At 40.0% G+C, this 144,179-nt stretch overlaps 6 protein-coding genes and 2 long non-coding RNA genes across 12 annotated transcripts in view; 4 read left to right on the top strand and 4 right to left on the bottom strand.

Moving 5' to 3' along the window:
* The window catches only part of rab10 (RAB10, member RAS oncogene family), a 17,443-nt gene extending 14,894 nt beyond the window's left edge, over positions 1-2,549 (top strand). The window contains exons 5-6 of the mRNA XM_038726851.1: positions 150-251; positions 1,498-2,549. Coding sequence (XP_038582779.1) covers positions 150-251; positions 1,498-1,584 — 189 coding nt within the window. The 3' untranslated portion in view covers positions 1,585-2,549. The remainder of the gene's footprint in view (positions 1-149; positions 252-1,497) is intronic.
* Positions 2,550-4,833: 2,284 nt separating this feature from the next.
* lats1 (large tumor suppressor kinase 1) lies at positions 4,834-14,262 on the bottom strand. The gene is made up of 8 exons (XM_038726850.1): positions 14,063-14,262; positions 13,032-13,477; positions 12,160-12,277; positions 10,275-11,731; positions 9,047-9,629; positions 8,629-8,811; positions 7,232-7,338; positions 4,834-7,150 (listed from the first exon to the last, which is right to left on the bottom strand). Exons 2-8 carry the CDS (start codon positions 13,377-13,379, stop codon positions 6,641-6,643), a joined length of 3,306 nt encoding a protein of 1,101 aa, XP_038582778.1. The 5' UTR covers positions 13,380-13,477; positions 14,063-14,262; the 3' UTR covers positions 4,834-6,640.
* A 350-nt stretch (positions 14,263-14,612) lies between these two features.
* On the bottom strand, positions 14,613-20,494 carry nup43 (nucleoporin 43). Of its 3 annotated transcripts, none has more exons than XM_038726626.1 (8): positions 20,261-20,493; positions 19,740-19,862; positions 18,967-19,044; positions 18,290-18,452; positions 18,013-18,148; positions 17,753-17,904; positions 17,491-17,607; positions 14,613-15,114 (listed from the first exon to the last, which is right to left on the bottom strand). In XM_038726626.1, exons 1-8 carry the CDS (start codon positions 20,378-20,380, stop codon positions 14,885-14,887), a joined length of 1,119 nt encoding a protein of 372 aa, XP_038582554.1. In that variant the 5' UTR covers positions 20,381-20,493; the 3' UTR covers positions 14,613-14,884. The 3 variants fall into 3 exon arrangements, with proteins under 3 accessions (XP_038582554.1, XP_038582556.1, XP_038582557.1); XM_038726628.1 differs by lacking the exon at positions 20,261-20,493 and adding an exon at positions 20,161-20,226; XM_038726629.1 differs by lacking the exon at positions 19,740-19,862 and having other exon boundaries at positions 20,261-20,494.
* Positions 20,495-26,757: 6,263 nt separating this feature from the next.
* pcmt (protein-L-isoaspartate (D-aspartate) O-methyltransferase) lies at positions 26,758-33,978 on the top strand. Of its 2 annotated transcripts, none has more exons than XM_038726624.1 (8): positions 26,758-26,907; positions 29,990-30,094; positions 30,209-30,240; positions 30,858-30,962; positions 31,147-31,267; positions 32,044-32,129; positions 32,276-32,445; positions 33,016-33,978. In XM_038726624.1, the coding sequence occupies exons 1-8, from the start codon at positions 26,853-26,855 to the stop codon at positions 33,026-33,028; spliced, it is 687 nt and encodes a 228-aa protein (XP_038582552.1). In that variant the 5' UTR covers positions 26,758-26,852; the 3' UTR covers positions 33,029-33,978. The 2 variants fall into 2 exon arrangements, with proteins under 2 accessions (XP_038582552.1, XP_038582553.1); XM_038726625.1 differs by having other exon boundaries at positions 32,276-32,502.
* Positions 33,979-34,779: 801 nt separating this feature from the next.
* On the bottom strand, positions 34,780-42,857 carry lrp11 (low density lipoprotein receptor-related protein 11). The gene is made up of 9 exons (XM_038726623.1): positions 42,058-42,857; positions 40,410-40,567; positions 38,975-39,116; positions 38,736-38,861; positions 38,412-38,615; positions 36,176-36,343; positions 36,024-36,080; positions 35,855-35,932; positions 34,780-35,744 (listed from the first exon to the last, which is right to left on the bottom strand). Exons 1-9 carry the CDS (start codon positions 42,623-42,625, stop codon positions 35,590-35,592), a joined length of 1,656 nt encoding a protein of 551 aa, XP_038582551.1. The 5' UTR covers positions 42,626-42,857; the 3' UTR covers positions 34,780-35,589.
* A 2,160-nt stretch (positions 42,858-45,017) lies between these two features.
* On the bottom strand, positions 45,018-121,722 carry map3k5 (mitogen-activated protein kinase kinase kinase 5). Of its 2 annotated transcripts, none has more exons than XM_038727809.1 (30): positions 120,791-121,722; positions 100,589-100,728; positions 97,540-97,563; positions 93,196-93,389; positions 88,010-88,178; positions 86,139-86,245; positions 80,921-81,091; positions 78,006-78,118; positions 76,030-76,189; positions 74,970-75,123; positions 74,682-74,789; positions 73,584-73,636; positions 71,056-71,151; positions 65,135-65,216; positions 63,177-63,310; positions 61,497-61,624; positions 60,886-61,022; positions 59,142-59,247; positions 57,312-57,469; positions 55,565-55,742; positions 54,232-54,249; positions 53,543-53,720; positions 52,034-52,202; positions 51,760-51,945; positions 50,585-50,690; positions 49,883-50,126; positions 49,642-49,754; positions 48,706-48,821; positions 48,297-48,373; positions 45,018-46,181 (listed from the first exon to the last, which is right to left on the bottom strand). In XM_038727809.1, the coding sequence occupies exons 1-30, from the start codon at positions 121,215-121,217 to the stop codon at positions 46,121-46,123; spliced, it is 4,107 nt and encodes a 1,368-aa protein (XP_038583737.1). In that variant the 5' UTR covers positions 121,218-121,722; the 3' UTR covers positions 45,018-46,120. The 2 variants fall into 2 exon arrangements, with proteins under 2 accessions (XP_038583737.1, XP_038583738.1); XM_038727810.1 differs by lacking the exon at positions 45,018-46,181 and adding an exon at positions 46,831-47,069.
* On the top strand, positions 66,105-66,475 carry LOC119909553. The gene is made up of 2 exons (XR_005445478.1): positions 66,105-66,230; positions 66,327-66,475. It is a non-coding gene; the product is annotated as an uncharacterized LOC119909553 (long non-coding RNA).
* A 166-nt stretch (positions 121,723-121,888) lies between the features above and the next one.
* On the top strand, positions 121,889-136,472 carry LOC119909552. The gene is made up of 4 exons (XR_005445477.1): positions 121,889-123,309; positions 125,089-125,230; positions 126,545-126,645; positions 136,329-136,472. It is a non-coding gene; the product is annotated as an uncharacterized LOC119909552 (long non-coding RNA).
* Positions 136,473-144,179: the final 7,707 nt, after the last annotated feature.

Raw genomic sequence — 144,179 nt, 5'->3', positions numbered from 1 at the left:
ACAAGAATGGAAGTCTATGTGTGTGTGTTGGTAAGGGCAGCGATACCTGATCTCTGCTACGCACAGAAGATCAGCCACTTTATTTTTGGACTGCACTTACACTGAAGCCACACTCATCGTTCTAACTCTCCCTGCTTTCTCCTCCACAGATTGCGAGAGAGCACGGCATTAGGTTTTTTGAGACGAGTGCTAAGGCCAACATCAACATCGAGAAGGCTTTCCTCACGTTAGCAGAAGACATCCTGAGAAAGGTGTGTGTGTGTGCGCTTTCAACAAAATCTGTGTGATGAGGGGAGACTAAATTGTAGTTTATGTTCAGGAATGGTTTATGAAAGGGTTCATACGACCTTTACAGAACCATCATGAATTTGCTGGGATTCTGGTAATTATTGTTTGTATTTTATAGGCGTAATTACAGGAACAAGTGCATAATTTTTTTTTTTTTATTATAATAGTGGTATTATTAGTTTATTTTACTCAACACGTAGCCTTCTCATAGGTTGTTCTCCTTGGACTATATAATCTTACTCTAATGATGACCCCCTTCTGCCCACTTTAAATGGTTAAATAATGTGCTGACAGGTGGTGCAGCCATTGCTGGTAATTATTACTTTAAACATCTAGTACGTGGGTTGTCAAATGAAGGGAAGCAAGAGCTTCCTCTTCGTCAACTTTGTAATCTTTAACATCAGTAAATATAGTAAGTCAGGATAGTCAACAAAGTTAACATCAGCAAAGCTTTTTTTGATAAAGCCAATAAAATATTCTCAATGTGAGAATGTCAAAACATCTGCACACACATGATGTACACATTCGTTTGTTGTAGGGCTGTACGCAAATCAGAATTTCTAGTCACCAGTTTTGACCAAATATTTGACTTTTATTTTCTTGTGGCTCCTACTTTTCCTTATCTATAGATATTTTGATATGAAATAGTGATAAGTATATTATTCATGACCGCCGCCCAGTTACAGTCCAGCTCATCGGGCCAGACTGAACTGCTGTAACTGCATGTGTGTGAAGTCTCATGTTTTACCTATCGGATTCAAGTTTGAATGTGTGTCAGCTTAAGTGTAGGTCACTCTGGACGTAAGTAGAGGAGGTAATACGAGCGACAGAAGGAGCTTCCACTCATGCAGTGTCCTGAACCACTCCCTCATTCTCTCATTCCTCACTTAATAAACATTAAATAGTTTACTCTACACCTGTCAGTGATGATGCAGAATTATGATTCATAGGTGTGTGAAAGTGTTTAGTGATCACTGTAGAGTCACACAATGGTAATTTTGCATTGCATTATGGGATTGTTGGCAGAACCGTGGACCTGTGGAAATCGTTGAGGGCACTATAGAGCTTAAACTCAGAATTCAGACCACCACCGAAATCAGTCCATTAAAGAGGAAGAAAGTAAACGTCAGCACACCTGAGGTGATGCGTGATTTTCCTCGATTCTGTTGAGTGTGTAATAAGATTTTTCTGTGTCTATTTTCTGCACAGACGCCCGTAAAAGAGCCCAACAGTGAAAACGTCGACATCAGCAGTGGAAGTGGAGTCACAGGCTGGAAGAGCAAGTGTTGCAGTTGAACAACAACTCTGTTTCACTCACACTAACGTGCACACACACATACACACATTCTCTCTCTCTCTCTCTCTCTCTCTCTCTCTCTCTCTCTAACTCTAACGCTCTCTAACCTGTCTCATGAGTTTTTCTTGCACACTGACACTCTGTCTGTTTATCAGAATAAAACAATAAACCACTTCACTCGTCTAATCCCCCCCCTTCCCACATCATATTCTTCCACATCATCATTTTTATTTCTGATAAAAAGAGAAATCCAGTCACGTTTCTTGTCATTTGTTTTAAAAGTAAAAAAAAAAAAAAAAAAAGTCAAAAGACAAGCTCATATTTTTAACATTTCCTTTGCTTGAGCTCACCTGGTTGGACCCCCCCCCCAATCCCACCCACAGCACTCACCTTCAGTCAGAGGAAGATCAAACAAAAAAGACAAATGTAGGATTAACATTTTGTACACTTAGTGGGGTTTCTGTTGTCTAACCGTATTTGGTCATTTACAATTTGTTACCAAGTGACAGAGGCGTGGCTAGCTCCTTTTGTATGTGGGGGTTTATTTTGTCCTGTGCCTTATATGGAAGACAGGGGCGGGGCTGTGTGGTGGCGGAGACGCATCCACCCATTGAGTTTAATATTCTCGGTTCAGGCTCCCGACAGGAGGAAGCCGAACTGAAGCGGAAACGTTTGAATTTCTCCTCCAGCCAAGAGAACGGCATTATACAGTATGTCCTGTTTATTGATGTTTTATTTTTATCTGTATGAGTTATTTTACTTAAATTTTTTTGATTTCTATTTCCCTTTTGGGTTGATTTAATTTTTTTTTTTTTTCTGCATGCAGATTTCTTTGGGTTGGAAACGTTTCTGTAACATTGTGTAACGTTTGCCACTGGGTAACTGTGGGCGGGAGGTACACAAGTTCTCTTTGGAAATTCAAACAGTTTTGCAGATCCATTAAAAATAAGCTTGTTTAAGTTAACTTGTTTGTCCTCAGTGATGTGCAGTGTGTAGTTTCATTTCTCCACTCATGTCAGATTTTGAGAACATTGTTCAGTTTGACATGTAATAGATTTCTAATGTGTAATCTTGAGTAAGCGTTCAGTCACACTTGGAAATATTTCCTCAGTTTACTTGCATCACAACCCACTCTATGACACAAAGAATATTTGTCAGATGTGTGATCCTGCAGATTTTCATGTAAAGGTTCACATTTGCAAAGATGTCCAGCGAGTATCATCGCAGACATTTTGACTTATAGGTAGAAAAGTACAGATGTAATGGAGTGTCCGAGAAAGCCATAGCAGTGAACTGGCAAGAACAATATGAGACTGATGCAGCCAGTATTAATGTCATTAATCATTAATTACAACTGTGCTAGTTAACCCTGACAGTCGGACTGAATTGCCTTTTTGTTTTGTTTGCACAAGGCGTCCCTCAAGGCTTTGCGTCCCGCAAAGCTGGCAAAACCAGGGATAAATGATTAAAAGAAAGTGTCGAATTTTCAACATGTCAAAATCTTTTGTTAACCTTAAGTTAGTCCCTGCAGCTTCCGCTTTCATTACAAGCAACACCAGTAAATGTCTCAGGAAATTTTGGTGCTGAAGACTTCAAGTTCAGTATCAGTTTGTCAGTGGAATATGGAGAAATTGCAAATTATTAATATGGTGAAAATGGAATAGTAGAGTTCTGCCATTAGATAACCAGTGGTTGTCCACAGTGCTTTAAGTGCTGAAGTATTAATCTTTTTAATTATTAAACAAAAAGGCTAATTGTCTCCCCTGTTGACCTTGAGAAGAACTGAGCAGATTAGGTCATGAAGAATTTTCAGAAGTATTTGAATGTCATATTTTTACCATCTTTGCTCATATTTAAAGCAAAAGAATAACATGTTGGGTTTTTATATACAGTAGATTTATACAGCGATTTAAAAAAACAGAAAGAAAAATCTAATTTCCCATTAGTGGTATTTTTTGATTGCTGGCACACACATTCATGTTGTGGTGTTACGAAACACTAAAGTACATGAACAACTTTTCTATAAACTCACAAAATGCTCATTATTAGTACATACATATATTTATACTATTAGTATATGTACAGAAGTAGATCTTTAGAAGTGGACACAGGAGGGTGTCGTGGTTCCCTCGTGTCTACTGTGTGTGGTGCCCTCTGGTGGCTGCCGCCTTAAATACACCACCAGCCTGCCTCTTCTTTTTCTACTGACTGAGGAGACTGAACTGCTGTCAAAATCTATTTATATTAAGCCAGTCATTTCTTTTTCACACGTTTTCATGTTGATGCAAGCTTTTGTCTGTATGAAAACTTCATCTGTCACTGCAGATATCTCAACTACCGAGTAAGTTGCAAACTCTCATGGGCTTTTTGGTTTTACCCAAAATCTGACGAACAATTGATTCCCAAAGGTTAATGTTTGTTTTATAAAGCAATACAGAAAGTGTTTTAATAAATACCCCCTTTTCACATGGAACATCTGTAACGTTATATTTAGTGGAAGGTTTGAGGCGACATATTTAAAGGTTAAGTCTAGAAATGTCATCATTATCTCTGCCTCTTAAGACCACTTAACACCAAAGCATCTGAAGACGATGATACATCAACATTTCTGGAGCACTTACCAGTCAGTACTTAGTTGTTGATTAAGATGAAGTGTGATGAATCGTAGTTGTGTGGCACCAAACTATTAGCAAAAGCGAGAACGTTGGTCACATTATTGAAGAATTACAAACATATTTTTGCCAATTCTGATTTGAAAACTACCATTAAATTCAACTGCACAGGTGAAAACACTAATGGGAAAGCTACCTTTAGTGGCTGGTGGAAATATTAGCATTTAATAAATGTATATTCATGTTTTAGATGCAGGAGAGTCAGGCATTTACTAAATGTTACAGAACCTTTTACCTGACGAAAGCAAGGAGGAAACTAGATATCTTGATATTATTTAGGGCTCAGACAGTTCTTCAACAAACTATTTTGATAATGGATTAATCATTTAAGTAATCTTTCAAGTAAAACTGAAAAACTGTCCCCAGTACCAGCTGGCAGTTGAGTTGCTGCTTTTCTTTTGTCTCACGTAATAACAAACTGAATATCTATGGGTTTGGGACGGTTGACATTCAAAGACATCATCTTAACTTCAGCAAATGGTGATTTTCCTGTATTTTCTGATCATAACTAAATTACATCACCGGTCCAGTGGTCTGTTTCTACCTGACGATATATATAATACAACACAGTTTGTATGTATGTGCTTGACATTGTTTATTCATTACCCTCTTCCCTGTATCAAACCTCCCAGAGCAATAATGTACTCAAAAATAAAATTCTCTCACTTACAATGAAAACACAAAACCAGTGCAGAATGCCAGTGGTCACCTTTAAGTCCATAACTACATTCAGAGATCTTTTCCTAAACACAAAGAAAAGTACAGCGGGGTTACAAAACCATCATACGTGATGGAGAGCAGATCTCTCCACTGTCTGTCCAACAATCAAGTTTCTTATGTTGTTGTTTTTTTTTAAATCGGTACAGAGGCACAAAAAACTCGACACACGACAGTTGTAGCGTTTCTCACAGACGAGAAGTAAGAAAACCTCTCACAGCTCCTTGGACACAATGTGGAGCACTACAGGATGTAGTGGTTTGATGCCTAAAAGCAAGGCATTTCTGCTTGATAGTGTAATAACACCACAAAAACTAATTTCATGGTCTTGTGATCTAAACGTGGGTTATTGCAAAAAACTAAAACAAACCCACCTATTTAGTGCTTTGGTTGAGAGACGAGCAGGAACTCTATGGCGACGAAAGACGTTTAGTTTTACAAAAGGAATTGAATCTATTTAGAGTCCTGTGAATTAGTGTTGTGGGTATTTTGGGTGTACTATAGACAGAGAAGCAAACAACATTAACAGAAGGCAGCAACAGTGGACACTGATGAGGGCCTGCCCTAAGATAAAATAAACAAAATCAGCTGACAGGGAAGAGAAAAATATTTACATCAACTGTATACAACTTAATTTATAAATACATTTTAGGTATAAATTAGAAAAATAAAAACAAAATACCTACTGTAGTTCAAACAGCTACTACTACTACTCATTTTAAAATGCCAGTCAAACCCTCTTTATATTTGGTGAAAGATACAACAAAAGATCAAAAAAGGCACAGCAATTAATAATTAGAGCAATTTATCCCTGCACATTTCTATGAGTCGCAATACTAAATCCCCATTGCAACAGACATTAAAATATAAATTATGATATTTTTTTTTAAACCAGTAAATGTAATTCCAACAAGAATTCCCACACTCAAACAGCATCTACACACTAGCATCAGCAGTTACACTTTTCTTAAATAAATTAAGGCTTTAGGGGGAGGGGGGATGAGTTGTCAAAGAGAGAGCACCCTGATTTCTTCTGCTTCCTGTTCCTGATTTTCAGGCAGCACACATCATACAGTGTACCTTTCAAATATTAAAAGATAGTTCAACATTTTGTGAAAATTTGCTTTCTTGCCCAGAGTTGGATATTTTATGTACGGTAAATATAAAGCAGGTCAGCTTAGCTTAGCACAAAGACTGGAAACTGGGAAAATTTTACTATCAGCGCTCTAAAGCTCATTAATTAACACCTTACATCTTGTTTAATCCACACAAAAACACATAGTTTCATAGGAATTATGTTCTGGACTAACCGTTGTCTCATTATCAGTTTTTGCTATGTAAACCAGCTACTGGCTGTAGCTTCATATTTACTGCACAAACATGAGAGTGGTATCGATCTTCTCATTGAACTCTCTGCAAGAAAGCAAATAAACATGTTTTTCCAAAATGCCTAACTAGTCCTTTTAAATTGCAGTGTGAACTCATGGTTTGGAAATCACAGTCTCCTAAGGTGACTGTGTGCTGACTGCTCATAAAAACATGTTTTCCTATATCAAGGATTTTAATGCTGTACCGATGCAGTCCCCCCTCCCACACACACACACACACACACTCTAACATCCTCCATGAACTTGTTATGTACAAGCAGTTCAAAGGGCCTCAGAAGCTAAACGTAGACCAGGTCTCTGCCCTGAGTCGCTGAGCTACTGGCTGCCTCCTGCGCCTGGCCCTCTGAGTCCGCCTCGTCCTCATCATAACCCTCATACTCGATGGGTTTGGGGCAGCTGTACGGGTGGCCGTTGTCGTCGAAGAAGCGGCGGAAGGTGAATTCGTAGAAGGCGTGTTCAGGGTGTTTGCCGTTGCGGAACCAGCAGTTGAGAGTGTCATTGTGGTTGTTCTCGCCGTCGTCGCTGCTCCACAGTTTATCTGGGTCCACAGGGTCGAAGTTGGAGGTGTCTGTGGAGTGAGCGATTGTTGGGATGTAGGGCGCCACTTGCTGCCGCTGGTCACTGGAGAAGTCGATGGTCTTAAAGAAAGGATGAGCTTTGATTTCGTCTGCACCGTTCTTGCCGAGGCGGTCCTCGGGGCCGCGGCACAGTTTAACTATGAGATCGGACGCCTCCGGGCTGAGCTTGGCCAGAGGGGGAATGTGCAGCATGCTTTTCCAGTTTATCACCTGGTTTCAACAGCAGAGACGACATTAAGAAACAATGAAGCCTGTAGATTAAAAGCATTTCACTGCAGGTGCTTCACATACCTTCAGCTGTGTCTCCAGGGGTGTGGTCGCTAAGAAGGGAGGCTGTCCAACAACCATTTCATACAAGATCACACCCACGCTCCACCAATCACAGAGCTGGGTGTATCCTAGAGAAGATTAAAGACATCAGTCACATTGCAACAACATCTCTTAGGAGGAGTTTGAAGACAATTTGTAATCAGTTAAAAAGAGTCAGCTTTTATTTTAAAGTGCAATTACAGACCAAGTCAGCTTTGGTTTATCCCCCTAGAAGAGCTCTAACAATAAGTCAACTAACTGATGGGTCAAAAGATAGAAATATATCTGCAGCTATTTTGATAATTGATTAAGATAAAAATTTATTCTGCTGTTGCTGCAGCAGAAGGACAGAAATAAGTACAGCTAAATAGAGAAAAAATAAAGAACGCAAAGAATACAAATAACAGAAACTACAAGAGCAATTAAACTCGGAATTAGATTCATCTTTAAAGCAAAAAAACACCCATCATTCGTTGGTCCCAGCTTCTCAAACGTGAGGATTTGCTGTTTACTTGGTTTCTGCTGGTTAGACAGATAATGTACGTACTACGCGGGATCGTTCGTTATCAAATGGATCAGGTAGTGGCCATCACATGACCGATCCACATAAAATACAGCATCTTTGTCAATGTCTTTAAATTCATTCAGTCACAGTAGGCTTCCTTGTGGTACCACAGAAATCTCTAACCTTGTGTTACTTCAAACAAAAATGTTTTCAGTGAGTTCCACACAGTGAGGTATACAGAGTACGGGTGAGGGCGATTATACCCTACAATAATATCCAGATATTTCAGGGTATTTCTGGGATCATGAAAATACTACTAAATATTTTTGATTTAGAACTTACAACAGCTGTTGAGCTCTCCTCGCAAGGTTTTGTCTCTCCTCGTACTCAACCGGGTGCTTCAGCTTGAGATGGTAAAATAAATTTGTTGTATTGACCCGTTTGTTGTTAGTCTTCTCGCATATAACCATGGTTTGTTGTACATCTGATTTTTTGTAACCAAACCACTTCCACACTTCTGGAGCCGCTCCCCCTTATGGAACTAACTCCTCCACCGTGGGGCCATTGGCAATGTTACTTTCGCTATCAGTCACGCTTGTTGTTGCAGCGTATCGGTATGACGCCATTATGCCAACAAGGTGTCACATTGCCATTATCATGAAATTGTAAACTATATGATATGGCACACCCCCTAATACAGAGTATGTATTTGGAAAAAAGAGGGCAATGGTATTAGATCAGGAGAAAAAAAGCTGGATCTGTAATCACTTATTCATGACAGTCGAGTTGACACTAAAAAGTTGCCTATGCAAAAATAAAATCCATCATCACAAATGAGTAAGATTTTGAACCCTCTAGCTGTGGTTCACCGTACCTGTTCGGAGCAGCACTTCTGGTGCTATGTAGTTGGGCGTCCCCACCAGTGAGTGAGCCAGACAGCGCTGGTGCTGCCGGGCCTTTCTCCTCTCCAGAGGCTTCAGCCGGTCTGAACAGCGGCAGTTGCCTGGGTCTTCCCAGTCTTTACTGAAGTCCATGCTGTCCTGCCTCACATGGTCACCTGGAAAGAGACCACATAGCTCATTACTTTGCTTGTGATATTGATCAGTATAGTACTTGCGAAGGTCAAGAGCCTTCATCAATTTGTACAAATAATGTAATTTAACTCCTCTTCCCCCCACGGCCATCATTTTAATAAAGGCTTTTTTTTGAGAAGGTTTTGTATGGATTGTAGATTAGAGGGTGAATTTAATATTTTGGATGAACTGTTAAGATATTTAAAAAGTGACACCCACCACTCTGGTAATACTTAGAGTCATGTGTCCAGCGGAAGCCAGTGCAAAGGCCGAAGTCCGTCAGCTTTATGTGTCCGTCTCTGTCTATGAGGATGTTATCAGGCTTGATGTCTCGGTGGATGAAGCCCATCTTGTGGACGCTCTCCACAGCGCAGGTGAGCTCCGCGATGTAAAATTGGGCCAGCTCTTCTTTGAAGATGCCGAGCCGGATAAGAAGGCTCATCATGTCCCCCCCGGGGATGTACTCCATGACAAAGTACAGGTTGTCCTTGTCTTGGAAAGAGTAGTAGAGACGCACCACCCACTCGTTATCTGCCTCAGCCAGGATGTCCCTCTCAGCCTTGACGTGGGCCACCTGGTTTCTCAGCAGCACATCCTTCTTGCGGAGCGTTTTCATGGCGTACAGCGCTCCTGTGTCCTCCTTTCTGGCCAAGCACACCTCGCCGAAGGCTCCGATGCCGAGGGTCTTGATTCGTTTGAACATGGATTTATCCATCTTGGCCCTCTTTAACCGGATGTAATTGGATTCTTTCTGACAGAGCATCATGCGCATCTGCTCCTGAGCTTCTGAAGACAAACCCACCTGAACACAGGAGGTAGTCAAAAGTAATTCAATAACACACATAACCTCAAAATGGCTGAGAAAAGGTGAACAAAAACAGACATGTAGTCCTGGTTAGATAATATTAACTGGCATTCAAGGGAATCAACTGAAGAAACTGACAAAAATGAAACCAGTGCAAAATGCATTTAAAATGATGAAATATATACTATAAATGCAAACATACAATATTTTCCTCATGTATTAATCATCACTTTAGTCCAAAACAAAGATGCACAAGCAGTGACATGATCAGTGAGATGGAGCGTCATGCATTTCCTTCAGCCACTGGGGCCAACATGCTGCATGTAACAGCTTTCTTGAGTGACTGATGTGTGTGGGCTAGTCTGTGTCACAGGACAGCAGAGATAACATTACCTTTTTAGATCAGCTGTTAGCAACAGCGACGAGAGAAAGGGAGAGAAAGAGCAGCTATGAAAAAATAGAACAGCATGAAAAAGACGTCCTCTCAGAGACAGATAATACAATGACGACAAGAGAGTGGGCAAAAAAGTTTGGGAAAGAGTGAAAGGTATTTCTTTGAAAGGCAAAAAGTGAAACAGGTTTATCTGGAACTACAGTCAATCTATTAAGAAAATGATCTTACTAAGTTTGTTGATTTCTCACCCTTTGCATCTCACATTCCAGCTGCTTCCTCCTCCGAATCCTCTGCTGATGGTTCTTTAGGATATTCTCCACATGTTGCTCCATGAAGAACTTGAAGGCCTGAGGGGAGTACAGTGCAATTCTTCCCATCTCCCCTCTCCGTTCTTCGTCTTTCTTGTTACGGCGGACAGGAACAGGCGATGTTGTGATTTGCTTATTCTCCTTTTCTGTTGCTGCAGTGCTTTCGGGGGTTTCTGTCATCTTTTCTCGAGAGCTGTCACCACTGCAGCTCTCCTCTTCAGTGGGCTCCTCTCTGCTTGTGCAGAGCTTATTGGCCCCTGGATCATAGGCAGGGGGGGAAGGGGCAGCCTGCTGCGGGAGAAGATGCTTAGGATAAGGGGGAGGGGGGCCTTGGTAGCTAGGGGCTTCTGCTACAACAGAGATCTGAGGCACAGGGTTTGAGGGTTCTGGGTAAGCGGGTGCAGCTGGAGGTGGTGGAGCCTGCTGCATCCAAGGGGGGTGTGTGGGAGCGACGGCAGTGTGTAACTCAGGTTTCTGGACACGCATGCTTTTGACTGGCTGCAGGATGGGAGCCTGTGTGATGGCAGTGACCGTGGTGGCAGAGGGCTGGGAGCTGGCTGTGTGGGCCGATCTGCCGCTCAGCTGGTGGTTATTGAAGGAATTAGAGCGGACCGGCACGTTGTGCTGCCATGACGGGGACAGATCCTGGTTGCTGCTGTTGCCCGAAGAAGACTGGGGCTGGTTGGAGGCCATAGGAGCCTGGGACCAGGACTGAGGAGGACCTATATTGTACATGTCAAGGTTGTGACTGTTTCGGTTGGGAAGCATCATGGATTGAGGGATGTTTCCACCGTTGACGTAAGAAGGGGACGATGCAGGTCCTCCTGCCTGCATCTGCTGGTCAGTAGGACTGTGCCGGCTGCTCTGGTTGACCGGGTACGGGGGAGGAGGCTGTCTGCTGCCTCCAGCCATGTAGTCTGGCTGAGGTGAGCCATTCTGAGACCAGCTGGAGGGGAAGGTGAACTTATTCCCCCCAGAGCTTTGCATTATGATGGGCTGGTGGCCCACAGGCACTGGGCTGATCCCACGCTGATTCTGTGGGGCTGCAGCTTGGTATCCATCAGGCCTGGCCCCCTGGGGTACCGGAGAGATGCGGGGCACAAGGTAATCCATGTTGCCAGAGTAGCGCTTGGTTGATGGGTTGCTGTCCCAGGACGGTGCAGGAGTCAAGGCACCGCGGTTTGGTGGAGGTGTAACACTGCGCACCTGAGGTGGCAGTGGAGGATTAACTCTCTGGCCGTTAGGGTGACCCTGTGGGAAAGCAGGAGGAGGTCCGGGGCTGTCTGAGCGGTACATCATTCCATCCACCATGAGAGGACCGTGTCGAGGAGCCAAAGACTCCTTAGAACCTTTCCAGCTCGGCCTCCTCAGCACAGCCTGCTGAATATGAGAAGACCCTACAGACACGCACAGAAAAAACTAAAATACAATCAAGATAAAGTGCCATGGCTTGTTGTAAGAAACACTACATCAATATTTCCTTACATTGTTTTTATTATATTTTTTAATAAAAAGGCCCAGAACTGTTGTCCAAACTCAAAAAATACCTCTTGTTACTAATATGTATCTAACAATACCAACATGTTTGCCAACCTATTATAATGCATTTTCCTTGAATGAACTATTTCTGTTATTACAAATAAAACCAAATTTCCTGTCTTCTGTTATGTGATGCAGTGACTCATTCTCTTTTTGTTAGCATGTATTGTCATTTCTTTAAGCAAATGTCCCAAATCCTGTACACAATATCACAACTGAATGAACATGCCTGGATGGAAAATAAAAGAGGAAACCCAGCATTTATTCCCAGTGGACAGTTACGTACCTGGGGCTTTCAGACCTGTAGTGTTTGGGTTGGTCACAGCAATCTGTTCCCTCATTGAGTCCTGGTAGCTCACCTTACCCATGTAGTCTATAACTGCCCCCACACTGCGACTGTTGCCCTGTTTAAAAGGCACCAAAAAAAAAAAAAAAGAAATAGAAGAACATCATTAACATTTACAGTTTGGAATATCAAAGTGAGACAGGATGCAAATGACCAATAAATACATTTAATACAGGATTAATTATTTTGCTAAACAGTTCGCACATCTTTCATGTAAATAAATTAAACATCCAACTAAACATTATTTTCATTATCAAATAATCTGCACATTATTTTCTTGATTACTCAATTAAACGTTTGGTCTATAAAATGTCTGATGGCCCAAAACCCAGACATATTCAGTTTACATTGATAAAAAAAGTCTGAAAAAATCTGAAAATCCTCACATTGGAGACAGTTTAGCTTCTATCCAAATAGTTGCAGAATAATAATTTGTCGATCAACTAATCTGTAAATTGATTAATTATTGTTGTTGTTTCTTTCACCAACAGTCATCTTACAGTTACTTGTTACAACTGAAAATGTGACACTTGTGAATGTGCATTGCATAATGTGACACTTCATACCTGAACTGCACACACTGGCTCAAAACAAGCGACAACTGGCAACTGAGAAACTAGTTTTGTATTGCCACCTGTACAAACTCGTCATTCCACTTTGCATACTTTTAATTTTTCAAATGACTTTCTCATAAACAATGGCACAGAGTGATTATTCTCAATTACAGAGTTATCTTTAGAATGAAACATCTCCACAATCCTTCATAACAACATGTCTCTGTGACAAATAAATCCAAAAAACTGTCATCTCACCTCTTCGAACCCAGCACAAGGGGGTTCAAGCGACATGTGTTTGTTTGTCTCAGGGCCTGAAATACTGGGCTCATTAGCAAATGGCAACAGGGATTTGCGGATCTCCTGTAAGGCTTTATGGTAGGGGTGTTTGGGGTTGCTGGAGCGCCCTTGTTGCCTTGGGTCCTCAGAAGGCATTTTTCCAGGTCCACCAACGTCAACTTTAGGTGGGTCAGAGGGTTTGGACAAGTTGCGCAGACTGTTCCGAATTTCCTGCAGCATATGCTGGCTGTTGCCGCTGTAGTTGCTGGCGGGGAATGTTTTGGGTCTCATCTGTCTGTATCCTTCGGGTTTCTCCCCTCTCTTCATGTAAGAGCATGTATGATGACGATGAAGGGTATGAAGAGGCTGTCACTCAGTCCAGGGTTGCAGGTGTCTCTGATGTCTGACCTCACATCTGCATGCCGCTGACAGAAATACACAAAACCATTGTGAGATAAGCAGGAATCCTGAGTACATGTCATGTCACCAAACAGGCTAGACAAATGATATGTGGAAAGTAATAATTAACCGATAAACATTAGTAATATGACGACAAGTCAGGCTGTCAACTTTGATTTCAGTGCTTTACCGTTTCACTTAAAGTTAGACTCGTTGTCTAAAGCTTTATGGTAAGAGAAACTTGCCTTTCCCATCACAAAACAAAAACCCATAACGTTACACTTGCTAGCGTCGTTAGCAACTCGGGCTAACAGAGCGCTATTTTAACACTAATTCCCCTGCGTTAATTATTGGTAAATTTAATGCTAAAGTTGTTAATCACCTTCGCGTAAATATATCCAACATTTAGCGACCCCATATACTGCAACCCGAGTTACCACAATTTCACTTTGCATAAAATCTAACGGCGCAGGAGCAGTTCCTCCGCGGCCTGTGTGTTAAAGGCATCCATTTGCTGCTAAGCTAATTCAACAACAGGTTGGGAATTAGCTGCTAGCTCGGGACACAACTGCCAACAGTTAGTTAGCCGTTAGCCGCGTCTGACAACTTACCAGTGTCCGTAGCTGCCGCGGTCCTCGACACTTTTCCTATTTTGACAAAAAAAAACGATATTTCCTTGACCTTTCTCGGCGACAAGGACGTGTTTTTAACTTAAAATGTCCTCGTTGTGCCGAGCTGGCTTGATCCTAGTCGTGATGGATTCCTGGGATGTCTGAATGACAAGTACAACAGCAACAAGGTAGACATGGAAGTCACGCCACACACTTCCGGTTCTTCTGGGTTTCACAATAAAAGAAGGAAAGTAAACTCCTGTGGCTAGTTTTTTGAACTATCTTGTTTATACAGTATCACATTACAAAAAATGTCATCATTCTTCACTTCACCTCTGGTCTGAACTGTTAAAGATTTAATTTTTCAAGTTTGGCAGTGGTAATTTATTTGACTGGTTAATTGGAAACAAGATATTTACAGTCATTGTAGCTACAGAATTTATTAAAATGAATGAATAAAAGGGTGGAGATGGTGTTACATCACTTGAGACAATAAAAATAATCTGCCTTGGATTTTTTAATTTTAATGAAACAGTCAGTGGACTTATGAGACATTTGTGTAAAGGTTTTATTTATTTCAAAAAAGTTTTTATTGACATCCGTACAAAAGTTGAGTTCAAACACTCTGCTTGGAATGATCTTAAAAAAAACCTTCAACCATGCAACTGCAAATACACAAGAAAAGACAAAATGTCACAAGCATACTCTTCAATAAAGTATTTTGGGCACCCTTTATCATTAAAGAGGACAATAAAACCTCTGTTGAAATTGACAGCAAATAAACAGATCATCGACATCTTGTCCTGTGCATTAACACCCATTTTAAACTGGGACCTGTCGGTTGACAAAAATAGCCTCTCCGTCAGTCCCACAGACAAGACATTGTCCAAGTACATCCAAACTGTTTACAGACAACGTCTGGCTTGGCAGCATGTGAGTCGTCTCCAGACGGCCTTTACTGGAGTCACCACTGAGCCAGGTGCTAATGAGGGACTGGTTCCCTCCAGCCGGGGCCATTGCACTGCGAGAGATCATGCTATTGTTCCTGCCACCTGGAAAACAATGATAAAACCCATCTCTTTTATACTTTAGAAGATTATTATGACTACTGAATTATTACAATGTCGGTGTCTTGTTTCTTTAGCATGTTGATGCCAGCTTTCTACCGCTTGGTTATCTGTATCACGCTAGCTGACTCAGTGTTTTCCTGATCACTCTGACAACCAAAAGATAACAGTCAGCATTGTATGACTAATACATGAAATATGTAAATATTCTGTGATTAAGATAAAAGCTACAGTTTCTATAATATGATTGTGTCGTCATGTATAATTGTCAACTCTTGTTGCAGCTATTTGCTGTTTCAATCTGGTGACTGGTTTAGTTTTTTGGGTTTTTTTTGCCTTTATTACATCAGGAGAGACAGGAAAAATGGGAGAGATTTAATTTAATTTAATTTAATGAACTGTATGAATTGTACTATCCTTTTGTATTATCCTTTAAACTCTTTTGTAATTGTTCTCTTGACATTCATGCCAATAAAGGAAACAGAGAGAGGGAATGACCTGCAGCAAAGGGTCGCGGGCCAGACTCAAACCTGGGCCTCTACGGCAAAGACTCCGCCCCTGCACATGGGGCGCATGCTCTAGTGGTGAGTTAACCAGCGCCCCTACCACAGAATTTCTAAAATTATGTCAATCTTTTACACAGAAAAAAAACAAACCGATTTTTCCTTTGAAGTAAAAATTTAGGTAATAATAAAAATACACATAGTGTTGTAACACGTGAGTTAAAACACTATAGGCCCGATTTACCAACATCCCGAATAAAGAGTACTAAATTGCGTGTGCATTCTAAAATATTGCACATGCAATGTTAGTACCTGTTATGTGTGATTTACTAAGAACTATTGCGTAGATGACAACAGGTGCAAACACAGTGGAGGTGACAGTATTTAAATGAGGGTTTTGCATGTTTTAATGGTTTCCGCTATGGAAAGTGGGGAGGGAAAGCTGCCACTGTGTAAAAACCTTGGTTTGTTTCAATCAGTGCGTCAGTAAGTGGAAATCGTATGTACCTGCCCGTCCTGCCTGAGATTGCACGAAGTACATGGGACAGCACACCTAAAAAACTGCTTTGGGAAACCCCAGCAGAAACAGCTACAGTATGCTGCAATGATCCAGACGTGAGGAAATGCCAGAAGATCGTGCTTCATCCAGCTAGAGGGAACAATCACAGACCGTCCGCACTGTGCACGGTCGCTACGCGATCTCCTGTCCCTGACCCTGTACACCCCATTCCCTCTTCGATACCTACAATGGATTGTGTCGCTATATTACGACCGATGAGCTATGAACAGTTGGTGGTCGTTCCCTCTGGCTGGATGAATTTCACGTGTGATCCATGCACTACTGCAGCTGGGGGCTCTCTGCAGCGCCACGCAACTTTCTAAATTCTTCCATCTCACGAAGACAAGAAGTCAGGTCGAAACGAAATTTGCTGTATTGGCATGAATGTTAATACAACAGTATTGCCAAAGCTAAGCTAAAAAACAATTCAATTTATATAGTTCATTGAATAAATAAAATAATTGGATTTCTATATATTGGATATAGAATAATATTATCCAATATTGTTAATTTCTCTATGTTGTCTTTCATTAGGGCTGTGTCTCTGGCAACGATAACAGCAGCCATCTCTGCGAAACACTTGGCAATTTGCACCTTCCTTTCAATTGTATTAAATACAGATGCTGTTGCACTCACATGAAATTGCTTTTAGGCTTGGTAGATCACATTGCGTGTAGTATATAAAAAGGTATTTGCATGTTACCCTCCCACTACTTTGCACAATAAAACTGAAATGCCCCAAATTGCATATTCATTAAGGCAAAAGTACTAAATGAACAACAGGTGCTATTTTGCACTTTTGAAAGAAGTCTGCGGGCACACCATTAGTAGATCAGCTTACCTGTTAATTTGCAGGTGACATCAAGTTTGCACACGTTTTTACTCACGCAAACCTTTAGTAAATCTAGCCCTATGTGCTAAAAACTTTGTAACCATCCAAATATGTTTATTGTATTTTCATTCATTTCCAATTAAAAACAGTATAATTTCAGACACTCACGCTTTTCCCAGTCTTCACTTTAAAATCCCATGAAGGGATGAGCCCACTTAATCATAGTAACACACCTGCATCCTTTCCACTTAACCCAATAATACTATACTACTGGTGAACAATGTAGGCAGCATATAATGGTACAATCTATCCTGATATCTTCTGGGTTATGGCACAGATTGTTTTCACATTACATCCTTTTTGTATTAAAATGCTGTTTCTTGGCAAATCATAACATTAATTTCTTTTGAGTGTTTGTTATCTCCCTGCTGGCTAAACCAAACTGCGGACAGAATCATTTGACTTGCCTTGTAGGAAGGAGGGCATGTCTGAATGTGAAGAAGTCTCCCAGTGCAGCAGCGAACCATCCTCTGAGCATGTGAACAGATGATCTGGGTTGGTTGGATGGAAGTGGACTTCCCACACTGTGCAGAAAACCAAAGAAAAATATTTATAAAAACAAAAAAAAAGTCATTAAAAAAGAGAGATATAAATCTTCCCATATACAACCTCTTCACAATTAAGTTTAAAACTGGTAAATTAATTAATCTGCCCACAATAAAGTCGTACTTTCAGCAGAGTGTGCCTCCATGAGTGAGAAGGGTGTGCTGCCTTGTCTCACATCCCAGACACAGAGCATGCCGTCCTGCCCTCCTGTGGCCACAATGTGCTGTTGGTTAGGATGTCTGTCCACGCAGTGCAGAGGAACTCTATCCCCTGACCTGAAAGGAAAACAACTTATAATCAAAATAACCCAAATATTAAATGTAGAACAGAAAAATAAATGTTAGGAAAATGTTAATGTGTGGTTAGACCTGAAGAGATCTTACAGGGAGAGAATCTGGGATGGTGAGTTGCACTGTTGTCTGAAATCCCACATCTTGAGTTGGCCAATAGAGTTTACCGTCAAAATCTCGGTTGTCCTCAGGTAAGTCACAGCATGAATCGTGCTGCTGTCTGCATTCTCTAGCAATGGTCAAACAGTCCAATAAAAACCCTGTTAGTATCATTCCACATGACCTGAAGTTGCTATTATATGCTAAGAATTGTAGTTCTGTGTGTATTTTAATGTGACATGATGGTCTGGCTACAGCATCTTAATCTCACCGATGACTCGTATCACTCCCTCCTGGTCAGCTCTAAAGACGATGATCCTACCATCTTCTCCCACTGTGACGATCTCAGGACTGCTGCACACAACACCAGTACAGGGAGCGTTGTCACACGGGTAACGATGTGCTCTCGCCCACCGCTGAGAAACTGATATTGTCTGCACTCAAGAGAGAGAAGATCTGAATATTTATCAAACCACAAGTATGTTGTATATTCAGTTAGTCAATAAGAAGTGTGCCTATTACTTATTTCCTGAAACTTCTCCTGTTAATAAATAAAGGTTTATAAAGTCATTAATAACATACAAATTGCCTCTGAAATACAAGACAATGGTCAAGCTAGGTAAGTCTACCTCCTAGTAATTCCTAGCTGAGATCCGAGTTAAGAGTCAGGTCAAATGTTTCACTCATCAGAGTTAAAGTTCACTGATTTATCCATCCATTATTATGTTACAACATATTATTGTCGTCTTTCACAAGATATGTACAACAGTGTTTGTATTTACAACATATTTTCCTTTAGTTTGCTTAGATTAATTTCATAAAAATCTTTAACCAGCCAAATTATATCAGAAACACCACAGAGTGTGCTATGTGAAGAACACAGGCAAAACAAAAGAGATTACATACAAAAGTGATATATCTGAAAAACATAACTCAACCTGTGTGTACCTGACTGTTTTGGTGGTTGCGGAAGATGGTGACTGCTCCAGTTGACGATGCTGTGACAATTCTGTCTTGGTCCAAAAACTGTAAAAAAAAAAAAAAAAAAAAAAAAAAAAAGACAAAGATAAATTAACCCATTATAAATACACAGACCTGTATTATTATTATTATTATTATTATTATTATTATTATTATTATTATTATAAGTTATTCCTCCCAGGGAAAGACACTTGGTATATCCAGTCTTGAATCAACCAAGAGGTTACATTAATGTAAAGTGTAATGCAAATTCCATGTGTATGAAACGGTCCCGTTGTCTTGGTACACCAGCATAAAGTATTGTGCATTCAAGTTGTTCTCTGCAAGAAATACAATGACAGCAACACACTCCTTTAAGCGTTTTGTACTTTAAAATAAAGAAGTCTCCATTCTTGTCACTGACATATTATTCAGTGGATTCAGAATAAGTTAGCAATCACTGGCCTTATGTTACCTTACTTAATAAAGATTCCAATATGTTTCATGGAGTGAGGTATATAACATTTTTATCCTGAGGATGAAAGCACTCCTATAGGATCAGTACTAGCAGATACCCTGAGATGAGGTACCAGAATTGGTACCAGGAGGTTAAAGGTTTAATTGGTGCATTTCTAAATAAATGTTGGCAAGTGTGCCCATTTCAGCTAAACACACTGCACTGGCACAGCTGCAGACACTTTAATATTCTAGTACAAATTACAGGCGGAAACAATTATCTTAGATTCCCATGAGTGTCTTACTTGAAGATCCAAAACATCTCCAGCATGCTTGTGTTCACATAAAAGCTGTGGGTCTCCTTCAAATCCATCTTCCATGCCAGAACTTCCATAATTCCCAATGGACCAAAGGGAAATTTTGTTGTCCTGTAAGTTTAATAGACACACACTGGGATTATTTAAGTCCAATTTTAAACATTACGTTATAATGTTCTAACCACTTGTCATATAATTACCAAACGTCTTTAATTAACGTTACAAATTATAATGAATCTGACATAACTAGGCCAATCTTTATGCCTTAAGAGTAAATAACGTTAATAGTGTAGTTTAATGTGACATTTATAAATCTAGTTGAATGCCGAAAGGACAACCTGTGATTCACAACACGTCTCAAGTCGTATTTTGACAGTTACAAAATGTGTAAGTCCGCCACCAAACTCACATTTTCCTTCATAAACTTATTAGATTTCTCTATGAAGTTTGGCGATCTCATTTATCATAAACGTTAACATTAACTGACTAACGTTAAATTACTTGCCAACCTCGTTATCCCACGAGCCAGCCGCAAAGATATCTGGTTGCTGCAAAGACGAATGCGATACTGGTCGCCACCTGGTTTTACTGATTTTCTGGGACACGTACTTAGCATTTATACTCTCCATTGAAACAAAAAATAGCCTCACCCAATTTAAGTTAAAAAGCCCTTGCTAAGTATTAGCTTAGCATTCATGGGCAACACCGAAATGTACGCGCCTGTTACTTTGTACGTAACTACGGTGGCCCTCTTCTTCTCTTAGTTATTGGCGGATTGCAAACAACTTTTAAGTGCATACCGCCACCTACTGCACTGGAGTGTGTAACATCATATCACTCAACTACAAACCCCTATAAGGTGCTCTCATCTTCTGTTGCCCACAGGTTGCCCAGTAAGGTCTTCTTCTTGTCTGTGTTTTTGGGCGGATCACAACCAACTTTAAAAGGTGCATACCGCCACCTACCGTATCGGAGGGTGTAGATGCATTATAATATTGTATTATAAAATATATTTGCCCCTTTATGATTTCCCTGAAGTCCTGTCCTGAGCTAAGTATCGATTCTTTTTAAAACTCTTACACACTATATTCGTGAAAACCTCCCTTTTTGAATTATATTTCCTACATTGCATAGTAATGACACTATCTCTATTCCATAATCTCCATTAAAAATAATGAGTTAAACCCTGTATGCCCAAACCTTAATCTTGTTGTAATAATGCCCTCCTCTCTGCGGTTATGATATCTTCCAATAAACTGTTTAATATTAACTGACTTCTGTATTATGATAATCAGAAGATCAGAAGGAGTTTTATTGCCAAGTAGTGTTTTACACATATGAGGAATATGCTGTTGTGATAAGATTCTACACGTAGACAAACATACAGTCAACATAAATAAATGTAGAAATATAAATATGGAATGGAAGAAAAACGTTGCAGATATATACATGTGCATTATTCTGGGTCTGTGCCGTGCAGAAGTAACGCAACAGAAGATATTATTATGTACATATAAATATATAAACTGACAACATAAAAATATACAACAACAAAGATCAACAATCAACAACAAATATGTGCGACGTGCCAGGTCTGTGCCTGACCAGAGATGAAACGGTATTTACATGTGCAGAGACATATGTATCATTTGGACCTGGGCCTTGTTAATGAGGCTAGTTGCAGACAGGAAGAAGCTGTTTTTATGGTGAGAGGTTTTGGTCCTGATGGATCGCAGCCTCCTGCCAGAGGGGAGAGTCTGAAACAGTTTGTGTCCGGGGTGGGAGGAGTCAGCTGCAACGTACCAGATGGTGATGGAGGAAGTGAGGATGGACTTAATGATGGCGGTGTAGAAGTGCACCATCATTGTTTTTGGCAGGCTGAACTTCTTCAGCTGCCGCAGGAGGTGCATCCTCTGCTGGGCCTTCTTGGTGATGGAGGTGATGTTCAGCTCCCACTTGAGTTCCTGGGAGATGATGGTGCCCAGGAAGCGGAAGGAGTCCACAGCGGTGACTGGGGAGTCACACAGGATGATGGGGGAGGGTGGGGCTGGGGTCTTTCTGAAGTCCATGACCATCTTCACTGTCTTCAGAGCTTTGAGCTCCAGACTGTTGGGGCTGCACCAGGTCACCAGATGGTCGATCTCCCACCTGAGATTGGCCCGATGAGGGTGGTGTCATCTGCAAACTTCAGGAGCTTGACAGACTGGTGACTGGAGGAGCAGCTGTTGGTGTACAGGGAGAAGAGAAGGGGGGAAAGAACTTAGCCTTGAGGGGAACCGGTGCTGATGGTCCTGGAATCAGAGACATGTTTTCCCAGCTTCACGTGCTGCTTCCTGTCCGTCAGGAAGTCTGTGATCCACCTGCAGGTAAAATCAGACACGTTTAGCTGGAAGCACTTGTCCTGCAGCAGGGCCGGGATGATGGTGTTAAAAGCAGAGCTGAATTCCACAAACAGGATCCTGGCATAGGTTCCTGGGGAGTCCAGGTGCTGGAGGATGTAGTGAAGGGCCATGTTTACTGCATCATCTACAGACCTGTTGGCTCTGTAGGTGAACTGCAGGGGGTCCAGGAGTTGGTCTGTAATGGATTTTAGGTGGAACAACACAAGGCGTTCAAAGGACTTCATAACCACAGAGGTCAGGGTGACGGGTCTGTAGTCGTTTAGTCCAGTGGTCCTTGGTTTCTTGGGGACAGGGATGATGGTGGAGGCTTTGAAGCAGGCTGGCACATGGCATGTCTCCAGTGAGGTGTTAAAAATGTCTGTGAAAATCGGAGACGGCTGATCAGCACAGTGCTTCAGGGTGAATGGGGAGACAGAGCCCAGCTGCTTTGCGGGGTTTCTGCCTCCTGAAAAGACAGTTGACTTCCCTCTCTGTGATGGAGAGAGGAGGGGAGGGGATGGAGTTGGTAATGTCTACCTTTATTATCTGTCTCCCATTCCTTCTGCCAAGTGTTATTGATGGCTGTTCTAAAGATTTGGCCTCTCTTCTACCATAAGCCACTTTAATTACTTTACTGTCATCTATTTTAAGAGGCTTCTTTCCCAACTCATCGGCTTGTTTGTTTCCTTTTACACCCATATGAGCAGGGACCCAACAAAACTGCACTTCTATAACCATCCTTTGTAATCTAATCTCAATATCATAATATGAATTAGTATTTATCTTGTCAGACCGATTGCCTTGATGACAAACCTCTGAGAGCTGCTGCCCAGTAAGGTCAAACTATCATGCTATTTAAGTCCATTACCTCAGTCTGAAGGATTTATCAATCAACTAAAATAACATGGTTAAGGATGCGAGAACACACTATTTTTCTAAACTCATTACTACACTTAAACACAATCCCAGGTTTCTGTTTAAGACTGTGGATCAGCTGGTAAACCCAACCCCTCCTTCCACCAGCAACAAGAGAGTTTTAACCAGTTTTATCCCATCGACTTGTCTGAGCTTTTAAAAACAGTATCACAAATGAGAGTGTCCTCCAGCCCACTTGATGTAATAAATACAAAGTATTTGCTGAAAGTAATGGATTCTGTTGGGCCCCATTTGATCTCTGTTTTCAACAGCTCCCTATCTACTGGTTGTGTCCCTGATTATTTGAAAATGGCTTGCGTGAACCCACTTTTAAAGAAACCTGGTTTAGATCCCTCCCTCCATCCAATTTCAAAACTGCCTTTTATTGCAAAGATTCTAGAAAGAATTGTGTCCAAACAGCTGCTCACTGTACTGGAAAATAACAAATTATTTGAAAAGTTTCAGTCTGGTTTTAGGAAGTACCACAGCACTGAGACTGCCCTGCTTAAAGTCACCAATGACCTTTTAATGTCTGCTGATGAAGGCATGTGCTCAGTCCTGGTACTCCTGGACCTTAGCGCTGCTTTTGACACCATTGATCACAACATCATGTTAGACAGACTGAGGCACTGGGTGGGGATCTCTGGTACTGCCCTAGAATGGTTTTCATCCTACCTGTCAAATAGGAAGTTTTGCGTGTCTGTAAACAACTATGTCTCTTCGTTCTGTCCAGTTAAATATGGTGTGCCTCAGGGGTCGGTCTTAGGACCCATTTTGTTTTCCTTGTATAAACATGGTATTTCTTTTCATATTTATGCTGATGACACACAAATGTACTTGCCCGTCAGATCCACAGACCCTGAAATGCTGAGTTCACTTACCGACTGTAAGTAATTTAAATTTCGAGCAGCACACCACAAAGCTTGTTCAATCATGTTTTTATCAACTTAGAAATATAGCAAAAATTCGATCTATGTTAACTTTTAAGGACATCAAGACCATTTTACACGCCTTCATCTCGTCAAGCCTGGATTATTGCAACAGCCTTTTCACTTGTTTAACCCAAAAATCTACTGATCAACTCCAGACTGTCCAGAACTCAGCTGCCAGGCTTTTAACCAGAACAAAGAAATATGACCACATTACCCCCATTTTAGCTTCATTACACTGGCTGGTATGTTTTAGAATTGACTTTAAAATTTTATTGATCACTTTTAAAGCTCTTCGTGGCCTCTCGCCTTGTTATATTTCTGACCTTTTAGTCCCATACACACCAGCACGTACCTTGAGATCCTCGGGCAGAGGTCTGCTGTCTGTTCCAGAGTCTCAACTGAAAACCAAAGGGGACAGAGCGTTTGCTGTCAGGGCCCCGAGGCTCTGGAACAGCCTGCCCGAGGAAATCAGGATCGGGAAAGGCTCTCCTATAAAAGTATGTTCAGCCGACCTTCTTAAAACATACTTTTATAGGAGAGCCTTTCCCGATCTTATTTGACTTTATTTTGTCCCTTTTATTTTATTTTACTTATTTTATATTTATCTTAAACGTGTATTTCAGTCTTTTCAGTGTTTTCTTGCTTTTATCTTGTATTGTTTCTGTATTATTGTTTTTTGGGTATTATTGTCTTTACACTTTGTAACATGTTTTTGCTCTACAATAATAAAGATTATTATTATTATTATGATTAAGTTTATTTGAAAACACAAAATCCATGATGATCCATGATCGACTCTGGTGGCCTTAACTTTTTAGATTTGACTACCCTTAACTATACCTTTAAAATCAGTTGGATCAGAAAATGTACAGAGTGTAACTCAAGATTCCATTTGGAACTTTATTCCAAATTACACAAGGTTTTTGAATTAATTACTCTCACCACAAAAGACTTTGCAGTTGTAATGTATGCTATTCCCAAAGGTGTGATGATGTTATTTAAGGGTAACACTGAACCGCTTCTTTCTCCTTGTCTGTTGTTAAAATATGTCTTTTATCCAGCCCTTCAAGCCGGAACAGAAGGATCATGTCCCTCTTTCAGAAAGACATTGTCATTGTAATCCATTACTGGGGAAGATTTGTTTCAGATGTCAAGTGGAAAAATTCTGGACCAGTCCTGCAAGATTCTTGATCACAAACAAACCTTGAGATGTCCGTTTCAAACTTCTCCATCGGTGCTATCCTGCAAAACATTACTTGCTAAGACTAAGAAATGACAATAACTTTCTGTGGGCATGGTCATGAGACAACCATACACTTATTTTGAAACTGGCCTGTACTGTTACTTTTTGGAAAGACTTTACCCCAACATTGCTGTACAAAGATGTGCTTGTTTGGCTTTTATAATGTTAAAAACAGTTTTATATCATAAATCTTTTTATTATATTAGCAAAATTTCACATTCACAAAATTAGATTTTGTAACCACAAACCTTTATTTAAAGTTAATCAAATAAAAACAAAACATATAAACTATTCAGCCTTAAAGACCGTTAATATATGTAAACTGAACTGCTGACTACATATTGCATGGATATGCATTACGTGGACTGGCATCACTTTATATTTCGGATCTCCTAACGTTTTATCACTCTTCCAGACCTCTACAACCAATCCCTTTAGCCATCCCACAGTCTCGTGTGAAAACGAAGGGTGATGGTGCCTTTTCAGAGTTGGCACCAAGACTGTGGAATAAATTTCCCTTGATTATCAGATTGTCTCCCTCCAGCCAGACTTTTAAGTCTCGTCTTAAAAAGCATTTTTATTCTTTGGAATTCTTTGGAGTCTGATTAGGTACACTTCTGTTTAATCTGTCTTGTTTTCTATCTTTTTGTTGTATGTCATAAACATACTGTCAACATTGGGATTTGGGAAATAATAATGGACCCCCCCCCAACATTAAATAAAAGTTTTGTGTTAATCCCATAGTATAGGCTATATAGTAGCCATTTAATGTTAGTATATTACTTATAACTATATATATTCATTATAATTTCATGTGTAGTTTAACAGGTCACTATTTTAATTCTGGTTACAGCTGTTTCATTTTTGTGGGTTTATGTTTATTATTTATTTAAAAAGGACAGTGCACATTAATGAATTTAAGGACAATGTCCAAAATGTAAATGTACAGACTCATTTTCATCTGGAGTCCCTCGCAGGTTGACGTTATAATTCATTAAATCCTTGTACTAAAGCCACAGCCTACATTTGTTTCTAATTTATTAATGTTAACTAACCTCAGGGATAAACGGGAGGGTTGACAGGTATGGTCATAAATTTATTGGCCTATTTTTTTGTGTAACTTTCTTCAGCACTTTGGTCAACTCTGGTTGTTTAAAAAAAAAAATAAAAAAAACTTGATTTGACTATATAGCCTATATGATTTTATTTTTTACAACTTACCCCTAGTATACATATTTGTACTTTGTCATGGTACTGCTATTGCAATAAAGGATAAAAAAAAAAACTATCAGCCGACTTTTTCTCACGTTTGCTACTAAGTCGCGCACTCCACTTAGCGGCCACCGTCTGCGTTACTGCGGCAAAAATCATTATTCCCTGAGTAAGCAATATGTCTTTTTACTTGTGGAATTAACCTTGGCTGAAGCTTATATCTAGAAAGATTAATTATTTAGCAAAATGATTTTGTAAAACGTGTGTTATAAAGGCAGTAAAATCGCGGTGGATGTCTGGTGACGTACCCGCCGCTCCGCCGTCCGCTCTGGAGGTTGTCAGCTTCCTCGGCAGAACAGTTGGCGCAGGCGCGGCACTGACAGCTGCTGTCTATTTACTCCGCAAAGTCTGTTTAATAATGGCCTGGAAATCTGGAGGAGCCAGCCACGCAGAGCTTGTCAACAACCTCCGCAGTAAGTCCAAATGTTTTGTACCTGGGGACAGCAGCAGCGCCGTCGCCTTCACGGATAGCTCGCGCGAAAACGGTTTAGTTTGGAGGTTTAACACAGCAGCGGTAGCTACGTTAGCTGGTTGCTAACAAGCTATGTGGTGTGTTGTTGACCGAGCGCTACCTCTCTCCACCCCTTTCCCTAACCACGTTCACGCCGTGGAAGAGATGCATGCCCCCTTCGTTGCGAAATATAAATTAACAATAAATACACAAATTATCTCTTACTTGTGGGTATCCGCAGAATATGTGTGCGGCTTCACTTTTGTGTTAGGTTAATTTAGCCTGTTAGCTCTATGTGCGTCATTTGGGACGTTGTAGCTAGCGCTGCTAGTTAAGTGCCCTGCCCACATTCATTGATGGCTATCTCTGTACCGATCACTTTACTTGCACATGAATGACACTGACAGCTGGAGATGTGCGAGGTTAGTTTTCAACCGTGCCTTTGTTAGTGGGTTGAAAATGACTGTATGCTGTGTCACAGCGGCGGCTAGCTAGTTGTTTAAACGATAGTGGCTGCAAAAATAAAGCAGTGACTCAGTGCACCACCCTGCTAACTAGACGGCTGATGCAAAGTCTACTATGATCGGTGGCATCTATGCCACATGATTTATTCTGCAATCAGATGGTCCAACATTAAGTGTGAAATTTACAACTTATAAGCTCTGATCTGACAGTAATGTGTCTTACTTGCACATAGAAAAATGTATATTGAAATGATGATATGTGGCGTTAAATTGTGGAACAAATAAATGATGAATTAAAGCAATGTGCAAACATATTCCGTTTTAGATAAGGTGTACAAAGAAATTATATTGAAGATGTAACGTACAGCATTGAAGTACGGTGCTCATAATCACCTGGGTTTTGTTTGAATTATGAAGTATGTGTACAAATATTGTTTGTGTGAATAGCTATATTTGAATATGAATTTTCTTTGATTATATATGTATTATTTTGTAGTTATGTTATTGTTAATTACGGCATTTAGGGTATAAAGGGGTACGAGTACATCAGTGTTACTTCTTCCTACTCCTTTTTTTAATAGGGGTGTTTAAGTACTGGGAATAAGTTTGTTTTGTTGTTGTTCTTTTTTTTTTAACCACTATTTTAATGCTTTTTTTCCCTCTTCACTTTTTACGTTAGAAATCAATTAATCTATGTGCAGACTAGAGTGTGCAAGTCCCGTTTCAATATAAAGTATCTACCGGGGCCATTAATATTCTGTGCAGTCCAGCGTAGCGATGCAACAGATATTTCAGCTGCAAGCATTTTGCCAAATGCTGTATGGTTTGGGGGCAGTTGCCTGTCATTCTCTATTTGCTTTTAAATGAATGCAGAACATGATTTGCATATAGTTCTGTGTTTATTTTTCTTGGCAGGAGATTAGTATCTCAGTTTATTATTGACCATATGTTGCAAATGTGCATGGTGAAGTGAAAAATGGATCTAGAACACAAGGAAGTTGAAACCACTCCTCAGTATGCAGCATAATAAGAAGCTGGAAAGCCACATGAACAAGAAAATTGAGTCTTTCACCAAAAGGCTTTTTAGCTTCCCTTATAACCATAACCATAACCATAAACAAATGCTTTTCTTTCTTTTCCAGCAATAGTATAAGAACATGTTTTAAGTTGAATTAATTTACTACCATATAGGTGATGTATCAAATGTTCTTATCCATTCTTAGTCATTACTTTGAGATTCTGCTCCTCCTGAGTGAACACTTTACTGGACACTGACCCATTTAGACCCACGAATGGCTTAAATTTAACCGCATAAGCTGGATTTAAGCAGGTCACACTCAGGATGCATGCTAATTCACGACTTCTTTTTATTGTTAGTGTCCTCCTGAGGATTAGTAAGTACAGGCAATAATAGTTCACCCATTTGCATTTGTTTTAAAACTCGACTGCCTCATGAATTCTTAAAGTTCAGCACCCAGTTTTAAAAATTAAATGTGCCTCCAAAATGTATGCAAAGTGAGGTTATGGTCAAGAAACGGCGTAAAGTTGGCGTGCATATCCAGGGGCTGGCAAAGACCATTTTGAATTCTGAAAATAATTATGATTAGGATGAAAACAGCTTGAAATCTGCCCCTATGGGTTATTTTATTTTCAGAAATCACTAAAAGGTGTCCATCTGGCAGCTTGTATGGTTTATGTGTAATGTATCCTAAAGTGGTGCATAGCTCTGATGGTGAGTGGAGTCAGTAATGAGAGAAGTGCCGGCTGTCGTTGGCTCTTCCTGCCTTTGGCACCAGCTGCTACAGGAACCTGTTATGAGGGATTATTCTGAAGACACTAAGACACTAAAACTTTGTGTCACACTGTGGCCCTTCCTGTCTGTATGGTGCTGACTTCATTTTGTTCAGCATTTTTCGCTGATATTCTCAGTTAATACTGGGCAAATTGGGATTTTTGCATCATCATTTTCACCTGCATGTATTTTCCTATTCATCCTATTTCAGTCCTATTATGTCTCAGTATTTAACACTATTCTCCCTGCATACACACTATAATTAATATAGATTCATACTGTTAATTTGTATCATATTAATATGTACCATTTCCATTATAAGGAGGGCTTTATAGGTGAAATCCTCGATCACGATATATGTCATTTGATCACAATAGCAGTAGTCATGATAAAGTTTTTTTGGGTTAATCCAGTGAATCAAAAACTTGACAAATTAAGGGACATCATCATGGTGACACAAAAATCATATGAAAATAAAATTTTGCCATGAAGCAGTCTTGCTCATTGATTTGGAAAATTCCCCACAATGGTATGCTATTACACAAAGGAAGGAGCATCAGAGCAAATCTGATGATGGTTCTCAACATGTATGTCACACCCCAAATGCACCAGTAATTGTGTAATGCCTAATATCCCTGAATTCACTGTGTCCCTGCCTGTGTGTTATTTTTCTTTCATGTATTTCTATTTGCATCTGCTGCAAGATTATGTAATGCATTCCTGCCTGGTGTTTGTACTTGTTCACGTTTCCATAATACACAGTGACACAAACTCTTTTGCTTCCCCAGAAAATGGCATTATTAAATCCGACAAGGTCTATGAAGTCATGCTGGCCACAGACCGAGCCCATTTCTCTAGGTGTAATCCTTACATGGACTCGCCACAGTCGATAGGTAAGTCTTGCTCATGTAGTCATTCACGCATCGCAGCACAGTCTGAAATCCAAATACAGTCTGATATCAGGGGGACGAACTAACCAAATCTATTCCCTCTCTTTTAACCAAAAGGCTATCAAGCAACTATCAGCGCCCCACACATGGTATGACTTTAAAAGACTCTCAGACTTTTCTGCATCCTGTTAATCACAACTGTGAGATATTCATTTTGTAAAGCTTGCTCCCAATTAATTGTGCAGTAGATAAAGGAAGAAGGCAGAGGAATACAAATTTCCTGTTTTTATTCCAAAACTAACCTAATCAAATTTATATAGTGAGATAGGTGTGTGTGTGTGATTTATATAGTGAGATAGGTGTGTGTGTGTGTGTGTGTGTGTGTGTGTGTGTGTGTGTGTGTGTGTGTGTGTGTGTGTGTGTGTGTGTGTGTGTGTGTGTGTGTGTGTGTGTGTGTGTGTGTGTGTGTGTGTGTGTGTGTGTGTGTGTGTGTGTGTGTGTGTGTGTGTGTGTATTTTAGTGGATTACAATGGTTAACCAAATCTAAAATGCTTTTGTATTTGTGTTGATTGCTGGAATGTTAGCTTTTAATATGAGGCTGTCAGAAGTGACATCTAACTGGAACAAGTAGTGATGTTGGCCAGCTAGCTGAACCTCACAGATGTCCTTGGTGGGATTTACCTTGCCATAGTCAGTGCTAGATGCAATATGAATGCTGACTGATGGGTTGTAATGCAGTTTCCTTGTTGGCGTCCCCTTCTCCCAGCACGCCTACGCCCTGGAGCTTCTACATGACCAGCTGTATGAGGGAGCCAAAGCTCTGGATGTCGGCTCTGGCAGTGGAATCCTGTCCGCATGCTTCGCACGAATGGTGAGCCACACATAACGGGTAAACACATACAATTTCTCTCTGGTGACATTCTGATTGATTAGACTGATTTTTTTTTTTTACAATTAGTTTGTCAACCAATCAACATAAAATGAGATAAAAACATGTTCAATGTTGTGATATTCTTGTATGAATTGAGCACCATCCCTCCATCTGTGCTTTACAGGTAGGTCCTAAAGGAAAAGTTATAGGAATTGATCACATCAAAGAGCTGGTAGACGATTCTATAACCAATGTGAAGAAAGATGACCCCAGTTTGATAACATCAGGCAGAGTCAAGCTTATAGGTAAGATGTCATTGTCTTCTATTGTCAAATTTTTTGGAATAATAGCAGAAATTTCAGCTGTCTGTTATTTTAAAATGTGGTAATGCTCGTTAGTCCTCACTGTCCTCTCTTTAGGAGCTAAGCAAACAGTAGCTGAGTAGACAGGGCAGGGCAGTGCTAAATAATTGAGCAGTGAGCACCTACTTTTACCAGCTCTACTAGAGTGGGGTAGTGCTGATAAAACTAGGCGATTTAAAAAAAATAAAAAAAGGATTATTATATAGACACTAACAGACGGTTAGTGTGGGTGGGGAACCATAGCTGTTTACTTTAGGTCCAGTGTGTTTCCTTTGTGATCGTCTGTCTCAATTTACAACAAAAAAGACATTTTCAGTCATTAATTTTGTTAAAAGTATTAAACATTTGCTCGATACTGCTACACATACTGGACATTTCTGTAGAGTGAAAAGGTGTGGGAAAAGCAGAGTCAGAGACAACCTTAAAGAAGAGTTGATCGCACAGCAGTGTTTATATAAATAATTGACTGTGTGTATACCACAAATTTATATAGCTAAAATTTTACCATTAGTACAACTTACAGCTTGCTTTAGACCCTTGATATGGATAAAGAAAAAACCCTGCTAACAAATAAAAAAGGAAGAAACCTCGAAAAGGAGCATGTGAGGGATCCCTCTTCCAAGATAGACAGACATGCAATAAATGTTGTATATAAAAGGAGATAGAAATAACAATATTAAATTTACAATATGGAGAAACACTGTGTGTATGTGTTTCAGTGGGAGACGGGCGAATGGGCCATTCTGAGGAAGCGCCTTATGATGCCATTCATGTTGGCGCAGCAGCACCTACTGTCCCCCAAGCTGTGAGTTCCTCTAAACACTTTAAGAGCTGATGATCAAAGTCACATTGTTCAAATTCACTTCAAAACAAGGATTGAATATCAACATGAAAAATGTAATGCAGGTTTGTTTGGTCCTTTGTGTCACCATGATATTGACTCTCTCCTAGCTTCTGGACCAGTTGAAGCCCGGGGGGCGGCTGATTCTTCCTGTTGGCCCGGCGGGAGGAAATCAAATGCTGGAGCAGTACGACAAAATGGAGGACGGCAGCACCAAAATGAAGCCCTTGATGGGGGTGATTTATGTGCCTTTAACAGACAGAGACAAGCAGTGGTCCAGGTGGAAGTGACTTCCTTCTCCCCCTCCTCCCCCTCTCTCCTTCTCACAGTGGCAAAGGTGAAATGGTGTGGCTTGGAGCAGGCAATGGATCACAAGGGGCTGCATTTTGCTGCTTGTTTGACATTTTTTGCTTCTTCCATACCATACCAACTAGCTGCACGTTTCCTTCATCTTTTTTTAACCCCATAGTTCCAAATTGGTTCAATGAAAACCTGCCTGACTAATAAAATTTGAAGTCATATTTGTCTTTGAACCCAAACACAAAAGAAACTGAAATAGCAGCAGTGTGAAGGCATATGCTTGGTTTTCAAGAGCATGACTACTTTGTCAATTTGGATGCTCATAAGACATTAAAACCCAAGTCCTTGACTATTCTGTTTTATCTTCTACTCTGTGAGATGTAGACAAAAACCAATAACTGTTTTATTTTACTGTGAAGTATGTTAACATTTTGCATGTGATTCTAACTCTTGACTTTGTGTTTGCTTGACTGGAGGATGGTTGTGTGTTTCTTGCATGTCACTCTTCTTTATTCTGCCTTTTCTAACATTTGACTTCTGTTTCTCACAGGGATGAACTTTGAAGTGGAATACAGTCCATAGTTCACCTTTAAGTTTGAACCTGGAGAAAACTTGGATGGGGTCAGACAGCCCATGAAATTTTGGTTTAAAGCATAACAAAATATGCTTTTTTTTGTTTAAGTCTAACGATGGACTGGAGTATCACATTGATGATGACCCAGAGTGGCTGGGAAAAAAGACTGCTTGAAGCTCAGCACAGAAATTTTGGAGAGGGCTTTTTGTTTTTCTTTTCAGGCCTGCATCTTTTTGGTTGTGTTTTCTTTTCAACTGCTGGATTTTAGGTTTTTTTTGTGGTTCTATCATTGCAATCAGCAATTTTTACAGTATTACATTTCAGCAGCATCGAAGCTGAATGTAGGAGGAACACCGGACAACGATGGGGGAAAACCTGAAACTTTTAGATAATTCAAGTGTGTGTGTGTGTGTGTGTGTGTGTGTGTGTGTGTGTATCATCTAACTGTAGACTTCTCTGCTAACCTAAAGCTTTTCTCCCCTGCCAGCAGTATTAGGAGCACACACAGGCAACACAATGGCTGATATAACCCACACATCCTGTTTTATGTGCAGCACTAAAGTCATTCTACACATAGAGTAAGCAATTCATTGGGCTCTTACTACTAACATACTCCAAGGAGATCGGAGCACTTATAACACCGACACACGTGCACATGCAGGGCTGTGCTTTTCACCTGGTGATGTGTTGCTTGCTGCTGCTGGATTTCCATTAACAATTTGCGCAGGCTCTCCTGGTGACTGATACTAAATGGGATATTCACTGCTTTGCCAAAATAAACTCCAACAATATAAAGCAAATGAATGTCTGTTTTCTTGAGGAAAAAAAACACATGAAATTAAAAAAGCACATTTTAATGTGAGTGATCGAAGTGATGGATGATATTTGGCTTTCAGTCTCTGGAATGGCATATGAAAATAAAGAGATGCTTATGTTTTTGTCTGCCTTTTGTTATTGATTATTTTTTGTGCCGGCAACCTAGTGTGTAATAAATAAATAAATATAAAGTAATATAGAAATATATATATATATATATGCAAGTATTAGAAATACTGAGGTCAGGAGTCCTAAATCTTTAAGCACAACTCACAAAACTTTTTGGTCACCATCTTAAATATTAAAATTTAAGATGGTGACTAAAAAAACTCAGCTTTGAATGTGAACATAATTGGTGTGTAACTGTGGAGTGTACAACTTCTATAACTCCAACATTTGAAAAAAACAATATATACCATAAAACTTAAATTAAAAGCCTAGTCCCAATTAGACACCTTTCCCTTTTACTGGCCTGGTGTGGCTGCATGTTTTGACAAATAAACAGGTCTCACTTAGAAGCCTGGTGTGGTTATTAAAGTTCTGGATGTATAAAACCACCTAAAGCCCTCTGGGACTGGTTCTAAACTGCTTAGCTTGCACATACCAATATAAATGTTTAAACTTTTGTCAATATGGACATGTTAGATCATCCACAATTAAATCATTTAGTTCACTTTATGGAAACAATGAGCACCACATTATAATTCATTCAGATTTACCGGCATGGTAAAGGAAGTAATTGCCTGTCCCAAATATAGGCAGGGAGAGATCACTGATTTAAGCAAATAAAAGCCCGGTAGTGTGTGTGTGTGTGTGTGTGTGTGTGTGTGTATGTGTAATATCTCTCTCTCTCTCTCTCTCTATATATATATATATCATGTATTGCAATTATGTACGTTACTTTGTCAATAGATCACACCTGTGTTTTTGATATAAATTTTAATATCTCACACGAAAGACAGCACTTTAAGGGAATACACCAATGCAAATATAGTACATACTCCACATAAGTTTGATTAGTAAAGAAAAACGCAACAAACTTAAGACAGGAATACAACTTGCTATGGCTTTATATGATTGTGAGACACTTTAAGAATAAGTTGTTGATTCCTAATAAGTCAAAAAAAGTGCACTAACAGGCACTCCAGTGTGTTACATTTCTGCCCTTTAGGTAAGTTAACTTAGGTAAAATCTACAGCACAAATGGTGCATTAGTGTCACCCAGTGGCAGAAATACAGCAAATCTGTGTGCTGCACTAGTCTGGGAAATACATCTCAAGTAAAAATAAAATTTGATGTCAAAGAAAGTAGCATTTTAGGAATAAAATTAGTTTTTAATAACAGGGACAAAATAGCCTCTTGTACTGCACGTATCCCAGAAGTCATTGGGGAACTATAGACAGCTGTATATCAGTGTTGAACTGGGAATGTTGACTCTCATCGTCGATTCACAATCAGACTTTCCTAAGACAACATAAATATGAAATCACAAGCATCTGAATATGTGTCAGCAGCAGATTTTCCAGTCAGAGGTGTTCATTGTGGGGGTGTTCAGAAACGTTCATGAGAGAGAGTAGAGAGCTGGGATGTTTCCAAACTGATGTGAGGATAAATTAGAGACATCATGCAGCTAGAAACAGAATGGATATTCAAAAAGTCCTATCTCAGGCTCTGGTGACGACACCTCTCTCTCTGATCTCGGCGCTCTTGTATTTGCTGCCTCTGTCTGATTGGCTACAGGTACATGCCGTTGATGAGGTAATCTGACTCCTCTGTGGTTAGGGGTCGGGCTTTCTTCATCTTGTGACGGACAAGTCTGAGACGACAGCCGATCATGAGCAGCAGCAGAGCAGTGATGATGAGGCCGAGGGCCAGGGGAAGGATTGCACCTGCAGGAGGAAACAGAGGCCATATAGGACATTAGTACAGCAGAAAATGACACAACAAAGAAGGAGTGACAAAAATCATATAAACCAAAAACCATCATGTTGGGCCTCACCTGACTCTGGTCCTGGATGCCCTCCCATTACTGGAAATGGTTTGGAGACAGGGACGTCAGTCTCAGCTTTAGGGGCAGCTTTAAGACAAATACAAATACATTATATATTTGGATACATTTAGTTACTAGTATGTCAATAAAGTTTTACTGAAATGTCCTTTAGCTTTACCTATCTCAGTTTGTTTGGTGATCGGGGGAGCCACAGTTGCTGGTTTGAAAGCTGGACCTAAAAATATATTTCCATGAAATTATAGTAATTTTAAGTTGTTGCAGTTACAAAATTAGGTAAAAAAAATATATGGACAAGAAGTAGATTCTCACTTTTTTGTATACATTCACTGACACAGTCAGATTCCTGGAGGAAGTTGTTATGGTTGCCCTGGCAACCGCCATACAGGAAGTGTTTGCATTCTCCCGCATTTTGGTCATAGTACCAGCGTGGGAAGGTGCCTTTACAGGGTCCTACAACTGGAGCTGCAGCACATGGATCTACAGAGAGACAGAGGAAGAGTCAGACAAATTAACTTCTTATTCACTTTTGACAATTTGATGTTACACATATTAATTATATTATTAATACACATATATTAAGAGATCCTTACATGGAGGGACTGAAACGATTTGTTTTTTATTGTATTTTGTGTTTGAACATCCACAACCTCAGTTCAAAACAACATCTAACAACACTAACCCCACAAACAACACAGGGCGCAGATTTCTCACATATCACTACCATGCACATCTTGCATATCTACTTATTGTCTACTCTTTCCTTTTACCCAATATGTGTCCTCCTACAATCGTTGATGTATGGTTTTCAAATTTGAGTAAATTCCTCCTGCTTTTCTTTAGCAATGTAAGTTAGTCTTTCCAGTCCAATACAAGCTGCGAGTTCTTCTGTTCACATTCTTAATGATGGGGCCTTCATACTTTTCCAAAAGAGGGCTGTCACACTCCTGACTTGAAGCAGTCAAAAATCCAGAAATTTTGTCTATTTTGATGTTCAAACAAAGCCCTCGGGATATATACCAAGCACATGCAGTTTGGCATTTTAAGGAACTTTCTATTCATAATCTCATACAGACACTGGATAACATTCTTCCAGAATTCTTGCCATTCTCATAAACAGTGAAGTGAACTACTCTTCTCATCAAAGCATTTGGAGCATATGTCTGGAATATTAACGGATATACGATGTCCTTTAACTCAGGTCATAAGCATTCTAATGAGCCATTTATATTAAAGTAATTTAAACCTTGTGTCTGTTTTTGTGTCTTTAGGCGGGCAATTTCCCAGTCAGTCTCACCTTTATCTTCTTGCGTGTAAGTTTTTTGAATCGAATAGTTGATTGATCTTATATATTAGTTGAACCTGAGAAATTCTACTAAAAATTGACAACTACTTTTTTTTTAAGCAGTTCATTATCATCCAGCTGCTCAGATGTGAGGATTAACTGCTGCACTGCACAAGCTTTGTGTTAAAACAAGCAATCTGAAGACGTCGCCTTGGGCTCTGGATAAATGTGATGGGCATTCCTCAATTGTTAGATTTTTTATAGACTTAATCATTTATTAATTAGTCAAAATTTCTATTTAAAATCTGAAAAATTAATTGTAATATTGACAATGGAAGATATGTCTACATGTAAGGTGAAAGCGGTCACTAATGACAAACCCAAAGAGAATTATCACGAACTCCGCAGCTCTCTCAGCTCTATGGGACATGTTAGCTTCTTTTAGCTCGCGAGCCAAAAACCTTTTACTCACGAGTTCAAAACAGAGCTAAAGGAGAGTGAATATTGGGCATACATTTGGCAGGTGGCCAGAAACTTAAAATAAATGCTAATGCTTAATGCTCCATGTGAGCTGGATGCTGTTTACTATTTCACTTGATGTATGTGCTCTCTCTCCAACACAATAAGATAATAATGTAGTAATTAGACTGAGCATCCGTAAAATGAAGAAAAGACTCCTGAGAATGCACCTCACCCACATAATACCTGCGGTAAAATACCAATGCAGGAAGAAGCACTTTTGGTCAGCCTGATTCAGGGATCAGATGGCAGAGGGGACAGAGGCGCTTTGTTCCAGCACTCAGAGGGGATGCAGGCAAAGGGCTGCTTTCCCAGGGAATGCAGAGTGGCCCTGTGGCTTTGCCAGCATTTTGAGCGCAGTGCTATGACTCAATGGCTGCCTACAGGGGCTCCATCTGCTCCTATGTCCAGATACACACTAAAAACCCTATCTGCCTCCATACAAAGGGATACTGCACTAATTACACCACAATGGTGGATCATATTGTGAAGCGAACATTTGAACGGGTACAGCTAAAGTAAAATAAATGTTTGTGGATTCCCATCCAACCATGTGTTTGGAAAGACCACAATAGTTTGTATCACACCACACCGAGGAGCTACAATTTCTCGTGTTTTGGTGCAGTTACAGATGCCCTTTAAGTTCAAATTACATCGTTGTTGTATGGCCAAAGAGAGATAAAGCAAGAGATGTTACACAATTTGAGTGTGCATAAAGCACTTCAAACGTAAACGCAATCTTACCTTGACTGACTGGAGCCTCCTGCTGACTGGGACTTTGTGGAGGGGTGGCCTTGCTCCTGTCTTGAGGTGGTATGGTGTTCTCTATGGTCTTTCTGGGCCCAGTCTGGAGCATGGGACCATCATCAGCCTCCTCGGTCTGGGCTACAGGCCGATGAGGGCTTGACTGATCAGCAGGGTGGGTCACTGACTTCCTGCTGCTGTCAACTAAAGAAATCACAGAAAAACAAATAAATGGTGGGGAGGTCCTTCATTATTGCATTCCTTTAACTGATCCAGATAATGCAGGAGTTAATAAAATACTGCGAGAGACAAAGAGTTTCTTACAGTTTGGGCAGAAGTCTTCATCGGAGCGGTCTGGACAGTGTTGCTTCCCATCACAGGCGTAGGTGATGTCAATACAGCAACCGTCATCACACTTGAACTGGTAGTTTGAGCAGTGACCTGTACACACTGTGGACACAGAAGGTATAACTAAACATCTTGTAACAGTCTTGCAATGTAACCACAAAACCCAGCTATTAATAATTTGAAAATGGTGTATCTCTTAGAAATTAAATGATCACCTTCTGCTTGGTGTTTTGGTGCCAGCACAGTCACAGAGACGTTGTCAGAACTCTTCTGGCCGGCTGTGTCAGTGACAGTCATCTGGAAGGTGTATACACCCTCCTGGAGACCACTGATCTTCAGTAGCCCTGGATGAGTCACCTTCAACACATAAAACAATTCTGATTCATCACATGTGCACAGATTGAGATCTAATGGTCTAATATTTCTTACAAATACAACTTTTCTGGCTTAGGAAAATATTTTTTATATTTACATAACAGCTTCAGTCAGTTCAAAAATACCTATTAACCCTCTTGCACGCCCCTACTAGTATGCAGTGATGCAGATATATATATCCTCAAGATGGAGGTAAAAGAATTTTTCTTTGTGGTTCTCAATTCTGGGGTGCCCTGGTTGCCTAAGGGGTTTAGGGTGCTGACCCAAAACTGCAACATCCCGGGTTTGGTTCTGGATGGCATTTTTCTCTCTCCCCTCATCTTTCTATTGTCTGTCCAATAAAGGCATAAAATGCACAAAAACTACTAAAAAGTTACATTTGAAATGTGAATTAAATCCTCTTTCACAGTATATGTAATTTTAAATTACAATATATGTTACATTTTATGGAAAATATGTTGAGAGACTGGTAATGTATAAAATAAACAGGCAGGAATATCTTTTTTGGGTAATCCAGCTAATGAAATACCTGAAAATTCAAAGTACTTCTTTATGTTGATGCAAAAAATTATTTAAAATCCAATATTGCTAAAACACAGTCCTGATATTAAAATAAACAAAATTGATAAACCTTGTCGTCTGAAGGAATTTATCTTTGTATTCCTCACACATATTTGAAAAATGCAACAGCAACACGTCTTTCCAAAAAACAACGTCTTAGTTAGATAGGATAATCCACAGAGCTTGCTGGCAAGTGTTTTCACTTCTGTTGAAGGGAGAACATGGTGGAAATTGACCACAGATTAAAGTGTGAGTCTTTATATAAAAGGTAGGACCTATTGTACCATAAGCTTCACAAAAGGCTGTGAACAGAGGACAGGCTCTAACACTGCAGCTGTCCTTGGAGCAGGTTTTAGACGTAATAATCTCTTATCTCTGTTGGTGCAGCAAGATAGTATGCAGCTCTGGGTACAAGCCACCCTGTTGACTTAACTTACACAAACATGCAATTTGACACTGGCCTGTCTGTCTGTGAGGGTGATTGTGACTGTGACTATTCATACTGCATATTCAAATGTTAAAATCATATGATTACCAAACGGAGAGAACAATATTATAGTTTCTTCACTCTGTGTTTCCTCCACTGGTTTTTAGTTGTTTTCAGGCTTTCAGTCTCACATGGAGGACCCAATTAAACTGTATACAGTCATTTTACTGCAAGATGACTTGACTATTTGCATTCACTGAATAGACTTACAAAAAGTAAACACTGACCTTCATATTGATGGCTGTGTCTCCCCTGACGAGAGTCCATTCATAGTTGCTGATCAAATGGTCATCCACACTGTCCCTCCCATCCAGGACAGCCCAATCTGTTGGCAGCTGGATCACCACATCCTGTCCAGCGTCACTACGAGGAGGCTCATCCACCTCTGCAGAATCAAAACAGGAAAACCATGCTAATATAGAGGATGTGCAATCCAGTATTTGTTTGGTCTATAAAATGTGACAGTCTCCTAAAACCAAATTTGACGTCTTCAGATTTCTTGTTTTGTCTGACTAACAATCCAAAACCCAAAGATTTTCAGTTATGAATGATATAAAACTTTAAAATAACACATAATCCACACTTTTGAAAAGCTGAAACAAATGAATATTCTGTATTGTTCCTTAAAAATTGCTTAAATGATTATTTGATTATCAAAACTAAATATATTGCAATATTGTCTCAATCTGACTGTTTTGTTTATAGTGTGTATATATGTGTTCCCTATATAATGTAGCCTGTGTTTGATTTTATTACTGTATTATTGTGTTATTGTATTATTGTATAAGTAAACACATTGCGAGCATTGTACAATCCAGAGTCAAATTCTCCGTATGTGTACACATACCTGGCAAATAAAGCTGATTCTGACTTCTGAAATAGTTGACTAATGGTTTAAGCTCTGCACTTTTTATTTCACCATTTCTGTAATTGCAGTAATATGTCCACTTTCTTGCAAATAAATTGTAAATAAATCAAGCAGATAAAAACACTTGCTGCTGGTCTCAGTGTCCTGGTCTAATTATGCACTGTTACAACATAAAAGGCAAATCATTAACCCACCTACCTGCTTTATCAAGACAAGCAGCAGTTGCTAGAGGCTCACCATAACGTGTTGAGATATATGTTTTCTAAATATAAGCTGATATCATGATTAAAGTTTTCTTAGGCCAATAAAGTTTTATGCACCAACCTTTGCCCAAACCTTTACCTCACTCTGCTCATTTCTGTACTATAAATACATAGGAATAAATATTGCATAATCCTTTCCAATATGGCCTTAAATTATAAATAAATGCATATTGATACACAGAGTATAACATCGCAGTTCATCGCTTACTGCTGCTTTTTTTGTTTACTGCAGTAGAAAAAGAGCATGCTAATGAATGATTAACTAACTTTCTAGTAACCAACATGAGCCACCACATGTATTATCTTTGTATTTCTCTGGTGTGCTTGCATTCATTTACCATCACAAACAAATGTCAAGTCATATTTCTATATATATGCATGTTAATTAAGTAAAAAATGAATTACTGAAACCTACATTGTGCCCATGACGACATTCCTCAGTTATATGTTAATGTGTTTGAGTTGAATAACACTCAGGGCTCCACACATGGCTATTTAGGACTTAATCATTATTTAAGCAGACCATAACAACTAACGGGCATGTTGGCCTGGTTATGTAATACTTATACACTAGTTAATCCATCTTTAATTAGAGAACAATACAGCAAATTGATGACTCAAGGATCCCTGCAGTTTCTTGCAAGGACCCTTCTCTATGTCATGATCAATCAATTGCACCAATACTTGTTATTTTCAGGTTGTTGTGAAACTGATGGGCCTGTGATTTGTGCCAGCACCCCCTACCTTGCGCATCATCCCCATCAGGATGCTCTTCCCCGGGCCTCCTGGCTGAACCGCCGGATGAAACAGCGAGGTGTCCCTGCGTCGTGTTGAGAGCTCGGCTGTACGTGGTGAAGCCCTGCTGTGGTGCGAAGGAGCAGACATTTTTATTCCTGTAGGTGCAGTTGAACAGGTAGCAGCTGAGACTGTCTCCGGGCTGCCTCGGGTCCTCCTGGACCACCGCCACGGTGCAGTGAGGCTGGGAGCAGCAGGCGTGCAGACAGTCCTTCCAGGTGTACACCCTGTCCGGGGCCAACAGGAAGGTGGCCCCCTGCTCGATGGAGGCCTTGGCCCGGATGATGCGCTCCCCGACGGCGTTGAAGTCGCCCACACAGGAGTCAATCACATCGCCCACTTTGTACGCCTGGTCCTGCTGGAGCTGCTTGCGGAATTCCTCCAAGAGCTCCTCCACCCCTGATATTTTGGATTTCAGGTCCGATATTGGCGAAGAGCGAGTGTCGATATGTTGGACTGCGCTGAGAAGCACAACACAAGCGAGCAGCTGCAGCTGGGGATGCTGAGGAAGAGCCATGTTGGTCACGCAGCAATACGGCGTCTCCCTCTGCCTCCGACTGGTCCCCGACGCATGAGGGTCCTCTCAACAAAGATGCCCTTCCTACATTAAATATATCTCGGTGATACTCATGTAAATCACGCCGTTTTACATAATATTCGTCTGTAAATCATGAGGGAAAGAGGTAAAGGTTTGCGAGAGGAGGAAGACTTGGCTGCTGAGCAAAAAAACCGCTGACGTCATAATGATGAATAAATATGGCAAGCTGAGAGCTGCTCAGGAAGCCCTCTTTGATTTTCAATTTCAGTGTGCTTTATTGGCATTAACGTCAGAAGAACAATATTGCCAAAGCTTCAAGGATTAAAATTCAATAATAAGATGAGAAAAATATTTTAAATAAAAATGAAAAAAATTAAATAAAATAGTAAACTGTGTGTGTGTGTGTGTGTGTGTGTGTGTGTGTGTGTATGTGTGTGTTTGTAGGTATATATAGAAAATCATCAGTAATCAAGTATCAAATGTGAAAAATTACAACTAACAAACAATCCCATGAAGCAGAAGAGTAAAAGTAGAGACAGAGTAAGTTGTGAGCAGACTTACTGCAGCTGCTTGCTGGTTGTTTCTCAGGCTGTGACATGCACTGACATATCTTGCTGCCTCTATAGTGCTGATACTATTTTCTCCAAGTTGATGTTGCATTTTATTCTGGTCTGAGAATGAATCAAAATCTGGTGAGTCTGTACATTAATGTCTTCCTCAGTTTCTTATCAGACAGGGTGCTCTTTATCTAGCTCTCTCTCTCTTGCCTCCTGGTGTTTGCTTTCATAAAAGGCCCAGTGTGCATTAATTTAATATTTTACCATTTTAGCTTTTAATAGTTTGTGTTCAGTTTATTTTGTTGTAGCCCTTGGGTCACTTTTTGCATTTTTATTGTAATATTTATTTACTGTAATATTTTGAGGCACTGTGTCTGTGTCTATGTTAGCTTTTCATGTATATATATATGAAAAGCTTTTTATTAATGCCAGCACTCCATTTTATGTCCAACATGTCTTATCCATTGTTTTGTTGTTGTTTTCATATTACATTTTACTTTTGTTTATGTCTGTTTAGCGCCTATGACATAGAATATGAATAAACCTCTTTTTGATTCTGATTAAATTATTGTTTTTTCCAATTTTATTTTTGTATTAATTTAACTGCCAGTTTTCTAGCCTCATTGCAGTCAAGGGCATTTGATCCTGGTTCAACCATGCAAATCCCTTTGTAACTTTGTTGTTACGCTTTGTGCTACAAATAAATGTGACTAGCCCAATACTGTATTTGTGCAGAGACAACCTCTGGGATGACACCAGCTGTCGCTGACTCTGAAACTTTAGTATTGACATATACATGAGACTTCATATCAGGAGGAAAATGAATGAGTGGTGCATAGAGAACATCCTACTACTCAACGCCAGCAAAACTAAGGAGTTGATCAAGGATTTTAGGAAAAAGGAGATAAAGACACACATTCCTGTCTACATCAGTGGAGCTGTGGTGGAGCAGGTGAATAGCTTCAGGTTCCTAAGAATCTCAGAAACATCACAGAGAACCTGACATGGTCATCTCACCTCTCCACGCTAGTGAAGAAAGCTCAAAAAGTATTTCTTAAGGAAGCTTAAGAAGGCTAAATTCCCACACCAAGGTCTTGTCAGCTTTTACGGAGGAGCAATAGAAAGCATCCTGACTGGAAACATCACAAACTGGCACGGGATGTGCGCGGCCCAGGACAGCAGGGCTCTGCAGCGGGCGATTAAAACTGCTCAGAAGATCTTTGGTACCCATCTCCCTAGCATCAGTGATATCGGTGAGGTGAGGTGCCTATGCAGAGCCCAAAGGACAGCACCCACCCAGCCACAGCCTGTTCACCCTGCTGCCTTCTGGGAAGAGATACAGAAGTTTCTGCTGCCACACCACCAGACTGCTGAGCAGCTTTCCCCCCAAGCTATCAGACTCTTAAACTCTAATTCAACCTCAGCACTGCTCCAGTGATGATAGTTTATTTCTGTTTACCATTTTTATGATTGCTTTTGTATTACTGTATATTGTCTGCTACGATGCAGAAGGGAGTTAAACTCAAACTTAATTTATACTTTACAACTTATCGTAATGTGACAAATAAACCTACCTTGTACCTTGTATAATCTTTTGTATTTACTAAAGGTTACCTTTTTACCTTTAAAATGCACATGGACAATATTATTATTGTTAAAAAACAGCACATTATGTTTTATATAAAGTAGAACTGTAACCTTTCTCCTTGAGTAGATTTCCTAAGAACCACTGTACATACCAGTCTATTCTTTCTATAAAAATCTACTTACTGAACTATATTCAATCACATCTGTAACAGAATATTTCTAGCACATTTTTTTTTCACAGTTTCAAGATAAAAAGTTTTATTTTTAACAATATGACACAAAGATCTTGAATAACTGAGTAGATACGGAACAAAACAGACACACTGCTCATGATTATTTTCCCCATTTCTGACATCTGTTTTAAAATAATAATAAAAAAGGTAAAGGCTCTTCCGTATGAAATTTGTTTCAGATTTTTCATTACAACATACATCTGATATAATGATATATACACAAGCAAGATAAGCACGGTTTTGTCAGTGTACAACAATTAAAACAGAGCAAATTAATTATATTAATTACTAACTGAATATTATTTTGTGATATGTGACACCAGAGTATACAATACTTTACAATTCATTTTTCAAATGTGTTCATTATAGACTTGGTCCAATCCACATGGAGATGTTTATCAATGTATTTTTTAAGTACATAAATGTCATTCACATATGATTCTACAACTATATGTTTGTAATATTTACAAGATTCTAAAAAATAAAAAGGTAGACTTTTGTTATAAAAGGAAAAGTGAAAAAGCAATTTAAATAAGTATCAGTAAGGATAAAAAATAAAATAAAAACAGGACATGCACTGGCATCCTTCAGATTACCATAACAATTAAATTAAAAATACATTTAAATAAAGTAGTGATCAGATGCCTATGATAAAAACATTAGTACAGATGATTTTGAATGTAGTATTTTGTATCTCAGGCTTGTGTTAGAAAACAATCAGTTTCCAGTTTTGTAAACGTTACTCTTGTAAAGACAGGAAAAAATGACAGTTTTCAAGATTTTAACAATAGATTTTCCCACCAATTGCCATTTCCAACGCACCTGTAACAAAAAGCTGAGTAATCTCCATCAGACATAGCAAAACTAGTGGCACCTCTCAGTAATTGTTGCTTTCAAAGTGACCCAAATATTATCAAAATACTCTGACAAGACCAATCAAAAGTTTCTTGCGTGGGTGGAAAGCTGCTCTGTGCACACGACAACCACAGGGTCTTCTCCTAAAAGTCTTGCTCTTATAAATACTGAGGTAAAGAGGAGAATACTGAGTTGTTGGGACAAAGGTCCTGGCTTCTGAGTGGTTGTTGCCACTTAAGGCCTCAGGTTGGCTTCTGCCTGTAGTCTGTTATGGCCTTCCATAGTTTACACAGGATCCCACCTCTAGCAAGACAGAGAGAAAAGACTATAAGGTTACAATATCCAATGAACAGGATGCTACCGCTTGTATGTGACCAACACAAAATACTCAGCTTTACAATATTTTCTACTGTCAATTACCCATATTAACATTCTAACATATTTTTCATTGTGTCTCTTGTCCTGAGAATTAGAAAACCCTTCCTATATGTTTATATCACATCATCGTTATCTGTCAATTAATGTGCAAGAAGCAAGGTTTTTTTTTTTTTTTTTTACAAAATACAGAGAACAAGGTTTCTGTAGACTTTTAAAGACCATTTTAATACCACATAGAATGAAATTTATTCCAGTTTCAAAGTGAACATGGTACAATAGTATTGAAGCAGGATTGAATAATTTATGTTCATTTCACATTTATTCACTACTTCCCAGCATTATTTGACAATAATGCCTAATGATATAATTAATAAAATGCAAACTGGGCCAGCATAAGCAGTAAAAATGGATGGATGGGTTCATTTAAAATGATAAATTCATTTAAGTTTATTTAAGTTTTTGCTAAAATTGACACTTGCCCAGTCAATGAGCTTCCTAGCTACTGTAGCTAACAGTAATGACCATGCCTGCTAAAGGTCATCCCAAAAAAAACAGCCTCCTGTGCACACAATCCACTGTCGTACCAAACTCGCTTATAATTTATGTATTAAGTGTATAGTATCTCTTGAACACCCGCAACCCAGAACAAAAAATTCAGACGGCAGCAAAGAAAATAAAAAGCCTTTTAATAAATTACATTTTAATACTTTCTAAGATGAAAGTATTTTAAATTCTTTTGAAGACCCGCAGATACCCTGGAGAACATATCACTGCATGTTGCTGTCTGCCACCACGTCTTTTTAGATACTACCACTGGGGGGCAGAGAAAAAGCAGAAATGTACAAATACTACATTAATGTCTTCTTCAAGAGTTTGTGTCGATAACGTTTTTTGTTAAAAAATAGTGTTTCAATGTTGTGTGAACATAATATTCTATGAGCCGACATGCTGCATCACATTGGATAAGTTAAAAAGGAGATGAAAACTGTAGTAGTAGCAGCAGCAATAGTATAAAGGCAGCTAATACACATGTTTACAGATGTGACAACTTATTTATGGTTTATTTTATTAGGGGCCGATACATCTAGCATAGATAAACTGAAAACAGCAATCCAATGTGTGTACCGTTTGTGTTTTTAGCAATTTACAACAGCCGTTCCTAGAAGGGCTTTTAAAGAAATAAAACATTAAAACAGTGATGAAAAAAGAAAGAATAACTGTATAATACAATCCATTACAACACAAGATAAAAGGATGTAAAATTAGTATATCAAAATGCAATGAAAAACATTTAACAGTACTACAATAGACGAGACGTGAGTACAAGTTTGTTGCTGAACCAACCAGGACTTGGTCTCTATTTTAAAAGAAACTTTACATTTGCCACTTGAAGCTGCTCTGGTGGATCTGCTGCTGCTCTGTAGTCTCTTAATGTACTTACAGAGTCCATTTAAACATTTAAATACAAGCTTTACATAATGAAAATCAATAAAGTTCGCAAAACTTAAAATCTTGTATTTGCTTAAAATGCGACAGTAATGGTACCCGACTTGCTTTTTGTCCAGGGTTTGATCAATCAACCACACCTCTCGGGGCTGTGTCAACTCCTGAGCAAATTTAGGTTTGTAAAACTACATCCAGAACAGAAATGTAAAAACAATTTCAAAACCTCTGAGTACAGTTTCACTACTTGCTAAGTCCTAACAAAGGAAACAACACTTTTGTGTATAAACACCACCATAGGATTTCTGATGAACTAAGTCAAATTTGAAAATGAAAGCTCTTGATGTCACTATGAGCCACTAAAGTGCTGAGCTGTCCAGTGCAAACCTAAAGTAAGAAAAGGATGATACATGAATACAAACTCCATTATGTAACAAACGGAGTTGTCACTGCTTCTCTTCTGTGTTTGTGGTATTTGGAGAGCTGCAGTGCTTTTTAGTATACGTGTCAGCATGTTTTTTAGGGACTAAATAGCGAATAGAGAAGTGAAACTGTTACCAATCCTCTTGAAAAGACCATATAAAAAGGTTTTACTACCTCAGTCTTAAACTCTTCAGATCGTCTCTTGTTACATCATGGAGGATGTCGTTCAACGTGTATTCCTCATTCAGTATCTAGAGAAACAAAATGGATGAAATCAGGACTCGGGGTCAAAATCCTCTACTTAAACAAACCATATAGTTACATGATATTCAAGAAAAACTAGTTCTTAGGTTACCTGCTGTTCTTTGGAAGAATACAATTCTTTTTACTGTCTTGTTTTATGGTTTAATCTAGCTAGTAACATTGTTTTATAAATGACTTTAAAAAAAAAAAAAAAAAAAAAAAAAGTCTTCCTCTTCAACATGGAAATATGAAGACAGCACATCACGGAACGACAGACACCAGCTCTAATATCTCAAACATTGAAGTGTGCACTGTATAATCTAGTGCTGTGGGGACTCACTGTGTCTATGGAGTCCTGGTCAGCACCATAAAGCCGCAGCCAGCTGGTCAGATCTTCATGTCTCTCTGCATGTTGAATAGTCTGTTCCTCTTGACTATCTGATGATGTGGGGACGTCTGCCAGAGAATACAGACTCTTTTAGACACACTGGGCCCATTCTCAGTATTTGCACAAGAAATATACTGAGTGCTGCAGGTGCAAGAAGTATACAGATCCTCTACTTAAGTAAAAGTACTAATGCCAAACTGTTAAAATAATCTTTTACAAGTAAATATTCTGCATAAAAAATGTTTACCTAAGTAAAAATATGCAAGTATAATCAGGAGAATGTAATTAAAAGTATTAAACGTAACAGTACTCAATGCAAAAAAAAAGGTAGCGCATATTTAATTTGAAAGGTGCTGTAAAATGTTTGCACAAGAGTTTGTCTGTTCAAGGAGACACCGCAATATCATCACAGACATTGACATCTCAGATCAGATCAGCAAATTAGAATTAAAAGTCACACAATTTGCACCTCCAGTGGTGGTGAGAAAGCTTTGTTTTGCTTTGTTCATGTCACAACTTGCATAAATTATTCAGAGAGAAACAAATCTGATGCAACATCCGTGAATCGTAAATATAACGTTACACCGATCAGCCATAACTTTATGACCACTTACAGGAGGGGTGAATAACATGGATTATCTCGTTATCATGGCACCTGTCTGTAGGATATATTAAGCAGCAGGTTTTCTCAGCGTTGATGTGTTAGAGGCAGGAAAAATGGGCAGGTATTTCTCTGCACTTTTATTTACCCTGTGATTTACTTATTTCAGATGAGTTGTGAATGGAAAGTGGAGTCTCTTCAATGAGTCACAACTAGTTGTAAAGTCTAAAGGCAGACTCGTATTAGTAGCAGAAGTGTAAAAAGGTAAATTAGATTAAGGTACAGACCTGTGAGCTCAGATCGCAGCCTCAGTAGTCTGATCTCCTGCTCTCTTTCTTCCAGCACTTGTTGCAGGATGGCCTGATACTCTCTCTCCTTCTCCAGCAGCTGTTCCAGCAGCCTGGAGTCAAACAAGTCAGATAATTGCAATAATTAATAAAATTAAACACATGAAAGCTGTACAAATGAAAGCTGAAGAGATCCCATGCGGCTGTAATGTGTCAAGTCACAGTAAATGTTCATGGCTACCTGTTGGTCTCCAGCTTCATCCGACCCAGTTCCATGCTCACAGAGCGCTGTACATTATGGGACTCGTGTGAGACGGTAGAGCTGAGCGTGCTGACTCCTGAGGTGACCACGGTGTCGTCGTGAGTTGCCACAGGAGTCACCCGGCTCTGGTGGGTGGAGCTTCTCTCTGGCTCAGCATCGTCGTCATCGTCGTCCTGGTCGGCCGGGTCACTTTCTGATGCCAGACTGAAGTGAGGCCTCAGCTCTGAACACAGATACAAGACTTTACTTTAGTGATTTAATCAGTGGCGATCAATAAGATGGATTGGATGCAGTTGGTTTGATTATGTATTTGTTATGGAAATACAGTGTATCATTGATTCCAGACAAGTATGTATAGATTTTTTATTTATATTATAGTAGTATTTGAAGTTGATTAAATAGTTGATCAACAGAAAATTGAGATACATGCTGCTTTTCTCTGTTTAATATTAACTAAGCAGTTTGAAGAGCGGGTTGTGGCTGTCTTTTTTTCTGCTATTTTACAGACTAAAAGATCAATGAATCTGAGAAATAAATGACTGATTATTCAATATAATAAATCATCACTTAATCAGTGATATTATGATGGTATCAGTAGAGAGTTTTGATCCATGATGCAACAGGTTTTTTTTCATCCTGCATAAACACTCATTACTTATTTAGAGACACCGATGACTTTACCTGGAACCAGGATTGTGATGGCCGTCTGCACAGCTTTGCGGATGATGTTGTCCAGAGCGAACATCCAGTGAGGCTTGATGTTGTGGTTTCGCAGCACTTTGTTCACCTGGAGATGTGCAGAATTTCACACACTGTAAATACTGTAATTTCATTCTGAATATTTCATATTGTTCATGTATTTTTATATCATGTTTCATATCTCTTTAATTGTTTATTAATTTGTTTTTACAATTTTCATTCTTGAAATTGTACGTAATATAGTTGATACTTATTTCTAAGTTTCTAATTTATATTTCATTTTACTACTCTTTCTATACTTCAGTTTCTTCTGCTGCAATGACCAAATGTCCACAAAGGGACCATTAAACCATCGTATTATCTTTGCAGATATTTCAGTCTTAATTACTGTACATTTGAATTAATGGACTATAGACTATGAATCTTTCCAGCTGCATGACTCTTCTTCTTCTACTATAAACTGTTTGCACTGATGACCAACAGGAGGCATCAGAGCTTGATCTTGCATGATTATGCAACACTCCTTACAAATATGAAAACAACCACTTGCTCTTGTGCCATTTCATTTGCATTACTATCTTTCTGGGAAGTGAGAGGAGAACAGCCTTTTTACAGAATGTGCAATTACGCCCGACAGACTCCCCTTTATCGCCTCACTTAAAGGTTACAAGAATTCCACAGTTATCCGACTGATCTCTGTGCAGGAAGAGCGGCAACATGGCAGCCTGCTGCTCTCTGCAGCTCATGTAAAATGACAACAATTATATCAAAGTGTTCAGAGCCCATGGTTTATGCAGAGGGATAGGAGCATCTGCCTACAAATGGCAGAAGGGGGATGGATAATACACATGTTACAGGTGCAAAAAAGAAGAAAATGAGAATTTCATTACCTAATAAAGTCTGAAAGTAACAGCTTGGGTTTTGTTACTGTTGAAATCTAAAAAAGCTATCTCTAAAGACTCAGCTAAAGACAATTAGTCAAAAATGTAATTGTTTAACAATGAGATGCAGAATTTTGGGTTATATATTGTAAATAATTAAAAATCTCAACAAGATGAGATGCGAGATGTAATGTAGCTGAGCTTTACGGCAATGAATTCTTTCTTGATCCTGCGTCATTTATTTGGTTCAGTAATGTTTTAGTGTTTAATACTTACAGCATCTTGGAAGCCAAACAGCACAACCTGCAGCTGGCTGATGGCAGTGCTGTCAAAGTCCAGCTCCAGCTTGAGTTGAGACAGCGTGTTGGCGATGATTTTCCTGTCTGCCATGCGAACAAAGTCAGCCAGACTGACCACGAGGGTGGAGATGTGCTGAGGCTTCAGCTTCATTATCTCAGAGCCCTGGAGGTGAGAGGGCGAGGGTAAGACGGTGATAGAGGCAATGACAGGAAAGATTGAGGTGTTCGCGATGGTGGCTTCCATAACCAACCTGCGTGAGGGCCTCCATCAGGTTGGCCACCACCTTGTTCCGGTCCTCGGTCAGGATTTGGTGCAGGGTGGCTCGTCTCTCGCTGTCCTTCCGAAGCATAAAGAAGCCTGAATCCTTCTCATCAGGGGACGGAGGTGCACTGTGGTCCTCAAAGTTCTCCACTGGAATGCTGATTAGAAAAGAAAACATTTTGGATTCAGGTCCCATGGACAACAACAACATGTTTTCCCACAACATGGTTTGTAAACAAAGCTCAGAATATGTGACAAATGTAAAATATATGACTTTCCCATGGCAACATGCAAAAGGATAGGTAGGCAAATATGAATTTCTATCCTATGCAATTCAGTGTCTCTTTTTCTGCTGATTCTAAATAAATCTGGAAGTATCTATCCCATTGATGCCATATGCATCAATAGCTGTAACTAGTATTATTGCTGCTCTTGCTAGTATCTATTGTTACTCGTAGATCTCTTAATTTACTGATGCTTGTTGTTCCTCAAAATGTAAAAAATGTAAGTTGCTTTTGATAAAAGTAAATAAAATCAAATACAGATATGGCTACAGTCTGTGCGTGTGTCTAACAACCAGCCATCTCTCAACTTAACCCTCTGAAGAAAAAGTTATTTTATATATTTATTCACAATTTATATACAAAAATAGTTTTGTTGTGTTATTGTTTTGTGTTTCAATTGTATTATTCCATTTCTGTTTTGCATTCCTATCATGTGTTCATGTGCTTTTTGTTTCAGTTTCACTGCTGAGAATTATTTGTTAACATCCTAGCTATGATTGGATGTAAAAATTATTGCTTCAAATGCAACCAATAACCCTAATTAAAAATGTATTGTTACTATTAACGGCAGTCACCGCTCCCCACACGCACTCAAAGAAAGTGAATAGGGGAGACAGGAAAAGCTGTGGCTGTCTGGGAGCGGGAGGTCAGCAAAATCTTCGTAATAACATTTAGCTATCTAAACTATAAAGAATTTATCTGTAAAATAGGGTCCAGAAAAAAACACATAAAAATCTGTAAATTCTGCAGTGCAACCTTACGGACACGGCTGGGACCACGTTATTAACTTTTACTGCCACTTAGAAAGAAGCATAAAGAAAGGAAAGCTTTGTGTAACTGACATTAGCAAAGCTAGGAAGCTTATCTATGTATATACTGTATGTTTCAAGACACTAGTTTGCTTGCTATGGTTACTTGCCATTTATTATAGTGCCAGCTATAGTGTTAAGTGGATGGTAAACATGGAAAAGTAGTGTTGAATAAAGATACTTAGTGTTTCTATGTGGGTGTTTTAATGAGAATGTGGGTCTTTAAGATCAGTTTGAGAAATACAGTACATATAATCTCGTTCCACATTTTATTGTGTGTCATGTAATTATCAATACTACAATTAAAACAGTATGGTCAACCTATGGTGAAGCAAAATGACAGATTATTAATAAAAGACCACCGTGACACTTATTTAAAACAGGTCTCGGCCCCACTCATTTTACCTGAGGAAGAGTGACCTAGGCCCCTTGACATCCCTCTCGCTGTAGCACTTGACGCTAGGCTTGAAGATGAAGGGGTCAGTGTTGAGGTCGTTGTCAGGGGAGACAGAGCCGTACTCACTGCTGCTGCTTGTGTCCTCCACCACCACCGGCACTGGCAGGGATATACTGCGGAGGTACTCTGAAGGACACAACATGCTCATACTTGTAATAATCTGATACATGGCTTTGTAGCTAGCACAGATGCAGACCAAATTAAGAAGCAGGAGTTGTTCTTCCCCAACAAAGAGAGGAAAAGCTTTCAAGAGGGTGAAATTAGTAAAAGTGCAGATCGGCTTCCCTTTCAGAGAAGACACAAAGAAAAATCAGATTATACTCCATCATCATGTTTAGGGAGAAGAGCTTTATCTGATGTATCTGGCAGCAAATTACAGCTATTGTATACATTATGAAACAGGGCTTGAAAGAGATTCAAGCATTTGGAAAGAAGTCATGTTGTGCTATGTCTATTTTGAGTTCTTGGAAAGGGCAGAGTCGTGCGAGGCAGGTAAAAAAAATGAAAACCGTAGCCATGATACTCTTCAGCAAAGCAGGCAGATGTTTCATGGACCTGATGTACGCATTATAAAGTACTCCCTCTAGTGGTTAATATGTCTGAAGGAAGAAGAACAATAGAAAGTGAAGTAACTCACCTGACCCTGGTGACAGAGCTGTAGGGGAAAAACATAAAATGTGTGTCAGTAGTTAGCAGAGAACATAACCAAACATGATTTCCACGTAAGACTGGCAGAATAACATTTCCAAGAATGCAGAGAGGCACAAGCTTTGAAGCTTTTTTCGAATCTTTTGTCCTGGTGCCAGGGCACATGATATCATCACCACTGCTGCAGGGTGAAAAGCCAATGAGAACTGAGACTAGAGACAAATCCAGACAATAAAGATTAAGGGTGTGTTCAGGTTGCATGATGAACACCAACCCATTCTATAATGAGCAGGTACACACACACACACACACACACACACACACGTTAATAGATTATATTTATCAATTAACAAAATGCAAACTGAATGACAAAAGAAAGATCTATCAATTCTTCTTGGTACCCGTGCACATAATTTTGGCAGGCAGGTTGGCCCAAACACCTTGGAGCACTACCAACATTTTTTTGTGGATTTAGGCAGCCTCAGTAGCTTCTCTCTGTTCATGTAATCCCAGATAGAATTATTTTCCAGGACTCCTTGTTCGTCTTTACGCTGAAGATTGTTCTAAATGACTTACGCTGTATGTTTGGGGTCATTGTCCTGTACTTCTCAGCATTACGGAGACCATTAACCCCAACTACATCCCTGACTCTGTTTACTCAAACATTGACTCAGAAGTCCAGAGCACCTGCTGCCATTTTCTGCACCCCAGTTTCTGTATTTTGGTGCATAGTTGAGTCGCTTGGTCTTGTTTCCATGTTGGAGGTATGACTTTTTGGCAGGAAGTCTTTCATGTAGGGCAGTAAGTTTCTTTTGCCGACCACTGCGTCTACGGTCCTTAACCAGTGGGAACACCAGAAAGTCACATGCTCCTGGCCAAGAAATAACCCAGCATACGAACCTTCGTAAAACTACAAGGTTGTTTTTAAAGGTTGTTTTTTGTATGCATTAAACCACTTGTGTGCTTTGAAGGTGTTAGTAGTTGGATTTTGTTAACTTTGACAGAGCCAGGGTAGCGGTTTCCCCCTGTGTCTTCATGCTAAATTAAGCTAACAATCTCCTGGCTGAAGCTTCATACTGTATTTACAACACAGATGTGGGAGCTCTAACTCTCTGCAAAAATTGCAAACACAGTCAAACTATACTTAATTCCTTATGTTGTTTTAAATTGCACTAAATATTTATTTTTATCACCTTAAGTGGATCCCAAGAAACCAAGCTGTAACTTTAGGGACACTAATGGAGGTCCAAATAAAGAAGTACATCAGAAAAACAACAAGGCAGGCTTATCTGCTGAGCAGAACTACACTGAACTGAACTCACCCGTGAAGCAACTCTTGCTTTTCTTCTTGCGGCTGGTGACGGTGAGGAACTCGTCTGTGAGCAGGTCGAGAGCGGTGGCACGCTTGTCTGGGTCGGGCTCAAAGCAGCGCAGGATGAATGCTTTGGCCTCCGGCGACATGGACTCTGGGATCTCAGGATGGATCTTAAACATGCCCACCTGCAGAAAAAAAGAGAGACATATTGATTTCAGAGAGGAGAAGAAAGGATAAAAGACATACTGTCTTTTAGTTTTAAAATAAGAAAATGTGAGAGCACGCTGCTTCTCAAAAGGTATGTGAGATGTTCTCTTTACATATATAAATGATTTGATTCACTGCAATGTAAGTAAGTGTAAAGTGAGTGTTTACCCAGTGAACTATGTGCCTGGATGTAGCTTGGGGCTGCAGATGGGAGAAATAATGCTCTCGTGACAATGACAACGCTAGAAATTCATGTCGTTGCTGTTGAGGAATGTTGATTTAAGATCAACACGGTGCTGCCCCTCCCTTGAGACATTCCACAAGGATGAGTGAAGAGTATATAAGGACTGTTGAACTATTTACTAACTCTACTCACCATACACAGTGCAGACATGAACTTGACACAACATGAAATCCTTTTAGAGAAAAAAGATGATGTGATTGTACTCCGGACTTCCATAAATTCTGTGATCTCTGTCCAGAAAATGTCAGGAGATTCCAGTTTGTTTGCTTTTTGTTCCATTTACTACAAGGTATATACAGCACAGTAACATACACCTCCTTGTTGGAATTCACAGCCCTTTAATTAAATTACATCTTTATCTTTGGTAGGGGTGCTATAATGCTTTCAAGACAACCCTTAAACATCATTACTGTCTTTAATGGACTGCACATGGCTAAGAACAATATATCATGGGGTGGAGCACTTTACATTTATATTCCAAGCAAATAAACAGTCTAAATTGAGTGAGAAGAAGATTTCAAACAAAGACACCTGCACATAGAAACTGTAAAAAAACAACATAAAAACATGACGGAGTCTGTGTAGGGTCCTCTCACTGGAAACACGTTTGTTAAGTGTTCAAACAAATGTTCGTGCATAGACAATATTTGGAGTTTCTACTGGGCTCGATCAAGTTACAGCATGCAGGTGATAACACAATGCAGGTGGCAACACAATGTAGGCGGTAACACAACGCAGGTGCATAGCAGCTTGCTTATTATTTCTTGTAATGGCTCCACTGCAGATGCAGTTGTGTGCTCCTTGAATTAGGATTATTTTATTTATGTGTTTATCTGATAGGATCGCCATGAGGGGTTTAGAAAGATAAAAAATAAATGTAAAATAACTCATACGAGCCATTTTGAAATAAAAATAAGAAAAACATGACAATATAAGATGACGTCACGGAGACTATGTCCATGTTTATAGGTTCTGGTTTCAATGCACTTAATTTCTGTTGGTCGTTTGCAAAACAAGACAAAATGTACTGCACAAATCAGTTATAACAACAGGATGCTGATGGTAAACTCTAACATAATCTAAAAAACATCATTATATATCAGATACCTTTATAAAACATGAAATTTACCACATCCTCACTTCTGTTGAAATGTCAGAGCTGCAGCTGTTCATCGGCACTGTTGATCAACACTTCACAAAAGATTTCACTACAAAAACAGATGCTCCCCTGCCTTTCATAGCCCGTTTGCTAAAATTAAACACATTACCCAGTGGGATGATGGTTAATGTTGGTGTCTCTCACCTTGAACATAGCGGCCTGTGGTTCTCCTAGTTCATAGAAAGGTGGTTTCCCAGTTGCCATCTCTATGATGGTGCAGCCCAGAGACCAGATGTCTGCTGGCTTGCCGTATCCCCGAGGACCCTTGTCTATGATTTCAGGAGCCATGTACTGTAGTGTGCCTAGATAAACAAACATAAATACAAAGACAGACAGATATTTACATGTTTGTAAGTGTAGATCTCCATAAAAAGTTACCAAATATATAAAATAATTTTCAGTAATTCAGCGACTAATGGTGTATATGCTTAGAAGGGTTTCAGTGTTTGAGCTGCGATTGCTAAAACACTTTCAGGGTGTAAAATAATATAAAAGAAGCTTTATACAGTCTGGCTACCAAGTTATCAGATATATTTGGATCAGGATGTGTTACTTTTACTGTTGACAGACACTTTGATCTCTCTTCCTTTAAAGTAGTCCTTGAGGGAAGAAAGATCATTGTTTGGCATTTTGGGAAGACACATGCCAGCACCTCTAAAGCTTACTAATTAATATGATATATCTCATGTCTAATAAACCCAAAGTGAAACGAGACATTGAGCCGGACTATTTCTTGGCCAAGATCAAAAACTTCCTGGAATCTCTACTGGTTTCCAGGCCACTGATCTAAGCCAAGAAATAGTCCGGACAATAATCCCCTGTAAAATGGCAAATTCATCGTTTTTATACTTCTTAGTGTTTTTACAAATTAAAAAAACAAGATATGTGTTAAGAGAGCTTTCGTTGTGTTTAAGGCGTGATCTGTTAAGATTCTTGTGATATGATTTATGAAAAATATGTTTTTCCTCTTTTGATGAAATAACCAACCAGCAAATCTAATACATAAATAAATTAATAAATTAATTGATAGTGACTCTGTCAGAAATGTGCAGGAAAAGCAAACTAGCTAATCTTAATTACACACTGTCAACTCAACTCAACTTTATTTATAGAGTACTTTCAACACCACAAGTGGAACCAGAGTGCTGTCCAGAAGGTATAAAAGAGAAAATAAAAACAGAGACAAAAAACACAGCAAACAAAGTGTGTCAAACCTGGCCTCTGCTTTTGGCAACATGAACGGATTAAATGGGCATTGCAGATGACTGTTCAGGTTCTTGGTAATTCTTGCAAATTACCAAGCACGTTACAAAAGCTTTATCAGGGCTTATGGTTTTGTGTGAGCAACAGCAAAGAGCCTCTCAGTGTTGTCAATTAATCACAGCTCAGTCCAAAGTAACATTTTCAGCTCCCCATTGAAAGGACTCTTTTGTTCTAATAATAGCCTGCTGGGCGGTATTTGCTGCTTTTAGAAGTTTGTACTGAGCTAAAAACAGGCATGGATACATTTATAGCAGGCGTGGGCTATAAAAAGGAGTAGCCCAGTTTCCTGAAAGAGCTCCACCATTCAGGGTAAGTCCCCGTCTCTTCCAATGAGCTGCCAGATGATCTAATCCAAGAGATCACACTGAGCTGCAATTGGCCACTGTGGTGCAGACATCACACGGGTATAAACCTGCCCGTTCTGACCACAGACTCATGCCAAATCCAGCGTCTCTGAATTGCAACAGTCAGCTATTCAAAGAGATATCACTTACTGGCCTAGGAAACTGGATTACTGCTCTGAAATGGTGACAGCCAAAGACAAGTATTATCTGTATAGGGTTACCTCACTGCTCAGCTTTATGGCCACTACTGAGATAGGTCCTCTTTCGTTTCATGAAAATTGGGATTTTCAGGGATTTGACATAGATCTCAAGCATTTCTGAGGGTTTGTGTGAACAGTAAGCAGGGAGTAATTTAGTCAGGGCGTACCTGTGAAAGTCTCTGTGGAGGCGTTGATCCCAGCCAACCTTTTGGATGTACCAAAATCTGATATCTTTAGGACGCCACTGTAGGTGTTGATGAGAACATTATCGCCCTGCGAATTGAAAAGACATCCGTGAGAACAATATACGCCCCTTCCCTCGCTGAAACTCCAAGGCCATGCTGGTACTGAGATAATGTGACGTGCTTGCAAATCCTTGAAAGAGGCAAACAGCAGGTTACAACACACTGCGTGGGAGGAGGAGGGCGGCATCCAAGCCACAACAAGGTGATTAACATTTACGTGCTGCTAATGATGCTTATATGGCTGTGTTGTTTAATCAGTTAGTCGCTTGGGAAAGCGGCTGATGACCCTAAGGACTGTCTGTGATGGAAGCGTTATCAGTGTTGGTTTGTCATAACTGAGACGAAACAGGGAGGATACTTTACATAAGAAAAAGGGGAAGTCAGGTTTGCTGTTGTAGCCAAAGAGCCATAAGAAAAAGCTAAAATACTGTGAGAAGCTGGGACGCTCTGGGAATGCATTCACACAAAACTTTCTGTGCACGTAATCATGGGGAATGAGTTTTCAGAGTGCAAACAAACTCTTGGTTCTTACTTTGTATTACTAGCGTTACTCACTGTGTCTACGTGACTATTAAAAATCTTTGTGTGGATATGTGTATTTCTTCTCGTATTTCTTTCTTTCTTTCTTATTATTTTTAAAATTGTCATTTTTTAAAAATAATTTTTTATTATTCTGTACATGTTTCCTGTTGCTGGATGCATCTTAAATGAAAGCAGCCAATAGTTTAGTTGTAATGAAATAAGCTATAAATAAAAGTCCTTGACTTACAAACCTCTAGTCCATCATAGATGCTGTGCAATCTTTTGTTCCTCTTGTTTTTCTTAAATTGTCATAATGTTTTTGCAGTGCACCTCCCACATATCACCTGTCAATCAAACAGTGTGGCCACTTGCCAGTACTGACCAAGAAGGTAAGCTAGAGATCGAACAGTGAAGCGACCAAAGCCAAACACAGAGCCATGTTACTTTTTGTTGGCGCAGCCATGCAGCTGCCAGAATTACGGTGTTTCTACCGTTGCAGTACGTCATTAAACCACAGTTATGCTGCACAATCATGCACAGTAGACGCTGGTGCCAACAGGAAGTAGCCCTGTAGTAATATTTTATTGGTCCAATACTGGCTTCACTGCTCTCCATTCAAATATTCTAATATACTGTCTATGGTACCGACATCTTTCACCCCTGGAAGTCCTGTTGACAAAGTTTAAGTTTGTCTTGGTGGTGCATTCTTTTCCATGTCATTTTCCAGCCCTCACTGCTCATGCTAACTACTCGGTTCTTCAGTCTATTACTACAAAATGCAAATGTTAAGTTTATCACCTCCAGTGAACCGGAGGATTTTTCCTATAAAATGACTTACCAGACAGTAAGAGTAGTTGTGACAGTGAGTGTAAACATTTTCATGAATGAAATTTGAGCTGGATCACCACTGCATTATGGCAATCAATGCTAACCGAAAGAAGTCTTTAAATGCATCCCAGTTGAACATCCTCACAGAATTTAAACAAATTATAATAAACTCTAATATGGAAAGATCAACAATTTTTTTCTTAATTTTTTTAATTTAAGCTTCTCTGGAAACGAGCCTTCAATAAGCCAATGATGCCTGAAAGATGATAAAAAACCTCCAACAGAATATTAAATAGTACAGTAACTGTTCAGTCACCTTTATGTCTCTATGTGCGATCTGGTTTTCATGCAGGTACTTAAGTCCCTCCAGGATCTGCCGTGTGTAAAAGCCGATGGTGGGCTCGTTATTTTTCAGAGGACCCCACTTGGACCTCAGCAGTGCAGAAAGACTCCCTGGAGACCACGGGACAATATATAGCAATAATAAATCACGTACAAACTTCATTTTCAATGCATTGCTTTCAGAAATGCAAACTGTTTTAGTGAGAAGTTACACAAAGTATTTTGATGTACAAAGTTGATTATGAGTCATAAGCTCTTTGGTTAGCTTTCTGATAATTACTTTTTGGAACTGTAAAAATCTGTTCCAGTTTAGTTGTAATTAAAGCTGTGGTGTAAACATAGTCATCAGTGCAATGTATACTTTATTCAGGTAAGGGTCAAGGGTAAAGGAAAAACACAAAGATAATCAATAACAGCCACTTCAACAGTTTCTTTAAGATGATTCTGGTACTTGAGACTTGAAATATGCTGCACAAGCTGTTTGGTGAGCATCCTGCCCATTTCTTTTCATTTTGTGCCGTCTTGTTTGAACCAAACTCTAATTCTATCTTTTATTTCGTACGTAACCGCAAAAAGAGGTCTCACCTCCAGGCACCTGCTCCATGAAGATTTTTATGAAGCCGTTCTCGCTGAGGGACCCGAGGTACTGGACGATATTCTTGTGCTTTAAGTGCTTGTGAAGAGCGATCTCCTCGTGGAGTGGCTGAGAGTACCTGTATTAAAAAAACAAAACCACTATGTTTAGGACTTAAATAATTAATCAATTATCAAAATTGTTGCAGACATTTTTCAGGTGAAAATAAAAACACATGAAAAAATCCTAAGTTACTATATGTGCTCTATTAACCTGATAGTTAATTGATTGATAGTCTGAGTGTTTTTCAGTAGAGAAAAAAGGCTCATGGAGATGTCACTGTTACTGTGTGTCTTAAGGTGACAAGAAAATAAATAGGATATAGATGACATGTCAACAGCCTGAATCTTGATGTCATGCCAACCAGCAATTTCTTTTCAAAGTCAGCTTTCAGCATGACTCACACCCTCTCTCTCTCCTTCTCTCTCTCTCTGCCTGTCTTGAGATTTCAATTCTCTTGTGAATTATTTACCCAAATTCTCCACATTCTTTGCAGCCGAGCGCCCTGCTGACTTGCTGATGTGATTAGTGGAACAAAGTGCGGCTGCTTGCAATTCGAGATGACTAAGTACAGATCTATGAGGTGACAGGCGTTTTAAGCAGAAACAGTGATGGGAACTCAAGATGGAGGGAGGGAGTTTGCCTTCACAGTTCTCCACTAACCAGCCACTCAAGTAGATACCAGCCCGCTGAAAGCCAGAAACCACTGGGGACACTGCTCAGCTGCGTCTCAGCACTTTTCTTAATGATGCTCAGCAGCAGTGCTGAACAAGATGAGGCATTAAAGCTCAGACACCTGTTTACATTCAGGCTGTAATTTAATCTTGCACAGGATAATAAAAACAAGATTTCCAACTGCTTAAAATGTAAAGTATGTCCTGAGGGTGGCTGAGAGTTGATCCTGTTCTAAACATGAATGGGCTGAAGCAATCTGCCAATTCGATTACAAAATATCTTGAGTGCAAATATGACATATTGGTCTGATGTTGGCACTATTGCAAAGATCAGAGGGTTACCAATTCAATTCTATTTATATAGCACAAACTCATAACAGAACTGATCCAATTGCACTTTTCAAAAATACATAATATAATACCAAAAATAGTAGGATTTATCTTCGTAAAAAGGTACCCTGTGGAATTTTTGATGACTAGTAGTTTCCCTGTTGTGTTTGTATTGTGCAGATAAGGATGCACCTGCATGCACTTGAGCATATGAGCGACGCAATACATGTTCCTGCTGCCAGTTTCACCCTATTCAACAGCTGATACTGGTAGCTGTAATGCGCAAGGAATTGTAGCAATGTCCTAACAAAGTGACCAGCAGTTTGCAAGCTAGCAAACATGGATGTAAACAATCCAGGTATTAAAAATATCTATTTTATGAGGAAGGAAACATGTTTGTTAGACTTCAAGGATACACACAAAGTGTTTTGGTAACACTGATGTAAACAGGTGATTAAACTTATTAAAACTAACCCTGTACATGAAAGTGATGACATAATGTCACAAGAATTGAGATTCCTTACAAAAAAAGCTTCCTCTGCAGTAACAACAGTGTGAAACCTTTAGAGTCACAAATAAAGACAACATGGTGGCCTTTTCCTGACAAATGTCTGGGCAGATTCTCACCTGCTGTCTCTCTCTGGTATTTCTTTGATGGCCAGTCGCACCTGGTTGCTGAGGTCTCGGCCTGCGTACACCACTCCAAATGTGCCTTTTCCCAGAACCACCCGCTCTCCATGCTCATCGTACTCATAGTCGTACTGAGGAGATAAGGGCAACAAGCATGCAACTTACTTAACGCAATTTAAGACCTGATATGTTCTTACCACTGTGCCTGCAGTAGTGTAATATTTGATTAGAAATCAATGATTCTTTGAAATAATTTATGTAACTGCATTTGGTTACTATAGTCTAATACAACACTAAACTACTGAGTTTAGCATTAGCATTTTTATTGAAGAAACCAACAGACTACGGTAATGTTCCCACATTGTAAATGGTAAATAATCACATACAGTAGGTACCATCTATTAAAAAGCACCAGAAACAAAGTCCAAATTAGTTTTCTTTTATCCCTTTAAACATATCTTGCAAATCTTTATATGACAATAACATAACAACTTATTTGATTACTTATATCTTCTAATATTTGTTAAAATTCTATTTACATACTTAAAGCAATCAATAAATCAAATGCTCTGACAGAAAAATTAATAAGAAAATCCGGAATCTATGGCTGTCGGAGGTTTGTAATTAGCACGGCCAATCATTTCATTCAGTTGAATATAATGAGTGGCTGGCCTACCTGCCCGTGCACTCTAAAAATGTGATTTGGGTAAGGGGTGGGGTTTTTTGGTTGGATACTTTCTAAATCTATTGCCAAGTCTCCAAAGTTGTTTACCCCAGCTTTAATAAACTTAAACGTTTTTTTTCTTTGTAATCAGGTCACTTTAAACCTGTTACAATGGTCCTTGACCCTGATGAAACCTCCGTAAGAAAGGCTCAACCAGCATAATTTCCTTTTTTCAATCATGTGATTAATGTTTACAGGAAACAAGCTAAGACCCTGCTTTTCAGGGCAGGTCGTGTTGTGTAAAGGCTGGAGACACACAGACAGTAAATTTAGTCTTACATAAATAAAACTAGCTCTTGAGAGAAACCAAATTTGATCTGTGCCACACCACTGAGTCAAAAAGGGTGCAGCAGTGTTTTCGGGGAATAAGCTTCACTTTCCCTGAGGCTCCGCTGGGAAGACAGGTGATTGCAGCAGCAGGTGTCTGTTCTGTACTGTCAAAGCATACAAAGCACTAAAGCTAAATCCAGGCCTTATCCCAGCAGGTTATTGTTCATTTTCACCAGGTTTGCAGCTGGGTTTTGATCCAGTTATTATAATGCAAATTGTGATGAACTGAATTAGAAAAGCCAGATGGAAATCTTGAGTTCATACATGCTAGATTTTGCCAAACATTATGGTATTTAAAAAAATGAAGGAAACACATTGTTGATTAATTATTTCATAATTCAATTCTGCAAAAAAAAAAATTGTTTGATGGAGGCATGAGAAATAGTCAGATCTAGCACTACTATAACAAGGAACTTTCACAAGGATAATTAACTGTTGAAAGATGGTTTTGTGGTCAATGATTTTTTTTTCTGTCAGCATTTCAATTCTTTTGATGGAAACACCACATCACATCATATTTCCTGTGACATTTTAAAAGCAGGCAAAGAGCACCACAGAGATACAACAGGATGTAACAAAATAATGTACAGAAACAAAAAGGTAAACCGTTTCTTGGCACCCATGCATTGAAAAAGAGTTGCAGTAGTGTAGAGGTTATGTATTTTGCTAAATCTGTGCTGTGAAAAGTGTTTTCAGATTAATAAAATGTGAGGGGATTCCTGTATTTAAAGGAATTCTGTCTATTAAAGCTGGGGTAAGCGATTCCTCTGTGCACTGAATCTGTTGTATCTATAAACTATAACTATCAAAAAGATAGTTTAAATATTTATAACCAAAGTTTACATGGCTAAAAAAATATCTCAACCAATATGTGAGGGAATCGGGTCTTCAGTCCTCTCACCTCTAGGGTGTCAGCTTCGCAGTCTCCCTCCTCTGGACCTTTCCAGGCCTCCTCTGTTAGGCTGTTGACCAGATCGCAGAATCTGCCAAAGAAAAGCCAGATCAGTCCAAAATACAGAGAGCACACATTATGTCCACACAGCTTCATTGCTGGGTGCTTAGCAATATAAAGTGGAGTCTCTATGATTTTGGACAGCTACTATTAATTTGGCTCCACTGAAACACATTTTATCTACAATACTGGTGGTTTTATCTATACCCGGTGAAACGTGAAGGACTCATGGCCTTAACATAGTGTTCAAATTTTTGGATACAATGATAAGGCTATGATCCTCCTTACTCTGCCAACCCAATATCGATGTAAACCCTCACAAACTAAAGCTCAAAGTCAAAAAATACTAAAAGCCAATGTGCTAGACCAGAGCCAACACAACAAATACTTGCATTCTGTCTTGTATTGTCCAATCCACAGTGAATTTCAGTGAGTAAGCTCTCATCATACTTATACTATGACAACTAACCATTTTGCAAACCAAGACTGTGTCTTATAAGTTTGGATGTATGTTATCCACCACTCAAAACAGCAGTTGGACTACTTCATTCATTCAACAATAATAAAATGGATTTCACAATATGAGCAGGTTCTGCTAATTCATTTTGTACAAAGAGAAACCAATACCTGCCTGTTAAACATTTTTTTTAAAAACCGTACAGCCTGCATTTAAAAAGAGTAAAGAAAAGTAACATTGCATGTAACCATACAGTTTTTTCTCACTCGCTTTTGTGCATTTCTCGAAACATATCGATCAAACAGCACAAACATAGTGGATTACCTGCAAAAGCCCACAACTTGCTCAAAATCCTTACTCTCAAAAGCAAATCTTCAGTGAACACGCAGTGCTATCTGTCACGAACCCCTGGTCGTGACTCTGGCCTGCCTGCTGCTCTGAGGTTGCTGGTGGGCGTGTGGTCTGAGCTCCAGGTTTTCCCACCTGAAGCACATCCGCAATCAGCACATCAGGGCCTCCGCCTGCAATCAACACACCTTTAAGAGACCAGCCAACCTTCCAGTCCCCGTCGGATCGTTGTACCTCACAGTACGAGCACGCCAGCCAGTTTGTCTGTCATAAGTATCAGTATCTTGTCTGAACCCTTGTACTAGTATTTAACTACTCTCTCTGTCTCGCCCTTAGGACACCTGCACACGCACCACGCGGATTCCCTCCTGTGCCCCGGAATCATCGAAGCTCGGGGACCAGAACCACATGCCCTCGGAACGACCACCTCACCCCAACCTCTCCCGGGTCACCCTTGTGCACAATAAACCACTTCTGTTCATTCTCTAAGTCTGCGTTTGAGTTTCTGGCCCCCGGTCCTGACAGAACGATCCGACCAGAATGGACTCAGCAGACCTAGAGCCGGTCTGCCATGCAGTCTCCACTCAGGGAGCGATCTTGGATCAACACAGCACTGCCCTTCAGGAAATCATGGGAGGACTACAAGATCTGTCACTCCACATGGGAAACCTCCAGGACTCCCTGCAAAGTCCTCCACCCGCACCTGCCGCATTAGCGGCCACAAGCTCCGCCAGGGAACCGTGGGTATCCCCACCAGAGAGGTATGATGGCAACTTAGGCCAATGCAAAACTCTCCTCATGCAATGTGGTCTTGTCTTCGCTCTCCAACCCCTCACCTATGCCTCAGAAAGGTCGAAAATTGCCTACCTCATCGGACTGCTGCGCGGAGCAGCGTTGGAATGGGCCTTGGTTCACTGGAGGAGGCAGGACCAGATAACCACCTCCTATGCCTCCTATGGGACTCCGGAGCGTTGCTGAGTACGCCGTTGAGTTCAGGACCCTGGCCCGTTGAGAGTGGATGGAATGAGGCGTCTCTACTGTCTGTATTCATCAATGGGTTAAACGAACATTTAAAAGATGAACTAGTGTCCCACCCTGAACCTGAATGTCTGGATAATCTCATTACCCTGTCAATTCGGATAGATAATCGCTGCCGAGAGAGACAACGGCAGAAACGCGGCAGCCCCAGCAGGGACGTCACCCCCCCCGCCGCAGAGTACGCTCTCCAGCTCCGGTACGATCCAGACCCCCTCATCCTGAACCCACACTGGAGCCCGCTCGGCGAGAGGAGGACCCCGAGGGCGAGCCCATGCAGCTGGGGGACGGCCAGCCCTGACCTGTCCCGGCAGTTTGTGGTGGAGGTGGATGCTTCGGACGTAGGGGTGGGAGCGGTCCTGTCCCAACGGTCACTCAAGGACGATAAGCTTCACCCTTGTGCATTCTTCTCATCGGTTGTCTCCCTCTGAACAGAATTATGATGTCGGTAACCGGGAATTATTGGCCGTTAAGATGACCGAGCAACCGTTTGTGGTCTGGACCGACCATAAGAACCTGGAATACATCCGCTCAGTGAAGCGCCTGAACCCCCGTCAGGCCAGGTGGGCGCTTTTCTTTGGTCGGTTCAATTTTGCCCTTACCTACAGTCCCGGATCCAGGAATGCTAAGCCTGACTCTCTATCCCGGATGTTCGTCAGAGAGGGTACTACGGTAGACCCGGACCCCATAATACCCAAGACTTGTATCATTGGGGCGGCCATGTGGGAGATTGAGAAGGAGGCGAGAACGGCCCTTCAGCATCAGCCAGACCCAGGTAACGGCCCCCCGGGCCGCTTGTTTGTGCCTCTCTGTTCGTTCGTCTGTGCTACAGTGGGGTCACTCCTCCAAACTCTCATGCCATCCGGGAGTGACCCGCTCTCTGGCCTTCCTGCGCAGACGTTTTTGGTGGCCAGAGATGAGGGCCGATGTCCATGCCTTTGTTTCTGCCTGTCCCGGTCATAGAACAAAGGCTCCAACCGGCTTCCCCCAGGATACCTGCAGCCTCTACCCATACCTCGTCGTCCTTGGTCCCACCTATCTCTGGATTTTGTGTCTGGGCTGCCCCCGTCGAAAGGTATGACTGTGGTACTCACTGTGTTGGATCGCTTTAGCAAATTTGCACGTTATCTGCCGCTGCCCACAGTTAAGGAAACCGCTGAACTCCTGGTCTCGGTGGTGTTCATGTTCCACGGTCTACCATTGGACATTGTCTCGGACCGGGGTCCACAGTTCACATCAGAGGTCTGGAGGGCGTTCTGCCGTGCCATCGGGGCCACCATCAGCCTGACCTCGGGGTTCCATCCCCAAGCTAACGGCCAGGCAGAGCGAGCCAACCAGAAGCTGGAGACGACTCTGCGTTGCTTGTCCCTGCTCAAGCCTGTCCTCATCAGCCCCCTGCTCCCTCCTCTCCCGGCCCCTCCACCCGCCTGGAGGATTGCTGGGAGGCTCTCGTCGGGGAGGGGGTACTGTCACGAACCCCCGGTCATGACCCTGGCCTGCCTGCTGCTCTGAGGTTGCTGGTGGGCGTGGTGGTCTGAGCTCCAGGTTTTCCCACCTGAAGCACATCCGCAATCAGCACATCAGGGCCTCCGCCTGCAATCAACACACCTTTAAGAGACCAGCCAACCTTCCAGTCCCCGTCGGATCGTTGTACCTCACAGTACGAGCACGCCAGCCAGTTTGTCTGTCATAAGTATCAGTATCTTGTCTGAACCCTTGTACTAGTATTTAACTACTCTCTCTGTCTCGCCCTTAGGACACCTGCACACGCACCACGCGGATTCCCTCCTGTGCTCCGGAATCATCGAAGCTCGGGGACCAGAACCACATGCCCTCGGAACGACCACCTCACCCCAACCTCTCCCGGGTCACCCTTGTGCACAATAAACCACTTTGTTCATTCTCTAAGTCTGCGTCTGAGTTTCTGGCCCCCGGTCCTGACACTATCAGAATGACAAGTCGTTGTGTCATTGTTTATGAACAAGATAGTCAAAATGTTCAGCCATGTTATCAATATAACAGTGTACTCTAAGTGTTTTCTGATGTAAACTATGGCTAACTTTGATGACAATGATTGAAAATGCACAAGGCTGCATTTTTTTTCAATATGTCATATCAATTTCAACAGTATAAAATTATACATGGCAAGAGATTGGACAGGATTCAGTTACGTTTTTACTGTTGTAAGTTGTTGACAGACCATGTCATTGTGATGCAGAAAAGAAGAAAGGACTGTTTTACAGCACTGCATAGCACAATGGAAAAATTTACAAGATTAGAAATGTAAGCATGTGAAACACTCCTTAGGCTGATGTTCCTGTCTGTCAGGTCACAGATTCTTATCCACATTACAGCGGATATCTTCATCAATTACAGTAAGAAGACATTTACAAAATAAAGTATTAAAGAGACAATCTCACTCTAGGCGTTTGGCTAATTTTTTTCTATCTAGACTGAATCATTTTAGAGCCATTTAATGTAATTTGCAGATTTTGTCTGAGATCCAGTACGTACATATTGTCATTCAGTAGTGTATTTAGCTGGTGGTCTTATCCAGAAGGGGTTCCAGTATGTTTACAGGCACACCTCCCACACAAATATATACATATAATGAACTTCACCATTCTAGCTGCACACAAGCTGTGAATTAGCAAATCGCCACATCATGTTGTCACACATGGCATACCTGCAGGTGTTCTGTGATACATGTGATTGTGCATGCGCATATGCCGATCATGCATGTGGGACTCTTCCTCTTTCTACCACCTTACGTCTACTTCTTCCTTCTTTCTTACCCCTTCCTTGCCACTGTCACTCCTTTCTCTGTATTAAAAGAGAGCATCATAACAACAGCAGGCATGACTCACTGCATCTCACACTCCACATAATGGAACTGGAACTGCTCGCTAGCCTTTGATGTGAGAGTCACAAGTCTTACTGAGCAGCTAGCAAGGAACATGATGTTTCCAAAATGAAACAAGGTGTGTTCGTGGCAACGGGGAGGTGTGAAACTTCCCACCTGAGTAGAGTGATGACAAGAGTGTCTGAACTACTGTAGGGATGGGCACAAGCAGAGACGAGAAACTCACTGCAGTGGGAGAGAGTTTACAACCCTTCTAGACTGACATAAATCTTCATGAGCAAAACTAGATAAGAAAAATCAGATGTTGGTTCAATGAAATTAAAGTTATAAAAATAGTATAATATAATATTTTTTTGGATGTCAGAGCAGGTTGTCCATTTATTGTGGTGTTGGTGGTTTGATACCCTGTGATCCAGTCTTGTTTACCTCTCTCTTTAGCACCGCTAATAATCCATGGAGAAAGACAAATCACAGTGAAAAGAGACACTTTAGAAAGTTATTAAAGCATGTAGTTATAGATAATTCTTTTAATGTATTAAACTTGCATCTTCCCAACTTGCAACCCCGACTGCTGATAATGAAATATGACACACGCCTGATGTCAACTACTGCACCTAACGTAAACGCAACATAAAAGTTATATTAATTAGACATTTTACTGTAGACCACTGTACAATTTCCACATCAGCCTTAAAAGTACCATCAGCAAATTTAATACCTACAGCAGATTTAGGGTAAATTTAAGACAATTTATGACCTTGATTTCCCTTATTTGATTTGAAGGAGCTGCGGGAATCCTGTTGGCTATAAGAGGTTAATAAATTGTTTTCTAATCCTTTACAGATAAGTTGTTTCTCCAGAAGATAAGTTGTCTAACGGTCAAATCAGTCAGAGATTTGGCAACATGGCAACACAAAATTTGTTCTTAACGACTTATAACAGATTTACTACCCATTCATAAAGCAATTAGTTAAAACACTTAATAAAGACTGAGTTACTAGAAAAGTGGTAACATAAAACCAAATAATATAAACTATAAATTTATAAATTAAACTAATAGAAACTGGTCATTAAATATTTCTTGTTACATTAAGTGAGGATTTGTAATCTTAACACGCTTAACAGTCTAGTAACTGTTAATGATGTCAAGCAAACACACAGACCAACCTTTTACAGTGCATCTCTGTACAGAAATAGATCTGGAAGTCCTCTGCATTGTGAAGAACGTAGAGGAAGGCACTGCGCTCATCAAACTTGGAGATGCTAAGGAGAAACAGTTCACAGTTAGTTGGACAATAATCCCATGAGAGAAGATATTACTCAGAAAATTAATCAAACCTTTTTACTGAACATGACATCAGCCAACAAATCTCTGGCATGAAATAAAATACTTTTTGTCACTGCATGTGGACAGCCACTCTATCAAAATATAAACCCCAGTAGATGTGATAAATGCAGGATGCACACATACAACTAAATGTTTTTCACTGTAAGTATGCATTGTTATGAGTATGAGCTGCAGCACCAGTTATTAAGTTTGTTTCTAGATAAATTCCGCAACTGGAACAAACACAAAACTTATGTTGCAAACTGTCAAATTAAATGTTGCTGAATTATGGCACAAAAGATGGAGAGCTTTGATTCAAAAAACTAAATGAAACTTTTATCTGCTGGGATGAGTGCTTGTCCATTTCTTAGCCAGTGCGCCAAGGCCAGAGCTGCTGAGCCAGACAATGAAGCGGCTGTATGTGAGGTCGTTTTGTTGCTCGCAGAGCTGCTATTGTGTCCTGCTGACTGTCTGCAGGCTGAGTGGGCACAGAGAATGAGTCGTTCCCTAGCAACATGTGAGCACAGCCCTCCACTTCTCCCTCATCTGAAACTGAATTCCTTTGAGGACCGTGGAAAAGGAGGCACAGAGACATCATGAAAACTGCCTCTGCCAGACTGTGGTCGTAATGGAGCACTCTGGTAAAGTCTGGAGCTATAAGATGTGGAGTGATAGTAATGCACAGAGACTGCATGCTCCTATATTATTTACCACTGCATTTAACAAAATGCTTTTTGCAGTGCTTTTCTGCATGCTTACATAGCTCTGCACATATAAGGTCCTAATGTAAGTCCTTTAAATACTTACAGTTAGCAGTAAATCCATATAATCGGCTAGATTACGATGGTAATGTTGGTCTGTTGGTCCAGTCCACCACTAAAATATCTCAATAACTATTTGATGTATTGTCATAATATTTTATACAGACATTCATGGTTCCCAAAGGATTAATTGTAATAAACTTTGGCAATAACTTTGGCCCTTTACTTTTTCATCTACTCCTACTTCAGGTAATATTTTCGCCAATATATTTGGTTTATGACTTGCAAAAACCACACACATTCCCATCAACTCCAGCTGTGCATTGCTAATTAGAAAATATTAGCATGCTTACACACTAAGCTAAGATGGAGAACATGGTAACCATTACAGTGTTAAACAACAGCATGATAGCATTAGCTCCTCACAGAGTTGCAAGTGTGGCTGTAGACTCTTAGTTTTGTTTCTATCCTGTTTATCTGCTTTGCATTTGTTGTCATGAAACAGTTTGTCCTCCTTTCTTATCCAGATCTCTCCTGAAAAAGAGGTTTTAATAAAAGGAAAAAAATAAAGGAAAAGAAAAAGATTTTGTTGTCTCGGTATACTCCATTACCAGTGATGGAAGTATCAGAAGTATTGCACTTAAGTCAATACTACAAATACCACACTGTGAAAATACTCCACTGCAGGTAAAAGTCCGGCATTCAAAACCTAACTTAAGTAAAAGCTAAATTAACTTAAATTATCAAAAGTCAGTGTAATATAGGTACATTAATGTGTATGTTGCATTTTACTGTAGATGTTTAAGGTTGTGCTAATTTCAACTAGTTTATATACTGTTTGGTAGTTTAATCTGCAGCCATGTTTAGTTTATTGAGTTAAGAAGTAGGAAACATGTCTCCAACCATAAAAGGAACACATCATCCTTCAGTTCAACAGAAAAAAAAAACTGATTTCAAAATCACCAAATTTGGATATACACTGTTTTCAGGACAGGAAGAGTATCAACAATTATAATGTGAAAAGTAACTGAAGCTGTCAGACAAATGTAGTGCAGTAAAAAATACAATATTCTGATATGTAGTGGAGTAGAAGTATAAAGATGCATAAAATGGAAATACTCAAGTTAAGTACAAATACCTCAAACTTGCACTTAAATAAATTACTTGAGTTAGTGTTACTTTCCACTGCTATTTTTGTTATTGCACATTAGCATGGAATAGACACATGCCATAGGACAAGCAAGCGAGGTGATACGAAAACAGTACAAACATGATGGCAAGTTGGGTTTGAAAGAGTCTCCATGGCAGAAATGGTTCAATGTATTCCTCTGTTAACTTTTTGAGACATAGTGAAGCAAAAAAATTTTTATCCTACCCACCATCTGATGATAAATTTAAAACAATCACCCAGTAAAAACTGGGGAAAGGATTTTGTACTGTAAAGATGATAAATGATGTTGTATGTTTTGTACACATGCCTTTCCTGGACAAAGAAATAAAAAATTTAAAAAACAAAAAAACAACCACCCTGTGGAGACAGGTGTGAGGTAGCTGTCACATCACTCGGTTGTAATATGAGCGTATCATTAAAGACAGCAGACACTGACCTGACACCTCGTATTGATGTGGCGCTGTAGTTCCACTCATGAATCCCCTTGTGCTGCAGGTAAGATCAAATAACATTACAGCTTCTGGGAATATACTACACAGACTGATTATAGCAGAGTGATAGTAGTATTAGAGCAGTAGCATTATTCAACATATGCTGACTGGCCTTACGGTGATAAAAATACATTAGTGGTTTTTATTACATTGGCTATAGCTCATGAATTAAATGAAAATATTAAGTCAGAGTAGCTGATGTAGCAAGTTTACTATTAGGTTAGCAATAATGCACTACAAAATGAGAAAATTATCAATAAGGCAGATGCAAAGAACTTCGTGACAGGAAACAAGAGTCCAATATCTTAGCATGGCATTTAACCAAAGACAACAAAACAGGAAAAGTCACAACCACCATCGATTTTAAACTGATGAGCATGATACAGAGCATGTTTCAGGTGTACCAATGTATAATTTTATATGAAGTTGGACTCTATGATCTGCCAGCCAATCAGAAACAAGCATTTTCTGCGGCTATGGTGTGATTATTATTCACCATCTACCATCACCCACTAGCTTCACTTACTATTAAACAAGCTGAGCAATCCATGTTTACTAACAGCCTTTATATCATATTTTATGTTTATTTTCTTGCCAATATCTTGCACAAAACCTAACTAATCATTTCATTTTATCTCTCACTGCTACTGTAAACACGTAGCTCCAAATAATGTATGCTAACATGGTAGCACGGAGAAATCTTCTCTTATGTGGCATTGAGCACCAAGCCTTCTTCACTTAAAAAATGGGTTTATAAATCTCCCAAATGATTGGTTTACTATTTTTCTCTAAGCTCGACAGAGTAATATTGGTGCTGGTTGCGATTCAAACCATGCAATTATACATCCAGACAGGTAGTGCATGTATTTTAAATAACAGAAGGAGGAGGATGGATGTTTTTCTAACTGGTCCATGTTTCATTCTTAGATTCAGGAGCAGGTTATTACTAGTAGAAGAAACGGCAGTGCAAATTCCAGAATTTGAGGGAATTGAACAAACAGTAGAAATGCAGAATTGCTGGGTCAAAGTTGTTTGCCACCCACCTTGTCGTCAGGAGCAACATGCCAGATAGACACGGTGTTGTCATCTACATCTTTGTTTATGGACAAATATGAAGGCTGGTAGACTTTAGTGGGCTCTAATATCAACACCTGGAGAGGAGATAAATTGCATGTTACACTTTTTGCGTTATTTAACCAATGAAGGTTTGCTGAGCATGCATAATCCTTTTTGTTTCAACATTATTTACCCGAGAGCTGCCCAGTAAATTGCAGCCACAGTTTGGCCCCTGAGCTGCATCATTTGGGATTAATTGGGTTCTTGTCACTTACAGGAAATCGGACAGAGGAGACGTCTTTCTTGGTGGCCTCCACCAGAAAGTCCATCCAGAAGTCCAACAGCTCCTGCTTGGAGCTCGGCTGCTCCGTGCCGGGTTTCTTAAACTGTTTATAGATCAAGATGGTTTCCACCAGCGAGCGCAGATACCTGAAACAAAACCAGAGAGAATAAAAAAAGAAAATTTATCCACTGTGTCCTAAAAAAAAGCCCGGCATCCATGATTTATTTAACCAAATTTAACCAAATGTCAGAACTAGAGGAAACTTTGTCACCCCATTTCTCAACAGAAAAACATCTGATATTACAAACAAAATAACTTACTGCCAGATAAGTTGCATGTGTATTATATTCCATGCTGGGGCTCATTTTTCTTTGTGACATTAATGGAAACTTAAAAGAGTTTTCACAGCACTAACACAAATTAGGAACAGCAGTCTTACGTACCGCAAAAAAGGCAGACAGCTTACTGTACTCCCACATGTTGTACATCTCACACAGTCTCATAAAATCTTAAAGAATGGCTATAAATTGGGAAATTATGGATTGCAGATAGTTAAGACTTTGTTCCTTCACTATAATATAATTATGTGAGAACAGCATGCATTAGACAAATTTCTAACGCTCGTCATTTCTAAAAAGGATCATTTTGGGCCTTATTTTCCTGTTTTGCCATTACAACACACCAATACCTCCACACTTCACAGTTTAGGAAACTCAACCAATTTCTTTATATTTCTATTTTTTTATATTTCATATTGAGGAAAAGTATTTCTTCCCATAGAGCAAATTATTTGCATTCCAACATATTTTAAACTCCTAACAACACAAAGTGGTATATTCATCAAATCCATGTAAAGACAGTGCTGTTCAAATGAGCAATAGTTCCTTTTTATATTTTCTGTTCTCAATGTGAAATACACCAAATGCTTACACAATGGCCACAGATGGCCACTGTGTTTTCAAGGGAAAGCAGAGCACACAGTTGGTTATCGATGCAATCTAAAATGTGTTTTTCAGCATGCTAATCTGAGAATGGCTTATTGGTGTTCTCACCAGACGGGGGCTTTGAGTTTAAATAGTTTCTCAGAGGCCTGGATGACCCTGGTGTTGTCGCAGGCCAGGATGCTGGCACCCAGGAAGAAGCCTACATCCCAGTAACTCTGCAGCTTGTCCAGGCTGCCTTTTTTCCCCAACAGGCTGCTCAGCTTCACTCCTGGAAAACCAGAAAGAGTTAATGTTTGCCCTTAGGCCATCTCAAACTGAGGGTTTAAGCAGACAAGGTAGCTGAGGACTCTACAAAAACTCTACTTGGATATGCCACAACTTGCGGTGTAGATATTTGCCATTATATTTTGTTTAAAGGTCCAAGGTAATTGTCATGTCTTCTGCTAAGGGAAGCTGCTGCTACATGTCCTGCTGCAGTAGCCAGTCATTTGGAGAGGCAGGTGGGGGTAGCAGGGAAAAATATTGGGGAACGCAGGGTCTGGAGGAACAGAGGGTGGGGCTAAGTTAAAGGAGCTGCAGGCTGATTCCCAGGACTCCTTGATCTGTTTCCCACATTCCTGAACTTCTCTGAGCCTCAGATTTCAAGGCAAAAGCAGAAGCTGTTTTCAATTAAAACTATTATATACTACCTTTCCCAGCATCCAACGACAGACAGATAGAGTAAGTAACTAGCTAGTAAACATAGTGGAGCTATTGGCTACTTAATAGCTTCCGTTGGAGATCAAAACAGAGGTAAAGGAGAGCCAATATTGGACTCTTTCGTCAGGTGGACAGAAACATAAATGTACGCTAATGTTCTGTTTTGTCTGCTGGATGTTCAAACAGGAATCTGTTTGCTGACATGTTTGACATATCAACCTTTTGAAGGTCATCGCTATAATGACTTATGCATATATTTATAACACGATATAATGCGTCCATAAGACATTATAACAATTGTTATAATCACTTATAAACATGCATTAGGCGCTATTGCAAAGTTCATAATGTATTATGAACTGTCTTTTAATAGGCTACATTTTGTGAAGTGGTTGTCTTTAATTGTCCACTGCATCTGTTAGGGCCTGTCCACAGGCTCGCCATTCATCTGTGACAACATCTGAGCCTCTTCTTACATGATGTTGGTCGGCAACAGGTCTGCTCTTGAGCGATCTCTCACCACCCTGAGAATGGGTGTCCTTCATGTAATTATGTTGTATTTTTGTGCTAAATTGCAAAATGTTCAAAATTCATACAGATTGTTCATAAAGTGAAGAAACATAAATAAAAGTTGTTTTCCTGCACAAAATGTGTGTCACTTTACTTAAAGCAAACAATTACGTGTTATAAGGTCTTATAATTAGTTTATATGGTATTATGTCCACCACAATATATTATACAGAGATATTTTAACATTTTACTTAAAGCAAACAAAGACATGCTATATAACTTTAAACATTACTATAAGCTATTATTCCATTTTTTATCACTAATTGTAAACGGTGACTAAAATGTATTCATAACGAGGCAGAGTCGGTGGTTATAATGTGTTATGGAACATGGTTGGAGATTCTTGCCGCACATTGATATAAACTGGTATTACTATTCGTTATAAAACATTAAATCAAAAGTTCATAATACGTTATGAACTTTGCTATAGCGCCTAATGCATGTTTGTAAGTGATTATAACAACTGTTATAATGTCTTATGGACGCATTATATCATGTTATAAATATATGCATAAGTCATTATAGCGATGACCTTCATAGAAAGTATTACCATGGATTTTTTGGCCACTTGGAGGCAGTGCAACAAGTTGTAAACACAACATTGGCATATTATCACCTTTCAAACCTTTAACATTACACAATAATTTTTTCCATTATTAATAAAAAAAGATTGTCCCATGTATAGATATAAATCATAAAACACAAGCTTTCTGTTTGTAATTTACCTTTTTCAAATTCATGCCCTGGATAGATATGACTGATATTGAAGGACTGTTGCGGAGCAAGGACAAATATCCAATCTAGCATCCACTCACCCACTTTGCGAAGCTCGAATGATGTGTCGAACTGTTGTCCGGCTGCCAGGAGTAGAACAGCATAGTTGATACCAGAGTGTAGTGTTGGTTCTGACTCAAACCCCTTTTTAAACCTGAGAGAAGAAGACAAAATCACTCTAACAGACACTTGTATTTCAAGAAATGCGTCATTCTAAATCCCAAACATCTCTGAGATATCGGATGGCTTTGCGGGGGCTCCCCTGGCTTCCTGAAACACTTCAAGATAGAAAAAACAATTACAGCCATATTGTGTTGGGACCACTGAACAGCAAACCGCAACTCTGAGTACCCTCCTAAAACAAGAAATTTAATTTATTTAATGAGCAATCTGTTGTGCTGAGGGAAGGCCAGTGAATGTTATTAGGGGCCTCTGCCAAGCTGCGACATGGAACTGAAAATAATAGGCAGATGGGAGATTGATAATGCAAGCAGCATATTCAATCTTAAGAGATCTTAAGGGCAATTTCCAGATGAAAGTATTAAACAGCCTACTTTTAACCTCTTTATGCCCATACGACAACCATACTCATAAGGAGATAGCAAACTAGCTAGTACCAAGTAATACCCTGATTTGCCTCAGAACAGCCTTAATTCCTAGATTCAACAAGGTGCTGGAAACTCTCCACATGCATCTCACTCTGTGCTGACTCATTAGCATCAAGCAGATCCAGCAGGTTTTTAGGCAGCGTACTCATGCTGTGTACCAGCTTTATCATCCAAAAGTCTCAATAAGGTTTAGATCTGGAGTGAACTGAATTAATCACCCATCAAAAAATGGTATTAGCACCTTACAAAATGTCAATACAAATAATAAATGTATAACGTTTGAACAACCTATTGATAGAAATATACGCCGTTCTCTAGATTTTTATAACTGCTCTTTTACATCTGCGTTGTTTCCATCAACACCAATTACTGCCCTTAACTAAAATGCTGTTCGATTATATCATTGACATAAATGCTTAGAATAAAGAAATCATAGGAAAAGTAAATTCCCTGATTCATTCACATAGTACTGAGAAGAACTGGAAAGAAAAACTGATCACAGGTTGGTTAATAATAAATTATGGAACAAAACTTTAAATCCTGTCTCTTCTGTTCCCTGACTATGTTCTTCCTTTTAAGACATTTCTAAGAACTGCGCGGGTGTCGGTATTATCATTATCATATTATCACCTTAACACAAATTTACTCCACTTTTAGGGGGAAAAGATTAAGGCTATTAAAAGACAAAAGTTTTACTCAAACTAATATTTCCATTTGCAAAATCTTTCAAATGAGGCTTGATCGCCAGTAAGAGGCACAATATATTTACATATCACCATTTCCTCTTTACACTCACAGCCTGTACTGCTGACACGGGGCAGAACTGATGCATTTTGCTCTCTTAACATTACAATATTACTTTAATCACTGTTTTTTCATAATTCTACTCTTGAATCATCTCGATTTTGTAATATTTTGCCCCCATTATTTTTAGCAGACAGGAATGAACCACTGGATCTTCTCTTGCTTTTGCACATTTGCTTTAAAAAGGTCCCATATTATGCAAAATGCACTTTTGCCTGTTCAACCTAAATATGTCTCCCTGGTGTGTCTACAGACCCCCAAATAATGAGAAAAAAAACATCTGTTTGAATATGGTCCCAAAAATGGATCTGTTTAGCCTAGGACCCTCCTCCAGCCCGCCAGCACAGTAGACATTCCCACCTTTTATTTATAGTCTATGGTCCCCACCCACTAAACACATACTGAATACATCACTCTCATTCAACTGAGCTAAAGCTGGAGAGGTTGTTAAGTATATCTTGCAGAAAGTTTCTTCAGTTATGAAGAAAAGGTAAATATTTTCTGGATTTCCTTCTGAAGTCCTCTGGCTGCTCTGCCTCAACTCAGTTTCAGTTTCCTGACAGCTTTACTTGTTGCTAACGCTACAGTAACTGCTAGCTGCTGCTAACTGTAGCTGCTGTTATGAGCTGGCTCTGCCTGAACAAGAGGTCCAAAGCTCACACACTCCAGCAAGCTTTCAGTCTGGGCAGAGTCCTGGCTAACTTAGCTTATTAGCTGGTGGAAGCTTCCGTTACAAGTAGTTATCAGCTAAAGTAACTGCTAACAACAAGTAAAGCTAGCTGTCCATCAGCAAACTCTGTAAATGACCGAAAGTTGAGGCAGAGCAGGCAGAAGACATCAAAGGCAAACCATATATGACCGTATTTTCTCCATGATCTTCTTTCACCAAAATCAGTGAATAAAGTTATAAAGTTGTATTTTTGTACTATAATCAGTGAGGCCTAGTCTCGCATAGCCAGCCATGCACATGATTCAGCAGCTCTGTGCCTGTTAATTTCTGCCCTTCAGGAGGCTTCAGGGAATTTGGCCAATCAGAAGAAAGTGGGCTTTTAGGGAGGTAAGCCTTAAAGTGAACTAAAATGAAGTGTTCAGACAGAGGCTGAAGCAATGGACAGTATGACAAAAATGTGTTTTTTGAAGATTAAAGCATGTAAACATTTCTAGTAGATACCCAAAATAAAAGTATGAACCTGAAAATGAGCATAATATGGGACCTGTAAGGTGTAACTTAAGGTGTCATTTCCAGTCTCGTAGTCTGCCTGTTTCCTTGAATGAGACTTATAATTAACCACACTGACAAAAGGGTTTTACCTGCCACGATACCAGCTATTAAGAAGTCATTTATACAGGGCACCATTTACTGTAAACTGTTAATACTGTGGTGCAACGATCCAGTGAGTCACATTACAGGCATCTATCATGTATCTTGCCCTTCAAAACATTTCTTCTAACAATATTTATAAGTGACTCAGTGTCTGGAGGAAATAACTGTTTGTCTGAACAGAAATATCACACACACTGACATTCCTGCCCGGCTCTCTCACCAGTGTGTGCCGAGGTCTCTGCTCTGCGTGTCTGTGAAGTGAGACTCTAGGAACATGTCCTTATAGATCCGTCCCACCAGGCAGTAGATGTCCGAGGCTACCTGCTCCTCGTCCTCCACCAGAGGCAGCATTATGTCCAAAGCCTTCTGTCTGTCGCCCGGCAGGTTCCTCCTGCACTCACAGACATGCACAAACACACACAAAAGCACACACAATAGTCAGAACTGTTGAGTTAGACATTTTCTAATAATAGTAGTAGTAGTGATACCAGCACTAATCATGTGTCAGTGGGAAACTGTCATGTGTATTTGTGACTATTTGTGACTCTTGCAAGTCCCATTTACTTATGGCAGTTTGCTGCTAAATTGTGGCATAGTGTAGATTCTTTAAGGGTGGCATTAGCTGCATTTACATCGAAGCTGGTTTATCAGTATTTATCAGAATAGAACATATGTGAATAAAACTTCCTCGTTAAAATCTAACAATTGGCTTATTCCGAAAGAATCTGTCATGTAAACACTCCTTTCCATTGCTTTGTATTTTTTGATAGCCACACAAACTATAGGAGTTTCCACAAGAATCCAAATAGTCAAGGGAGTAATGGGTGGCACGCCTTCTCCATTTTAACAACAATGGGGAGAAACAATAGAAAGTACAACAGTAAACCAATACTACTCCCAAGCACTTGATATATCTTTGTGACTTCACACCTTCAGTTCTTTTTCATTTTTCAAACTTGTAGTCACCAACCAGCTGGAACCAGTTATCAGATTTCATGCAGCTCCCCCGGAGCCACACAATGCTTTATAAAACTTTTTTCCACATATACAGTAAAAGTGTATATAGTGTATATAGTGTACAGTAAATGGATACTATTGAAAAGATATCTGCACAAGACCCTTGGAAAATAAAATCAACATCAGCTGGGTGTATGTATGTGTAGAATATGTGTGCAAGCACATAATAATGTGTATGTGTCTATGTCTGTGTAGCTAGGGAACAGCTTCACAGCTATTGTTGTGGGATAGTGATTCCTGGCATAGAGAGGGCCATTATGAACCCAACTTAAATGACTTCTATCTAGTACTTTAAGCTTCCAACTGTGCTGCAGTGGATCATTCAGGTGCTGAAGGTTCTGTTATAGAAAACAACAACAAATCCGTGTTGGATAATTAATTTATAGTCATTTTGGAGGCTGTAGGTTTTTTGGTGTGGTTGACTCGTACGTTCTTAAACTGAGGTGTTTATGAGTAATAATCATTACTTGAGATAAATGTTTAAGAGCATACAAAATTTAGGATCACATTTATCCATCCATGGGGTGTCACCATGCCTGAGTAGTCAAAGTGACAACTAAAGAAACTTATACATAACTTGACCATGAAGAAAGTATACCCTGGTCCAAGCACTCATAGCAACTAGGAACTGAAGACACACTGACCTGGGGCAACCAAAGGGCTGAGACAATTATTGAAAAGGGCAAAACAGGTAGTTTTTAGGTGATGTTTTGTTTTTGTTGGTGCAGGTTGAGGCACTTTCCTGCAGCGGGCAACAAGGGCTGTGGAGTGTTTCCTAGTCCTATACTGTTCTCTGTTATACACATAAAACTCAAATGGCAAAGCATGAAACAAATATATTTTGTTTATTTTAAAGGTTTACTGATTTGTCATTCAATGTAGAAAGAAACACTTGAATGAACAAACCACAGCATGATGTATAATATAGGAATGTACAAAAGGCACACACAGTCCCCTCTCAAGAAGAACATCAGCATCGGTCGTTTCAGCGAGTGTTTACACCTTTGTTTACATTTAAGACCTTTAGTGGCGCAGTAATTTTGATGTAGAGAGGTGGTCGGGGTAGATGGATGTGCCATCCAAACAATGGACTTTATCAGGAGACCGCTGTTCGTGTCATGTTTTCCACAAACAGTTAAAATGTTTTTCAATGAAAACGCCTTTGTGTGTCACATATTTTGTTTAATTTGAAAGACTTGTTACACAAATCTTATATACTGGACACACTATTTAAATCACAGGTGATCTCTGAATTGCACTGCAGAACCACAACAGCAAAGAGCCACTTGATCTGCATAATATGGCCTTATTAATATGGCCTCATAATTAATATATGAATCATTAATTGCCATGATATATTAATGATTTAGGATAAAGAGGCTTTCAGTTAAGAAAATTCTCACAATTGTACATACTACGTCTTTACATAACATACGTATTAACATCAGCAAAGGTCCCTAATATCTCTAATATTTTCAGGAAAAATTGTTTTCTCATTATTACGGTAATAGATGCAATTCAGAACCTCTAAACCATGCGGGTCATTTTTGTTCTTGAGTTACTGAATGTATCAAATTACAGACTTCAGAAAGAAACAAGCGCTGTTGCAAAGTTAAGTCTCGCACAAGCACGATGTGTGATAGTCAAGAAAAAACGATTCTGATAAACACAACACGGCTCCTCTCCAGAGCGTGAAGGTTAAATAAAACATATGAGCTGACAGCTATTACCATGGAGACCATCCAGCAGGAAGAGCGCCCATAGAGACAAGACCTGCTCTTTCCTCGTGCATCTCCCCATTTCTTTCAGTGTGCTTTCAGAGTGCTGATTGGTATTTTGATGGAGGAGATTCTTCACTCGCTCCTGTCGGGCTCCCAGCAGCGAGCCCTGCGCAACAGGCCCCCGAGCAGCGTTCACCACTCACATGCCTGATGCTGCCCTGCTGCAGACAAGAGGCTGAAGCCAATTAGTCCACAAACACTTCAACCTGGCAGATTCATTTAGAAGCAGAGCACCTACTTCAAACCAATCATCAAGTGTTTGTTAAGGCTGAATATCAACAATTTGAGGGCTTGGTATTGGCAACAACTCTGAAAAAAAAAGAGTCAATTAATATTTATTTATAGGCAGTCGCTTGAAGTGGAAGATTCCTTCACGTTCAAACTAAGAATAGAAAGATTTTTCTCTACTGTGCAGCCTCTTACAAGCTACAGCAAATGCTTAGCAGTATAATATCAGTAATTTTGTATTGAAGCTTCAATAAAGGTATTTCACTGGTTAAATGTCAAAGAAATAGCAGTTTTTTAAATATTATATCAGGATGAAAAAAACAGCTGTTAAACTGGGGAACACTTAAGGACAACATGTATTAAAATTCTCTTACTCAATGCCATTATCTTTACTGTGCAACAGAGCATAATATAAGGGCATCTAAGTAGGTCAGAGGTGGAGAGAGGCTTTAGGGAGGAAAACGATTACCATATTGCAATACAATGTTAATATTAAATATTGATATATATGAGGATATATCAATAAAAATTAAATGAGAAGCTGACAAACCAACTGGGAATGTCTGTTTTTGTCAAATTTAGTGAATTAAACACCAAACACAAAAATATGCTAAAATCTAATATTGCCAATTTTCAAGATTGCCCAAAATGACCCAATACACCTAGAAATATTAAAGGATGTGAAAATTATAGTAACAAAATATCATATACAATTTGATTCCAATCAAAATGCTGCTTTTAACTAGTGTTAATTATAGAATAAACAAGTAATCATACTGTATCAGAGGTGGACAAAATTTGGATCATTAAAAAAAAAATATTATATATATATATATATATATATATATATATATATATATATATATACACATTCACAGTAGTTCATTGTCCAAATCTTGTCTTGCCTTCCAAAATCATATAACACAGTTACACCACACATCACAATCACATAACGTTTTTGTAGTTATTATTGTACTTTGTTGAATAGGTAAGCTGACACAAAAGACCTCCTACACCCATTTGTCTCAACTCGTGACGTCCTGTTTAAAACCCGAGGGAAGCATCTCCAACTCAAGATTGAGGGAGTGTCTTCTCTCATTAACACTTATGATAAGAATGTGTCTCACAAAATGTCTCAGTGTGACGCCAGACAGTAACAGGGAACACACAGGCATCTTGGCACCCTGCTGAAACATTTTCCAATTGCTGCCAAATTAAAGAACAGCACGCATTATTGCTGTTTGAGGCAGACGCACTGCGAAAACCGCAGGACGTTTACAAGGGAAGCAGCTGGTGAGAAACAGGCAGTCAAAACCTCTCTGTGTTCTACATCTGTCTTTTTCCTGAGCAGAGTAACAGCACACATGCTACTAATAATATCACTGTTGCTTGGGAGCCCGCAACCTGAATTTTGTGATTTTTTTTTTAGATTTAATTGGAGTTTTAGAAAATTCTCTCACAGCTGCTGCTTATGAAATCCTTTCAAAAACCAACACATAAACTCAAGAATGCAGTTCCACAGAAAGAGTTGATGGAAATCAAACTTCAAGATGTTTTTTTTCCCGAACACCTTGATAATAGCTGGTTCGATAAATGTAAGTGATAAAGACTGAGCTGTCTTGATACGCGGAAATAAAAACATAGGTATAAATACTACATAGGTAAAGATGTAGGTGCAAGTTGTATAATGATGAATGCTTCAGGTTCTGTCAAATGTGAGGAAAACATAAAAGTTTTAAAAGTAGATGAAGTCAGCTTCAATAATAGTTACTGATTGGAAATGCAGCATCAAGCAAAACTACTGTTTCTGTGGTTACGCAACGTACTCATTTAGAACGGTGGTTCCAACTCTGATTTTGTTTTAAGGAGTCATGTAAAATTCAATGTCGCACCCTGTTCTATTTAACTGAACTCAGTTCAAGTCGATAAAATTCACGCCAACAAGTGCAATTGTTAGCAGCGTCAACAAATATATACGTGATACAAAAAGCCAAAACAATCCAAGACCATAAGCGTAAAAACTATGTGTGACATTCTGGTAATAATTACATTGTTAATAACTACAAACACTCAAAAATATCTAAAAAACACAAAGTGAGTGACAATTCACTCACTAAAATGTGTTCATTTCACCTCAGTATGCAACAATTTCCTTGTAATTTGTTTGTCTAAAATGTCTTTGACCAACTATGTTTCCCTTTTTTTGTGCTTTGTTAATAAGTAAGACCACATCGTTCACATGTCAAGAAATACAAAATCAAAGTTGAGAGCAACACCTACACACAGACAGAAAATCTCATTTTAAATAAAATAAATTAATAAAACCAATTTATCTGTGAAACTGAATGTGTGAGATAATGTCACCGACTGTGTATTGCTGTGTCATGCATGTTGTCATACTCGCCATCTTACCTATTCAGTGCGAAGGCATAGTGGAACTTCACATGTGGATGTGCCACAGGGTCAAAGGTTGGTAGCTTCTCCAGCGTCTCCACCAGCTTCACGACAGACTCATAATCCTAGATGATAAGTAAGGATCACACTGATGAGCTCCTGCTGCACTTTCACCCTGGTCATTGCTTAGCATTGTGGGACTGTTGTCCATGTATCTTTGCACCAGTGTCCTCTACACACACTCATCAAGGTATTGAACTGCTTTGTGGCCAGAGGGAGAGATTCTAATGTCCTTTTATTCATTCTGTCTGAGACTCAACTGTCTGCTTAACACCAAAAGCACTTCAATAATTGAGTGGCCCCTTCATCACATTTTTGTTGACTTGCCTACATAGTCACTATACCCAAAGCATGTTGAATAATTCAACACGTCCTCAATGCTTGTTATTCTAATGAATGATTCATGAGGCTGAGCGATGCCTATGGTGAGTGGGAGGATCTGGACGTTGAGTGCTATCGCAATGTGGAGACTAAAGAGCAGAAAGAGCGGCAGATTTAAGAAGAGCAGACCAAAAGCTTTGCCTAGAGCTCTCTACAGGCGGTCTTCGATGGCGACTGTTTGAGAAAACGCCACTCGTAAAGGGATGATGCTGACAGATTGATGCTTAGGCAGTGACCTCTCTCTAACTTGTACATTAGGTTTATACAGTAGCTTTCTCTTCCAAGGTCAGGGACATGAGCTACATATACAGATTATCGGTACTTAGTTGGCAATTTGTTTGAACTTAAGAAGGGCATTAGTGGTTAGCTGAATGTTTGACACCCCTATAGTTTATCCAAGAAACTTTTTGAGACAGTAGCAAATGACTGTGTAGGTCCTTGTTCTCAGGGTGTGAAATAAGGGTTATGATGAGGTTTAAACCTAGAGGTGAGAAGTGCATCTTGATAGGTTCATGCAGATTGAAATCACCTGAGCAACACAGTGCATATAAACAGATTTTTGTCATTAGAGAAGTTATTGTTGTCCTCCAGAGTTTGATAGAGATTTGAATTGTTGCTTCATAGAGTTGAAAGGTTTAGTCATCTCAATCAATCAGCAACTATTTTGAAAACATTTCAATAGTTTTAGTAATTTGCCAAATAAAATACCCACATTTCAACAGGCTGCAGCTCCTCCAATGTGAGGATTCACATTTCAGTTTTACATCATTGTAAATTAAGTAGTTTTGGGTTTTGGACCCAATTTTTATGAAGAAAAGGGGAAGCACATGATAAAGAGGGTGGGTTGTCTCTGTGTTGGCAGGCAAACTAAGGGATTATTTAACAGCAAAAATGCAGGTTGCTTTATAGCTCAGAACAAGGGGAAGTGTACATAGCCACTGTGACGTCAGCCACTGGTTTGTGAACCACTGGCTCGAGTTTGAAATTTTGGCCATCGCCATCTTGTTTTCTTTGGAATCAGAAGTGACCATATTTGGACAGGAGCTAGCTGGCGTTATCACAGACTAAAATGTACTTCAGTCAGAAGAACTTTCATCAAAGAAACAGATATTTGCTCTGCTGAAAGTTATGTATGTTGGTATGGCTCTGTTCTGGGACCTTCCTGCCCTTTCATGCACCTACGTGGAAAGCCCGAAGCAGAGAGCTGCAGCAAGACCCCCCCCAGGTTACAGAATAGAGAAGGCATTAATACAACAGAATGAATATCATGCTGTTTTGAAGAAAGCCAATGTGCCTATTCTCTTCGGTAAAACAACAGGAAGCAACCTTGCTGATGTAAACCAGCAACTACCAATTGTCTCCACCAGTATTAAATAATCCTAGCACACTTAATTTAACAACCGACAACAATATGATATGTTTAGATATGCAATATAGAGAAGTTGTACCTGGATGTCCCTGTATGTCAGCAGCAGGTTGATGACGATGTCAACTGAAAGGCATTCCACATTGTCCAGCCGCTGTTGAATGCGGTTCAGCTCGGCTGCAAGCTCCATGCCAGTGTACAACTCCCGAGCCTTACGAATCTCATTCAGAATCGTCTCACGGAAATACAGGCTGTGAGAGAAGAAAATACATAACAGAGAGGAGTTCAGCTTAAAGGTAGCATCGTTAAGATGAAGCAGTACATCTAAAAACCAGCCCAGCTTCCATTGTTTAGTTGGTATAGTATGTAAATATGAGCCTTACTCCGACTCAAAGAATTGTTTATTTAAAATAAACAAATTCCATTCAAGAATCCAATTAACATTTTACTAATCACATTGTTTAGGTCCTTGAGGGGTAATATTGACATGATTGGTAGTTTTCATTTCTTTCATAATTGATCATTCCCTAATGACAGGAGTTATTTTACACTTGTCTATGCAGCGTTTTTTGTGGTTTATATTTTGATGTGTACTTCCAGTAAAGTAGTAAATACTGTATGTGTTTTACATATATCTCTATTTCCTACTTTAAACTAACTAACTTTAGATATGTTTCAATGGATTTTGTGGAGGAAAGCATACATTGACAATGAACAACAGAAATCTCTTCTCTGATATGTTATTTCACATTCTTGAATACACATACAGTCAACGATAAATAGAAACTTTGGATTACATAACGTAGAGAATTTGGTCCACCACCTGCGGATGGAGAATGCACTCTCTGATTAGGGGGTTCCTGCGCAACAGAAGATCTGCACCCCTGCCATATGTGTTGCTTGAAGGGACGGGAGTCTGGTGCTGCTCCATACAATTATCCTCCGAGCTAACTTGTGCAACTGCAGTGAGTGAGTGCAGGTTGATGTATGTTACCATAGTGGAGTTTTTTTTAATCAGGACTTGGCAACCTTGGAGAAATATGGTTTGGCACCCCAGTCTCCCCCGTTGATGCTGCAGCATCCCTGAGGGGGTATGAGGCATCTGTTTTGGGGGTAGGCAGGGGTCAAAAGCTTCACCTTCTTGTTTCCTAAGGGCACTGGTCTCCCTCATCTTATGCTGCGTCCTTAACTCCTGCCTTCTGTGTATTGCTCAGGCCTGAGAGTTGGGTTAGGTGACCCGGTGTCCAGCTGCCTATCTCCTCCACCTGGTGCACAGACAGCAGTGTCACTGCATTTATAGAGCGTAATGAATGCACTGGAAATGGAGGCAGTGAGGCATTCCATTTTGCAGGTCAGAGAGATGTTTTGAAAAGCTGAGAGAGAGCAGTTGTTTGGGTGGCCACTAAAGGCTTCACCACTGAGGGTTCAGCTGACCCCAGTTCCCTCACTCAGTGGATCTCCAGCTTAGAGTAACCTTTGGTGGGAAGTTTACTCTTTAAAGGACTGGACCATGGCTCATTTCCTTCATACATAGGGGTACTGCAGGCAGGAGTTGTTTTAATGGTGGCTTGGCTGGTGGGAGCCTCTTACAGCCATATAGATCTCTCTCCACCACCTCAGCGTCCTGGGCTGCGGGCCATAGTATACCCAATTTGGATGCGGCCCACTTTTAGACCTTTTCTAAGCTGTTGTCCACTGGGGGAATGGTGTTGCATGCGCTGTGGGGTCTGGACCATCGAACAGGAAATTAGGAGGTCATCCTCCTCGTACTCCATTTTGTCCATGACGAGGAAGTCAGAGTTGTCGTCACCCTCTGTATCCTCACAGCCTAGTTCCACTTCAAGGAGCTCCTCGAAGAGTGGAGGCATCCAGCATGTCCGCCAAGCTCAGTGTGGCTCGCAGCTGATGGGTGCTTGTTGTGGCTCTTTAGGTGGCTTGTGACAGGCATGTGTCCTGACTATTGGCCACCACCACTCTCAGCCTCTTTTCCAGGATCTTTTCTGGCATTGACGCAAAGAGGTGACATGACTGGAATTCAGCCAGCAATGCTCGGGCATGCTTCGCACTCATGTAGACTACGCACATCAGATGAGCATCCCTGCCTGAAATGGGGCGTCATGCAGCCTCTTTAAACTTGGTTTGGACCCTTTGGCAGGGGCAGAGGCCGAAGACATGGTAGCTGGAAAGATAAATTGTGTAAATAATTAGCCGTACCAGGTGTGACGCAGCGTGTGAGCCTGTCAGTCAGTAGCAAACAGAGTTTAGCCCGAGCTAACTCTGTACCCCAAGAGTCTGCTTGTTGTGACACATTAACTGAACTCCGGGTACTTAGCTCAGCTAACAAATTAATGCTGACCAAAACCTGGTAGGCTCGCCCTAAACGCATTAGCCAAAGGTAATAATGCTACACAGTCACCAGCACACAAGTAAGCAAATGAAGGTTGGCTGGTGGAACAGCTCGCATTGCCATGAACACTAATCCAAAATATCCTGTCTAACAGCAAAGGTCACTTCTTGCGAACGACTTCAGCAAATCCAGACAGAAGCTGGAAACTGCGTTCGGTGGTGTAAGTTAATACTTAACAGTCATCTGTCACGTGTTGAGCAGCTAACCAAGCTTGCTTTGTTGACCTGAAGGAGTGTAGTATAGTTTCTTCACAGAACGAAAGCAAGTATGATTTGAGAGGGACTGGTCGACTGTGGTAATATGTGGGAGCGAGACCCTAGCCAAGTTCGACCTGCCTTGTGTTGGCTGATTGTCTTTAGAGAACAGAGAATTGTGGCTTATATTTCATTGTTAAAAATGGTTTTGGTATTAAAACTCAGCGCTAGATTCAATACATTTCCATGATCTATATACTGATGATCACCTGCAGCAGATTATTGTCACCCCCCTCTCTCTTAGGTTGTGCACTTGGTGTATCCTTGTGGGGAGTGATAAGGTTAAGCCTAAATGCCAAATAACTACTCAGGACATACACTCTATTCAGATAATAAATCAGTTCCATGTGAATTGGCTGGCTGAAAAAAACCCAGTAAAATGTTTTGAATGATCTATGTACTGATGATCTTCTGCTACAGATTATCACCCCCCCACCCCCATTCTATTCTGTTCTGATCTGGGTGTATCCATGAGTGGAGCAACAAGATCAAAGTCTAACCCAGTATCCTCTCTCTATTCATATAATAAAATTAGTTTCCTGTGTTTGGCTGACTAAAATTGAATTTGCTTGTTCATTTAGGAAAAAGTACTGATTTCACGTAACAAAAATATACAGCTGCCGATTATCATCTGCTGAGTGTTATCATCACTCTCTCCCTGCTCTCTTCGGTTCTGAACAAGGTGCATCCTTGCAGGAAGTGACAAGGTTAAAGCCTAAATGCCAAATAATGACTCAGTTCATGCACTCTCATCACATAATAAATCTGTTCCAGGTTAGTAAGCTGACTGAAATTGAATTAGCTTGAAATTAAACTTGTATTGGAACAAGGTAACATTGACACTGACTGATGTCCAGTTTTCATTTAAGGGCCACTTTCTGTCTAATACATGGCATCTGCACATAGTAAAGACACCATTATTACAAAAAGCACAGTGTCAGTTCTCATTGCCGTGAGGCAGAATACATTCATCTGTACTTGGTAGGTTATTATAAATAGAAGCCATGCTCTTCACACAATGTACAGAATGCATTGTGCTCAGATACCAGTGATTGCTGAGCTGAAAACTCTGCTGTGCTCACTGGTTATAACTTCATGCACTGTATTGTTGGTCTCTAGGAGACAAAAGCTTCATCAAAGTGCACGTTTTTCTTTTCTGCCTGTAAAACCTGAGTCACTATTCTTGGAACTGAGCTAGAACTAACTGGCTGCTGCATTGCCTGTTGGCAGGAAAACCTACATTATTACCTCAGCATCAACTGAGGCAGTGATAATTTCTTTTTTGTGGATCACCACGCAAGTCAAAGTTGAGGGATGCACTTACACAAAAATAATTAGGCTACAGAAAGTAAAAATAGGAAGAGTGGGACAATAAAACAAAGGCCTGTTCTGCTTAAAAACGCAGTCACCGTGCTGCTCAAACATGAACACCTGTGAGCTAAATTTTGCTCGACAGGAACTTGAAGAATCACACTATAATGGCTTCTTCCTCATCTGTCACGTCCCTACTTCATGAACCAACACCTCAGTTTGCAGTTATACAAGTTGAACATTATTTCCCTGTAGAAAATAGAAATAAAGATGGAAATAAGATATATAAGAAAACATTTTTGGCATTTCACACATACGCACAAAATGGCCCTGTGATTAGCAGCATTAAAAGTCATGTTGGCCTACATTGCCTTCAGAGGAACTTCTTGTTAGCTGGAATAGCTTTAAATAGTTTTTCTTGTACTTCCACATTCTCAAACCCTTTTCTTTGCGGTTAGTGTTACAGTGATTACTTCAGCAGTTAACTGATAATTCATAGTCATTAACATTTTCATCGTTGCAGGGAAATAACCTTCTAACCCCATTCAGCCTGACAAAAGTGAGTTAAGATAGGGATCAGGGGCCTCATTACAGAAACATTTCCTGACTGCTTGTTCTATCTTAAGTTTCAAAGATATGATTTTTCCTATCTTCCTATTACAGAAACAATCCCTCAACTCATGGTTGTGTCCTATCCTATCTCAGACGGTGCATCTTATCTTACCTTAAGAAATCCTAACTAGAACTGTAAACTTGATTCTTCAGTTGGCACTCGTCCTATCATGCCTGTATCTGTGGTTTAGCATGTACACAAGACTGCCTGTATTCTTGACAACGGCTGTCTCACTTCACTTGTCACTGGCTAGCTAACTAGCTAGCTAGCTAGCTAATGGACAATTTTAGTGATGAGTTGGAGGCTTTATTCGTGTCTTCCAAATTATCAGCCCAGGATAAAGATTTGAACAGATGCAGCACCTCAATCATATTCAGAAACTAGGAAGGACTCTTAAATTAGGAAATTCTTCAGTTAGGACGGTTCTGTAATAGTCTTTAATATTTTTTTTGTAAATGCAGTTAGGAAACATGTTTTTGTACTACCCAAAATCCTAAATGTCATTCAAAACTGAGACAAGATAGGATTTCAGACTTCTGTAATGAGGCCCCTGACTTTTTGCCATTTGTTTTAGAAATGATTAGGCAATAGACATTTATAATTTCCTTAAGCATCAATACCATCTAAAATTGTGACTAGTCTTTGGTTTATTCTGCCCGTTGTCAGCCCTTCAATACACTTACTGGGAGTTTGCCTGAGACTCTTTTAGCAGCTGGATGAAGCGATCGAGAAGCGGCATGCAGATGGGTCCCAACAGCATCTCGAAGCTGGGCTGCATCAGCTCGGTCAGGCCCTTCATCAGGCTGCCCTCACAGCAGTACACCTTGTTGTGGGGTGTCACCATGTACGGGATGAAGGCGTAGTTGGCTGAGCAAGTCTGTTGATACAAGAGACATGGAAAAGCACTATCAGCGAATTGTAGTCTCAGAATAATATTGGATAAATATTGGAGGACTCCTTTTGTATGACGTAAATGTGGGTGTATCATTTGGAAAATCCAAAAGATTTTGTGGTGAGATTTTTTTTATGTCAACTACTGTTTCTAAGTTCAAGAAAATACTTTCAATCCAACATATTACTTTGCCTTTCTTTAACCTTATATCCTCCTTATTCTACAACAGCACTGGCTGTACTAAATACTAAATAAACTCACGCTGATCTAAACCCCTTGGGCTTGACATATTTAAAGACAATAAAGGAAGTTTGCAGATACACATTTTTTGTATCCTCTAGGTCTATATGTTTCCAGTTTTTAAACATGTAACACAATATAACTATAACAGACATGCCATATGCTATGTCTCATATTGTGGTTATTTAGAAGTACATCTGCTGTACACTTTTGTTAATATTGGGCATATTGAGCTATTACATATGTGTGTGTGTATATAAGATACATGTTTTACTGTAAGGATATGTTTTCCCAGCTTATGAGATTTTATATATGTGTGTGTGTATGTGTGTGAGAGTATAATGTATCATAAGCAGGTAAAACAGTAAAAGGTGGGTATGTACAGTATAGTAAATACAAACCTTATTTAAATTATGCAAACAATACTCTTTAAAACTGATTTTACAGACACTGTAAATGTAAAAAATTACATTGTATAAGGAGGAAGCAGATTGCCTGGAGGAAGTCTGTTTCCCCTGCTTGAGACAGTTTCACGTTATCACATGCGGCTTCTGCTCTCATCTGTCTACAGAGACAATAGTGTTTATGGTGTTGTCTTCCCTGAGCCAGACTAAATAGGCAGCAGTCAGGCAGACAGATGTGCATCAGTGCTGACATTCCCATTAGGAGCTGCTTTCTAACAACCACCAACACTTACAGCAGTGCAAATTCCACTTGTTCATGCAGTCTGGTGTTGACAAAAATCAAGCGGAAACAAAAATCTTACTGCTCACTTACTACTATGCTCTACCATGTTATTTTCTGCAGCTGTGGCATTCAGGAGTAATTTCTTTTCACGTCTGTTTCACATTTTAGCTGTAGTTGTAGCACTAAAAGGGTTCTTTATTTACTTAGCTCTAATTCTAGACAGCTGTGTTTTATCTAGAGGTAGATTGCTGTATTCTGTATCTGTATTTGTTTAAACTGAATATTCTCCAGCAGTGGTCGTGAAGCTCCTGTTGCAGTCGCCCACCACTGCTGAATAAACAAAGAGGAAACACGTGCATGTGGTGTTTACAGACAGCACCAAGAGAAAAGAGAGAGAGGCAGGAAATCCACTATTGACATCCTCAAGGAACAGCTGAGGTCTTTTCAAGGAGAGCTATTCCCAGAATGTCAAATGTGTGGTGAAACACAACATGAGGGCATCTGAAGGCGGTTGGGCTCCTACTCAGCTGCATCCTGACAGCTTTAATATTGTATCTTGGTTTCAGCTTTTCAGCAGCCTCTTTGAGAAAACACACTGCTGCCAAGAGAAAAGAGGAAGTGAAATGAAGGTGCGGTGTTAAAGCAATGAAAGCCATCTGCAGATAACTTCCTCCTGTGCAACAGCAGATCATGACATCACTGACTGCTGCAGTGGCGGTGCATGCCTTTTAAAAATAAACCTGTGACCCCTGTTTCTGTTATGTGTACAATCAGACACTATATTTAGCTATATTTTGCTCCTCTGTCTTTGTATGATTCATGCAGTCATGGTTGTCACGTGACAGGTTTTTTTTCACGAGCCGATGCATTTTTTGGAGCGGCTGCAGGTCATTCTAAGTTAACTTCTGCTAGTCACTTATAGGTAACAAGTTTCTCAGCTGCGAGTGAAACACATGTGACGGCACTGGTTCACGGGGAATCTGGTGAATGTGACTGACAATGAGCCAGTTATTCAGTGAGTGAGTCATCTGCTTAGTTAGCCTTGCTGATGGTCCATCGGTCCATCTGCAGTTACAGCAGCATGTCTCTGTCTCTCTGAGTAGGAAAGCTGCTCCAATACTCAGCTGACTGCAACTTGATGTTAGCACTTACTTTACCGTACCAACACTCATCAAGCCCTTGAGGAAGTAGTGATGACTAATAACCACCCATGGTCTCCCTCACCCAGGCCTAAATTTCTGAGAGTTTGTACCCACGAGCTGCAAATGCAGATTTATACCAAGTCGGTGTGTAGCAATAGTGAGTAAATTTATACCAAAACAGACAAAGCAATGTGCATGCATTTACAGTCATTGCATTTACATAAACAGAGGCTAATTGCCTGGATTTCCACAATCACGGTGGCTATTTAAATGCACTTAGTTCAATACAGCAACATACTGTTTGCTTTTGCAACAGCAGATGATAATAACAAACATTTACACCTGCAGATTTTATTTTGACAGAAATTAAATGCATTTGCATCAGCACAGGTGATAATGTAGTTAAAGAGCAATAGACTGATGGCTCAAGCCCTTACCCAAACAGTGACTATCCTATCATAATTTATTCAATTATTCGTTACATATTATTTTGTCTCATTGCACTTTTCATAAAGCAAGACTAGAACATACTCTTTAAAATTATTTATAGAGATCCAACAGTTCCCACCATTAGCAAGCACTTGGCAACAGAGGAAAGGAAACACTCCCTTTTAGCAGGTAGAAACTTTGAGCAGAAAATTGACTCCGGGTGGGTGGCCATCTGCCTCGACCAGTTGGTTGATTCCTTGTAGAGTTTGAGTGTTATGTTAGTTTGATTTCATTGACTACAACAGGCTAAAGTATCATGATGTGGCTTGTATGTTGACTTGGCTGGGGTTTTGGCCTGCAGGAGAAAGGTCCTGACCAGGAGGTTTGCTACTGGCTGAGAGTTTCATTGTGACCTTTGTTGTTTTTGTGAATACATGGATGACATGACAAATTGTGTTTTGATGGATACAAATATTAATAATATTAATCACGGCCCATGCAGAGAATACAGCAACAATGCTTCAAAGAGAGAAAAAAAAAAAAGGATCAAAAACACCTATATTGCACTTTTAAGTGCACTTTTACCAGCACAGATCACGTGCACCAGGGCAGATGGCAGCTAAGTGCCCTAATAGAAGCAAGAATAAGAGAGAACAAAGGCAGTGAGTGCACATAAGGGAGATCAGTAAGCTCACACTCTTATGCTTTGAGTGAGTGATAATCAGCTCTCCTCACACAGAGTCAGTGTCAGAGATCAGTGCGTTTCATGCAGCACAGGGTCACCTCCTTTCACACTGAAAATCCATTAAGAAGAGCTAAGCCTTTCATCTCACTCCTGAACAACAATCAGCCTGCTCCCAAGCTTCTGTCTTAATCACAATATGTTTATTTGTTTTAGAGCTGAATAAGTCTATTATCAGATTTTTTAAACTTTTTGATAAGTGATCAATTGTTTAAGTTATTTATCAAGCCAACATTTGTTACTCCCCCAGCTTTAGATTTATACTGTTGGTCAAGCAAAAGAAGACATTTGAAGACACCGAGATGGACTCTCGGAAACAGTGATATTTTTTTTTGAATTCATTTTTGAATAATTATTCATTAATCAAAAAAAACTTTTCTATTTCGTTCTTAAACCTTTCATTTGTATTGACTTTACTGAAAATATATATCAGGACGTACTGTGTGTCAGTGGGTTGATGTAAATAAATTTTTAGATTTTAGCAGAAAGTACAGTAAGGCGTTAGTAAAGAGCGGGATATCCTTAGCATTTAAGCAGCGCCTTATTTGTGTAATGCAGTTTTTTCAAGTCAGTTTTATGCAGAACGTGCCAATGCAGTCAGTTTCTCATGAAACAGCTGTCATCTGAGAAAGACAGCTTGAAAATGGAAGAGAAGATGTTTTCATTTTACATTTCTGTGAAACCAAACAGTCATCACAGCTTCTAAACAAAAGCAAGCTGCAAAACAGAAAACCTTTTATAACACCAAGAAGAGAAACATAAGGTGTTAGACACTGTGCTTCCTGCACGTTGCAAAAAAGCATATTCTTTGCACCACATAATGTGTGTGAGCAATGGGTGAGTAATGTGTGAAAAGGCTAGGGGAAAAAAAAAAAAGCTTGCTTTGTGTACTTACAGTGTTCTTCTGGCAAATTATCTCCTGAAACATGAGAAGAGAAAAATATATTCAGAGATTTAAGATGAACATTTTCTCCTAAGGGCAATTTGTATTACTGAATAATACTTAAACTAATAAAATAAAATTCAATACATAACACCTGAGACAGTAACATTTTATCACAAGGACACTTCTGGGAAATTTGGCTGCTTGTCCAAAATCTGATGAATGTTTCTGGTTAAAAGCAGGGAGACTATGGCATGTAATACATCGTCAAAAGTAGAAATACACCACTAAATAAGAGAAGACCAAAAGCTGAACCTGACAATGTAGGTTTGAAAATATTCAAAGAATGTTTGCAAATAATTTTATGAGGAAGGAAATGCAGTCAACTTGTTTGTTGGGCTTTAAGGCTTTATTTTATGGTACTCCACAAAGTACCTTAAACCGTACATGGGTGGATGTTCTGCATCATGCATGGTTCATCCTGCATTCTATATAATCATTATTTTTGTAATAAAAATATAGTATTGGTCTTTATTTAATCATTTGTACATTCAAAACCTCTGAAAACAAAATCTTATTAGTTTAATGTGATTACAAATCAAAAGCACAAAAACTATGTTGTCTTGCCATCTTCACTTTCTTTGTAAACATAGTAACTTAAGGCCTCGGTGAAGTAAGGTCTGAAAACCCCTTTTTGTGGCAATTTTTGTAACTTTACGAGACACAGTCCTACCATCATGTCCTTCATAAAGCGATTAGTTGTGTAGAGCTGTGAAAGTAGTAACAATTCAAACTTTTCTTTCAAAACCTCTTTTTCAGTCTTTACAAAATTACTTCACTACATCAGTTTTTGTGTATACAATAGAGGACAACACCATAAATCGATTTGATGAGAGAATATCTTTTAGTATTATATTATTTTTTATAAACACCTTGCCTTAAGACGTACAAACTAAGCATACTAACACCATAGTATTGAACAAAGATATTCTGCCTCTGCTAGGTTTAACCTGTCTTTAAAATCAGCGAACCATCAACCACCAACTTAAGAGCAGCCTCACTTACATATTTCCTATATCCTCATTGCCAGTTTTAACTTAACATGATACACAAGGACCACATACATCTCCAAAGACAGACCTTACTTTTGTGATTTTCCTCTCATCACATGCTGGATAAAGAGAGCAATATATTTACATTTACATTACAGGGCTCAAAAAAAACTAAAATCTGCTGCTCACTAACGAATACAAGGCAACAATGGGTGATTGCACAACATCAATATCATATTACTTTCAGTGTGTCATATCAGTGCTGTAATGACTTTTAGGATGTGTTACAATCTGAATCAATAGCCGGTTGTGTTTCAAAATTTATTAAAAGAACCCTAAGAATGTCTCTAACTGTGGATGAAGATCCACTTCAAGCCTTATTTCATAAGTGAATAAACTGTACTTTTGTTATTCAAAAATACCCCAACCAATTTGGTGTGAAAAGAAGCATGACCAGCATGGATAGTACACAGAGTACACAAAGGCCTCTTTAGGGTCTTGGTGTATAAGAGTTCCAGTATTAACATCTGACTTTAAATCAGAACCCTTTGAAACTATTTACTAGTCTGAGCGAGATCACAGGAAACCACCACAGAGAAGTGGTCTTTTCATGCAGGGTGAGGTGCAGTTAGCGGACTGCCCAGCCAGGTGCGCGGACACCACGACAGCTCACAGGAACTCCTATTAGGTACCAGTTTGCATTAGGGTTATAACGTTGTCCAAAACCTTTTCCTAACTTAGAAAGCAGAAATAATATAGCTAAGATAATTTGTTTTTATGTAATTTTATCTCGACTCTGGAGATCCCTCCTGGCAGTCTAGTACTATATGTGGACCATACACTGTGATTGCTGGCTGAGGATCTCTGTCGCCATAAGACTCTCGCTACACAAACAGCATACAATAAAGGCATCAGTGTTCCCCTGCTACAAGTCGCCTACAGCAGGAGCTTTTAAACATGCTAAGCTTGGGCCTCAGACTGTGTGAACTATGTCTTGTCTGCTACACAGGAGCTCTAAGACTCACACTGTTGTCATGTTCTGACTCAGCCAAAATTTGTCAGGGACATTTTGGATTCCAGCCCATTAAAGTAACAGTCTGACATTTTTATTTGAACATAGTTTGTTACTCTCATAGCAGACTAATACACTGCAGTAATGATTCACCATCTAGTATACAGTATGTACTTTATTGCTTTGAAGACTCACTGTTTGGAGGCTCTTTCCTGGGTAAAATATATTCATTGTTATGGGGAAATAATGGAATAAAAAAAGGCTAGTTAGCATAAGCAAAGATCCCCACCAAAGATGAACACATAACAACTATAAAGCAGAAGGTACATACCTGAACCACACTATGCAAAAAATATACACTGAGGGTTTCTTGGTGGACTAGTGGTTAATATGCACACCACATAATCTTAAAATCCACGGTTCGATTATGGGCAGGGACCTTTTACATACGTCCTACCCCTCTCTTTGCTCACAGTGGTTCTTGTCTGTATCCATGCTATAACTCTCTAATGAATAATAATGAATATAATAATTAGTGGATAACAGTGTAAATGCAGTAGTTCATGATAAAATGGCAAAAATGTTTTAAAATGCCTAATCTTTCAATGATGAGGAATCCTTAAAAAAATTCCTGGACCCCCCTGTTCTTTGGGAACTAACCTAACTTACATGCAGACTTTATGGAAATCTATCACCGGTACATGATTTTGAATTTCCAGCTAACATACAAACAGAGTGATCACTAATCAAAAAACATAATTGTCTTTAAACTTTATTTTCTATTTACTCCCCATCTCAAACGGTTTCATAAATGTATTTCCTTCCATCAAATTATGCATTTCTGTGCCGCTGCCATCAAATTACGTTTCTGTCAATCTCCTGTCCTCCTAAATATAGCCTTTAATCACCACCTTGTGAACCATGGTGATTGTTTGGTTCATGTGTTAAAGTGATGAGGGCAGGATTGTCCTGGTTTCTACTCATGATGACAGCTCACCTGCAGGGACTGGAGGGAGTCGGAGTTAGTGTCACAGTACAGGATGATGTTGTTGGCCATGCTGAAGCTCTCTCTGACTCCCAGGTGGTAGAAGAGCGAAGGCTGGCGGAAGGCATCCGTCATCTCCACAACAGCTATGTCTGATGGTGGGAGAAAGAGATGTAATATTAGTCAGTGAAGCCCTGAGTGAAGAATAACACTGATGCTCAGCAAGGTTAATGATTTGTTTCCTACCAGGCCAATGCATGATTCCGTTAGATAATAATACTGTATATATAATAATACCGTGTAATTCTTTAAAATATCAAGTTTCTAAAGACCAATAGTAATACAGATATAGTACATGGTTAGAAGTCAAGAAAGTCAATGGAAAGACAAGATTTGAGGCGAATTGGTCCAAGTGTGCTGGCCAGTCAACTTCTTCCACACCAAACTGGGAAAGCCATTTCTTTATGGACCTCTTTTGTGTACAAGATCGTTGTCATATTGAAACAGGAAAGACCTCTCCCCAAACTGTTGGTACAAAGTTAGAAGCACACTGTGTGTCATTGTATGCTCTAGATTTCCCTAGTGGTACTAAGGGGCCTTGTCCAAACCATAAAAAACACATACTCATAAATCTACATACTTAAAAAACAAATCTTTTAAATTTGACACATTCTGTTTAAGGCATTCATTAAGTAAAAAAATCAAAAACATTTTCTGGTATCGGCTTGCTTTACTGACAGTTTTAAACTAAATGAAGAAAAATAAAGATAGATGGATTAATTGATAACTAAATGTATCATTACTTGCAGCAGTGTAGTCAGTTTACCTATAACTAATCTGACACCATGCACCATGCTGAAGGTGGATGTCACAACTGTAGCTGTTGATCAGGTTTTCATTAAAGCAAACATGGACTGGTCTTGTTCTGGGAGAGATTATCAGGGGTTAAGGTTAATGGAAAGATGCAAAACACAACCTGTGTGCATCAATATTACAAACTGCTGTTACAGGTGATGTTCACAGCAATCTCTATACGATGAGTCTTTTGTGTTGTCAGCTATAGATTCTCATGTCAGACAGACAAATGGAGCTAATGCAGATGCTCTTCAGAATATACATAACATTGCAACCGCTGAAAGGCCCACCTTTCAACTCTATCATTGAATTTAAATACATTCAATATCACACTGACTCCAGCTGGACTCAAGTATATGATCTGGATCAATAAGAGTAAATATTGCCAAGTGTCACTCATGCCAGCAGGGACCACAGCTTCTGGCAAAGGGGCGGAGAGTTCCCAGCCTTGAACCAAGAGTCCTGGGCTTATGCTAGCATAACAGATTGCTGTGTAACAGACCTGATTCATAGGTGTGCTGTTGAACTGAACCATAAGATACAAATACTGTATGACTTTGCCAAAAGCCAATTTACCTAAATTCTTGCATTTCAATGGCATTATGATGGTTATGTGGCAGTAAACACGCTCATGAAGGCGTAGAATAAGCATTACAGTGTTATGGAGGACCACACATGAGGTGGGGTGGTACACGTTGTTACTAAGGGTGCCTTGCGGCACTGATAATATGATAACAATAAAAACAAATCAGCCTAGTGGCTGCGCTCCAGTAATGACACAGGAGCTCAGAGAGTCACAGAGATAACGCCGCACCCAGTTTTTTTCTATCCACCTCTGTGTCAACAAACATTACATGGAGCTTAAGAGCAGAGGATCTGAGATCCAACCAACCAAATCTTTACTTTTGATGTGTCGTTTCAAGCTAGTGCCCATTCAAGTTAGTGGAGTACTACTGGAGGAAAGCACTAAAATATATTGAGTCATTTGGGGCAATGTGAGCGCTTGTTCACACTGCAAATAGTGTCAGATATTAGGTCTGCCAGTGGTGCAATAGTCTGTGATTGCCTCTGTGTAGTGGTCTAGGGTGATCTGTGTAGTTTTCAACTATGTTATTATCAGATGTTTCAGGTTTTTGTCCATTTTGCACTTGACAGGTAGAACACACAGTGAAACAATTTATTGGGGAAATGTAAAATAGCTTTCTATGACTTGTTTTAAAAGACAGAAGATTCTCAGAGAAAGAAAGGTTACATCCAGTCAAGTGTATTATATTGTGCTTAATGCTAGGACTCGTGTCAAGTCTCATACACTTTATTCATCTTTCCCCAAATCACAAATTTTGGAATACACGAGATACATACACTGAATCAACACCGTCTATCATTAGACGCCCAATTCAATTCAACTACAAAAAAAGAAAGAGTGAGCAAGAACAAAAGAGTCACAATTTAAGACCGACTTTAGTCACAGAAAGAGGCTTTAGATATGACTTGTTCTGAAACTTGACTTGACCATGACAGAGGCTTAATTGCTCGACTTGTGATGTGGAGTAAATCCAGAATAAAATGAAATCATTAAGAGAATGCCGGGCGGATCTAACATAGCAAAGTAGCATATATATTTATTTATTAGGCTTAAGCACTAAAAGACCTTGGTCTCAGCGATACAAAAACACTATTAAAGCATCATATTCACATGCTGTGGCATTCTGGCTCGCATCCTCACCTGCACTTAAAGGGTAACTGTGGTATTTTTCAACCTGGACCTTATTTTTGGTTGTTTTTGTGTCTATATGACATTTTTGTAAATTTATTTATTTTATTCATTCACTTAGCTGTCGCTTTTATCTGAGGCGACTTACAATTTCTATATGTGTCAGAGGTTGCACGCCTCTGGACCAACTAGAGGTTAAGTGTCTTGCTCAGGCACACATTGGTGGACGCCTCACAGTGGAGAATTGAACCCGGTTCTCTCACACCAAAGGCATGTGTCTTATCCACTGTTCCATCACCACCCCGAAATTTGTCCAGTACTGAGTGAGCATGCTACACTCTGCAACAGTGAAACAGGGCTGCAATATAACGGTTGCGGGCAATTGCGCCCCGTCAAAGTACATCCACTAAAGTGTTTGTTTTTGCCGCTTTGTGTTATTGTGTGACTTTGGTGTTTTTAACGCTTTAAACACACCAAAATTGCACAATCACACAAACAAACTAACCAACTGAGGCAGCAGCAACTGTTCTGTGAGGTAAAATTATTGTTTATCTCAACAAAGTCTGGTGGGCTTTGACAAGATTGATATAATTACAGTTTTTGTTTAAACAAAGAGGATCTTATTCTTTAACAAACTGTCTATCTCTTTAGGGATCATTTCCACAAAGTTGTCAGACACTTGTAATAACACATTATACAATAACATTTACTGTTGTGATTCACTTTCAGCAGCACCATTTGCAGACGCCACGGGCAGCTGTTTCCTCAGCACCAAACAGACAAAGTTAACAACTAGATAGTGAACACAGGGGAGCTTTTAGCAGCTTAAGAGCTAGATATTTCCTTCAGGTGTTGGTGGACACCAAGTATCAGAGCTAAAAGGAGAGTGAATACCGGCAGTTACTATTTGTTGGGTGCCCAGAAACACGACACCAAATTAATGCTACTGTTATGTCTGCTGGATGTGTAAATGGGCAACACGGCTCCATAAAATATATGACGGGATAATTTTGTGTTTCACCACCCCAAAGTGGCCAGAAAACTATTAATGCAACTTGTTTTATATATAATATATTGAACATATATAATATAATATTTAATATTCAATCTGAGCGTTAAAAGGAGCTGATCAGCACATATAGTTGATCATTAACAAGACCATCAGAACAAATTACTCAAAGCGACCACGTAAATGCTCACAATTTGAAAGCACAGTTTAGTCACTCTAATTCAGTGGCTTGGTGGCTGCATGCCAACACAACACTGCAGAGAGAAGCCCATCAGAGGCTGGCTGGATGTAGCGGTGGAGAGCTTTTGTCAGTGATGAGGGGCCATGCAGATCCTCGCACTCGTCATCAGCACATGTAAATTCAACCAGGAAACAGGTACTTGTAGCTGGCCTCAGAGGTTCTCATCATCAACCTCTTCCTCCACACAAGGTTTGAAAAAACAGCCTCAAATTTTCATTACAGCCAAGTAGTCAGGGGACAGGATATAAGGGATTTTAAGCTCTGCGGCTCAGTGCAGTGATGCGGAATATCAAGAGGGGTTTGTTCTCCGGATGAGCAGCCAGCATCTTCACATCAGGCTGCGTGCTCTGTGATCGAGTTAGGAAGTTAGGTTTCACTTTCTGACGTATAAGGCCGAAAGGGAGAGTACACCTTAATCCTCACTTACTGACCTCTGCTTAACAACCACTTGTTACTTCCATATCTGTGACGCATTTCTATCAATGCTATCATCACAATCACGCACAACATTCTGGCTCACTGAATTTTCAGACATCTTGTGTGTCATTAGTCCAAACCAAGACTAACTGGCCTGTACTGGAAAGATAAGGAACACTTTCGACATGATGCCAAATCTTACTGCAAAACTTAACAATCCTAAGCATACATAGAATGAAAAGGCTGATTAACTTCTGCAGTGCTCTTACTTACCAGACAGCACAGGTTGGCTGATGAATAAAAGATGAGTTTGTCTGATTTTTTTCTCTGCTGGCAGACGACCCCACCAATATTACGTCTTAACGAGATTTTAGTGTTGAATAGTGTTAACACACAGCTACATTTTCTGACAAAAAATAAGGTTGCATTGATGACTCGGGTGAGGTAAATTTGCATGGCTCTGCTCGGAAACCTCATCTGCTTCTCAGGAATACATCTGAACCATGGTTTACTGTCATTGGGCAGGGCTAATATAGGTGATGATAAGGATGGTAGCCTACTACGTGCACATATTTTTTTTTTAAAAAGGGAAAGACACAAGTGAGTCTTGTTGGGAGAGTCGAGGAGCAATCACTTCTCATAAGTACTTTTTACTTACAACAAAGCCCCTGAGAGCTGACGACAGTTGACTAGTGGCATATAATACCGTCAGTGTGGAGTGCGTATTTCAGTCTAGATGCACACACACTAAACACTATAAAAAACTAAAAAGAAAAACACATTCAAGACTTTAGCAGGGAGCTGAATACAGGTCTAGCAATACAGAACTACCTTCATCCTTCATTTCCTGCAGGATGTTTGGCTTTTGCTACAAAGACAGAATTTTGACTTTAAAGCCTAGTAGTAGCTGTAGTGCAAGGAGGTAGTTCTTGGATAAGTCCCATAAAATCTTATTTACAGAGCTGAGATGGTTAGTAAATTAATTGATCAGTAATTGGCAACTGTTTTGATAGTCAAGTAGTAGTTTGAGTAATTTTTAGCCATGCTAGCGGTACGGCTCTATGGATGGCAATGTCGGACTGTCTGTCAGTTCACCCCTTTGTTCCAGACCGAAATATCTCAAAAACTGTTCGATGGATTGCTATGAAATTGTGTACAGACATTCATGGATCCCAGAGGATGAATCCTGGTGATGTCTGTGATCCCCTGACATTCCTCTAGTGCTACCATGAGGTTGACATGTATGCTTTTGAGTGAAACAATTAAATGGATTGCCACTATATTTTGTTCAGACATTCATGTTCCCCTCAGGATGAATTTGAATAACTTTGGTGATCACTTAGATCAAAATTTTAATTTGTCAAATACTGCTGTTTATGACAAAATTCTTTTATATATACACTCACCTAAAGGATTATTAGGAACACCTGTTCAATTTCTCATTAATGCAATTATCTAATCAACCAATCACATGGCAGTTGCTTCAATGCATTTAGGGGTGTGGTCCTGGTCAAGACAATCTCCTGAACTCCAAACTGAATGTCAGAATGGGAAAGAAAGGTGATTTAAGCAATTTTGAGCGTGGCATGGTTGTTGGTGCCAGACGGGCCGGTCTGAGTATCTCACAATCTGCTCAGTTACTGGGATTTTCATGCACAACCATTTCTAGGGTTTACAAAGAATGGTGTGAAAAGGGAAAAACGTCCAGAATGCGGCAGTCCTGTGGGCGAAAAAGCCTTGTTGATGCTAGAGGTCAGAGGAGAATGGGCCGACTGATTCAAGCTGATAGAAGAGCAACTTTGACTGAAATAACCACTCGTTACAACCGAGGTATGCAGCAAAGCATTTGTGAAGCCACAACACGCACAACCTTGAGTCGGATGGGCTACAACAGCAGAAGACCCCACCGGGTACCACTCATCTCCACTTCAAATAGGAAAAAGAGGCTACAATTTGCAAGAGCTTACCAAAATTGGACAGTTGAAGACTGGAAAATGTTGCCAGTCTCGATTTCTGTTGAGACATTCAGATGGTAGAGTCAGAATTTGGCGTAAACAGAATGAGAACATGGATCCATCATGCCTTGTTACCACTGTGCAGGCTGGTGGTGGTAGTGTAATGGTGTGGGGGATGTTTTCTTGGCACACTTTAGGCCCCTTAGTGCCAATTGGGCATCGTTTAAATGCCACGGCCTACCTGAGCATTGTTTCTGACCATGTCCATCCCTTTATGGCCACCATGTACCCATCCTCTGATGGCTACTTCCAGCAGGATAATGCACCATGTCACAAAGCTCGAATCATTTCAAATTGGTTTCTTGAACATGACAATGAGTTCACTGTACTAAAATGGCCCCCACAGTCACCAGATCTCAACCCAATAGAGCATCTTTGGGATGTGGTGGAACGGGAGCTTCGTGCCCTGGATGTGCATCCCACAAATCTCCATCAACTGCAAGATGCTATCCTATCAATATGGGCCAACATTTCTAAAGAATGCCAAGTGTCAAGCTTTCAGCACCTTGTTGAATCAATGCCACGTAGAATTAAGGCAGTTCTGAAGGCGAAAGGGGGTCAAACCCAGTATTAGTATGTGTTCCTAATAATCCTTTAGGTGAGTGTATATACTATACTATACATATCAAACTCAGCTGTACTTTGTCTTTGTTAATAAGCCAAAGCTAGCATGCTAACACACTAAACTAAGATGGTAAACATTATACCTGCTAAATACACTCCTCGTAAACTGCATTGCATTTGTAAGGACTGAGAACATAATCCTAATGAGCGTTTCACTATATGACAGTGGTGAGGGGCAGTGGTGGCCCAAAGGTTAGAGAAGCGAGCTTGAGGTCGCCGGTTCAATCCCCAAACTGGCAGGATAAAATCTGGGTGTGGAAAGTAAACCAAGAAGCGCTTGCCCTCCCTCATTTACCACCACTGAGGTGCCCTTGAGCAAGGCCCATAACCCCAACAGCATCCAGTATGCGGCAGTCCTGTGGGCGAAAAAGCCTTGTTGATGCTAGAGGTCAGAGGTTTAGTGGCCAGCAGACCAGGCTGCGGTTGTATGGGCAGCTTCCAGGTGTGAATGTGAATCTGCAAAAGAGAGGCTTCCTCTCAGTGCAGCTCTGCAGAATAAATAAAGTAAAAAAAAAAATGACTGAACTAACCAATAGGGGAAATGCTTCACACTTCAAAGCACTGTAGACATGCTGTGAATACACAACAACAAAATGTCACACTTCTCCAGTAATAACAGGGTATGTCTAAAATGTGTTGCATTTTACCAGTCATATAGGCTTCTTGCTACATTAAGGACAATAATATTGAATTCATGGGAGACAAACAACACAGAAGTAAATAAAATGTTTCCTGATTCAACAGCAGAGCATCTGAGTGTTTCTGGAGAGCATTCAGATGTCGCGATTGCTTACCAATGCAATTGCAGCTGAGTGCATGCCAATGTAACAGCGGACCTGCCAACATAGTGTTGACAGAAGGCTGCGTAAAGCCAGTAGCAGAGTAACTTCATCCAGCCTCCCGTTCAGGATCAGAGCACATGAGATCAGGTCCTGCCACCTGATCTCATGTGCTCACTGCAATCGCCTCAAATCAGTAGTAAACCCATGTCTATCTACACTGGGGGAGAGATAAGACAAACTTGAAAAAACAAGACCAAAACATGCATAGCAATGCCCTGATAATCCTGCTACACCTCCTACAGCTGGACCTGCTACTGTTGACCAAAACTGAATTGATTCCCTCGCCTACTGCTCAAAGCAGAGGAGGGAAAATAATTCAATACTCTCGCACAGTGTATGGCTTTCAGCAGCACTCGGCCTGTTGCTGCAGGTTCCTCAGGCCGAGCGGTGCCTCTGAGGGGGAGAAGGAGAGAGGGAGGCGAATGGTGATGAGCAGCTCGGAGAGTGGAGAGATGAATTTAATTGTTGTGATGTCTACTGGTTCGTCTTTATAGATCTTTCTCAGCCCTCCCCTGAGTGCCTCCATCAGTTGCTCTTCTTCAGGAGTGGATTGGCTCAATATTATAATCCCAGCAGGATCTAAATGGCTAGAGACTGTTGAAGATGATATAGATTATTTCATCAACTTTAGGTGTCTTTTGTCTTTCTTTCCTGTGCTCGGAGCCAAATGGAGAGCATACATTTGGACACAAAGAAATCTATTTTAATGAGTGTGGGCATTTGAGAAATTCAAACAGTTGCTCCTGACAGCCTTCAGCTTTAAACAACACTGTGACCGCGAGCATCATCTCCACTACAGATCACTACAGCTAAATACAATGTACGCAAATGCATAATATAACAACTTTATTGTCCACCGCAGTGAATGTTTGTTTGTTTGTTCACCTGTCACTAACAATGTTTTTTTGATTTATCTTCAGATTTGAGAATAGAAGTTCAAAACATGTGTTTTTTAAACTCTAAACTCAAAGGTTCACTTACTAGAGTTTTTACAAGGGCTTTCAACCTTATCACAAAGCCTCCTTCAGTTTCAGCTTACATTGCATACTGACAGCTCCATTAACTGAAGGGGGCCAACGTGACAACGAAATATTTAGCATTAATACTTATTAAATGACACGAATAATCAATTGTTAAATCATAAATGTTTGTGATTGATTTTCTGTTGATCCCATAATCAATTGATTAACTAATTAAACTATTTCAGCAAAGTATTCAAGACAAGGAAACATTATAAAACAAAGACATTGATAACTATAATATGAAACTAAAATAAAACTATATAATTTTTCATACACGTAGTAAAAGCAAGAACGAATTATTATAATATTTTGATTTCAAGCTTCACATTTCCATTGAATAGGGGATAAAAGGACTGTTTATATTTTGCCAGAGGTACAGGGAGGGAGGGGTGACTTTAAAATACACTGAGCTTTTCCCCCCAAATCAGCAGATTTTGAGGTTTTCAAAAATCTTTACTTGCTGTGTTATCCAATCTTGGAAACTACTTTTATATTTACAATTGACAAACCCATTCCAGGTGTTCAGATGAGTGTTAGCCAATTTTCTACTAGTCTTATTAAAAATGTAATTTATTTATTTATTTTTAGTGTGTATGACTATTCTACCATTCGCACTTGGCAACAGCATATTTTATATAATCTGTTTTCCTTAGCAGGGTAAGGGGAGGATAAAATGATTTCCTGTGTAGGTATGTACCCTTACTTTGGCCTATCAACACTTAATATTTATGAAAATGTAACCGCAATCCACTGCTAAAAGCACTGCAATTGCATTGCGACAGCACTGTTTACATTGGTCACTCAAGGGCCAATGTCTCTGAGTATGTGGAAACAGGACAGGTGCAGTATGTAAATAAAGCACTTGTTGTTACAATCAATTACATAACAACTACACAAAAGAGGTTGTATCCATGGAGACTCAGCAAGAAAAAAAGATATGAGTGAAACCCTCAGTGTGCTGCTGTTGAGGTTTTTCCCCTTATCGTTAATGGAGCAGAAGGGAATAAGGCTTGTGTTAGTGGAGCAGAGTGCAGTGGGAGGATTTCCCTGGAGCTTGTCCCACACTGAGGACAGAAAGAGACAGTGGGATTACTGTCTCCAAGCTCCAATGGAAATCATTTCCCACACTCAAGAAGTCTTTTTCCTCCCCCTAAAAAAGAAACCGTAGAGAGTAAAATGTCCAAAGTCTCTGCCAAATTTCCACAAACATGGTGGTTGTGTTCCTGTGTGTTGTAGCAGCTGCATGATGATTACCTCTTGTACTTGTGCAACAGATGATATTTCAGTGCTCTCAGGTTGAAGTGACATGCAGGATAAAAGAGCTGCAAACTTGACACTTGGACTCCAGACATAGTTAAAACTGTCCCCTGTGTTTTCTTGTAAACAAACACAGCTATGTTACATCCAGCATTTCTTGCTTTAAAAGACTTGAGATTTTGAGACTTGTTTCAAAGGACATGAAAACAGCTGTGCAGGATGACGTCCTGGTTTTGCTACAAAAAAAATCTGATTAAATTGTTGTTTTTGTGTTCTTTGGGAAGCACGTTCTGTTCAAAGCATGTCATGACACAGATTATCAGATTTTTGCAGATTTTGCTGGAAATCAAGATCAAAGAAACTAGCATTGCAACAGTTCCTGGTACAAACAAGGTGGTGCATTTTTGTCCCACAGGGAGACTCCATTACTCAGGCGGAATGTCATTTTTACTCTTGCTGTTTTTTTTCTTTGCTCCTTGACCATGCCAACTGCTCCTTCAGCACACTTTCAATTAACAGAAGAACGGGTAACAAACAAATACAAACTCGGGTTAAAAATGTATTCAGGTAGGTCTGGAACACATCGAATATCTATCTGCACATGTGTTTCTGTTAACTGAAAGGCATAGTGGAAATTGTCTCTGGAAGTGATCAAACATCTATATTTAATTCTATATCAGGTTCAACTACATGAGGGCAAAAAGCCACACAATGTATAAACAGCCAATAGAGGCATTCTCCCAAAATTACAACCCTGGGAATGAAAGATAAACACCATACAAGTCTATCAACTGAACATTTCTGTCTAAATACACATCGCTACTCCCAGAGGATAATATCGGAAATACTACACAATGGTTATTCTGTAGTTTAGATGCCATGCCCAGCAGAGAGATTAATGCTCCCTTTATTTTTAGACGTACATGTTCTCGAAAAAAACCCTGGAAACACCACAATGCAGGAAATGAGACCAACCAGTTGCACCGTTCTCCTGGCAGACTGGCCTTTTTTTACCTTTGCTCCACTTTGTTGCCTTTTCACACACACAGAGAGATTTTACAAACTGCGGTGCCATAGGCCCAAACGGAAAGAGCTGAGAACAGAGTGTGAATTCATCCACGTCTGACAAACACAGTGGGAGAAACCCGTGCTGCTGTGAAATTTGCCCTGACTTGCCTACTGGATTTACTTCCTGCTTCACTGAAACAAGAGGGATTTGTATTTATGCCAAGTGAACAATGTGTCAATCTTATCTCTGTTACTTCACATGACAGAATTGAGGAACAGTTGTGTTTATTTGCAAAAGAAATCTGTATTGAAATAAAGCTGCACAGGAAGTAGTTTAGAAATTCACCTGAACACCCTAATCAGTGGAACAGAAGTTTTAAATCTGAAAAAGCAGAAACATCACACCTGTATGGCTGAGCTAAATCTCCACATAGGATTTCTTGGTATTTTTGACCAACTCCTAAAACTGTGTCAGATGTCAGTGTATGATGTTGCTTGCTGAGGTTTTGAAGGATTATTTGACCTTCAGATTTCTGTAGGGATGACAATGTCAATGTCAGTGAATCAACATGTTAGCATTGACATTGTGAGAATGTTAGCTTGCACATGTCAGACATACTTGCCAACCCTCCCAATGGTTTCCTCTTGGGTGTTGGCCAGTGCTGCGACCCTGGTGTTTTTTCTGTGTTTTCCCAGGTTTCTCCCGCTTCCTTGTCTGTCTTGGTGCATGTGTGTGTGTTCTGGGAGGGGCTACATTCCAGGCACCTTGCGGATCGTCTTACCTGATTAACTACTCCTGGTTTTTTGCTACTCATCGCCAGATTGTTCCTAACCTTCTGTGATAGAGTATACTTGGCCCCCTTGTCACTAGTGTCTTCTCTTGAGTATTTATGTGATTCGTTTCTAGTGTTTTTCTCCTAATGTGTGTTTTTCCTGTGCTTCAGGATTCTTGTGCTTACACCCGGTCTTCATCACTCATCTCCCACCACGTCTGCTAATCGCCAGCTGGACCACGCCATCGCTAGCCAGCCTGCCTCCCGCCATCCTCAGTCTTGCATGCCACCTCACCAAAAGATCATTTATTAATAAACAGTGTTACTTTTTACTACTTCCTGTTGTGTTCTGTGTCCGCTCCTGAGTCTGCCTACAATGAAACATAACACCGTGGTCAAAATTCTCCCATTTTTCTCATGATTTATGACAAATATTCACAACTTACTGTCCATTTTATTACCACAACCTTTTTTTCTGGCACTGCACAACACATTTAAGCCCTACATCTCTCTCTCTACTGTTTCCACTCAGACAACAATACATTTTCTGTGTTTACATGAACAGATAACTTAATAACTACATTATGGTAATCATTTCAAGAATGGGTTACAATGATTTGCAGTAACTTCCCTAAAATAACCAGAGTTTAAAAATTTGCTAGAAAGTTGGGTTCATATCCAGAGGGGCACTGGCAGCCCACACAACAGTTTTCAAAGTATGAGAGTTAAAAAGGAGATAACTCTGCCCTTAACACCAGATATCTTTAAATAGTCAAATGAAAAAGTTTTTCTGTCCCCACCTAACAAAGACTTTTCTCCTTCCCACAACCACACATGTTTTACTTTCATCAAAACACACAGTTTTGTATCAACTTCACTCTGTGACCTTTGCGGTGAATTTGCAGAATCAAAACACTGAAATAAACCAGCCTAAAGCTGCATACGTGAGAAGAGCGTTGTAAAGACCAATGGGTAAAACACCTCTTGTCAACTGGAGCCTGGTTACAACCTTATTATTAGATACTGTAGATTGCAGGTAAACGCATGGAATGATTGAGAACTTGTTGCATTAAATAGATGAAAAAACAACAATTCAGTAACCTGATAAAGAGTTGCTAGAGAAAGTTGTATCATTGCTTCTCCTAAAGTTTCTGTGATTAGACCACAAATGCATCCCCAGTGTTTGTTTTTCAGCTCTATTGTTTAAATGTTTCCCCTTTAAATCAAAAGGATTTCAATTTCCCTCATCTTGTACATATCACTGTACGCTTACTGCTTCAGATATATTTTTCACAGACGAGTGCCCATACAACAGAGTAATTCTACAGATCTTTCCAGGTATGTAGAGCCACTGACTGCTTACTGGTACCTTATCGTCACACTGGTAAATGGATCACTCTCTCTCACCCTCCACTGCTTTCTAAAGACGCTGGCTTCCCACTCCTGTTGCCTTTCACCTCGAATGAACCCCCGATAAGACCTGAAAGGGAGCTTTGATGCACCGCTTCTCCACCTCCTGTCAATTTTCTGCAGAGCATTTAAGAGATTTACCCTGGGGTTTATCCAACAGTAAACTACACTTACAACATGTTAAGAGTATATGAAGACAAACCTCTTAACAGAATGTTTGAAGTTGAAATACTGCATATATTAGTCTGCACTAAAACACGCAAAAAGATGCAAAAGCAAAAAACCTGACAACCTACGACAGTTAGCCGCTAGCTTCCGATGTGTCTACACAATACTTCCTGTTGAGAAATATCAGCTTGTATCAGCATGAAACCTTCCCTCACTAACATTGTGGTTCTGTCTACAGTCTACCCCTCCCACCGAGGTGAAGTCACTTTTCCCCAGATGCCAATGAGTGGCCTGTGGGCTAATTCTTTCTGACCTTGCGCTCTTTGACAGCCAGCCAAGCATGCAGAGTAAACAGGAGGGAGGATAAACAACTTAGGGCCAGCTGATGGGATTTCAGAGCAGGGCTGCCTCCCTGTTGGAAGTTTACTTATGCTGGTGGATCCCGAGACGCTCTGAACAAGAAGCAGTCAGCTGACGCCCTGCGGTGTTGACACTGAACATAGTATGACCTCGCCAGCTGTGGAAGGATTACATCTGGGCCCTGTGTGTGTCTACTGTTGAGATTTTATGTGTTTTACTTATTAAGATAGAAGAAAACGTCAAATAACACCAAATCGAACATATAGAAACTGGTATAAAATTAATCTATATTCGTTAAGTCACTAAAGCCCCTTTTCCACTGCATAGTACCAGCTCGACTCAACTTGACTCGCCTTTGTTTGGTTTTCCATTGTGGAAAAGTTGTACCTATACCTTCTTCCAGGTACTTTTCTTGGTATCACAATACCACAATGTGACGTGAAAACACGGCAGACTACTGATTGGTAGAGAATCGTCACTATTCACTGCATCATCATTGCCCGTGCCGGACAGAGGCCAGCAAAAGTTTTATATTTTACAATTTTCGTATGCAATTTCATCACTAAATCCACTTAGGAGAAGTTCTGAGGTGAGAAATCAACTGTGTAGATTTCGAATATTGACAGTTTTATGAAAAGTGATGTCAGAACAAAAATGTGCTTGAAAGTTTTCGGAGTTGAGGAGCTCCACAAATGGCTGCGGGGGAAGCCTGCACCATCACGCAGGAGGAGCTCCCAAGGCCGGCCAGCCGCCCGCTCAGAGAGCCCTCTGGTCCCACCGTCACAGACACTGCTGCAGCAACAATGGCAGAGGAAAACACAGCTGTAAGGTTTTCTTATCGCTTTTGTTTTTACATTCTGAGTAAGGTTGAAACATTTTAACTTAAATAAAGAGACAGTTGTGTTTGGGTCGCTGGTGTGTGTGTCGCATTTAACATTACGTCTTGGCAGTTGTGTGTGACGTCGCTATGACAACCAGCTACATTGAGGGGTACTGTCTCTGGGTACTATCTGCAATGGAAAACGGACACAGCCAAACCGAGTCGGAGTCGATTCAAGTTGAGCTGGTACTGGTAATGGAAAAGTGCCATAAATATAAGTTTAAGCTTCCTATAGCAGGACTTCATTAAGGAAGTATATGAGCTCCATGCTTTCTTCACACTGAGACCAAGCCAGTCAAGACCCGACCAAGCCAGCAATTAAAACAACAAAATACATTAATTTCAATTGAATTGCTTAAATCCTTTAACTTTCGTGAACTCTGACACAATTTCACCACCAACTGTCCAATGGCATGCCATCTTGACAGTGTTGCCCTATGAGGAAACAGAGCTGGAGAGTCCAAAATGGAGGAAGCTAATGTTTGCTGTGTTGCTCCATCCACTTTTATTTAACTCTCCACTGTCCGGTTATGAACTGCTCCACAAAATAGGCATGGTTTGCAGACAGTTATGAGACAAGAGTCTGTCTGTTTTCTTTGCGTTTAGTGATGCTGTAATGGCTAAGATGCTTGCAAACTCTTTAACTCATGACTGCTTCCCCTCAGAGTTCAACAATGTGCTTCCGTCAGCCTTTCAAAATATTACCCCAAAGTAAAAAACTTAAGTGGGCAGTCTGAAAACAATTTGTGAGTTGTATCTGTGTTGGAGTGGCGAGCAGTGGAGTCAAGCGCTCAGCACAAAGCAAGAGGTGGCAAACACACAGACTGAGGCAAAGCTGCTTTCAAAGTCCTCGGGAATTGTTCGAAAACCCATTGTGCTCTCTCTAAAAAATACACAGCAATGAAGCACTTTTTGTGGATGCAGTGCAATGATTAACTGAAGAGATAATGCTCTGCATACCATAGCAATGGCCAAATAACCAACCTTCTAATACAGGTGGAACAGCACAAGTCTGTAGTCTTATAATTAATCCCTTATAAATTCAATTTCAAAAGGATAATTTTGTTATTTTTAAAACTAGGTCCTATTTTCACATATTTTGTTGTCAAAATTACTAGCAGGTACAAAAACGTTTTGAAATCTGTGCAGTAGATGGCTTCAGCTGGCAGCTGTGAAAGGACTGTGGTGGCTGCAACGTATTTGTTTGGGGCCAAAATTTCAGAATCCCTACAAGTGACTCCCGGTGACACCCTTTGTTTTTAACCAGAAACAGAAGTCTCCCTCAAAGACAATTCTTGTTCTGAAATCTTGTGAGAGGCAAGTTCCTGCAGGAAACGAGAGAGAGGACTTTGTTGTGTCCATACAGGAGCTGCTAGAAAGACTATATTTCCTAAGTTAAGCTCTTATCTCCAACTCTGACTCACGTTTCAACTGTCGTCTCCATGCAACAACTTGTCTCTCATGAGATTTCAGAGCGATGATTATCTTTGAGCAAGACAGTTTTCTGTTAAAAACAAAGGGTGTCACCGGGAGTCACTTGTAGGGATCCTTTCCATGATGTTACCGGTTTGCGGCTGCAGTGGCTGAAGCCATCTAATGCACGGATTTCAACATTTTGACACCAAAATATTTGAAAATAGGGCCCAGACTTACAAATACCAAAATTATCCTTTAACTGCTGCATTTTTAACATAACAAGTGGTGCTTTGAAATGGGTTATTCAATGCCACACAAATTACATGTGTTGGTTTCCATCATTCAACTATGTTTCATAAAGAAATCCAGTGCATTAGCAACCATCTCATCATGAATGTCCTTTTTAATATTTCAGGAGAAAGTAGTTTATTATTGCTTTCGTTGGATCTGTTTCTAGCAGCATCAGAATGTCAATATGCATCAGTATGAATTTTAATTTGGTTTTCACTCCTTTATTCAGTCTGACATTATCTTCTTATGAGCTGCTTTCTGTTCAGGAGGATCCCTGACAGATAAATCCGTATTTTTATGTTGTTTACAGATTATACAAAAGTTGCAGTGGTGGCTAGGAGCAGCAAGCTTGGCAATTGTCACGGTGATAGAAGTAATATATCATTTGAAACATATCAAGCAAGCCTACTTAACTATGTAGTACTACTGTTGCAGTACACACAGCCATCAATCCAAATCTCTCATCTTATTTTACTTACTCTATTAAGGTGATTAAGGGAGAAACAATTGTAAGCACTATATCCTCCTCTCATTGTCTCTAGTACCAGACGGCCAATTAAATCACTTTTTTTCTTTTTATCTGAAGAAGAAAAACTGATTTCAGAGCTTTAAGTCAGAAATTTTCAAATAGCCTCAGCTAGCTTCAATTACATCCAAATGTGTTGCCTTTTTTGTTTGGATACTAATTTAGATTCTGGGACCGGCGCCATTAGATTATGTCATGATCATTTTTCCTACCTACAAAGGCTGTTGATTGGTTTGGTTGTTTCTCCAACTAGGAAAACTGCCATTCACAAGACATTTGAACTCCTTGACAAGATTTAAGAGGCGCAAGGGAAATCCTGAATCCAGCTAACAGACCAAGCTGACAGCAGTTAATTCTCCCTCTGCAGTTCATTGTCAGTAAACAGGTGCATTCAATGGTGAACAGTGGTTAGTTCTGGGGTTCTACAGTTAGGCTTAGATAAATTAAAACAATGACTTCCAATGAGTCATGCGAGAGACGGAGGACTGAAACAGCAGCTATGACAGATGCTTGCAAGTGTATCGATCTTAGCTGCTTCTTTTTGTGACCTAGAAAAAAAGCTTCTCTTTGAGACCACTGGAAGGAACCACTCACCGCAGCAGACATGAATTGTCTGCAGGTGGGTTAACAGTTTCACTGGTTATCATCATTAGACTCTGTTGCTGCAACTATACTACATTTATTAAGTTCTACAGGCAGGGATAACATGGGCAGAAAACTCTTCTTATTTTATGTTACACAACTCAAATACGACATGAAATAATGCAGGCTACACTCTCTGATGCTTTAAACTACACATGATCAATATGGCTTCAGATTTGAAGTCTGACTCCAGGAACAGAATCTGTTATCAATAGCTGGGCTGTAATGAACAAAACCCCAAATGATTAGATGTGGTTAGTAATTATTGTTGGCAAAAAGTTTGCATCTACATTTATCCTAACATTTCCAGTGACCAAAGGTTAGGCAATCAGCCTCTGCAATCTCTCAGCCAAATGTCCTCTTTGTCAACAGTCTCATGTGAGGATGACATTTAAGAACAGTTAGGAAGAGCTTCTCATTGTATTGGAATCTGGAAAATCATCTTTCCAAAATTAACAGGGACCCACAAGGTTCCAGTCTGTCTCTAGGCTCATTGTTTAAAGGTTTATGTTGTCTGGCTTTCATCTCTGGTACACAGTTGTGCAGGAAGAGGATGATGCAGTGTGTGTTTGAGCAGCAAATACAGCAGCATGCTTCTGGGAAAAATGCCTCTGCCCTCCCATGTGAATTATGAGAAAATTCCAAAGTAGTTCAGAGGAAGACGACCAAATGAAAAAATGAAAAGAGAACTTGACGTGTTTGTACAACTAATGACATGATGTTATGACAAACAGTAAGTCTGTTTTGTGTTGAAGAAGAACTATGTAATCTGGTTTCACTGTTACGCTTTTGCCATGAAGGACTCTGATGGACTGATGTTGGTAAAATAGATTTACTGCATTGAAGTTTAGCATCAGTCACCCCATTTGGACATTCTTGTAAATATTTTCCACTACTTTCCAACACAGGAAAAACATTCAGTCTGCTTCTTGCCATGTGGGGCTTCTGTCTTTGCCAGGACACTCCTTTACTTTTTATCTCAGCGAGGTAATTTCTATAAAAAAAAATTTACATTCCCAATAAGAACTTATTAGTGATTTGGAGTTCAAAGGCATCTGGGGTTAAAACTGGGCTAGGGCTGTAACTCATGATTATTTTATGATATCTTAAGAGATTCAGTGTACTATCACAAATGAAAGAGGACAACTGTAAGTTTTTGCATTTTAAAAGCTGACATTTTTGCCTGAAAACAGAATGAAACAATTGATTCTCAAAATAGTCAAACGAGCTTGCAAAGTGTGTAGACATCGAGGTTCAACTTCATAGATCTTTATAGATCAGTTAAAGATTATTAGTATGTTTTTACCATTTCTAACTTCAGTCTCGATTTTATTACCAATGATTGATGGTTACTTCCACTTATGACTGCACACCTGATGGTTTATTAGGACGTGAGAAACTCTTTGCCTTCATATTATTGACTTAATAAATTATTCAACAGGCAGAGAGATTGTTCATACCTTGGCAACTGAACGGTAAAGCATCAATAAACTATATATTAAAGTTACACCTTGTTTACCTAGAAGTCATATGACCTCCACATCACAATAAGACAAGGCTTCCTGGTAAATTCCATCCCTGTCAAAACTATTTATGCCTGTTCTGTATTTTGAACACCCAGAATTTACTTTCAATAGCCGTCCTTGCATTTTTAGGCCTTAGACATGCTCAGAAAAAAAATAGACCACAAGTTTTCACATTTTCGCTTTTTTAGCACTGTGCTAATAAAGTTGCATTTAGAGTTTGACCCAGTGAATTCATCAGGTTTGATGAAACCTACTTTCATCCATGGCACTTATATTGTGGTACTTGCTAAGGTGTTGGTCTTTAAAAGACGTTGTGGTTCTTAGCAGCAGTCAAAGGTATCTGGGTGGTGTCGTTTTATTTCTGCAGTATCTGTTGAACAAAATCCTGATACCAAATATCTGGCTGCTGTTCCTGGCACCTCCACAAGCTGGCTGGACAGTCCTTTACAGCTGCTTTTTATTTGACCACAACCCCTGAAAGGTCTACTTTCCAGACCCTTTTTTCTATGTTTATTATACAACTGAACATTTCCAGCCAACTGCTACACAGTATTAATAAGAGGGGAGAAAGTTCTTTCAGTCAGAGGGTTCAAGTTTGTTTCTCTGCTCGTAGATTCCAGTGGAAAGTTCAGCCTCATGGCTCAACCCATGACACTCACACATGACACAATACTGGAAGTGCACAATGGAAGGGGGAAACTGCGGGGTGGGGGTGGGTATAACAATCACCCCCACATTTGTGCAGCAAATTAAACAACCCCAATGCTACTCTTTTTGCTCAATGAGTTCCAGCTTTGCTCAGAACAGTGTGGAAATAACTGTGACATGGAGGCTGCATGCAGCCTCAAGTCCCGACAGGCAGAGCTGTGTATTGTGTTTAGGAAGCTCAGGGCAACCTGTCCTGCAGGCTGACAGCTTCCAAGAGGTGAGGGCGTGGCCTTTAAACCCAGAAAGTATTAAGTAATCGCACTTCAGGGGTGACTGACTCTCACTAAGAACTCCTGATCTTATAGTTTAATCATTATAATGGATAGCAAAGACTAGGTTAAATCATATGTACTGCATTTGCAGGATTGATCTAGAAATCCCAATAGGCAGCATTTAGGATAAAGTTTGACCAGAATAAGTTATCACAAAATATTTATATCCTGTCAAGTCACTTGTATTTCTGAATTTAACGGAAGCTGGTTTGGATTAGGCTGCCTTCATTTGACTAACCTGCATTGTAGAAGCGGTCCAGCACCGTGGTCTCCCCGAAGTCCAGTTTACCAAAGTTCACCGTCTCCAGCTTGCTGCCCACCGTATCGCAGGCGTCCTTCAGACACTGCAGGGCCATGCTCTCAGCGTTATTCTGCTGGCTCGCCTCACCGTTTACCACATAGGCCACCGTCACAGGTCTGCTTTTGCACGACTTCCCGGTGGAGAGCAAGCCCCCGCCGTCCATCGGACAACTGTCGGCGCTCGGGCTGAGCCCCCCGCCGCCGACCACCGAGTCGTGCCAGAAAGTCCCAGCTGCGGGGATCCCGAAGGAGCCGCCAACACCACCACCGCTGCTGCTCGAGCTTTCACCGCAGATGTTCTCTGTGCCGGGACGAGCACCGAAGCAAGGCACCGGTAAAGATATCCCGTCCTGGTCCTGACTCATCTTGTTTCAAGTGTCACTCACTGTCTTAAAGTGTGGGTTGTGATGAGCGGCTTCTCCAGCAGTCCTCCATGGAGAGCCAGCGTTACGCGCGGCGGCTACTCATGGAGCTTCTGCACAGGCACGACGTGCAACCTTGCTCCGTTTCAACACAGGTAAGCGGGCTGTTAGAGGCAGAGCTGCCACTGCACATCATGCTGCATGGTCAGGCTACTGTCGTGTGCACGCGTAGATCCGATAACGCTGATGGACACCGCAGGTTGACCGAAGTCACGACACTGTTCCGAGGAGAAAAAACACAAGAGGAATAGACATCAACCCCGCGCATTCCTTCTCAGCTCTCACAACAGATCCCCCTACTTCCCAAAGTTGAGCAACGTCGCCGGTAGCTATCAGCGCAGCAACGCCCACAAGAACCAGGAATGTCACAGCAGGTCGAAGTTAAGCGCAGTTGAAGCCTCGCAAGCCTTCACATCTCTCAAAAGAGAAAGCACACACTGCGCACGCATCGAGGCTGCTTTCATGTGCACGCAGACCCTGCCCAGTTTCCACTGTTATCTTCCAGTCCAGACTCAAGCACTGGGCGGAGAGACAACAGTTAGAGCCTGGTGTAGCTGGGCGGAGACACGATGGCCGTATGTGGAGTTATGGACTTAAGGAAAGGAGCAGTTGGCTGAAAACACCACCAAAAAATACCCCACTCAGCAATATTTAATTTTATGTGACAACATATCCATTCGGCCTCGCTGCTAATTAGTCCAAATTAGAAACTGTTAGGTCACCAATTAATCAGCTAATATGTTAAACGGGTTGGCAGAATGTGAAGAAGGGGAACTTAAGTTCAGACAAGTAGCCCTTTATTGAACATTAATCTCCATAATGGTTGCAGTGTTTTCTTCAGGGCTGTGAGCTGGAAGCATTTCATAATGTTGCAAACTAATTGCATTGTCTCGACCATTAATCTTGTGTGATCCAAACTGATTGCAAAGTAAATTTAGACGGGGATAATAATTCATCTGTAAAAAGTTCAGGGCAACAATTTCAGCTGCTATTATCCAGTCTGCAGAAGCAGCCTAGATACTCAGCGGTAGACTAAAGTTTGGTTTTGTAATTCTCTTTGACAGATATCCTTCACTTAGAACTGATATAATGAATTCATATAGAGGCTGGTTGCCTTCTTTCAAAATTGTTACATGTTGTAACGTGGTGGCGCTTTTATTTCCTGTCATAAGGCGGACCCCTGGTGGTAAGGACTTAACATTACATAGGATCATCACTTTTTAAACATTCAACAGATATTTATGGATTTAATGAAGAAAGAGTGATTTCCTCTCTCAGGATCAGGGAATTTAGTGTACACATCTTTGTGGGCAGGTGTGAAACATTTTCTCACCGATTGCACTGAATCTTTACCCATTGAATCTTTTAGCCATGAAAGCCATGTTGTGTCAGTGTCATTGCTTTGTATGAGATAGGACTGATTTTGGCGACACACACCTGACACCACTTCTTGAAAATGTACCAAACTACTTCATGGATTCAAGAGCTCAAACTTTTCACAGTTGTTTGTCCTAACTTCAAGTCATAGCAGTGTCAAACCAATCAGAGTCAAAGCAATAAAAGAACCACAGGGAAACTGGAATATAATATGATGCTTTAAAATCTCCTGAATTTAGCCCAAGGAGGAAACCTCAGTGACATAGACGCAGGTACAGATACTTAGGGCACTATACATTAAATACACAATGACTCCCCTCTGGACAGGGAGAGGAGACTTCTTCTGAATGACAATGCACATTCGATACTCATTTGCACAGTTATATTTAGAGAGACATATAAGCGTTTTTACTGTATGTATAGTAACATAGTAGTCTAAATTAATATCTATCTATCTATCTATCATTCATTCAGACAATGTGTTTTATACCCATGTGTGGATCAACAGTTTTTCTATTAAGGATTAAAAAAGCCAAGGGGCAGGGGTCAGCAGGGGACTGGTTCAAGGCCGACTGTGGAAAAGAGACGGGGTGCAGGCTGCCTTTTGTTCCCAGGAGGGTGTCCTGAGAGTGAAACCTGTCACGGAGCCCAGCAAACTGTAAGCGCATTTCCAAGGTTTTCTTTTGTTTTATTTATTTGTAACTCTAATCATATCAATCGTATCTTAGTTTTAGACATAAAAATGACTAGGAAAAATAAATCTATGATTGTTTTATTAAGAACATGCTAAAATTGATTTTATTTCTAGTCAATAAATTTTAATAAAAAAGTTTAAAAAGAGGATTTAAAAAGAGCTGGATTTTGAATCAATCAAAAATATGCTAAACGGACAACTAATTCCATGAAGCCAAACTAGTCAACAAAGAATATTGCTTTAAATTTTCCTCAGAAACAAGATGTTTGTTATGTCTTTGTTTGTAAATTACAATAATTTCCAATTACTTTATTTATTTTAATGATTACTTGTTTGACAGTTCCTCCACTAGGATTCAGTCATTGCATCTCCACTGTTAAGTGTCTATTTTCTTTCCTATTAAGTATAAACCTACAAGACCCAGGCCCGATATCAATTAATTTGCGACCTGTTTGTTTACTCATAAGGAAAAGAGAGGATATAAACTGTACAATATAAAAAATGTATCACATCTATCTCTTAAGTTACAATTTCTGTAGTGTTTTTTTTGCATACAATAGCAGGTAAAATATAAATAGTCAGATAAAAGATTAAAACACAAAGAAATATTCATACAATCACAAGATGTGCTGGCAGAGTCAAAAAGACTTGCCTCAAAGGTATCACATTTCATTATCACAACATCATATTTCAGGAGCAGAATAACTACAACATTCATGAGCTCATCTGTGCAAGCCTGAATCTTCAATATTGTTCCAAATAGAAAGTTATTAAGAGATGACAATCAGGAATACCTCAACATATATGTTTCAAACATCTGTGGATAAGTTTACAAAAATTACAGAGAATCTTTAAAAGCAGAAATTTGTTTTTGTTTATTATATTCATCCATCTGTTGCTGCTGTGAACAGGTGGGCCACAGCAGCTCTAAAGTGTAGGGTAGCCTAACTGTACTACAAATACCTAATAGTATTACATCACAGCTATTCTGTACTGTATATAGTTGCTGTAAATACAATGGTTTTTCAGTTAGACAGCAGTTATACTGGACATAAAACAGGATAGTGTTTTAGAATAGTTTATTACCTTTGGAGAAAAGATAATCTGATTGAATAAAGGTACAACAATATAGGTAAAAAGACTATTAAACCAATAAATTGACAGACAAATAGATAAATAATTACATTACAATTACATAATTTTCCCTTTTTTACCACTAGATGTCCCACATTGACCACACATACACAGTTTTCGGTACCACCAGCTCTCAATGACAAGGCTGCCAAACCAAACACATCCACAGGGCTGTGTTATTTCACTGCCTAAACATCTGTCTGTTCTTCATCATTTAGCTGTGGGCAAATTACAGATAATCTCACCCAAACTATTTATGCATCACTGTGTCTCTTCTTGACACTTAAATCAAGTGCTGTGACCACTGAGGTTACATTATTGTGAGTCAAATTACACATTATTGAAGACAGTGAACATTTTTTATATGAAAATCTATATTTTATTCCCATCTTCCCTCCTTCCTTCCTTCCTTCCTTCCTTCCTTTCTCATTCACACACAAACACATTTGTCTGACATCTGCATGTACTGATGAAAAACAAATGTTGCAGAGAGATGATTTTTTTTTTTAGTTTATTGCATTAATAACAAACAATTAAGACATTAAAACAGTGTAACAATAACAGGAAAATGACAACTATAAATACTAACAGTTGTCTTGCCTCTTCCAGCCAACACTGCTTGACACATCTGGCACACAGAGCCGCTGAGCTGCTAAGCCTCTGCATCCTGCAGTCGAGCGTCACAGAGATTCCGGATGCAGGCAAGCAGAGTTTCTCCTGAAGCTGTGATCCTGAGCTTTTCATACTCAAGGTATTACAGGAATGCAAAGAATACTGACAAGGTGCTTGCACTGAACTATGCTGCAGAAAAATATTTTTGTGATATCCTGATTTTCATTATTTTGGCCGTAATTACCAGATCCTTTTCTAAAGTAAAATTTAAAATACTGCAATGTGAAGATACTCCTTTACAAGCAAGTCCAGCATTCAAAATAGTGTGGAAGGCATATCAGCAATATATTGTTAAAGTATAAAAAAGTTTGAGATACTTGTACTAATTTACACATTTTACTCCATTATGCATTTATTTGATAACTTTAGTTACTTCTCAGATTTAGATTATTAAAATATAATCAACTAATTAATAAATGTTTATTATAAATTACTGTAAGCTACCCAGTAATCAGTTGAAATCAGCCTCACCTTTGCCAGGTGCAACATTAAAGTGATGCTTGCACATAATGCATCATTATAACCCAATAATATAATATTCATTATTCTGAAATGGGCCATTCTGCATAACAAATACTTTTACTTTGGATTCTCAAAGTACATTTTGATTAAGTACTTTTATCAGTACTTAAGTGTAATTTTTAATGCAGTCTTTTTACACTGTGGTATTACTGCTTTTACTTAAGTAAAAGATCTGAGTACTTCCTCTACCACTGACAGTCAGTGACGTGTCCAGACTTTTATTGTGGGGAGCAGACTTGAGTATCGATCAGACAGAGCACTTTTTTTGCAGTGAGATTTATTTTTTCCGATGCATAGGCAGTAAGTGTATTGCGTGCTGCTAATGTGCCCTGCGCGCCTCATATTGTTGCAGCAGTGCTCTGAGTGCGTCCAATTGAAACAACTTCCATTCAGAGCAAATAGTGCCAGAAATTGGCGTGTGTTTTCTTCCAATTGTTAAATTGTATGACTATAGTGGAGGAAAAACTAGTGGTGGCTGTTGCTGGATACCTGGAGCTATCAAACTTTACCAACTGTTGTTCGCATGATTTGAAAGATTTCGGTAAGTTGTTTTCATTCATTGTAAGCTCACTTTCATCATCATTATCATTGTAATGCTTAGCTAGTTACAAAGTAGGTCTCACATCACCTGTCAGATTTTTAGGCTGTTAGATAAACAGTAGGCTAGGCCTAAACCCAGCATATTGTCAATCTGTCCCTCATCCTAAAATAAGCCTTAAACCAACCATCGTCCAGGCAAAGCTCCTGAACCAGCTGGTGGTAACCTTACTCCCAGTTATTTATAAATCTTTAAGGGATGTCACAAGAACCAATTCTTTGGTACCAAGTTCATACCAAAATTCTGAAAACATGTTGGTACTTTTTTTTCTAGGTACCGAAAGTACCATAGGTAACAGGGTTCCAACACCCAAAAGATGGCAACAAGTGCAGCTGCAGCGACAGCTCCGTCTCGACTCGTGGAAAAGAAAAACAGTAAGAATTGTGTATAGAAGTACTTTGCGTTAGCATTATTTTTGTTTGAGACAGCTGGCATTGCTGTGTTACTTGGCCAATTATGTAACATATGCAGTTGCAATGGCTAAATGCTAAAGACTAGTGTGTTTAGGCTAACATATATAAACATAGCTTGTAGTTGCAGGCTGCCATCCATATTGTTCAATCTTTCAGTTGTTTTAAATAAATATTTCCAGACTATTGGTCTGTCACCATCTTAGTAAATGACTGCTTGCACTCTTTTTTTTAATTGAGCTATACCTGATAATTTATTAAAGGAGTATATGTTGAAGTACATGGGATTTATTATTTTGTAACATAGTATAAAATTTTGTATTGAGAATCATGGAATTCCACTGGTATTGGTATTGAGTACTATCTTTCTGGGGTTGTGACAACCCTAATATATATGTAATTAAATAAAAATGTACAAATCTATTAGTTTACTACACAGAAAAATAAGGGTTGGACAAAAGACAGATGGTTCTGTGGTTGCCTAGCAACAATTAAAAATGTTGTGGCCAATCAGGTTTCAGGGGTGGCCCATGCCACCCCAGCCCAGTACCTGGACATGCCCCTGCTGACAATGTATTATAGTTTACAAGATGACAAAGCCACAGTTTGTATGTAAAAAATATTTTAGATGTTTGTGTTTATGTTTTGTCTGACTATTGTCATTTTAACTGTATTCTTTATATGTCCCTGTTTGGACTGACAAATAACTATAGCTTTCAGATACATGTAGCAGAGTAAAAAGTACAGTATTGGCTGCTTAAATGTAGTGAAGAAGGTATCCAAAGAAGGTTAAAGTCAAGGGCAACTGGACTTGGTTGAAGATACTAGAAGACATTTCATCCCTCATCCAAAGGAAACTAAGCTATTTAACCTCAGTGGGGTCGTTTGCCAGGATTGTCGATACCGCTGGTTCGTTAGTGTTCCTGGTTGTTGTAACGACAGTCGTTATTGTCATTAGGACTACCTGAGGCCAAGACTGAACGACCATCGTTGGCATCTTCACCTGAGGCCAATAGGTTACGTTTGTTGTTTCCTGGGAAGTGATGAAAGGACAGCATTGTAAGTGGAGGATAAGTGGTGGCGTAGACCCCCTCCCCTGTTCAATGACGGCTTCTCAACCCTGGTGTAGATGGCTTCCTTGACACCTCTTTCAAACCATCCATCATCTCTGTCTAAAATGTGCACCTGGTGGTCCTCAAACGAGCGTCCTCTGTCCTCCAGATGTAAGTAGACTGCAGAGTCTTGACCTGAGGAGTTGGCCCTTCTGTGTTGAGCCATGCGTTTGTGTAGTGGTTGTTTAGTTTCCCCAGTGTGCAGGTCTGTGCATTCCTCACTGCATTGGACCGCATACACTAGATTGCTTTTCTTGTGTTTGGGTGTGCGGTCTTTGGGGTGTACCAGCATCTTCTTGGGTTTAAAAAACACAGGGATGTGGTGTTTGTTGAAAATCCTACTGAGTTTCTCTAATACTCCAGACACGTATGGAATCACAATATTGTTGCGTTTGACCTTCTTTTCTCTTCATCCCCTGTAGTTTTGTTCTTCCTGGATCTTGTGGCTGTTTTCACAAAGGTCCATTTAGGGTATCCACAGGCTGTAAGTGCCCCCTTCAGGTGTTTCTGTTCCTTCTCTCTGGCTTGGGCGCTTGTTGGTATGTTTTCTGCTCTGTGGTGCAGTGTTCTCATGACCCCTAGCTTGTGCTCCAGTGGGTGGTGGGAATCGAAGAGTAGGTATTGGTCTGTGTGTGTGGGTTTTCTGTAAACACCAATCTGCAGGCTCCTGTCCTCTTCAATGTGTACAGCGCGGTCCAAGAAGGCCAAACTTTGTTGTGAACATCTTCTCCTGTGAACTTGATGTTACTGTCCACAGAGTTGATGTGTTTTGTGAAAGCTTGCACTTCCTGGCTTTTAATTTTGACCCAGGCGTCGTCCCCATATCTCTATCAGTGGCTCGGTGCTGTTCCTCTGAAGGAGTTGAGGGCTTTGCTCTCCACTTCTTCCATGTAGATGTTCGCCACAATTGGGGATACTGGTGAGCCCATGGCACAGCCATGCTTCTGTCTGTAGAATCCTCTGTTGTACTGTAAATAGGTGGTGTTTAGACAGAGGTCAAGTAATTTGCAGATCTGGTCAGGGCTGAGGCTAGTTCTGTTGTCCAGGGTGTTGTCTTGTGTTAGCTGTTTCCTTATGGTTTCTACTGCTTCTAGGGTCGGGATACAGGTGAACAAAGAAATCACGTCATAGGATACCATGGTTTCATTTGGGTCCAGTTATAGTCCTCGAACTTTGTTTACAAAGTCAATGGAGTTTTGGATGTGGTGAGGAGTGTTTCCCACCAAGGGAGCTAAGATGGTAGAAATGTGTTTGGCAGTGCTGTAGGTGAACGAGTTAATAATGCTGCTGATGATCGGCCTGAGTGGGGCTCCTTCTTTGAGTATCTTGGGTAGTCCATATATGCATGGAATGGCTTCTCCAGGATACCAACGGTGAAACAATGTTTGTTTGCTAATTTGCCAGATGCTTTTATGCAAAGTGCAAAGTGCATTTGAGGAACAACATACAAGCATCAATAAAGTAACAATAGATCCTAGTAAAAGCAGCAATAAATAGTAGTAAGTGCTATTAAGGCATATGGAATCAGAGCAATTTAGAGCAAAGCGGCACGACCGGCAGCATGGTCTGAGAAGGACAGTTGGTTATCAGTCATGCACCCAAGTTTCACACCACCCAGGTTGGAGTGATGGTTGAGGTGCCGATATTTAGTTTGATGTTGTGATGGATAGATTGCTTGGCTTGGATGGCCAAGAGTTCAGTCTTAGAGAGGTTTAGTTGAAGGTGGCAAGGCTTCATCCGTGCAGATATGTCAGAGATACAGTATGTGATCTGCACCGAGACAGTGGGGTCGTCTGGCAGGAAGGACAGCTAAAGTTTCATATTGTCTGTGTAGCAGTGGTAATTTGTCCGATCCATTGTTATTAAAAAGATAATGATTAGTGTTGCTTTAAAGAGCACTGTAACAGCAGCTAAAAATCTCGATTTTTATGAACTCTAGTGCTATCTTTTGTAGAAGTACACTTGAGGGTGTTCAGCACAATGTGACATTACTGGGATAGCTGGAGTTTTTTTAGATAAAAGTGCACATAATGGCTTTTTTTATTAATAAATGTCAAGTGCCAAATAAGCAGTGCTGTTGCATTGCAGTGCTCTGTCTGGAAAATATTTTGGTTCTTTCTTCACTCAGAATATATACAAACTAAAATAAAATATATGCATGCACATGTTAACTGTAGAATTACATACAAACAATCTATACAGTATGGAGTAATGCGTGAAGTTTGTTAGGGTTTGAGTGTAGTTAACCATCAATTGGCCATCCATGCTGCACACAGCAAATAAAGCTTTCTATTCTGCTCTGCCACAGACCATGAAATAGTCACTCAGCTCTGAAATGGAGAGAATCACTCACATGGAGAAACAGCAAGAAGTTCAGTTAGTTCTGCCATGCAGGTAGGAGATAGATACTTGGAGGCACAGACTTATTGCAGCCCTCCATAGATATCTGCCAAACTCTACACAAACATTAGAGGGAAACGGGGAAACAAAATTACAGAAATCTGCTAAGTTTGACAAATGGCGGACCCAGCTTTGCCACTAGCTATTAGCCTGCAATGATTAATAAGTGAGAAAATAATTGCACTTCATTGAGATTGATGACGCCCCATTTAACCTCCACTCTCATCCTGGCTGCGCCACAGAGCACTGAGATGAGCCTCGGACACACTGCTGCTCTGCCGGCCTCATTGGTATCACACACACACACACACACACACACACACACACACACACACACACACACACAGGGTCTGTAATGATCCTGCACGGCATTTTTTAAAAGCCTTGCAGCGCTCTGATCATAAGTTCATTGTTAGTAAGTGAAAAACAATGATCTCAGCACTAGGAGGCCTCTGGGAATCTCTCACTCCACCAATATAGAAGCATTTAAGTCAAACACCATGGGGAATTAATGACAGTGGAGTCACCATTAACTCCTACGCTAACGAGTTTGTGTGCTTTGGCCCTCTTGTTAGACACATCTCTTTTTTGTGTGTGTTTGCTTGTCTGCCTTAGTGCTTGTGTTGGGGAATTGTGTTGATCTGAAATACACATGGTAAATGTATTTGTAATGTGATTTTCACGGGGTAAAATGCAAACAAAACGGCGGAGATCAGGCGAGGCGCTATGAGTGCCATGGCGTCTTATCCTCTCAGTCTGCAAAGAGACGTGGCCAAGGTTATTAAAGAAGGATGTAGCAGAGCAAGATGGCCGCTGTTGTGACCAGAGGCGGTGTGGAGAGATAAATGGTTGACCCAGCCTGGTGTCAGGTTAGGATTGATGCCACTATCAGCCCCACTGCTTTCCCAATGATTTTCTCAAATCTCTGATAGAGTGTGTTATCTAGTTACTGGCATGAGGGCAACGGCCTGCAGGCACAGAGAAGGTCAATCTATGAGGACAATCTTTGTTGGACTAAATGAGAAAAAAGACCACACAAAAAAAGAATAAAAAGCAGCTGCTAGGTCTCTGGGATAAGATAAGCCAAATTACTTCTCTTTAGTAGGATAGGCCTTGGGCAAAACATCAAAAAAAAAAAATAGAAAGAAAAAAATTAAGTGAGGCAGCTGGTGTGCTCTCTAACTTCAATGTTGTAGATTTCACCTGGCTTCCTTGAACTAATGTTGATTCAGTGGCAGCAGCACCTTGAGGAATGGGCTTGGCGAGAGTGTGTTTGTCTGCTGTTTAATCTGCATTCACCTAATAAATGTCCTTAACAGTACAGAATTTCCAGAATATATATAATACCAGTCAGCAACATAAAGTCTCCATAATCTCACTCTATCAACCTTTCGCTCTTTGGTCCTTTCAAAACAGGGGGAAAGGGTCTGACTAATAGATTGTAATTTACTGGCCGAGGTCCTGATCAATAATTCTGTGTCAATAATGATGCAGAGGTCTGTGCGAGGAGAAATGATTCCACTCTTTGTCTGAGAAAAATGAAGGTGTGTGGACATCACCTCAGGCTGTAGGCAGATGTCCACAGGTGCTCGGTTAGTATGATGGTGGAGTTGATGAGTGTGAAGACAAATAACACACACGGACACATACAGACATGCATACAAAGAGCACTATGTGTTTTCCCCTTGTGGTGTGTAGAGTCTAAACTTTAAAAAGAAGGTTCACACACACACACACACACACACACACACCAGCCCCTAATGGATGTATTTTCACCACACTTTTTTGCTGACGTTTAACTTGACGGGCCTTTCTGATGACAAACTCATTTTGAAAGCAGTCATATGACAGAAATATTGACCAAACTACTATAAATGGAAGGTATGATCTGTTTCTTTATGATCCAGAAAATTGCTAAAATGGTTTCAAGGAAGTAAATAGTCCATTTTGAATCCTTTCTGAGGTGGTGTGTAAATATATCACGTCTCATCTACATGCATATAGCATACGAAATAACAAGTACCTAGGTCAAATGAATGAATGAAGAATGTTATTATTATAATACAATGACAATCATCACTAAAACAGTGTAGCCATTTTCTAATGTTTACAGAGTTCAAAAAATGGAAAAGGTAATCCTTTACACCAGCATTCATCTGCAGCACAAAACATTCAAACAACCGACTGATTCCACATCATAGCATTGCTTTAATGGTGTTAATTACCATACTGAAAATTATTGTGATCAAGATGAATAAAGTTATTTTCTCACTTGCAAAAACCTGAAAAGGTGTTCCTAGGGGTTTACTAGCCATATCCATATTACTGTCCATATTCTAAGATATAGAAGCTGTTCAGTATCTTTCACATCATATCACATGATCTTTCAGCATTTAGAAAACTACAGCTATTAAATATAATATTTTTCCAGCATATCAGCATGCATATTGTATGCCATTTTAACTGTAACACTCTAATGCACGATATACCCACACTCACTCAACTTGGCATCTTTCCATCTTATTTAAGTGTAATATCTGCATTCTTAAACATCTAGCCTATGCTGTTCAGCCCTTTTTTATAGTTCGCAGCTTAACTGCTTAAAACCTGTACTATACAATATTAAATATATCATGGTAATAAACAAAAGCACGTTAAAATCTTGCCATCCCTTTCTAGACAAAGATGAATACTGAATGAAGTTATGTTGTAAGGTTTGAGTTGTAGGAATTGAAATTAATTAAAATGTTATATTGAATTAGGTTTTCTTTTATGGGATCAGATTTCATGTTTCTAACTTCTGGAACAGAACATGGAACCTGGACATGAAGTTATGCACGTTGTTAGACCACAAAAATTGTGAAAACATGTAGAGGTTCTTCAACTGGGCCATCATCCACAAAGAATTTGCAGACTAAGAAAACCTATTAGCAACACCATAACACTGGGAAGTTTTTAACCCATCTGGGTTAGTTAGTTTTTAACTAATCTGGTCACATTTACATTTATATCAAATGTTTCTTAAACATTGGCCCTCTGCTTGTGTGTCTCTGGTTTCAGTGAGGCAACATTTGCTCCCTAGTTTTATGTTTCACTATCTAAACTAGGAGACAGTATTCCTGTAGTTGTTAGGTCCCCTGTTCCTGGGTAGGGGTTTCTGTGTGTGTGTGTCTCTCTCTTCCTCAGCCTTTTTTACAGGAGTGGAGTCAGGTGTTCAGGAGCCCGTTACCAGCTGCCAGCCATCAGCCTCATTATGCTCTGCTTCTTATACTGGATCCTTGCCTCCAGTCAGCCCCAGATCATAGACTCACGTTTCCAGTCATCCAGCCTAGTGCTGACCTGGACCCCCCCGTCTCTCTGAACTCAGCCTTGCACATTTAGCATATTGTAACTAAAACCTTGCTTCGATTCGCGAACCCCCGTCTCTGAGTCTGAGTACTGTACTCGAGTCCGAAAACCCAGCCTAACAGTAGTAAGAATTCCAGTCTGTTACAAGCTTGATATCAAAATCTTTGCTTCTCAAGCTGTGGTAAGCCACACTTTAATGCCTACTTCTGTCAGTTAAAGATCCATGTTACTGACTCAAACCAACACAAGTGCAGGGAGTGTCTGAAAGCAGTCTAAATATTTTGATACAAGCTTTCAGTACAACACCACTTACAACAAGCCTCAGAGCTCAGTCTGTGGGCAACACACTGAGAGGAAACACATGATTTTAGATTAATGTAATAACATAAACATCACTCCCTTGATAATTTACATATAATGGCAAAAATCCCACTTTTTGAGCTTAAAATACTGACTAAAATGTAGGGGCCAGATCTGAAATATGTCAACACAATAAGGTGAGGTTGGGTGGATTGTGCTATGATTAAACTCCATATCTGACAATCCAAATCCATAAAAACAACTATACTCCCTCGCATTAATTTCAGTTATTATAGGCATTAAAATATATACATTAACTGGAACCTGAAGTGGTCAATGAGACACGACTGATAAAGAAGCTTTTACTTAATATTTGGTGTTCCAGTGCTCAAACTGTGAACTGAACCTTAAGCTGCTGTTTCTGATGCATTTTCTCATCAAAAATGAGACTAGATGAGGTACCAGGTCTTCTTCTATAGTAATAATCCTGCACTGATATTAGTCTAAGCAAAAGACAATCCAGCAGCCGTAGTAATCATGATGGTGGCAAGGGAGGAAGTCAGGTGATGGCAAGAGCAACGAAGTCCATGGCCTGGTGCAAGCTGATTTTAAAACATGGGAGACCGCAGACATAACAACAGATATAACCGATTTTTAATATTTTAATTGTTAGAACACACACACCAGACGACTAAGTCATGATGCAGGACCACACACTTTACTAAATGATTTTAGAGTGGCGATGTCAGGGACTTGGGATCTCACAGAAGATCAAACGTGTCTTCAGAAATTAACAAATAAAGAGGCGGACCGTTGTTGTCAGCTGGTTGCACTTGTGTGTGGCATGTTTTGCACAGAAAAACAAAAAAAAATAGAAAAAAGGGTGGATGAAGTCATGGCTGAGAAAACAGAATCTGTACGAAATCTGCAGCGGGAGCAAGTACACATCTGTTTGGTGACGCTTCCTGGTCAGCTCGCTCTCATTGGCTATTGCGAGTTTTTTCTTAGTGTTCCATTGCTGTTTCTTTCACACTATAGAATTTCAAGTCGTAAATATCATATAATAAATATCATATAATACTGATATTTGAGATTAGACATCAGGGAGGTAACATTCAGACCAGCCTCAAATCGAGAGCACCCATGCAATTGTCGGGAGGTGCGAATAGGACTCAAAATCTGTCCAATTATCCTTTTAGTGTGGGGCCAGCATAAGTATTCCTACTTCTTTATCCCAAATCATGATCTCTTTCTAAACCTGTCCAAGTTTTTGTGCCTAAACCTGACCAAACCTTAACTAGACCATTGTCAAATCATAAAACAGATGTATTGTTCAACTGTGATTTGTAACAGGTTTGGAAGGCACAGAAAAATTTGGAAGACTTGTTGACCAAAACAATAAAAGCACAAAGTAACTCTTGTAAAACAATGTCTGGTGATCTGATTTTACTCTCTGACCCCTCCAACCCATCACCCAGCCTCCATCCCAGTTGGCTGCTCCTCCTCTGAAGTGAGCAGAGGAGTGTTTTCTGTAGCCGACCTGAACAGTTTGAACATTGCGCTCAAACTGGATTGGGTTGCTGTCAGACCTGAGTGTTTGGACATTGATAAATTTCCTCCTGTGTGGGATCAATAACTCTCACCTTTCAGCCCTTCGGCTCCTTCAGAGTGGGACGTCATAATTACTCTGTCAAACTGAATGCCTGTCTGTGTTAAGACTGACGACTGTGTGTGTGTCTGCGTGTGTGTTTGTGTATCAGTCAATGTGTGTGCAAAGAAGTAGAAGGTGGCCTTTTTAAGTGATTGTTGCATTGTGTGTTTCAGGATGTATGCATGAAGATTTATGGATTATATTTGTAGATGTGGGCTTTAAATGTTGTGTGTGTGTGTGTGTGTGGAGTGGAGGGGGGGTGCAGGTGATGCTTTGTTGGCTGAGCTGGACTTGTGACTGTCAGTGATTGAAAGCTGGGCAGCCCCCTCCTCCTTTCTCATCCCATGGCGCTTTTTGATGCCTGTCATATTGGCCAATCAGTAAAGTGATCTGACAGCTGTCCTGACACCAACGTACACACACACACACATTGCACACATACATGGACAAACACGCACATTCACATATGTGTACACAGACAGGCCTACCTCTAATCCAAACTCTAAACCCAGCTCCTAACTCACCATTTAAGATGAGTCATTAGGCAGAAAAAGAAGCAAAATTTAGAATATTTCAGTCATCTTCATTACGTTTATACAACAACAGCTTAGAACGACATTACATTACATTGTATACAGTACTGAAAAAGACTAAAGCAGCCGTGTTTACTTACCGATTAGCTTCAGCGATTAGCTCCAAAAACAACACGGTGGGGATTACAGGCCCCTCACATGGATCATGTTAACTGAATTAATATGTGCGATGTTCCTTTTCAGCTGGTTCCTCAGATCCGTTATCGGTCCAGATGTAATGATGATTTATTTATTCTGTTTCAGGGAAGGCAAGGAAGTGCCTCCATCTGCTCCATCAGACATAGCTGCTTTGCCACCTTCCTTCAAGTTAGTGTGGAGTTCATGCATGTATTTTGGTGAATATCTGTGTGAATTTGCTCTGCATTAAATTGGGTTTTTGTGTGCAAATGTTTGTCTTTATGTAGGGGAGTCTATCTGTACAAGAGTGTGTGTGCGTGTATTTGTGCATATGTACCTAAGAATGCAACTTTTTGCATATATGCCAGTGTGTAAACATGTTATGTGTAATCTGCAGGTTTTTCTATTAGTTTTGTATGCATGTGTGTGTGTCACAGTGACCATGTGGCGCTGCTGTCGGTAAAAGAGGCAGCCTGTGGAATTAAAAGTGAATGAAGCGAAGATGAGCGAGGCTGCCTGCTTCTCATAACGCCGCCACAAAAATAATAATAATAATAATAATCAGGGCAATAATAACCTCAGCGCTCATTTAGACATCAATACTAATCACTCTCATTTGGAGGACAATAATAATAATCAGGCTCATTTAGAGTGCCGTTTCTCCACAGAAGCTTTCACTGCCTTTGGGGTTGGTTGGTGCTTAACCTAATGATAATAGTCATGATTCATGGCTCAACTCTCCCTCCCTGCATGTTGCTTTCGCTCCACATGAACACAAGAAGTGTGTGTGTGTGCGTGTGTGTGTGTGTGTGTGTGTGTGTGTGCATGTCGTACTTTTTAAAAGACATGGAATTTTCCCTTCTCTTTGATTAGCCAGATTTCTATCCAAATGTATCCAAATTTCAGGAAAATCAGCTAAAAAACATGTCCACTACTGTTATGCTATTATTAGGAGCTGGTTTGTCAGGATAAACAGCTGGTGGCGCTCCAGCTTCCAGTTGGGTACCATTAAACCATTGCAGAAGAAGAAGGCGCAACAAGATGACGTAATTAAGCGAACGCTAGTAAAACCTCAAATGGTGAAAAACAATATCGAAAACATAATGGAAATGTGGCAATTATGGTTGTTTCATGTATTAATTTGAGGATTTTTCGTCTGCCTGGAAGCTTCAGCGAGTGTTTGTCACATGCTTCATGTACGTCATGATTTATTCACAAAGTCTGTTTCCAGTGCACTTTTTTTCTTAAGGCACTTGAATTTTTCAGCATTTCAAAAACTTTTAAATGCGCAAATTGAACATAAATTAATAAAATTACGGAGACAAGAAAGAAAGGAGAGTGATCTGAGGAACAGAAAGAACTGAAGTTCCTGGTAGGTTCAGAGATTGGTCAGAGTTTGAGGTGTTTTCAACTCACAGGCACACTCCACACACAGGGATGCACTGATGCATATTGCTATCTAAAGCTAACATCTGTACAGTTGGGACATTGGTTGTTTGAGACAAATAAACTTGGACTGTAGAAAGTCTCCAGAAGTCAAATTTGTGCAAATAAAGGGAGGAGAAAATTTGCTCATTCTGTCTTTCTGTCATTCATTGTCTGAACACACCTTAATTGTAGCTAACTGTAACATAATCTGTCCCCGGTGACGCGAAATTGCTGAAAGAATTGGTAAATTATTCCTGGAATACCCTGGACATGGTGCTTTGAAAGTTTTGATTGGTCCCCTTCTGTGTGAAAATGTTTTCTAACAGATGCTCATGGCAGAATTAAATTTAGACAGATACATTAAAATGTATCTGTTATTAACTCTTCTCTGCTGCCTTTTTATTTGTTTTTTCCTTGGAGTTTCTGTTGTTGCTGTATGAGTAACAGAAACAGAAGGTGCTTGCACTTTTATGTCAATGTGGTCAAAAGTGTCTCTGTTCACCTGCAAAGATTTATTTTTGCTCCACCTGTGCACAATCCAGTTGGCAAGAATGCAGGTTAATGCTACAGGATTTTAAGTGTTGCAGTAACACTCTCTCAGCACTACATGGTCATCTTCAAGACATGAAAATATTCTCTTCTCTTTCTGATGTATTGCGTGCCTGCACACGGGACAGTCAGGCACTAATGTAATTCCTCGCGAGTTGTGCTCATCTCATCTGGGCTCCAGCTTTGAACTCTTGGCTCAGCGGCTTTTTAGAACGAGACAGAAAATGGGGACAGAGGGAGAGAATTGTCCGGCACTGATTCACTGTAAAAAACTCGGACAGAAGATCATTTCAGCGCCTCTCGGGAAGATCAAAAGCTCTGCTGGCAGAGCGCGGGCGTGAGGGGAGATGGTATCGCCGGGCTCTCATTTCATTCACAGAGAGTGTGAAATGACTTCATCTGTTGTGTGGACTCACACTAGACACCATTATACACTACTGTACCCTGACCCTCCCTTCCTCCCTTGCCAAAAAACCACTGCAGCTGTGTCCTAATAATACATCTGCAAGGTATTGCTTTGTGTTTCTATTAGCCACACTGTCAGCTTTTACCTACATTGACATTAAGAATATCAAAGAGCCTGATTTCTTAGCACTAATTGCATTGTGATAATCCGTAGAATAACACCAGTGGAGCTCAGGTCTGGTGTTAATTAGTGATCTTAAACTTTAAAGAACACTAAAGGGGGAATAGAGGAGTGCTAATAAGAGGAGCTCAGACCTCCAAGTCCAGACCTACAATAGCTAGTTTCAGGCCTGGCGGTGCACATCGTTACCGCACTGCCTGCACTTAAAACAGGAGAAATAAGCCGCAATTTGCTCAAACTTCTGAATCTTGAATAATTTAATACTGAATGTTATAAGTCCGCTTGATTATTTCAGGAACGACAACAAACGAGTTTTAACACCACAACGTACTCTCTCGGCGTAGCTGCTAATGGAGTTTGCAGCACACTTTGGAGCACACACACACACACACACACACACACACACACACACACACACACACACACACACATGCTCAAAGAAAGACAGAGTGTGAGAGGGGAAAAAGAGAGGGCAGCATAATGAGATAATAAGAGTCGACTTATCACAAGGATTTTCCTCCTCTTTCTTCTTGTTCCTTCATCCCTCGTCTTCATTTCCTCCTTCATTAAAAGAGGAGTCCGGCGCAGAGCCAGGCTCCAGTGCTGTGTGTTGCCATGAGAGCTTTCTTCCTCCATCTCCATCTCTTCTCTGTCTCTCTTTACCATCCCTCCTCCTGTCTTCCTCCTCTTCTCTCCCTTGAACACCCTGTTTAGCTGTTTAAGCTGATGACACAGAGAATATTGCATGTTGAAAGGCTGTTTCACCACACACACACACACACACACACACACACACACACACTCTTGCCCAGAGCAAAAGGCCCCAGGCAGTCTCTTTCCCGCTAGCCAGGGGCGATCATTCTGCCTCTATGATACTTTAACTGTGAGATGTCAGGAAACATTAGGCTTTTAAAAACACAGCTACGATGCAGTGCAGATACACACACACACACACACACACACACACACACACACACACACACACACAAAACCACAGTTCTTTCCTGTTTCATTCAAGGCCTTATGCAATCTTCATATCTAGAAAAAGTTGTTTTTAAATGTTATTTTTGTAAATGGCTGCGATTTATTTTTTCTAATTTTAAATGTATTAAAAGTATTGATGCTTCATGATGCTAACTGACACACAGTAGCTCATAGCTGGCCTGCCTTTTATGAACAATTTGATGCAATGAACATGACACAACTTCAGTAAAAGTATGAAAATCACTTGAGTTGGAGGATTTTACACAGTTTGAGCATATCGTGTGCAGTTGATTGACACTGCACATGGCTCTCTACATTTAGATGGGCATAACACTATATTTACCAACTTCACTGTTGGGATCACATCTGTGAGAGCTTAGCTGGAACAGCTTTAAAATAGAGCCTAATCAGACAAAGAAATACAAGCTGAAAAGGCTTTTTAACAATATTAATGCAGCTCTCAAAAGCAGTTATATGGAAGCCTAAATGAATATCCATCCATCCTATAGCTTTATCTGCTTCCCTTTTTTGGAGGGGGGGGGGGCTGGACAGGTCGCCAGTTCATCACAGGGATGACACTTTTACAGAGATAGCCATTCTGACTCACATTCACATCCAGGGGCAACTTAAGGGTTACCAGTCAACCCAACCTACATGTCTTTAGACTGTGGGAGAAAACCGGAGCACCAGTAGAAAAGCCACGCAGGCACAGGGAGAAACTCCACATAGGCACAAAGGCCCCAGCTAGCCGGCCAGTTTGAACCCAGAAACTTCTTATGCGAGGCGGCAGTGCAAACCACTGCACCTCTGTACAAACTTATGACCACAGTGATCTTTGACTCTTTCACAATAAGGCTTGTTAATTTCCCAAAACAGCTGGGCTCTGTAGTTTGTAACAAAAGTTACTCAAACAGGTGTAAATAGTGAGTTTGTTTGGGACTATTTTCAGTCACGGATTAAACACATAGTAGTCCTCGAGTGAGTATGAATGTGAGACTGTGTCAGAATAAACTGTAGATGTATGTTCATGTCTTATTCTTGCATTCACTTTTTTTACAATGACAGTGGTGAATATAATATAATATATATATTATACTATATATGTACTACAACTAGGATAATAACATCCAACCTGCTGGAATTTTTACAGTTGGATGTTCTGCAATCTTTAAAGTGATGTGTAAGGCAGTAGTGATGTAAGATGCATACCACATTGCAGCAATGTCCGGAAAGCTAGGGAACTCATCCCCCCTCTCCTCCCTTATTTCCTGTCTGGCTCTCATGAAATGAAGACGAAAAGATTTTTAAAATGTAATGTATTTCAAGAGACATAAGGAATTTCATTGATGTAAACATTTTTATTTGTGAATCATAGAGTTCCGTAGAGTGTTAATGTCTATTGGTGTTAGTTAAGATGTATGTCTGTTGTATCTGGCATTATGAATGACTCTAGTCTGTCCCGTCTCTCTCTTCCTCTCAGTCTTTGAGCCTCTGAGAACTGCAAAGAGTGGACTGAATATTTCAGAGTTTTAATAATAAAACATCTGACATCTGGATTCAGGGGGCTTTGCACTGGAATACTTCATGTATCCTTGCAATAACTCCTGTATTTTTCTCAAAAATCAGGGAGCTATCTATTTGTGAGCAGAGACACAATCAGAGAGAGTCTGCAGAGCTCCTCTCAGATATTAGCATTTAATGAAATGCACATTTTTTTCATTTAGTTTGAAACGTTTCCAAATCTGGGGAAATGCAGGGATGACCCATGTTTTGATATTCTCTTTATTAGTTTGTTTTCTTTTCATTCATTCTCTGTTCTCCACTTAAGGTTTAAATCCGTCCACTTTGAGCCCTGCGTGCCAAGCTGCTGTGAGGACAGGCTGTGTGCTTTTAGTGTGTAAATTTGTGTTTGGTTTATGTTAGTGCTTGAACACAATCAGTGGTGAACTGCATGAAGTTCTTTCTACAACTGTAACACCATTCCACATGGGCCTGTTTGGGTATCACACCTATCTCATCTTGGCTTGACAGGTGGTTATAAAAAAGCTTGTAGTTCTCTTCTGTATGAAGAGCTGCAGCCTGAATGTCAGTGAATGTCAACAATGGATCCCAAAAGAGACCAATATTAACATGGTCCAAAAAGTCCATTAAAACTTCTCTTGCTGCCTAAAATTGTCTCTGCTGTACCTGGTGTACTGTATATGTTCCAAACAGTCTTGGTGAAAACTAACAAATTACCTTTCATTTGACAGATTGATGACCCCTAATCTGAAGAAAAATATAAAAAGACACAAAGGGCATCTACAAAAGGTAGCCTCTATGACTGACCATGATCCACAGCCTTACTGGGAACCAGTAACTATTATTACGTAGTCTGTCCATTTTTTTCACTTACAAAGTGAAATAAAAGCATTGCCAATATACAATTAAAATCTGAATAATCCATTCTAATCTGCAAAATGAATCCAGCCTTTACTCTGCAAATGTCAGAGAAACTCAGTAGTGTTTTTAAAGCTGTTTTTTAAACTGTTGAGAGATTAACAAAGAAACAAACTAGAGAATTCGGTCACATTATCAAGGCAATGAACAGATTAAGGCTTATAATTTTTTAATTTGTGGCTTAATTAGTTTATTCCCTCACTTCTCTTGAGTCTGTTTGTCTTTCACCGTCTGTACACTAGCCCCCTAATAGCAACAAACAATTAAGAATCCCTACCCTAATGATCAGGTGTCTTGTTTCTGTGTCAGGAATGTAGAAAAAGTATAATGCATTAGCAGCTGGCAGCAGAGCTAAAGTTTCCTCCAACATTTCCTATTTTAACTTTGTTGAATCCCCCCCCCAACACACACAGAGAGGAAGGTCCAGTGCGTGTGTGTGTTTGGCCGCAGGCCCAAATGGTGTTAATTGGATAATGAGGTACAATGACAAATCCCTGTTGCTGCGACAATAAGGTGCTGCTGTCCAGGTTTAATATCACAGACCCTGGTGTAATGCTGTTTGCCCCCCCCCCCCCACACACACACACACGCACACGTGTGCACACACACACACACACACACACACACACACACACACACAGCTCAGGTGTCTGTCGCTTCACTTTGGAATCTAATCTGGCTCTTCCTCCTAGCAGCCAATCAGAGGCAGTCATTGCTGCCCCAACAACCAATCAATTATCCCTAATTCTGGAAAGGCTTTCCTCTACTGTCCACATTTGTCCGCTCCTGTCCTTGTTTCCTTTTCTTTCTCATATCCACTTTTCATTTTCCGTTTCTTCGTCACCCCCTCTCTCCTTACTTCTCCCTCTGTTTTCTCTCTTTCCTTCACCTTTTCTTTCCTCTCGAATGTACATTTAATTTCTTTTCAATTAGATTTTTTTCTCCTTTCTCTCTCATTTCCTTTCCTTTTTCTTCTTTCCTTATTCCTCTTTTCCATTCCTTGATTTTCCTTTTCTTCTTCTCTCCTCAACTCATTATTCTTGCTTCCTCCTTTCCTTTCCTCCTCTCCTTTCCTTTCCTCTGTCCTCCTCTCTCTTGCCGAGCCATAACTGGGGGGATGATGGGCCATAATTCACTGAGATCCGGGCCGCCCCAGACGTGCTCACATTAATTGGATGTCCATATTAAATGGAAAATGAGAGCGGTGCTGAGGGAAAAAGTGAATGACTGACTCTCTTGGCTGCTATTGACCTATGAAGAAGAGATGCTGCCCTTTTCCCTAGCGCTCTCCCTCGCCCAGTTTTCTCTGCTCCCGTCAGCGTGATGGATCTCAAAGCATTCATTTTCTGACCCCTCACCTGGAAGCAGATTAAGCGCTCTGATTCAATAGGGCCGTTAATGGGGGCGCCAAAAGTTTATGAGGATTTCTGGAAAAGGCCAGGGAAATTAGATTGTAAGCTAACAGATTTATTGCTCTGTTTCAACACATTGTAAAAAGATTATAGGACCTCGAGGCAGGTTGGAGGGACCGAGGGGCTGCGACGTGTCTCTTGGTGTGAAGGAGAGGTATAGAAAAGAGAGAGACAGAGTCCTGCTCTCACATTTACCTGCTATTCTACACTGACAGGGCAAAGACAAGCATGTCAGTCAGCAGAGGATAAGCTCACGTCTGACCCTAACCTGAAGGACAGATGTTTAGACAGCATGCTGACTGCCAAGCATTCCTCAGCTGGAGGTGATGTGACATGACGTGATACTGTTTTTGTCTGCAACTCTGATGTGTTCCCTCTTCTTGTTTTACCTGTTTTTTAAAAAAAAATATACCCTCTGATGTCTGCTGTTTGGCTGTACACCAGCGCCTCGGGATGTCTTTCTGTAGTAAATTACAGAATATATATATTTGTGTTCCTGTTTTGTATAACAAGTAATGTAGCTTTAAAAAGCAGGTGATCATCCCAAGGCAGGCATGGCTAACCGGTGAGAGAATTGAG

This window comes from Micropterus salmoides, unplaced genomic scaffold (assembly GCF_014851395.1).
Source record: "Micropterus salmoides isolate LMB-PRFRI ecotype aquatic unplaced genomic scaffold, ASM1485139v1 Ms_hic_scaffold_18, whole genome shotgun sequence".
In the NCBI taxonomy this organism is placed as follows: domain Eukaryota; kingdom Metazoa; phylum Chordata; class Actinopteri; order Centrarchiformes; family Centrarchidae; genus Micropterus; species Micropterus salmoides.
This window is presented reverse-complemented; position numbering and strand designations above follow the sequence as displayed.

What these genes read in the sequence shown, in the direction of transcription:
- lats1 (XM_038726850.1), bottom strand. Translation starts at nt 13,379, where the DNA reads ATGAAGAGAGGGGAGAAACCCGAAGGATACAGACAGATGAGACCCAAA. An exon ending in TGGAATGTGAGATGCAAAGG is followed by an intron (nt 9,630 to 10,274) that starts GTGAGAAATCAA and finishes TCCTGTGTTCAG; the next exon opens with GTGGGTTTGTCTTCAGAAGC. An exon ending in CTCTAAGTATTACCAGAGTG is followed by an intron (nt 8,812 to 9,046) that starts GTGGGTGTCACT and finishes GTCTCTTTCCAG; the next exon opens with GTGACCATGTGAGGCAGGAC.
- nup43 (XM_038726626.1), bottom strand. Translation starts at nt 20,380, where the DNA reads ATGGAGAGTATAAATGCTAAGTACGTGTCCCAGAAAATCAGTAAAACC. An exon ending in CCATCCCAGATTCTCTCCCT is followed by an intron (nt 17,905 to 18,012) that starts GTAAGATCTCTT and finishes TTTTCCTTTCAG; the next exon opens with GTCAGGGGATAGAGTTCCTC. An exon ending in CATGCCCTCCTTCCTACAAG is followed by an intron (nt 15,115 to 17,490) that starts GCAAGTCAAATG and finishes ATTGTTTTCCAG; the next exon opens with GTGGCAGGAACAATAGCATG.
- pcmt (XM_038726624.1), top strand. Translation starts at nt 26,853, where the DNA reads ATGGCCTGGAAATCTGGAGGAGCCAGCCACGCAGAGCTTGTCAACAAC. An exon ending in CCGCATGCTTCGCACGAATG is followed by an intron (nt 30,963 to 31,146) that starts GTGAGCCACACA and finishes TGTGCTTTACAG; the next exon opens with GTAGGTCCTAAAGGAAAAGT. An exon ending in AGGCAGAGTCAAGCTTATAG is followed by an intron (nt 31,268 to 32,043) that starts GTAAGATGTCAT and finishes TATGTGTTTCAG; the next exon opens with TGGGAGACGGGCGAATGGGC.
- lrp11 (XM_038726623.1), bottom strand. Translation starts at nt 42,625, where the DNA reads ATGGCTCTTCCTCAGCATCCCCAGCTGCAGCTGCTCGCTTGTGTTGTG. An exon ending in TGATGGGGATGATGCGCAAG is followed by an intron (nt 40,568 to 42,057) that starts GTAGGGGGTGCT and finishes TTGATTCTGCAG; the next exon opens with AGGTGGATGAGCCTCCTCGT. An exon ending in ACACAGCCATCAATATGAAG is followed by an intron (nt 39,117 to 40,409) that starts GTCAGTGTTTAC and finishes TATGTGTTGAAG; the next exon opens with GTGACTCATCCAGGGCTACT.
- map3k5 (XM_038727809.1), bottom strand. Translation starts at nt 121,217, where the DNA reads ATGAGTCAGGACCAGGACGGGATATCTTTACCGGTGCCTTGCTTCGGT. An exon ending in GCGAAGCTGACACCCTAGAG is followed by an intron (nt 63,311 to 65,134) that starts GTGAGAGGACTG and finishes TTATCTCCTCAG; the next exon opens with TACGACTATGAGTACGATGA. An exon ending in TCGCACATAGAGACATAAAG is followed by an intron (nt 59,248 to 60,885) that starts GTGACTGAACAG and finishes TTCAATTCGCAG; the next exon opens with GGCGATAATGTTCTCATCAA.